The sequence below is a fragment of the Protopterus annectens genome, chromosome 1.part2 (assembly GCF_019279795.1).
Source record: "Protopterus annectens isolate FY-2018-M chromosome 1.part2, PAN1.0, whole genome shotgun sequence".
Lineage (NCBI taxonomy): Eukaryota > Metazoa > Chordata > Ceratodontiformes > Protopteridae > Protopterus > Protopterus annectens.
In genome coordinates, this window is record NC_056727.1 from 1,043,070,481 (window position 1) to 1,043,214,659 (window position 144,179).

Below are 144,179 nucleotides of genomic sequence, written 5' to 3' on the forward strand. Positions count from 1 at the left end.
TGTCACCCATGCCATCAATATTGTCAAACAGCTATGTGTGTACTGTGTGCATCACCAGAACAGGTACCACACATGCATCTGGTGTAACAACTTGATGGGGTTGTGCACCATCAGACAGTAATGTTTATGCAAAAAAAATGTTAGCGGGACTGAGCGGAATGCCACAGTGATTACCAGGGCTTAACATATAGTGCATATGGTCCAGATACAGTACAGGAAAGTGTATGCAGTGAAGACTATTGTATAATTCCATTCTAGGCATTCTGTACCGAAGTTGTGTAAATGATCTGTAAGGGCGCATGGACTCCCATGTAAAAATAAACATTCATTGGAAGTGCGTGTACTGAATAGAGACACGCAGATGAATTGTATAAATGAACACAGAGAAAAGGGCAGATGAGACAACCTAGTATACAGCAGATGATGGCATATCAATGGAAGACAGTTTTAGCAGCAACACCAATCACATATCATTATGATAAGGTAGGGACTGCACAATGAAAATGTGTATTATGTGACTATCACACAAGGCGACATAAAAATGGGGAAGATGTCTGTGTAAGATAAGCATCCTTACATGAACAATACAGATGACATCTATTAAGCATGTTATATACAGTTGGGGTAGGGTGCATATTATGAAGTTGTGCAAACTGATTTGCCTGAATATGAGTGTAATCTCAGCAGAGGTTTCCAGCAAGTGGGACACAGGTAAAGGCTCATGAACAACAGTAAAAGAAGCACAGACAATCATGGACAATATCAGTATAAGACCAACAGTAATCCCATGTCAATATGTATATATGATTTAAAGTGATCAGAGACGGTTCTGCACAAACACACTTGCACAACTATTATGACAAATCTGCACTCTATGAGGGTAATCACGCACACTGTCCTGACACAGTAACATTTGCTATGGGTGTTAGGAGGGACACTGCTGTACCTGTATGTGCCATTATGATCAATACAGGCAGGTTAACTGGTGTACATGACATATATATATATATAGATATATTTATATATATATATATATATATATATATATATATATATATATATATATATATATATATGTATATATATACGCACACACACACACACACACACACACACACACACACACACACACACACACACACACACACACACACACACACACATTACACACACATATATATATATATATATAGTTCTACTTCATAACATTGATAACGCATAGCATCTAATTTCAAAACAGCGAGACCATAACATCAAAAATTCAAAACATCTAAAATCCATAACATCAAAATCTCAAAACATTGAAATTTTGCATCACAACATCGAAAACTACAAAGCAGATATAACTAACATCCCCTCCACCTATAACAACACCAAATGAACAAATACACTTTTTACTATGCTTCTGCAGGGGACAAGCCCCTCTGTATCCCTCCATGTGGAGGGTTCTGCCCCCCACCCCCCATAAATTAAATATACCAACTCTGAGATCTACATTACAGTAGGAAAAAGTTAATTTCCTATCCCCACTGTATCGCAATCACCATAAAGAATGTACACATAATGTCTAAATCACTTACCTGTATGGCCTAAAACCACTTACAGAGTGGCAAAATAAACACTATATAAATACTACAAATTCCTACACTATTTAAATAATAACTATATAAATAAAAACTACAACATCTTATAATGATACCACAAAGTTAACAGAATAAACTATAACATTTACATGTTTGATAATACACTACTCAATGTTGTACATTTTCGATGTTATGAGTTTTAGATGTTTTGGGTTTTCGATGTTCTGGTCTCACTTTTTTTGAAATTATATGTTATGAGTTTTCAATGTTATGAAGTCTAACTATATATATATATATATATATTTTTTTTTATAGCACAATCCACACTGGTTTGAATGTCACCCATGCCATCAATGTTGTCAAACAGTGATGTGTGTACTGTGTGCATCACCGGAAAGGGTATCACACATGCATCTGGTGTAACAACATGATGGGGTTCTGCACCATCAGACAGTAATGTTTATGCAAAAAAAAAAAATCACAGCCAATATGATGTGTGACAGGTCACTGTGGCAAAGGTGGTACACTTTAATTACACATCAATGGAAAATATGTAGGGAGATACATGAAGAAGAGTGCATTGTAGTCAGTTATTGGTGTGATGAAGACTGTGAACTATGGAGGTATTATGGCCTGTGATGTGAATGTCCTTCACATACTCAGTAGCTGTGTTACACAAACTGAGTAGTCAGCACTATGGCCATATGCTGGTGAATGTGCCACATACCATCTACCCCAGGACACAGGTCACATGCCTATTGGTCTGATTATAGAGTGTCATGTCTACATTATCCTTGGGTTGTGTGTTTGATTTCCTGATGTAACAAATCCCCATATGTTTTTATTTCATTGTAAGTGTTGTCATGGCTGTGGTTGCAGTCTTTGGTGTGTATTGATACTGTCTGTATTATACTAATATCACAGTTGGAGTCAATGATTGCTCATAATCTGTTGTCCTCCAGACAGCTGTTTGGACACAGGATGTGTATGTCATTCGTGACATCTATGAATTAACTAATGGACAGGAAAGGGAGTAGCAGACAACCCTGATGTACAGACATGATCATTGGACCTGAGATATAGGTCACTTCACACATTTCAACATATTTAGATGCCACATGTGTGATACAGTGGTCTCCCAACATGGTGAGACAGGTGTTTATGGCCAAATTTTACAGTGTTGAGTGAGTACCTCAGAATGGATTTGTTTCAAATGCCTTGGGCTTTTCAAGTTGAAAATGATGATAGTGTTGTCATCGTGCATGCCCTCGATGACCTCTTTGAGGACATCTAACAGATGTAACAAACATAACAACTCACACTGTTCTGTTGTACATAGCCAGGATATCACTAGTATCCATTTAGACAAGTTCCATGATGACATGTTGGGCTACCTCACAGTTGAGGAGAGTCAGAATGTGTCTATACATGCATGCACCAAGTGCTGCCCCCCCCCAACTGAGATGGATGCATGTTGATGTACACCCTTCTACAGGAACATAGTCTGTGTGGAGGGTGTGTTGAAGTATGTATTCAACAGTGTCAGGATAGCATATGTGCTGAGTCATGCTATAGGCAGTCTGTGATGTTGTCACTGTCCATTGATTCTGTGTGATAGGCCTGGATGAAGGTACAACAGTGCATACTGCCTATCCTGATCTAGCTTAGGGTTTGGACACAACCCCCCATGCAGGTGTCATTGAGAAACTCTCACAGCTGGGGATAAACCCTTATGTCACTAGATGGGTTACCAACTGTCTCACCAACAGAACACATAATGGACTGTGAAAGTTGGTGAATCAGACTGTACCAGTAGAACTGTCACCACTGACTTACCCCAGGGAATTGTGTTTGGCCCTGTACTGTTTGGAATCTATTTCTTGACAGTTCAGGCTAAAGTATATGGACTTTGGCTTACTGTGATTGCTGATTCTTGCATATTTGGTGCAATCATTGAATCCATCAATGATGATAACATATTACAGGAGGAGCTAACACAAATGATTGGTAACAAAGCCAAATGGTCTACAAATAAATGCAAAAATGTGTCTTTAATTTGGCCTTCTGCAAAGTGGAACTCCCAGCTAATTACAGCATTGACAACAGTCCCACTATTCTGAAATCCAGTGATGAAAGACATGGGAAACACATGTAGATAGCAATCTGAACATCTGAACTTTGACCACCAAGTGTCAACACTGGTATTGAAAGCCTTTGTTGTGTACATCATAAGTCATGCCATCATATTCAGATCTCAGGATTATATTACAACACTGTACTTGAACCTCATAAGAACACTAATCAAGTATAATGCTCTCTTTTACATGTACCTCACCAGACACATGCAGCAGCTAGAAAGAATACAAGGGATTCTCACAAAAAAAAACACAGGGCCTACAAACCATGCCATGATGTGTCTGGATAGAGTGAAAGCCATGTCACTGTAATCTGTATCATATAGGATGATGTGGCTTCTGTCTAGCCTCCAGGCCAGTCTCTAACCCTGCCCTGGTGGGAATAGTGCACATCCACAAATCAGATATATCCAATGACATCAGCAATGTCTGGTGAGCAGAATATGGTAATAACAGTGTCCTACATGCTGGTGTAAAGGGGTCTCTGTAATGTCAAGCAAGTGCACACACACACACACACACACACACACACACACACACACACACACACACACACACACACACACACACACACACACACACACACACATGCACACACCAGTTGACTGCAGTGAGAACAGAACCCCTACTTATCTACGTATACAGATGACAGAGCTCAGTACTTTACACAAGCATCATGGCACAAGTCTGACTTTTACAAAGTTGCAGGACAACTTATAGTAGATGACATCAGTACTGGATGTACGGTAGGAGAGATGATGGGAGACCTGCATTAAATGGATGTGTAGGCATGTGTAAGTGTCAGAAATGCTGTCAATCCATAGGATTGGAGTGATAACTGCAGGAGGCACACTTATGTTCTTCTGGCTAGACACACACTTGACTGTAGTGAGAACAGAATAACCTACCTACCTAAATAAACAGACTACAGAGTTTTGTACTTTACACAAGCACCACAGAACAAGTCTGACATTTAGAAGTCTGCAGTACAGCTTATAGTGTATGAAATAAGGACTGGATATATGAGAGAAGATGTTGGCAGGCCTGCATAGGTTCATATGAGGTTACTAGGCTAATGGCCATAGGGCCTGTAGAAGCCTAACCATGGAAAATAAAACAGAGTATCCTTATTGACCATAGTTAGAAGGTCATTGTTAGCAGAGCAACTTTATTATCAGCACCTACTGCCCCTATCCATGAGGGATATATGTGCCATCCTTGGGGTGAATGTATGGTCACCCATCCAGGTGTCAATGTTGCACTTGAATAGGGTTAGTTAGGAGCTCTGTTTCACATGCAGTGGAAGTCTACTCCAGCAGAGAGGCAATTGCTGGGAGATATATCTGTCTCTCCAGCATGTTCAGTTTATGTCACAGGCTAAGTTGAGATCCCTGGAGTAAGTAATTTTGTCCAATTTGATTTGTGGATGTCCAGCATTTTTATTAGGGCAGAGCCCAAGACTGCTTTGTAGGCTTGGCACAGGTCACCTCTCAGCAACCTGTATGATAATGAATACTGTGACAGGGCTTTCAGTTTTTCCATGTATGTTATGTTTTGGAAGAAGACATGTCCAATATGGAGAACTATGTATGGGGCAATATTTTTTGTGGGACAGATGCTCAAGTTTTTTTTTTTAATTCAGTAATAGAGGAATGCTGATTAAGAGACATAGGTATTTCTGTGTCGGGTAAGTTGGGCAGAAGAGGAAGCAAATGCAAACAAATACAAATAAGACAAGAGACAAAGATGGTGAGAGAAACAACAGGCTTGGGGACACCATGATTGGAGTGAGAGATGGGCAACACAGGCTCACACCCATCAAACATGGACAAAGTGAGAATCTAGCCATCACCCACTGGACTATCATCATTGTCCCCTTACTCTGCTGATGGCTGGAGTGCTTGACATTTTCTCCTCCTATATACCATGAGGGAGAGCAGCCTTTCTATTTGGTGTACATGTACACCAATGGTGCAGTGCACAACCCTATGCATCAGCCCTGGATCTTCTGGTGGGTGATAAAATCCCCACCTCCATCACTTTTCCCAGAGGGTACAACAGCACCAGCTGCAGGGGCAGTACTACTTGAGGGTGTAGGTAGTGCAGAGGTAGCAGAGGTAGTGATGCCAGGTTGGCTCCCAGATGTGCTGGGCATCAGTGCTGGAGCAAGGGCAGGCTGATCCCCTGGGGATGGTCTACCTCTCTGTGCTGTGAAACATTTAGTAAACTGGTACTGATGAATGACATGGAAACATTCTGGTGACATATGCTAGAAAAAAAGAGATAAGGGTTGGGGGTGACAGAAAAAAAAAGAGATAAAATTAGTACCATCATATGTGACATACAATGCATTAACACAATTATTCAATTATCTTATCTGAAGTATTACATTTAAGTATATATCCTAACAGCTACACACTATACTACAGATTGCTGAATGTAAATCCTTGAAATGTGCATATATTACACATATGTTTGGTCCAGTTATACAGATTACAGTTAACAGCAGGGCATTTATGCCAATTGTATAGAGTTTAATTTAATGTAATATCATCAAGGAAATGCCACATTGTATAGTTGTTACTCATGGTATTTGAGCCCAAAACTTGACTCCTAAAGTTGGTTTGTGCTACAGACATATGCATGCATACTTGCTTTTGCACTTAGGATGTGCACGCTCAATCTCCTACAACTGTATAAAAACACAAAATCTATCTTTAACTTTAAAGTTACAATAATACTTCTCTTTTGCTGCATACATACCACTTGCTTCCCTCATTCTCTCCATTCAATCAGCATAAGCCCATCTATTGAACTCTATTTCCCCATTAGCTGTGGAAAGAACAGAAAAAACAGATGAGCATTATGCATACCAGTCTTGCCTATATTTAGCTTTCTATGCATTACAAATATTCTCGATTATCATACTTACACAAATGTGGGATGTCAGCAATTTGAAATTCATTTAACCACTGATTGACTGTATCCCTTGTGCACCTCTGTAGGTCAATAAAATTATGCCTACACTGTTCTCAAGTGCATTTGATGCCAGTAGCACTGGACGCAGCCTGAGCCAAACTACTCCAAGGCTCAGACTCTTACTGGGAGCCAGAATAGTCCCAGTGCAAACACCTTTTGCTGTGATGCTTTACCAGGAGTCCTGTAATTATCCTGGACTCTTGAACACTCCACCTCTATGCCCTGAACTGGGCAGCCTCCCCTCTAACTCCAGACATGTCTAACACCTGAACAACAGCAATGGCAATTAATGCTTTCCCACCAATTCCTGTTATCATGTGTACTGAAAGTATACACACACAAGCAATGATACCAACCATGTCTGTGCAATGTTAAGTGAAGATCAGCAGTGCATAGCAGGGAGGAAAGCAATATTTTAAACTGGAAGGTTAATCTGACTCTTGACCTTAGCTTGATAGGTGTTTGCTGTTGTAGCTTGGAAATATATATTGAAAAATGCAATTTTAGTTTATTAAAATTTGTAGACATGCACTGGTGCATAAATGTCATGATCTGACACATTTGTTTTTGGCTTTATACACTGGTAAAATTGATTTTTAAAGTGTGGGATTCAAACCCTGGCACAAGGGACAAACATGTTCTTCCACAGTGGTGATTTTCCATCTTTGCCACAGAAAAAGTGCTGCTCACACATAGTTATTAATTATTCAATAGTACAGGTGACAGCTTCAGGTATTATACATGTATGTGTGTGACCTGACACTGTTTTTGTATATAGATGCAGTTGTGCATGTGTCTTATTTAATTGTGATGGCCATCCAAGTCCAGATAGCAGAATCATACTTACAGAAATATAGTAGGCAGAATGTCATCAGTCACACATCTGAAAACACAATAAGGATATCTTATCCCCCATATGTATAATTCATATCAGCTCCACTATCTAAAGTGTTATAAGTGAAAGTGAATATAATCAGAATTGGAACAAAAGTAAACATGTTTGGAATATCCTCTATTTTGAAACCAGGACCATGTGATTGCAGCCCTACACTTAACACCTCTAGACACAAAAATGTTGAAATGACACTTGTATATTTTCAGTTCATTGCTATAAACTGCACTGTCACCACAGTAAAAATATGTTGCACACCCTGTACTAGAATCCAGGGCCATCTGTATTCCAGCTGTACACTTTCAACTGCTGCCACAGGACTAGTTATATGCCATTTCCATAATTTCCTACTCATTCTTAAGTTCTCTGTGTTAACTGTGGCACAATGCCACTTCTCATGTTTGCACGGTGCACAACATAATTAATTGTTTGTATCCGTTTTCAGTTATTGACTGTCTGTGTCCTGGCTGCAGGTATTGGGGAACCCTGCTAACTGCAGCACAATGATGGAAAGCAAAATTGCAACAATGTATCCTTTCTGACCTTTACACTTTTACATATGCTGTGTCTGCAGGTGTTCTGTCTGCTTTTTGTATGGTTGACTAGTCCAGATTTATGCACAGCTAAGCATTGCACAAATGAGATGAGCACAGCCAAACCTGACATTCATTTTCTCCATTTCCCTTGTTTGTGGTAAGCCACTCACAGCTCAAACACTGGCAAAAAAATTATAAAGGAAAAGTATTTGAAATGAAAAAATTCAGTCTATGAAATAAACAGTACAAAATGTGTGTTAGTACACATGAAATAGGTCTGGATTTGAACTCTCACTCCAATGAACCTTCAGAACACAATAAGGGTACCGTATCCCTCTTTGCCACACAAATAGTTTTGCAGCAGGGAATTGAAATCATTCTGCATACAACCAACGGCATCATCATCCACAGTACTAAGAAACCACATAACAGTTATTTGTACATGTATTAATTTTGGATGTAGTGCACTGACCTGACCATTTGTGACTATTGCTTGCAAAAAATGTAGCTCTGCCTAACCTCTCTGTGTTTGTTTTCCATTCTTGTCTTATCTGACCAGTAGTCCAAGACATGCAGTCTGTAAGGCATTCTATATCCTTGTGCTTAAAATGTGTGAGGATATTAAATGGCAATAATCTACAGTTGTCAACAAATGAAGGGGAGGTTGGATGTTAATGAACAGAACCTGTGAATTGTGTACTGCTCACTTACATTTCCAACCTTGATAAAATTACATCTACACTTTGTAAGTCTAACCTGACAAATGTTCTTGAGGTAGGGCAGTCTACATTGCTGTTGTGTTTTCCTTCTCCCTACCAGTATTCGTTCACAGTTGCAATCCAATTAGCAGCAAACACTAAGGGTGTGCATGCACTATGTTTACATGAGATACACCGAGCCAAGTATTTGGGATTTAGCAATTCTAAGGAGTTCACACCACATTTGTATCTTCAGCATGCTCTCAGCCCTGAATCTATACCATAAAAGGCAACCATGTAGATAGGGAACCTGAAAGTAAGGATACTTGTTTATGTGGAGTACACAGAAGAAGCTATTACCTTGGGATATATCTGCACAGAGGACTACTGGACTTGAGAAGGTGTGCTTGTATTTTTCAGCTATATACTGCATATGCTGAAATATCATTAAGAAAATATTGTTTAATATTATATATAAATAGATAGATATTTTAATTAGCAAATGCTACTTTTATCTGTATGCATTACATAGAAGTGTATTGATAGAATGGGCATATTTGTCAGGGCATTTCAACTCAGCTCAACATTCAATTTCTTATACATTTATATACTAAGCTACAAGGATTTATGGTTGTTTAACCTTGTTACATTTTGATTCAATTGGTTCCTAGTCATCATGTGGTATTACCTCCCTCTTTTTTTAAGAAAAGAGTCTGTCTGACTTGTGTTTTATTCTGAAAAAGTTCTTGGTTTGGATAAGAAAAGAATGAAAGTGCTCAAAAATACATTCCAGGCTCCTGTGCACATTACATGTTTTAATCTCCTATGTGCTAGCTGTTTACTAGTTTCTGATCAGTTCATTAGTCTGGATTTTATAGCATTCTACTCCATGTTTCTGGTAGGTGGTTTTTAACATTTTAATAAATCATATTTATTAAATAAATGTTATAATTGTGATAATCCCGACTTTGTTTATATTGCTAATTGCTTGGGGGCTGAATAATTTCTCATTGGTAAAACTATTAGAAGATTTAAAAAAACATAAGAGAACATTAATGGCATCCGAAATAAAGATGCAAGCAGTGCTGTATATATAAACACATCACCAATTGCGCAAATTTCCAGAATGTTTTAGTCTCTGCATTAGGCAGTGTTGATTTTAATGTTAGGTATGGCGATACAATACATTTTTAGAATATAAGAGACTAAGTCAGCAAATGTTTTTAAACACTTGTTTTCTGTGTTTTAATAAAGATGGTAATATTGAATGCACAATGAAATTAAGTCCTTTAAAAAGACTTTGCATTGGATGATTGGATGATGATGGTTTTATGATACTTAAACTCTAGATTTTAAATAATTCATCTTCTGAAGCAGTATTATATGTTACTGAGATGAAAGGATAAAACCTGCCAAAAGTTAATTTATGGTGCTTTGATGTTTTGTTATTTTTATTTTATTTCTAGCAACACTGGCACCCAAATTGGATATTTAGCATAGCTGAAATGTTATTTTATACAGTGAAAATCTTATGGTGGCAAAGGCTCTCCTTTGTTTAAGCATTTTGGGAACAAAGTCATGCAACAAATTGACCTGGTTACTGCCATACTGTTCAACCTCTTAAAGCAAGAAATACGGACAAAGCCATAAATAATGGGGGTACAATAGGCCCCAAAACAGGGACAAGTTTTAAATATTGCTCCTACAAACCTAGAAATTTGATAGAACAACACATTTTGAATTAGCGTTAAATTTCTGAAGGGTATGAAGTCTGTAACTCAAATGTCTGTCCTTATTTTCTGACTTCAGTCTAATGAATTTGTAATGATTTACCAGAAAACCACATATTTATAAAATACGGACAAAACATCTGAGGAAAAAATCTGGACAGTCAAGAGGTATGGCTACTGCAGAATAGGAGTGGTTTCTCCTCAGTGGCCAAAATTAGGAGTCATGCTTCTTACAGCTCATTCAGCAGTTGGAAAATTATTTGCATCAATAAAGCTGTACCATCACTGTGGTTTAGTGTGTATGTGTGTGTGTGTGTGTGTGTGTGTGTGTGTGTGTGTGTGTGTGTGTGTGTGTGTGTGTGTGTGTGTGTGTGTGTGTGTGTGTGTGCGTGTGTGCATGTGTGTGTGTGTGTGTGGGGGGGGGCTTTCCCTATAAGGTGGGCTGGTAGGTACTGGTGATAACAGGCGTTATTAAATTATCTTTTAATGACTTACAGTGATAGCTCCATAAATTGTTCTCCTTTAGCTTACCAAGTGCAAGTTACTCCAACAAAATCCATCCTCTTATGCCACTAAACTCATGACCCACACTCTAATTTCTTCTTTCTCATCTGTTGCAGCTGCCAAGAACTCCAGGATATGGGTTGCTTTAACAATGACTGCTGTTTCCAAAAATGTATTTTTCAATGTGCAAGTCTCCAGGGCCTGTTTAAGGTTTGAATCCTCTCACTTAATAGTTGTGGTATTCTCCATGATTTAGGTTCATAGGTGTGTAATAGGCTAATGACCCCAAGGCCCTTTTTAAGCCTAGCCAAGCATCCTAAACCTCTGACAAGTTCTGGTGCCACTGATACGTGTAAGCAGGAGCTTGGGAGATGAAACACAGACAAGGGCCTGTGAGATGAACCATTTACAGGCTGCTCGTGTACATTACAAACATAAGCACCAAACCAGGGATGAATTTGCTGTTCCCCATCCAATTGTCCAAGTTACATTTGAATTTGGTTAGGAAGGAACTCTGTTTCACATGGATGGTAGCCTGTGCCTGAGAAGGGGAAGTCTCTGGGATACATACCTGTCTCTCCAGCAGGTCCTATTTATATGATAGGCAAGTCTTTAGAATGGATGATTCTCATGCAGTTTGTTTTAGGGATATGCTGGATATTCATCATCCATCAGAGTGGGATCTGACAATGCCTTGTTTGGCAGGCATATATCTACCCTCAACAGTCTGTAGGAGACAAAATCCAAGGTAGGGCATTGAGGCAGTCTGCATAGGACATGTTACTTACACCCTGTACTTTTTCAGTCAGGAACCTCTGTGGACATTCCAGTTGTTGGATATGCCTGGTTAGTTACATACCAAATGGGGCATTGTATCAATAATAGGCCTGCTGAATGCTGAATAAGGTGTAACAACTTATTTGGACCTAAATGCCATTCCTTTGTTTATAAGTTGCAAAACATAGAATGATTTACTCACTACTGTAGACATATGATGGTAAAAGGCTAAATTACTGTCTGTGTGTGTCCACCAAGTCCCTACCTATTGGGTCAGATCTTAGGGGTGTGCTGTCAACATGATAGTTTCCAGGGGTCCATGACTTCCCAAAGGATGCTATTATGCATTTCTTGACATTTAGTTTTAGTCCATGTCTCTGTCATCAGTCGTTTGTCTGTGACAGCCCTTCCTGGAGAAAGTTTGTGTAAGTGGGTGATTTAATGACAGCTCCTAATTTGCAATCATTTGCAAATTTACTCAGCCAGAGGCCATTGGTGCTGGCCTTGACCTAATCTCTTAAGTTTGTCAACAATGCCCAAGTGGGGGATTGTGTCAAATACCTTGGCCTGGTCAAGGTAGGCAGTGTGAATAATTTTGCCCTCATCCATTGTTTTGGTGACTTTCTCAAAGAAGTCCACCAGGTTAAGAAGGCATAACCTACCCTTGATGAAGCCAAATTGGATTGGGTCCTATGTCTGGAGGATCTCTATGTCATTATTAATCATTTCCATGATAATTTATTCCATGGTTTTGCATATGAGACTAGTGTGACTTATGAGTCTGTAGTTTTCAGGGTCTGGAGATGGCCTACCTTTGTGCAGAGGGATGACAGTTGCAGTTCTCTATTCATAAGGCAGTAAGCCCGTTTGAAGGCTACAGTGAAATATCAATTCCAGAGGGCCTGACAGATCATGTTTCATGTTATTTAGAAGGCATCCTGGGATATTGTCTGAAGCCATTGATGCAGTGTCATTGGCCTTAGAGAAAGCATTAAGGAACTGTTCCCTACTGATAGCAGGTGGGGTTATATTTAATGGTATTTCTTGGGGGAAGGTTTATGGGAACAGAGGAGTAAAGTTGGAACTGAATTTGTTGGCAAGTAGGTTTGATGTATCTTCTGGCTCAGTATTACAATTGTGTATTGACTTTGAGGTTCTGGACATAGCTAAATAATGAACTGAGGTTGTCCTTGTTTTGGGAGGCCAAATTTACCTCAGATTTGGCTTTGGTAGACTTTATTTGTGCTCTCTGAGTTGATTGTTTAGTTGGGAGAGAGTGCTTTCATCCTCCTGGGTGCTGCACCTCCTAGGTTTTGCATTGATGATCTTCCTTCTGCCATACAGCCTATTGATGTTGTGATTCCACTAGGGTGGCTTGCTTTTTATGTTATTTCTGTACTTCCTACTGGTGGGTACAGCTGCCTCTATGCAGCTATTAACATGCTTGCATAGTATTTCTGTGAAGAGTTCTGCATAGGCAGCAGTATTGTAAGATTTATGGGGGCTTGACATTTTGCCAGGTTATCACTTAATAATAGGAAGTTAGCCTTAGAGTAGTTCCTGAATATTCATGGGTTAGCTATGGTTATAGGTTTTATTTTTACATCAAAGGTGACCATTTTGTCTTCTGAGATTACTAGAGAAGACATTACATGAAGAAGTGTGCAGCACTCACCAATATTAGTGAGGACCAGATCCAATATGGTTGCACCCCTTGTTGGTGTATTTACCTTCTGGTCCAGGAAGCCTGTGTTTACAAAATCCAGGAATCTCTTTGCCTGTACATTTGGTGTCATATATGATTCCCAGTTAATAGTGGGGTAATTTAAGTGGCCCATAAATATGGATGTTGAGTTTTTCAAGTATGTTTGAATACATGGCATGGGGATCCTTATTCATAGAGGGGGGACCTATAGGTGGCAAGGAAATGGTATTGGATTTTGCCTATGGTGATTTGAATGTGGAGAAGCTCAAGTGCATTGTCCTGTTGGACCAGCCTTGAGTTATGTTTATTTTTTATGTAAATAGAGACACCTCCACCTTTAATCCCTGTCTGTGCAGTAATTGGTCTAAATGTGTGGAAGGCATTATAACCTTGCACTGTTGGTGTGCTCTCCATGGCTTTAAACCATGTCTCAGTGACCACACAGACGTCAACATTCTCTAGGTGAAGTGAGCTTCTAGGAAGTGGAGTTTTTTGTTTAGACTCCTAGCAGTGAGTAATAACACCTTTAGATTTTCTTGGTTTTGATTTGCTATGTCAGAAGTGCTTTCAGTTTCGCATTGCCTAAAAGAGGCAGTATGGGAGAGGAGAATGCTTTAGCTAATATTTGAAAGCCTAGAGGGGAGAGGTGCAGACCATCCCTGGAAAAGCAGCATGGTTTGTTGACCATCTCCTTCCATGCTGACAGATATTGCACCCCCTTAGAATGACACTAGAAATTAAGCCAATTATTAAAGTCAATCATCTTTTGTTTGTATTGTGGCATCATCCTTGGAGATGGTAAAATGCTGCTCAATGCTAGACTCAGACCACCTGGGACACATATTCCTATAGCTCCATGATGTCAATCTTCATATCAGCTAGGGAAGTGTGTCTCAGGTCATTTACACTCACATGGACTATGACTGTGTTATACTGGTACTTGAGGTCCAATGATGTGAGTGCATGCATAATGTGATGGATCATGGCCCCTGATAAGCAATTGACCATGACTTTCTCCTTACTCCGGCTGGTGAGAGGGAAATCAGCATGTCTCACAATGGAGTCTCCAGTGACTATAATGTTGGATTCTGTGGTGGCTTGCCTTATGGGCTTAGTAGCAGTAGCGGCTCCATTATATATGTGCTGATGCAGGTTTTGTTTTGAAAGAGTATATTTGGAACTGCTGAGGACATTTGATATATGTACTTCGTCTAGGAGGTCATTGGGGTTTAGGAAGGATATATTTAAGTGCCTCAGCATATGTGGGTCTATGTGTCGGCTTTGAATTTTGTGTGATTGGTGCAGCATATGTACTATTGACAACCTTATTGACATTAGGAGTGCTTTTATGTGAGAGCTCTACCTCCAGTGACATGGTGTAAATATATCTCTCACATAGCATATCAGTTTGTTTGAGAATTAACTGGTTGTCCGTAAACATCAGGCAATTCCTACATTGCCTCAGGATGCCCATATCTGCCAAGCTGCTAACCGAGATAGTGGTAAAGTTCATATCCATGGCAACAGACCCATTTTTATTGATCAGACAGTTGGAGTGATAATATAAAATAATGCCAGGAGTATACAGTTTGCAACTATGGCAGCAGTGCTTGTCATTGCAAGCCAGTTATTCTATCTGCAGCTAAGTATTGGTGAAATTCCAATGGTGCTTTTACAGGAAAAATGTCAGCTCAAGGGGTCTGTGGCTATACAGGGCACTGCCAAACACTTGAGGACAAACTGATAAGTAGAGCCTGATGATTTATGGACTAAGTATTTAGGCAGATATTCTGAAGTTAGAAGCAAATCAAGCAGTACTTACTGAAAAGAAAGAATAAGCTTAAAAAGAATGATGAAAGGAAGGGAGTCACCTGACTGGCTTTGCTTCTTCTCTCACCAGAATCAAAACAGTAGTGCCAATGCTAAGATGAGAAGCAGACCACAGCCTGTTTACTAATCCAAAGTCTTGTCCCAGATAACATAAGGGTCTGTAGGCTTGTTGCAGCCTTTTCCTGGTTGATGCCTTGAATAGCAACCTGACCATTTAGGAAGATCAAGCACAGACACTCACTTCCCAACAAGAAAGAGTCAATAATTTTATGCACTCTGCTCCTTCTCTCACCAGGAGCAAAATATAAGCACAAATTCCAAGCTGGTATTATGAAGCAGTTATTAGGCTTTCTGGTGATCATCAGTCCCCAGGAAATAATGTTCCTATGCTCCTTCCCTCACCAGTAGAAAAACAGAAGCACTAATTCCAAGATGATTACTGAAAGGCAGAATGTTGGCTCTCCAGTAATTGGCGGTCTTGGAGATGATGCTGCAGATTTTAAAGGTGAGATGGAAAAATTGGTTAATATCATAGCAGCTGCAGTGTGCACTAAGCGGTTAGATTTGAAAGACGGGTTAACTTAAGCTTTAGCTATCTAAGTGAATAGCCTCTAATTTGAAAAGAGCAAGATAGATTGAAAGGGGGTGGGGACTTTGTATTCTGGTTCTATGGAATACATTGGGATGGTCAATACATTTAAATATTTGAAGGGGAGTGATTTTACAAAATGATAATTTTTCTTTACTCACAACAGCCAATGAAAAGGGAGAGGGATGGTGATATGTGGTCAAATTAACATAAGGGGCAGGCAACTAGAAAAACAGTTGGGTTTAAAAACACAACAGCACCAGGGAGGGGGAAAAGTAATTTCTGTGTGACTCACCAGAGACACAGCTTTGGTTTCTTTCCTATTATAAGTATGCAATTAAAAGCAGAATACAAGTAAAACACAGTGCAAAGACAATGAGTCACAATATACAAAAGAGAAAAAGGCAGTAAAGCAAATCAAAATAAAAGCAAAAACAGACTGACCTTTCCCTCACAGCAATTTGTGGCAGAGTCTGGGTAAGCTTTTCTAGTGACTAAAGAAATTAGTTCATCCAGTTTGAACTTCATCTTCTGACCTAAGGGTCCAACCACCATCCCATCCAAGTTACATGTCTTCTCCACTGCTACTGATTTAGCTCACTTAACGAGATAGGCAAAAACAGAAGACAGTTTAACCAGAATACATTTAGTTATTGAATAAGGATCACTTGGAGACACCAGTAATAATTTAATTCAAGTCAGGACTGATTAGATCTGATCGTTTGGGGGGTGCACAATAGGAATCCTATTCACAACACAATGACCAATTCCATCACTGAGCTGCATACCACTAGATGTTTATACATGAAAAAGTCACATATAAATTACCAATTATGTTTTAGTCAATGACAATATATTGCATATTGAAAACATTAATTTGAGTATAGATCTGCACTACAGTTCTTGTCACACAGAGGCCTGCAAATTAACACATTGTATATATTTGTTTATATTTGTCAAATTTTATTTTCTGAATGATGTTAGTTAATATCAACAGAGTTCCAAGGATAAGGAGTCCAAAGGAGAGATGATAAATTAGCAAGCAAAGGAGAGTAGTATTGCTGGAATTGAATTCATACTCAGGTCTTGGTGTGTACCTTTGTGAGGTAGACCCTGTTATTCACAAAATCTCTCCAAGATGACACTGATATATAGACTGCATTTTATACAGCATATATCATAGACAGAAGTAGATTAAAAAATAAAAAAGTTAGATGGGTGCACAGAACCCAGGATAAAAAAAGTGCCCAATCCTGGTAGGCACACTGATGCCAGGACTGGAAAAATGACAGTATAGAATCCACAAGACACAGAAACATTCCTACAATGGGAAAATAAAATAAAAATAGATGTGAGAAAACCAGCTACAGTATCCATGAAAAGAAGGCAAACCTAGTGTTGATCATTGAAATTGTTACACCCAGTGACTACAGTGTCTTATGTACAGAGATACACAAAGTCATAAAATACCAGGATTTGCAGGCAGAAACAAGAGCAATGTGGAAGAAGTATACCTAGACAGCTCCAATAATAGTCAGAGCAATAAGGTCATATAAAAAAGAATTTACAATCGTACTTAGATATGTCACCGATACATGTAACTCCAGAGTCATTACTGGGCACATTGCAAGTGCTGCAAAGAGTACTTCTGGCTAACATCAAAGATTGAAACAATAGTAATTTCATGAACTTGAATCATACTTTGACTTAGGGATGGGGTCCATTCCCGTCATGGTATTAGAAACCCAAAAGACTTGAAAAAATTAGAAAGACAAAAGCTCTACAAGACACACTTACAAACAATATTAGTAATATCAGGATAAAATAAATTGAAGTACTATTGTAATGGAGAAGTTAATTACAATAAATTTTAGCAACACACTTATGACAAGTGCTAAGTGAAGTTTATTATACAGCTGAGACTTTATGTTATTGTATAGCAGCAGTGAGTTAAGGACATCTTAAAATTCATTTTGGCAAGGATGCCTTAAACATATGAATATGAGGTAATGCAAAGAAAGAAACAAGAACAACACATGTGCCTAATTAAGATAATGCCAGAACATTGTAGCTAGATACATAATTATAAATAGGGGGAGGGGTGAGGAGCACCTTTCAGAAAGGAAACGTACAGGGAATGTGATGCAGAATATAGAGAATGTTATTCCAAAGTTTAAGGAATACTTTAAAAGAACAACGGGTTACTAAAATGGGTCTGAGTTTGATGTCATTTTGCAAGGGATGATGCGTCAGATAAAAGCTGAGTGAAAGAATCATAAATCTATCAAATGACTTGAATGTACAACATTTATTTTAATGGCATAAAATAGGAGGAACCATTTTTAATCACTGTGTTTATGCAGTGAGATCATTCAAGACAGTAAGAGAAATTTGGGACAAGAGAAAATATGTAATGAGTCTTAGATGACTGGGTAATAACAAACATGAAATTATAGTAAGGAGTGGATAAATCAAAAGAAAAAAAAAGATGAGTAAAGGAAGCTATAAGGGGTGTCTGTATACATCTGTCATGATATTCCATTGAACATAACCTTAGATGGACAATGAGGAGCTAGGTCTGACTGGGAGATGCTCCATGGCTTCACCTTATGCTATGTAGCGCAAATGAAGGCTGTTGAGAACAATTAGGAAATTGTGAGATAAGCCACATAGTTATTGTTAATGTGTGGACAAATGGTCTGATGTTTGATACACATGAAAAGGCAAAGATGGAAAAAAGGAGCTTTGTACAGATTTAAACAGTTGCTGCCCATCTCTGCAATGTTTCAGGTAATATATATGTAGAGTGCAGTAAAGGAGAACTAAGCTTAATAGATGGCTGAAGGATTACCGCTATTAGACGGGTAAGAATAAGTGACTGTGGCACCAGATGGGAGGCTGGAGAATGCGTACCATGGAGCATTTGGCATCCATGCCCCAACGCACAAAATATACTTGGAGCTGGGGTAGAGAAAGACACTAAACTACAGTCCACTATAAAATACTTGACAAGATAAATGTACTACTGGGAGAGAAGGGGGAATACATGAAGAAGGAAATAATAATGTGAGAAGAGAGGTATTGCAAAGACCAAAGGTAAACGTACTGATGTGAGAGTGATGTACTGCAGTACTAGAAGTCTACGTGCATCAGTGCAGGAGGAAATGAACATAAGACATAAGAGAAATATGTAATGCCAGGTAAAAGATGGGGTATGGTAATGCTTGCATTGACTGCATGCTCTTGGTACAGAACAAGCAAGGAAACAATGGCTGGCAATATACAACTTGAATAGGATAAAGTAATAAGAAGACATGTGAGGTAAGAAAAAACAATGAATTTTGATGGGATGTTGAAAGTGCAGCTGGGAAGGGAAATGGCAGATCTCTAACTTAAAGCTAAAGTTCAATCTAAAGACAATGGAAGACTGAAGCATGGTAATCATTGTAATGGGTCTCCAGAGAGCACTGAATGGACAAAGGTGGGAAGAACCATAGACATGGGATAATTTATTCATTATTTGTTAAATGCTGTGGTCCTTGTATCTTATATAACAACAACAAGGGAACCACTAAAAGTCTTATAAAGTATAACAGTGACCATTGATTACCTCATCTGGTAAGTGAAACATACTTTTTAACAGAGGACTACATGGCTACGAAGCATGAAAACTTGTCTATAATGCATTTTTGAATAATTTCCCTCTCCGTTGGTTCTTTGAATTGGAACTGTACTTATTTGGTGTGCTGAATTGTTTCCTGTCTTGTGCTTGCCTGATTAGAGCCACATATTTTGTCAAACAGAGCATGTTTGGCTTACTCTAAACCACTGCAGGGGACTAACATCTGTTTTTGTGGATGAGTCATTGTTCAACAGTAATCATACAGTCATGTGACTGCCAGTCCTAAAAGGAGGACAGTTACCAATATTTTGGGAAGTATGACAGTAAATAATATGGAAATAAGAAAGGAAAGGAGAGGAGTAGAAACATTTTTTTTTACGGTTGCATTAAACAAGATGTCTGAAGAAGTCTTGAGGGCAACACAGAGTTAGTACATCTAACATACATTTTGCAAAAGAACAATGAAATGAGGAGGACCCATTGGCATGATGCAGTAAAGACATGAAGAGAAAAAAATGAAACCTATGTGATTACAAAAAATGTGGAATTGAAGTCAGAATGCAGGCCCAAGTTTACTTAGATAAGGAGCTTGTTGGGGAAGGAAGGCTAAGGCAAGAGGAAGCAAACTGTTCAAGGTCTGCCCACAACAAAAAAAAAAAAACAAAACAAAAAAAAAAACATGTTTTTTCCTTTTAGGAGACCAGACCTCCCTATGCAATTTGTTCCCCCACATCATGTACTTAAATAAACTAAGGTGTAGATTCAATAAAGCCTACATGGTCTGCTAAAACCGTGTGTGCGTCACAATAGCACACCATTTGGTATACAGTAAGTGGCTCTACACACCATGTAGAGCTATGCAAACATGGTAAACATCATGGCATGCTAATTACAGCATAAGCAGCTGAACTGTATGATACTCAACAATCCAAGATAGAGGAGCTATTCAACAAGCTATAAAACAATTGTTTAGATTCAGTGCTGGTTTTCCCTGTGACTTCTAAAACCTATTGGAATACAGCCACAGAAACTAGTCTACACAGAAACAATGTTAGGGGCCACTATAACTCTTATTTCAAGTCTGTGCTGCTTCTGCTGCTGCTAATAGGCCTCAGCCAAGAAGGAGAAGGGTGTTTAGACCCCATTCAACTTTACATGGTTTGCATGAGGTGGAAATTGTAGAAAACTACAAGGTGGACAGAGGCACACTACAGGAACTCTGCAACCTCCGTCATCCTCAACTGAGAGCAAGGGCAAACCAAGGGGAACCAATACCGGTGGAGACAAAGGTCTGTGTATCACTTAGAATTTTAACTACAGGAACCTTAATGAGATATGCTGGGGGCATCACAGGCATCAGCATCCAGGATCCTACTTCAATTCCTGAATGCTATGCTACAATATTCCAGTGACTGCATATATCTCCCATACACCTGAGGACAGATCTACGACTATGCAGGAGTTCTACCCTGTACCACACTACCCTGAAGTCCTGGATGCCATAGACTGTGCACATGCAGAAATCAAAGAACCACCTGAGGAACAGGGCATGGTGAACATAAACAGAAAGGGTTTTCACACCATTAACTTCTAGGTCATGTGCAGTGCTAAGGGAATCATCCTGAATGTGTGTGCTGGCAGCCCAGGCAGTTACCACAAATCACATATCAAGCACAGCTCTCAACTGTATCAGATGTTTTTGAGGGTGGATATTCCACAGGGTCATTTACTGAGGGATGCAGGTTATGCACTGGAACTGTGGTTGATGATGCCCATCAGAAATGCACACAGACCAACTGAAGAACACTATAGTGAGGCACATGCTCAAGCAAGAAATATTATAGAGCATGTGTTTGGGCTGATGAAGTCATGATCTGGTGGGCCCTGTAGTACAGTCCCAGTACATGTTTTGAAATTTTCACCATCTGGGCCATGCTTCACAATATTATACTGAGAAAACAGTTTCAGCAGGAACAGCAAGGGGAGTGTTCACACATTGCCCACCACTGGCAAGGTCACCACAGCCACATGTAGGTCAGCCTTCACAGAGGGAAACACTTGTGGGTGTAAGCAGACATAGGTATACACTGGCCAAGAGGCAATGGATAGCACACACTCTCACCAGCTAAGGGGCTAAAACTTTCATCCTATCCACATACATACAGTAACATTGATGCCAGGCAAGGCTCACAATCTTTATTTCCCATGTAATGGCGGTGTAGTGTTAGCATCAATCAGTCCCAAATTAAAACTTTTGTAACTGCCAGATTTCCAAGGCAAGTGTTGAACCTGGAACAGAAAAATAAATGTCTAAAAATATAAATGAATAGCATATCCTTGCATACTGTTACTTGCTAATGTAAGTAAGTATAATGTGGCAGCAGTCAATACGTCTCCTCTAGTAACTAATAGGCCTCATACATCAAAGACCCACACATTTATACCTCTCAAATGTACACATTTTCACAAAATGCCCACAGTTTTGCCTCATACTTTTGTCCTGGCAAAATCATTAAAGATTGAAGTTAGAAAATAATAACATACATTTCAGTTTCAGACTTCATATCCCTCATAAAAATCATATAGTAATGCAAAACTCGTTATTCTATCAACTAAATTTATAAGACCAAAATATTTAAAATAATCTCCCTATTTTTGGGTCTGTGTCTCACTTTTCTTTATGGCTTGCTTCACCTCTGTTAGTCTAAGAGGTTGGGAGGGATATGCACATTCCAAAAACCTGTAAGAAGGCAGTACAATTTGCAAAACAGCATCACAAACACAGATATACTAAACACTAAGTCAGCTATGCATCTTGAGCATCAGACAAAAGATGTATGTATTCCCTGAATTCAAAAGATAGAAAACAAGGATACGGTGCAGTTATCATCATTTGCACAGGGTGTTGTGTGTGTGTGTGTGTGGGGGGGGTGCTAAGAGGCCGAGACTGACATAAAAGGTAAAGCGTGCATGTGAGAAAGAAAGACAAACAGGCAGATATTTGGATAAAGTATCAAATGGCCACTGAGACAGAATGAGCTGTAAGCCTCATGACTGAACCATGTAACTGTTATGTGTGTGTTTTTGTATGGGCACTGAAGGTGAAATTGGTGTGTGAGTGCCTTCAAAACACAGTCAAGCTCTGTGCTAGCTCTACATACTGTTACTTTAGACAGGTGTCAGCCATGCATGGTAGAGATAACAGTTCATCACCGTCATCCCCAAGTGCAGGAAATGGCTCTGCCAGGAGTTACACTGGCACATCCTTCTCCACCGTCAAATGCACTACCACTACCTGAACATCACTGATGTCTGCTGTATGAGCTTTCCTCACTAGTACATCCAGGACCATGACCACATGGATTACCATGTCTGGGTGTGGCCACCTCAATCACTAATGGAGTTTTAGAAGTAGTGGCACTATAGCAGTATGATCGGGCATGGCCACATCGGCTAACATCAGATGATGTGGCTGACCTATGTCCACATGGATGTTGTCCCCCTCCAGCAAATGTTTCATCATAGACACCTCCCATTCCAATGTGCCATTCATCCAATCCATTGAAATGCAACATGGCAGAGGCAGTCATGCATGTCATCCTGTGCCACATCTACAACCCTAAGTATTTCCTCAGAGGCTCTATTGGAATGTGACTGTGCCTCTATGATGGCCACAAGCATACATTGAGTGGCACAGAAAGACACACTAGTATCAGGTGAAGAGTGGAGAGCAGGCCACCTCTGAGCACCCTTAACAACCGGGTTCTTTTACCTGATTGAACGTATACCTAAATGTCAATCTGGTAATAGCAAAAGCAAAAAAACGCAAACGGACGATTTAATGCAGGGGAAAGAATTCCCATGGCCGTTATGTGGATTTTGCCCCCTCCCCTACTGTAGAGCAATCTCAGAATTGGTATATTTAGTTAGGGAGGGTTGGGGGACTGTTGGGGATGTGGAGAACAAAGCCCCCCCACTTCATTTTGGTTAAATTTTTTTTTTTTTTTTTTTGCGGCTGTGGGAATTTATTCCCTACGTTAAATCAGCCATTCATTATTTTAATTTTTTGATATTACCAGATCGATGTTTAGGTATTCGTTAACCTAAACATTTGATCAGGTAATATAGATGTTAACAACCCTCAAATGTGCCACCTTACCTATGCTTTGACTATAGCTGGAGTCAACAGGTGCCAAAGCCACAGTAACCACACTAATCTGATCAAGTGTCTCACCCTCTACCTGTCCGATATCTGAGGGATCATGGGAATAGGTTTGTATAGGCCTACTGGCTGTGCTTGATGGAAATACAGTGAATGGCTGAATGGCAACCTCAGTATCAGATTCAACCTCTGCACTCCCCAAACTATTCCTCTGTTTGGCCACCATCATAATCAGAGTCGGCTGATACTCTGACATCATGTGGTAGGAGTCTTACACTTGATAATAAGCAACAAACACAGGAAAGAAATTAAAACCTATACTACTACAATTTAATATATGCTAATAAACTAACACTGGTGCCACTATCTCAGTACAACAATACACACAAACAGTCCTAACACCCACCGAACACATATGGATAAATTATATTTCTGTCAAATGCCCATCAGTAAGGAAATAAAAATGGTTGGCTTATCATGTGCACATGACTTCCCACTTCCTAGGGAGTATGGTCCTGTAAGAAGTTAAGCAAAAGGTAAGGACACCATCATCACAATAACAGTAACATGGGGTGGGGGGTGAATTTATTGCCTTTTTATGACCATTCACAATACTTTTAACTGAAACATGGCTGACACAACCACCCCAAGCCCATGGGTCAAGGGCCATGTTTGTGCTAAGGTTTTACATTGTAGCAGCAATTTCAACCCCCCTCTTTCATTACCTTTACTTGTTTTTGAAAAATTATGTGAGAATGATTTTAGGTATGTATGTCAATGTCGGGTTCACAATCACAGCCCACACAATTTGACTCAAGCAGAGTATACATTATTGACAAGTTTGGTTTATAATAAAGACATGAGAGTGATGAAATCATGTAAGAGGATGGGGTTGTTATCATGAGTAAGAATGACTACCTCAAACGAATGAATGAATATGTCTGGCAGAGTGGCTTTTACAATGAGGTCTCTTTAAATATGATTCCTATGGCATACAAGAAAATTGATTACTACTTGAAAGACTTGATAGTTCAAGGGCAGATTACACCTGAATTGTTTCATTTTCTTAAGATGAAATTTCTAGTGGTGCCTTCTCTACTTTGCATCTCAAAGATACATAAAAGCACCACTGATCCATGAACGAGACCTATAGTCAGTGAAAGATGTTTGAAATTAATCCTTTGGCTAAATACATTGAATTTAAGTTAAAAATGATTGGAACATTTTTCTCATTTGTGTTGGGATTCCTGTGATTTGTTGCTCAAGATGAAACAATTGGGTTACTCTTGATAGTTATGTCTTTCTTACTGTGGACCTAGTTGAGCTTTACAATGTTATACCTCATTCCATAGGCTTGGAATGGTTCCAGGATTTTTTACTAGAATCAACTACCTTGGACAATAACAAAGTTAGTATTTTGGTTTTGTTCATGGAACTGGTGTTTAAGAACAATTTGAGTACCTGTATGGCCAATATTTTTAGCAAACTAAAGGCATTGCTATGGGGGCATACAGTGCCCCCATTTTTGATAACATTGTGCTTATTCAATGGGAAAAGGCTTTTGCTGAATAGGTTTGTTCTCAATTCCATCAAGTTGTATGTGCGTTACTTGGGTGACATTTTTATTGTGCTGGACAAACTCAGTGAAGATATTCAGCCTTTTATTGATTATTTGAATTCCACTACTATGTTTTTGAAGTTCACTTTTGTTTACAATAGGTTGACTATTAATTATTTAGACATGTACATTTTCAAAGATGTTAGCAGACAGTATATTGTGAGTACTGTATTCAGAAAACCCACCTATTCCTACACTTTGTTGCACTATTCTAGCAATCATCTGGAGCATCAAAAAAGAGACACTATTAAAGGGCAATTTATTAGACTGGTTAGAATGGTGTTGGAGCATAGTTTGTTTGAAGATGAGTGTCTATAACTAGTGGGCATGTTCGTGGCAAGTGGATATACTTCAGTTTTAGTTAACAGTGTCAGTCATAGTGTTGCACCTCAAAGAAATCAAGCAGAGATTTTGCCCTTGTTAAAATCCTCATATAGTAGTGTGCATGTGTTGTTTGCTGGTAGCCCACCCAATGGAAAAAACACACTTTATCCTTTATTACCACATTTACTCTTAAGTCCAGTTACATCAGGGAGGTGTTGTACAAAAACTAGTATATATTTTCTTTTTTTAATGGAGTGGTTGACAAAGTGGGGCAAAACCCTTAGCGTTGTACCAGAAGGGCATATTTTTAAGAATATGTTGGAAATGGAGAGTCACATTAGTGGACTTGTCAGCAACAGAAAACATGGTACAGTTAAATGTGGGTTCTGCCCCCAGTGTAAGTTTATTTTGGTGGCTGACCTTGTAAAAATTAAATATTTTGTCATTAAACTGGGATTTTATTGTAATTGTAACACCAAAGCATAGTCTACCTGGCTAAATGTAAAAAATGTGATGGGTTTTATGTGGAGAAAACCCAAAGGAAGTTAAAAGAACATATTTATTAGTACCTTTTGGAAATCATGAAATAGAATGCCAAAAATGTTTTGTTCAAACACATTACAAAGCATCCTTAGCACCATTTGTTATTTTTTGGTTGGAATAAGTTGTGAGGAATCCTAAGGGTGGACCGTGAAAAGATTTTTTTAAAAAAATGAGAATTACACTAGCTGCTTAATTTAAATGCCACTATTTTACCTGGATTGAATGATCACTTATTTATTGGGAGTGTTTTGAGACTTATGTCCTACTGTGTTTAACACTTATTTTAACTTCATTTTTGTTTTGTACTTTTTAATCGCATTTCCGTTTCTTAATTGCAGCTTTTATTTGACTTTAGATTTAATTGGAGGGGAATGCTCATGTGATTTTGAGGGTGGGGGATTTAGAAAGTTTTTGTAGATGTAATATTGATTCTGAAGAAGTCTGTGTGTGTTGTAAGATGAAAGCCCTTAATCCTACTTCTTGTTTTTATGATTTATTAAACCTATTTTCCTGCACACCTGAGGCTACCTTCCCTTCATTGAACATAATGTATAATATAAGCACACCATTAAAAAACATTTACTCCAAAGTCACAACTGAGAAGAATCAAAATTGCAGCGATGCCTCTAGAATATATTCACCAAAAATGATAAATTATACAAAATAAAGTGAGAAAAATTAAAATAGATGAACAAATAAAAAAATCCATTCATGTTGGGCTTATACTGGAATATCTCAGGAAAACACCAGGGTTTAAATGATGAGCTATAGTAAATATATGTACTCTGATATTTAAGCAACTCATCACACAAAAATCTCACCAACCTCATAGTACAAGACATTTCATGTATCACACATCTTAAGAGTCATGCCTATATTCCACTTTCCTGTTTTGTCTAAGGGTTTATATATATGTATATTATTTGCATTACATAGGGTTTATATATATATTATTTCCATTACATACAATACCATTTTCATTGAAAAAACATCAAATCCTTTTTTTCTTTTAATATTATCTGTTGTTATGCAATAATAATATACACAGAAATATACTTTAGATAACTTTTTGAACACATACTGCAGTCTTTACAGTTTAACACCATAGTATTAATTTATATTTTTATTTTACCCTGACCCCCACCCTCCTTTGGCAAACTTCCACACCCTTTTAACTATAACTCTTGACAGTGCATATACACTAAGGTAACATGGAATATAAATTGTGATACCCATACAGCCCTCTAGAAATTGGCATAATACACTTATAGATGTTATATATATTATCATCTAATATACTTGTCTGGTATTTTATCTCATTTTATTATGCACCATTTCGCTACATTTCTTATCCCCCTGGACTGCTGTATATGCCTATATGTTCTCAAATTATTGACCTTCAGTGTCTCTTCTCCACAACTTATTTAGACCTTCCAGCCTTTAGCTGTAATACTTCTTACACATTTTCCAAGCTATAATATGTGTACTTTGTCCTGCCCTCTCCACCTACCCTACAGTCCACTTAACACTTAAGTATGATCTTTCAACATTTTGGGACTCACTTCTTGCACACTCTTTCTCACTTCAGTGTATAACTATTCCATAAATGTATCACTGTATGGCACTGCCATAACATATGCAAATTGCCTACCTCTGCCTCCTCTCCACATCCCCAACTCTTCCTTATCCCACCTTCAAACATCTTTGCAACTAATAGGAAAACAGCAGCGAATTAAGAATATCTTTGGCCCTCTTTGGTTTTCAAACCATGGGCCCCATTGCACAACTTTATTTTTTTATCAGGTATAACTGAATATGTTCTTTTGTCTATATTTTCTAGGTTGTTTTAAGTGTGTACTTAAATCCCCAGCAGTTTCAATTATATTTATTGTTTAATAAGATAATTCGCTTATGTTCATTTTGAATATGAGTAATGCTGAACATTTATCCAGCAAGAGCTGGAGCAACATTTATTAATAACCCATTTCAGAACATTTCAACCTCAAAAAACCACTTCATCTACTACCATTATAATTCACAAATGCCTGCACCCATAAATTGCAACCACTTGACTATGTATACCTCATGCCTGATTATAATACAAAAATGCCCATAACAAAGGATACTAGCTTGCATTGCACAAATGCATACTAATCTTTCAAAGTCAGACTAACAACCTTTAAATCTGATCATGACAGCAGGGTCAGTCATTTTCATAGGCAGCTTCCTGCCCCCAGAAATTCTAGCCCTATAGTTTACTGTGTAGACCTCAGATGTGTGACTCTGTAAATATAAATAACAATAAAAAGTTGAGGAGCCCACATGGAGCCCAGAGCACTATTACTCTATACACTTGACAGTGTTCTACTCCCTTCCAAAGAGGGATGAGTAACCATTCACTTCTTTGTCCTTCACTGAAGAACTCTTTTGACCACTCAACACCCCTGGTCTCATTCATTATTACTCACATGTGCTCCTTTCATAGACCACACAGGATAAGCATTCTTGTTATGATAAATCACTACAATTATGTAACTATCATGCCTAAGTAGACTGGTCCAAAGACCTATTTCAACCACAACTAGGGAGAAAAATGAAACAAGCATGGAACAACATACAGAAATACAATAACTTGAGCTTGTAAAACAAATAGAAATATAGACAAAAAGTGTATTGCAGCAGAAATATAAACCTACAACTATAGATAATGCATGCTACTAAAGTAGAAATATATGCAAAGTACACATGAATAACAATTGCTTTCATCTGACATGTACATATTTCGACTCTCAACTGCCACGCTTTTCTTAAGTGTCCTGGATGTGGAAAATTCTACCTCAAAATCTATAATCTATCCTAAGATTTGATCTGTTTTATTGCTAAGATAGGGCTAACAGAAAAAATAATATGAACAATCTGTATTTTTATCCTATAATCATGCAAGTGAAGTAGCCTCAAATAGGGAGTGGGGGTTAGAAGTAGCCCTGTGAACAGTGGGTGGTTATGTATAGAAATAATCCAAATAGCATCAATGCATTTATCCTGAAATTATAAGCAGAGTAGGGTGAAACATGTTGTTTTACTATTGTACTCGTGTGACTGCAAAACTGACAATGTAATGAAATAACAGTTTTACTATCATTCAAACTGTGTAATCGCAATCGCACAACTGAAGCAGCACACAGCAAGAAGTGGCTTAACATTTATAAACTATCCACTTCATTGTTTAATATTCCCCTGCTTTTTGCTCTTTGCCAGCCCTATGAATCATGTGAAAGTAAAGAACAGAAACAGGATTGCCTCAGTCTATGTATTTATTTATTTATTTATTAAACAAATGTTTTGTCACTTACAAATGAAGAAATAAATAAATAGAGTAACTTTAGCATGTGATGTCCATGCTGAAATGGTAGGCACCATGAGTACAAAACAGTAAATAGTTTGGGTGTCTTAGTGATTTATTTTTAGTATTAATAAACAAAAATATTTTGTTTGCAGTTTTTATGTTCCGCATACAAGGTAACTAAAATGATTTAGGAATGCAGTGCTGTGCATAGCATTATTTTTAAATAAAAGTATTTTATTGCAGATAGTAAGTAGATGGCTATGAGGGCTTAAATTTGTGGATGCCTGGCAGGATCGCAAATCACAGCTATTATAATCTGACTCTGTTGAAGGGGAGTTTTGAGTCACCAGTGTAACCATCTTATATACTGATCCCATTGGATCATCATTAGATGTCCACTGGATCAATGATTGGGGGTAGCGTAATGGTTAAAGTGTTTACCTCATAGATAAGAAGTACACAACTTGATTCTCACTAAGGGAAACTGGCTAAGATAAAACTGGTCCACATGGGCAGTTAGTCTGGCTCTCACCTGTGATTCTATTTATCACCTTCTCAACACCTCACCCCTTCTTCTTTGGATATAATTATATAATCCACTGTTCCTCACCTACTTCTTAATTTCTCCATCTTCTTCCCATATTTACTATTTACCAACCTTGCATATTTCTTTTCACATCTGCATTCTGGATACAAATCCCTTCCTTGTTGAGTACTGATACCTATCATTTCCTCTTTTACAGATAAGGATGCACTAGTCCTGTCTGTCGAAGCCTTAGTAGCTAATTTCAGCTACATTTCCTTGCATTCAAGATGAATCTTTCCATCTGCTACTTTCACCTGATAAATCTCCATCTGTACCATATTCTGTATACAAAATCATCTGCCTTATTCAACTCCCTTTTCTATTAGGGTTTTAGGTAATGTTTTCTCCTTCATTTCAAGTGACGGCATTATGCTGGCAAATGAATAGTGATTTCAACAATTCTCATTGGATTTTATGAATGAATGCTGACAAAACTGTGGGTGAGTTTTATCTTGGTAGAAAAACAAGATGCATATGATATAAGAGGGGGAATTTTTATGTGTATTATGTTTCTTAAAAAAAATTATTAACCCTAATCTAGGTTTCATCATTTTGGACTTGTGGTTACAGAATGCTCTGGGACAATATTAAATGACAGAATGTCAGTTTTGAGGACTCTGGGTGATAAAAGCTGTGGTAGGGCATTACGAATGCTTTACTACCCTCCAGCATGATAGAAAACTGTCTCCCAGATTAAAAAGAATACTTAATAGTCTTATAAACTGCTTCTACTACAACATACAGTCTATATGTCATGTAAAATGTGGTTCAGGGATATGTTTAAGTGTAATGAACAAGACATCATCATCATCAACCCCCTTTTCCCATTTTCTACTTAGGGTCAGGGGGGAATTATATTAACTGTCACCATTTCTCTAGATTCAATACCACGCTTCTATCTTATTCGACACTCATGCCTGACTGTCGCAAATCTTTTCTTACATAAGCCATTCACCTCTTTGCTGGAAGCCATCATTTCTTCTTGCCATCTTCCTGTCTGTCCCAAATCTTCCTCAGCAGACTATCTTCTGCATTTCTGTAGATGTGCTAAAACCAATGTAATCCACTCTCTTTCATCCTTTCTGCAATTGGAGCTATTTTGGTTTCTGCTGTTGTGTCCTCGTTTGTTTGTCGGTCCCACAGTGTGCATCCTACCACCTTTCTCAGACACTTAATGTTCATCCCCTCTAACTTTCTCATCTTCTCTGGTTTACTGCCCAGATTTCTGTACCATATACCTTATTTTTCAGCTTATTGGGCATTCTTCTGTCATACAATCCACCTGGCACTCTATGCCAATTGGCTGCAGCCCCTCTGAGTCTAACTTTAACCTTTGCATTCAGATTTCCCTTTTTCTCAACCACCCTTCCCAGATACTTTTACACTATCTTCCCTTCTATCTCAGTTCTCAGCTGTTTCTCATTTCCCCAATTTGCTGCCATTACCAGCCTTTTCTGCACTTAGTTTCATACCATGTACCTTCAGTTTTGCATACTATTTCCTTATCCTTTGCTGATGTTCTTTCCCAGAGTCTGCCTGTAATGCTACATCATCTGCATACATCAGCTTTGTTGATCTATCCCATCTGACCTGTTTGTTAATGTAGTCCATCACCAGTATGAATAGCAGTAGGCTCAGAGCTGATCCCTGGTGCACAGCCACACCAACTGGAAACCTCTCTGTGAGTCTGAACTCTGTTTGCAATTGAGTCATTGTGTCCTTGTACATAGTCTGTACTAATTCTACCAAAGTTTCAAGGACTTCAAACCACTGCAGTACTGCCCAAATCAGCTTTCTTGGGACCTTGTCATATGCTTTCTCCAAGTCTAGAAATGCCCAGTTGGACTCTTTCCTCATCTCTAGCTTCTTCTTGACTATCTGCTTCACCGCAAACATCAGGTCAGTTATTCTGCATCTTGATTTGAATCCAACCTGCTAAGTTCCTATCTTATTTTCTACTACTCTGCATATACATTTAGCAATCACCCTCTCCAGAACTATCACGACAGGAGTTTGATACCTCTGTACTGCCCACAATTGTGGGTTTCCCTTTGTTCTTGTACACTGAGATGAGTATGCTTATTCTCCAATCATTTTGGGATGTCTTTCTCTCCAAACTGCTATGAGTACCCTCAGGAGCCATTTCTCCCCTATCTCACCCAGCATCTTTATCATATCTGCTGTGACCTCATCTGAGCCTGCTGCTTTCCCTGACTTTATTTTCCTTAGTGCTATCCTTACTTCTTCTAGGGCGAGCTCCTCTTTTTCTCTCATCATAGGCTTTGTCTGGGGCAGCACAGCATCTGTGGGGTTTTCATCATTCAAAAGCTGCTGGAAATATGCCTTCAGTCTGCCTTTGATGTCCTGCGAACATAGGTAGGTACTAGGCAATCTGCCCAAAGGCATTTATAAGCCTAGCCAGAATATGGTGGCTTTTGCTGCCCCCTTAGATTACTTCCCTGTGCCTCTGTCCAGCAGAGCCACTGAAGTGATTCCCAGGGTAAACTTTCTGTTTCCCATCCACTCGTCAAGGTTTCTTTTGAAGAGTGTTAGCAAGGAGCTCTGCCTAATGTAGACTGGAATTTTGTTCGAAAAACATGGGAAGTCTCTGGGACAGGAATCTATCCCTCCAGCACATCCTATTTATTGTTGTGGTGAGGGTTAGATCCCTAGAGCGTGTGGCTCGAGGAGATAAGGTTTTCTTTAGGTGGAGCTTGTCCATCAATTCTGGGTTGGACATGCCTTGTATGTCAGGCAGAGATCACCTCTAAGGAGGCGGTATGCAACCGAGTACAACTGGAGTTTCTTCAGTCGAGCTGCATAGGGCATCTGTTTGAGGCCAGTGATCCACTTGGTGTTGTACTTCTGTGGTCTTTCCAGCTGTTTCAGCTGTCTTGTAAGGTACATCCCAAATGGGGTGTTGTACTCTATGATGGGTCTGATGGGTCTGATGAGTGATGAGTAGAGGGGCACAATGACCTCTTTTGATCTGGAAGTCTTTTGTGATTAGGTGGGACACATAGAAGGATTTCCTAACCACTTTGGCAATGTGATTATCAAAGGTGAGATTACTATCTACTTGGATCCCCAGATCCCTTATTACGTCTTTCGTATTTAGGGGACTACCACCTATGTGGTAGTTTGTGGGTACTTTTTTTTTTTTCCAAAGGGGATGCACTTTTTAGCATTTAGCTTGAGGTCATGATTTTGACACCAGGAATCTGTCTCAGTGAGACCCTTTTGGAGGATATCTGTGTCAGCCAGAGAGTCAATTATAGCCCCTAATTTGCAGTTGTCTGCGAACTTGGTTAGCCATAGTCCTACTGTGCTTGCCTGTACCTCTGAGAAGTATATGCCGAACAGGAGGGGTAGTAGGACTGAGCCCTGGGGAACACCACTTGTAACCGGTTTAGAGTCGGACCTAGCTCCCATAACTCTCACCATGTGGGTTCTGTCTGTGAGCCAGTTGGCAACACATCTTGTGATGTAGGGGTTTATGTTCAGACTGGTGAGCTTGTCTATAATACCTGAATGGGGAATGGTGTTGAAGGCCTTAGTGAGGTCTAGATAGGCTGTGTGTACCACCTTATCCTCATCTATAGCCTTGGTAACTGTCTCAAAGAAGTCCACCAGGTTTAGGAGGCATGTTCTGCCCTTAACAAAGTCATACTGGGTAGGGTCCAGTGATTGGAGGCTCCCAATGTCTCTGTTAATGAGTTCCATGATGATCCACTCCATAGCTTTGCAGACAAAGCTAGTCAGGCTTATAGGGTGATAGTTCCTGGCATCTGTTGTGACTCCACCTTTTTGGAGTGGAATAACCACTGCTGTGTGCCACTCTATGGGTACATAGCCTGTAGAGAGACTGAGTTTGAACAGTGTGTTTAGGTGAGGGGTTAGTTCGTCTTTGAGCTCGTGTAGGACACAGCCTGGGATACCGTCCGGTCCCATTGATGCTGTGTTTGTGGCTTTAGAGAGGGCTGTTTTAACCTGTGTGTCTGTGATTTCAGGGACTCTACATTCTTCTGGTATGGTTATAGGACATTTTTGGGGATGAGAGGGTGGTAAAGTTTGCGCTGAACCTGTCTGCCAGGATGTTGGTGATATTGGTCATTTCAGTGTATTTTGTGTCATTCTGCACTAACTCTGAGCATATCTGAGCATTGCCACTTAGATTCTTGATATAGCTAAAGAATGCCTTGTGGTTATCTTTGGAGTCCTTGGCAATTTTTCTCTCAAAGCTCGCCTTGGATGATTTTATGAGGGATCGTAATTTCTTGCTGATACTGATCAGGGATGTCTTCCCTTCTTAGGATTTTACTCTTTTCTGTACTAGTTTCCTCTTTCTATTTTATTGCTTGTTTATGGCAGGAGTCCACTAGACTGGATTCTTTTTCTTGGAGGAGTGAGCCTTTGTTTTGCTTGGGATGACATGATCCATGCATTCTTGTAGGTGCCCGTAGAATGCATTAGTAAAGGATTTTGCAGCTTGGACAGTGTTATCCTTCAGCATGGGGGCTTTGAAACTTTCCACCTCGGTCTTATGTAACGTGAAGTTTGCTTTTGAAAAGTTTTTCACAGTGGTTTCCTTGTCCGGGGGTGGGGGCGGAATGTGGATATCCAAAATGTTTTGTTTAAGGTCAGATCTAACCAGCAAGGGGTTGACCTGCAGTGTAGACTAGTCGCTCATGTTGGTGATGACCAGGTCCAATATGTTGCTACCTCTGGTGGGAGTGTTGACCAGTTGAACCAGGGCATTTGAGTTTATAAATTCTAGGAAATGTTGGGCAAGGGAGTTAGTACTTGAGTAGTTCTCCCAGTTAATGTTTGGATAATTGAAATCCCCCATATCAGGGTGTTTGGTAGGACCTTTATGTTTCCCAGTGTTTCCAGAAATGCAGAATGGGGGTACTGGGACATGGTGGGTAATCTGTAGCAAGCTACAATTTTAATTGCAGTTTTGCCCATTGTTAGTTGCACATGGATGATTTCTCAAGCATCATGCTGTGCCACTAACCTGGAGGTGTGAGAATCCTTGATGAATATGAATACATCCCCGCCTTTTGTATTTCGGTCCGGGATTTGTGGCTGAAATGTATGGTATGAGTTGTAGCCTGGTAGTGCTGGGGTGCTCCCTGTAGCCTTAAACCAGGTTTTTGTTACTGCACATATATCGATTGTATCCATACTGAGGAGTGCCTCGAGTGCATACATTTTGAGGTTTAGACTTCTGGCATTGAGTAGCATTACCCTCAGTTTTTTGTTACTTGTGCTATTTACAGTGGTGGGTTTGTCTTTTGAGCCTTGCCTAAAAAAGCACTATGGGGGTGGCAAGAGCCTTGTCCAGTATTCGAAAGCTTAAGGGTGACAGGTGCAAGCTGTCTCTAGTGAAGCAGCATGGCTTGTCGAGCATGTCATCCCAGGTGGACGGACACTGGATCCCTTTTGAGTGACACCAGAAACGTAGCCAATTGTTGAAATCGAGAATTTTTTTCTTTATACCATGATATCATTCTTGGTGAGGGCAGGATGCTACTTTAGGTCAGGGTCATACTGGCCTGGGCTACGTGATCAGAGAGTTCTTCCATGTCTCTTTTCATGTATTTCAGGGAGGTATGGCTCAGGTCATTCACACCAACATGGACAATGACAAAGTCATATTTGTACTTGTTCTGGAGTGACCTAAGTGCTTGTGTTATGTGGCGGATCCTGGCACCTAACAGGCAGCTAACATTAACCTTCTCCTTATTCAGCCTCGTGAGTGGGACATCAGTGTGCTTGACTATAGAGTCACCTATTACTAGTATGTTGGGTATGTTATTTTGCCTTAAGGGCTGCGATTGCATGGCACACTGGTTTTGTGAAGTATGTGTTTCATGGTTTGTGTTGGGGGGTGGAGATTGCTTGGTTGTTTGCTTTGAAGGTCTGTGTTGGTTTTGCAGATTTTTATTTAGAGCCTCCGAGTATGTTTTCATGTATTTATGTGTATTTTTTGCCTGTGCTGGTTTAATGGATCTATGTGAGACTGGTGGTGTGATGCAAGTATTTCCCTTCTCCTCCTGACTGTCTGATCCAGTCTTGGGTTGAGAGAGCTTAGCTTCCAGATTGGCTGTATAATAGCATCTCTTGCATGTATTAGTGTTTGGTGGTAGGAGGAGAGGGTTGTCTGTGTACATGATGCAGTTGTAACCTTGCCTCAAAATGCCCAGATTCACCAGTTGGACTGGAGAGTACACCAGAAACTGCCATTTGGGCATGCCTGGATATGTGCAGTGAACTGTTTAACTGGATGGCTGGTAAGGTTGAATAGAGAGCCTTGTCCTTCTGTACAGTACAGGAGGGTCTAGTGCTAGGGTTTATAAGTGCTTGCTATACGTTTTGAGCAAGTGTCGGGCTGAGAAATGAATGGCTTGAGTACTTAAGTTGAAAGTTTGTCTAGTTCCAAGGGAAAAATTGAAGAGGAGACTTTGTGGAGCCAGGAATAGTTTTACCCTAGCTAACCTGTGCTGTCCGGTGCGCAAAACCGAGCAAATATTGTATTTATTGCAGGGAAAGGAAAGAGATAGAAATTAGCCCAAAATGGCCAATAAACTACTAATTTCTTGGCTGAAACCACTCCTCCAGGGACAGATAGGCTGCTCAAAGCTCTCCTCTCTCACAGGTGAACAGAGAAACTTCCTTCTATCCAAGTAAGGTATGGGCAAACAGAGATTTGTAACACAGCCCTGAATTCAGTACTAACCTGATAACTGGACTATACTAGCTTTGAAAGGTGGGAAACAAGTCTATATATATATATTTTTTTTTCTTCCAGAAAATAAAGCAGATACAGTCAAAAAACACTTTAAATGCACAGAAAAGGATACCTGTTGTTATATATCGCAGATCAGAGTTGTAGTCAATTCCCCTAGTAATGAAGTAGAAAGAAACACCAATACAGTAAAAGCAGATGAATAAAGTGCAATATATGTATGTGTGTATATATATATATATATATATATATATATATATATATATATATATATATATATATATATATATGTATGTATATATATATATATATATATATAAACAATAGAAAACAAACTGATTTAAACAAGTTACTCAATTTACCATAAAAAAAGCTCAAAACTGAGCTCTGTTCCAGCAGTCTTCAATCAGACAAGTTCTAACTGCACACTCCTGCTACTAGGGTGCAAGGAAGCCTTCTCCAAAAAGATGGCCTGGATCAGTGCTCAAGTTATACAAACAAAGCTAGATTCAGCAGGTCTGAATCTGGTCTACGCTACAGCAACAAGGCACACCAATTTCAGAAAGAAACAGTTCAAATAAGCAGGCACAATAAGCCTGTGACCAGAAATTCCCAGCTCAGAAGGGCAGAATCCAGCCTCTCCTCCCACAAGAGTTCAGACCACAACCCTTTTAATGTAGAATAACTGACCTGATGCCAAATTGCTTAAGCCAGAACTAATACACTTTTAGAATAGCAGACACTGGGCCTTCAATCAGCAATTCCCACCTTATAAGGATGTAGGCTACCTGTCCTGCCACAACAGTGCAAATCACAAACCTTCTTAATGTAAAACAACTGGTATGAAGCCCAAGTGTTTAAACCAAAAGACTTAGAATAACAGTTACAATTTAATCAGGCTACTACCAAGCAGTAATAAATGCAGCAGAATAAATAAAATTGAGTACTTTAAAGAAAAGCAACATAAGGTAGGAGGAAACACAAATACAGTAAAAGCAGATGAATAAAGTGCAATTTTTTAAGTGCAAGGAGAGAGGAAAGAAGTACCTAAGTGGGTTGGCCTTCTCAAATCTTCTCTCTGTATTAATTCGAGTGAACACTAGACTCAGAATATGATCTTACTGTACTCGATTAAGTGAGCAAATGAGAAGGACCCAGGAGGAGTGTTCTAATACAGACTTACAGAAAGGGAGGGCAATTCCAGAGCCACCAACACTAATACCAACACAGTAACAGGGAGGGGAACTAACTGCAGAGAGAAAGACACAGCACACTGTTCAATGAAACACACAATTAGTTAACAGAAAAAATTAAAATACAGTACTTTTAAAACTGCAAGTTTGTACTTAACAGAAGACTAAAATAGACTACTGCAAGTTTTACTTAACTTCAGCTTCTAATGCAAATGTTTGTAGCCAAGCAAGTCTCTCAGAAATTGAGCATAAAATGATTTCTCAAACTTTTTGGCTAGCACTTAAAGTACAGAGGAATCCCTCTAGGCTATTAAATATCAGATAACAAAGAAGTGATAACACCACCCCCTCTTATAGCAGACATGCACACAGCACACTGTTCAATGAAACACTGTTCAATGAAACACACAATTAGGAAACAGAAAAAAATGAAAACACAGTACTTTTAAAACTGATGTTTGTACTTAACAGAAGACTAAAATACACTACTGCAAATTTTACTTCTTCTTTATCTTTCTGCCTTTGTCTTACAATCTGATATGGTTTCCTTATGCCACCTACTGAGTCACTTTTCAAAAGTTGATAGTATGCTTTTAATGTCTTGTTCTTTGCTATTGCAGCTCCTTTCTTAGCTTCTTTGCTAGCCAACCAGTATTCCTTCCTAGCCTTGTCCATCTTTTCTATCTCCCACTTTTTCCTGCATTTCTGAGCTATGTGTTGGCTATCAAGACATTTGACAGACGGAAGTCTAGAATTACATCTCCTTTGTTTATTCCTGTTGCCTGAGTCATGTGGACCAAGGTAGTTCTCATATTTTACTCTCTCTATCCTGATATGTACATTCTAGTCACCCATTATCAACACCAATTCATGTTGTACTCTTTTAACTGCTGTGTGAATGTACACTTTCCTTCACTGTCACAACCCTGCTGTGGGGCATAGGCTGAGATTATGAATACTGCTCTGTCATTAGGTTGGAGTCTGTTTGCCATGAGTCTATTACTAAATTCTGATGATCTCCCTTGCTGTCTTCTGAAGCATCTCTCTGACCACAATTCCCACAACTTTTCTAGCCTTCTTCCTGAGTAGCAGACTCAGGATCCCAACAGAAGTGGGATGTCCAGCTCCTCCGTACCATCATGTCATCTACTCCCAGGCTGTGCCCTGTCAGTGAACCTACATTTAGTGTAGTGTTTGGCAGGTTGATTGGTTTTACGTCCAGGTTTCACTCAACAAAGCTATCACTATCCCAGCTAACCCAGGTTGTGCAACTGGACACCAGATGGCTAGTAGCTTATTTGCCCAGGGCTGCTTTATGGTGGGCATACACTGCCCGATATACCCCTCCCACTGTTAGCATGGGCCCTGGCATAAGTCAGATTAGTCAACATGACCAAATCACCTAGAGTCAAATTTTTACACCATCAGATGGCTAGCCCTGCCATAGTGCACAGTCCATCATCCATTTTTTTCCCATATTGAGGGTACTGTGCATCACAGTAGAAGCCCAAAGTGGTTGGTCTATATAACTCTTCCAGCACAATCTAAAGTCTGTACTGCTGCCCCCAGATCCATTCATTGCTGAATTTGAGACAGAAGCACTCAGCATGTTTTTCAGAGATGAGAAGAACACAACAGAGACACAGGAAAAACATGCAAACTACAAACAGGCATTGGCCAGAGGTGAAGATCAAACCTTGTACCTTGTGCATGGGAGGCAATGACCTTAACCATTATATCAACTGGTCTTACTACTATCGTTATTGGGTAACTTGCATGCCTTTGACTTGATTATAATACCATCAGTGCTAAACAGAACCTTCCAGTGGTTATTATCGTTGCTTGTACAAGTATCATGCTAGCACGTCACTCACCAATACACATACAGACATTCACACACAAACATACACACATACACACAGACATTCAGTCATCATGACACACCCACATGCACTTAAATGGGCACACTCACTTACTCCAATGCCCACACCCACACGAACGCAACCACTCACACACACACACACACACACACACACACACACACACACACACACACACACACACACACACACACACACACACACATATCTGCACTATCAGTCTGCTACCTAACCCCTTACTGCAACCAGCCAGGCAGATGCAAATATAGACACACATGCACACACATGCAGGCATGCACCAGTAGCATAGCTAGGTGCGGTGAGGGGGGCAAATACCATGGGTACAAAGTATTAGGGGTGCAATCAGGGATCCAATCCACATCCAAATTCCTAATTACTCCTTATTGTAATACTGCCTATAGTGGTCTGCATGTGGTCTAAACTATAGCTCCTCCTGGCTACATTGTAGCAAGCAGTTTGCCACAATTTAAAAAAAAAAAATATATATATATATATATATATATATATATATATATATATATATATATATATATATATATATATTTGTAGCAGCAGTCTACAGTTTAAAAGAAAGAAAAGGTTTCTTTCTCTTTTGTAACTAAATCCTGAGCACTATAGTACTCTTTGCAAGGCAGAAACTTTACCAGCTGCTTGCTACCTTTGTAGAAAGCAGTTTGCTACACTTTAAAATTAAAAAAAAAAAAAGTATTTTCTTGATTTCTAAAAATGAGAAGGAAGGTTGGGGGCAGGGTACTAACATGGAACTGATTGGCTGGGGCAGGTGGGAAGGGAGACATGCCATGTATCTGTCCCCTGCTTGGCTTGCTAGTAGAAGAAAAATACATTTTTTGCTCTTCACTTGAAGAACTGAGTGTGTGAGGTGCTAGGTTGTGGTACTGGCTGTGGGCAATGGATAAGCCACATACTCTTTATATACAGGCACACGTGTGCATGCATGCATACACATGCACAAACACACACACACACACACACACACACACACACACACACACACACACACACACACACACACACACAAACATAACTCATATTATCCACTAATCTTCCCTAACTTTGCCTGCAATGTGGTCTGTCCCATTGAATATAGTTTGGGAATGCAGCATTTTGGCCATGTTAATTAACATTGCCAGCAATGCTAATTTATATAGCCAAGCAATTCTCCAAATCACTCAAATGTGTAAATCCTTTCCCATGGACCTTTCCAGGGAAAAGCACATGACTAATTAGCATTAGTCATTACTCAAGAATCCTCACTAGCATTCTACATAATTGTGGAGATAGCTCACTACAGTGAGTTTACTAATTGCATAAAATTACTGTGTTTATCCTGTCTCTGAATCAGAAAGACATCTGCCAGTGGATGACCTTTTGTGTTTGGGCTTACCAAATGTGGTAGACCTTGTTGAATCCCACAGTATGTTTTGGTGATTGTAGTCAACCTGGATAATAAGAGCAGACTTCCTGTTAAATTTTAAAATAGCACTGTTAAAATTATTTTATCAGCAATCAAGGCAGAAAAATTTTTAAGAATGGCCATGTTGGTCCCCTGAAAGAAAACATAAATATACCAGAGCATAGATGTGATGTAACTGGAGGAATTAAATTAAGCCTACACAGTTTTTCTTCTGTGTAGGCATCACACCACACTGCTAACATGGCTGCAAAAATTTTTAGATTCAGTAAGCACTGTTGAGCACCGCCGCACACGAGCGCCCCAACACAGAAACTTCCGTGGCATGCAAATCACCTCATAAGCAGATGAATCTCATGCAAATGAGGCAGGTAGAGTGACCCAGCAAGCAGATATGTAGCCCTGCAGATCATGTGTCAGTGTCCATAGTGTACATGGAAAAATTCCACATATAGGAGTGTAGACTGAAAAAAGTGGCTAGAAAAATGTAGGTAGATAGATAGAAATGGCACGGCATGCACATACGTGAGCAGAACTATCCTCTGTGTGTTCCAAAGTTACAGTAAATATGTTAAAATATATATATTTTTTAATAATCTTGGCATGTTTGCACATCACGTCACAGTGTGCAAACATGCCTTATAAAAAAATGTGGAAAAATCAAATATTAATCTCATGAAACATAAATCCTGTGTGCAGCATCTACAATGGTGCATTGGTGCTGTTGCTAATGTGGAAGGGCTTGAAAGCATGTAGTATCCAGGTTGTGAGCATGAATCCCTATGCAAATGAGGTAGAGTTACTGAATAGCATAATGGGGTAATTGTGTCTGCAAATCCCCTCTGTGTAAGCACAAAACCATGTTGGTGTCCACAGAGGAGGTAGCTGAAATCAGGATAGGGTGTGTCTATTAACTGTTGAGCTGATTGGAGCATAGCTGCTCCTGTGTGAGTGGTGCGCTGCTATGCTGAGCATGCAAGTCTGAGGTGGGGTGTGCACTGACTGCTCAGCATTGTTTACCTATGAGGTGCGCTTTTCATAGGTTCATAGGTTCATAGGTAGGCACTAGGCTATTGGCCCTAGGGCCTATATAAGCCTAGCCAAAGGTACCCTGGCTTTCGCCACCCAAGAAAATTATTTTCCTGTGGCACTGTCAAGCAGAGCCACAGAAGTGATCCCCAGGGTGAATTTCCTATCTCCCATCCAATCATCAAGATTTTTCTTGAACAGTGCTAATGAGGAGCTTTGTTTGATATTGATAGGTAGTTTATTCCAGTGTATGGGAAGTCTCTGGGACAGGAATATATCCCTCCAGCATGTTCTTTTTATTGTGGTGATGAGGTTTAGGTCCCTAGAGTGTGAAGCTTGTAGGGAATGGGATTTCTTTAAGTGGAGCATGTCTAAAAGCTCTGGGTTTGACATAGCTTTGTGTGTTAGGCAGAGATCGCCTCTGAGTAGGTGATATGCAACGGAGTAAAGCTGCAGTTTTTTGAGACGGTCTGCATAGGGCATCTCTTTGAGGCCAGTAATCCTCTTTGTGAGGTATTTCTGTGGCCTTTCCAGTTGTTGTAGATGTCTTGTGAGGTACATACCAAAAGGGGCATTGTACTCTATAATGGGTCTAATGAGTGATGAGTAGAGTGGAACAATAACCTCTTTTTTCCTGGATGAGAAACCTGTTGTGATGAGGTGTGCCACATAGAAGGATTTCCTGACTACTGTGGCGATGTGATTATCAAAGGAGAGACTACTGTCCACCTGTGTCCCAAGGTCTCTTATCACACTTTCGTTGTTGATAGACTACCACCTATGTGGTAGTTCATGGGTACTGAGTTTTTACCAAAAGGAAAGACAATGCACTTTTTGGCATTGAGCTTGAGGCCATGGCTTTGACACCAGGCATCTGTCTCAGCAAGGCCCTTTTGTAGGATGTCCACATCTTTTGGAGTTTTGATTATGGCTCCTAGTTTGCAGTCATCTGCGAACTTCATTAGCCAAAGACCTTCTGTGTTGGCCTGTACTTCAGAGAAGTAGATATCAAACAGGAGAGGACCCAGGACTGAACCCTGTGGTACTCCACTTGTCACTGGTCTGAAGCTGGATTTGGAGTCTGCTACTTTCACAGTGTGGGTTCTGTCAGTGAGCCAGTTGGCAACCCATCTTGTGACATAGGGATTTATACCTAGTTTAGTGAGTTTATCTATAATTCCAGAGTGGAGGATGGTGTCAAAAGCCTTGACGAGATCTAGATAGGCTGTGTGAACCACCTTACCCTCATCTACGGCTTTGGTGACTGCTTCAAAGAAGTCTATCAGGTTTAGGAGACATGATCTGCCTTTTACAAACCCAAACTGGGTGGGGTCCTGAGTTTGGTGATTACCAATGTCATTGTTTATAAGTTCCATAATGATACGCTCCATAGCCTTGCAGACCAGGCTCGTTAGGCTAATGGGGCCATAGTTTCTAGGGTCTGTGGTGGCTCCCGCTTTGTGGAGTGGGATAACTGTCACTGTGCACAATTCAGTGGGCACATAGCCTGAGGTGAGGCTATGATTGAACATGGTACTTAGGTCGGGTGCCACTTCGTTCTGTAGCTCATGTACAACACAGCCTGGAATGTCGTCAGGTCCCATGGATGCTGTGTTCTTGGCTTTGGATAGTGTGTTTTTTACCTGTGCAGCCATGATTACAGGAACTTTGCATTCTTCTGGTATAGAGATGGGCCCTTTAGGGGATGACAGAGGGGTAAAGTTAGCACTGAACCTATCTGCCAGGATGTTGGCAATATCCATTGGTTTTGTATATTTATTGCCATTGTGCTGTAACTCAGAGCAGATCTGAGTGTTGCCATTGAGATTCTTGACATAGCTATAGAATGCTTTGTGGTTGTCTTTAGAGTCAGTGGCGATTTTGTTTTCATAACTAGCTTTGGAGGATTTTATGAGGGATCTCAGCTTCTTACTGAAGCTGACCAGGGAGTTTCTCCAATCATGGGATTTTACTCTTTTTTGCAACAGTTTCTTTCTTCTGTTGTAGAGTTTGTTTATGGCAGGGGACCACCAAATTGGCTTCCTTTTTTTGGAGGATAGCATCTTGGTTCTGTTAGGGATTGCACTTTCCATGCACTCATGTAAGTGCTTATAAAGTGCATCTGTGTAGGATTCAGCAGTCATACCTCTATTGTGCGTCAGCATGGGTGTCATGAAGTTTGCCACTTGTGTCTTAAGAAGCGTGAAGTTGGCTTTGGAGAAATTTTTTACTGTGGTTTCCCTAATGGGGGGTGGGGGAGGGATGTGGACATTTAGGGTGATTAGCTTATGGTCGGATCTGACCAACAAGGAATTGACCTCTGGTGTGGAGCACCGGTTGCCCATGTTGGTAATAACCAGATCTAGGATATTGCTGCCCCTGGTGGGGGTGTTGATAAGTTGATCCATGGCATTGGAATTTATGAATTCCAGAAAACATTGAGCACAAGAGTTGGTAAATGAGTAGTTTTCCCAGTTAATGGTAGGGTAGTTGAAATCACCCATTATTAGGGTGTTAGGTTGTACCCTAATATTTTCCAGTGTATTAAGAAATGAGGAGTGGGAATCCTGGGGCATGGTGGGGGATCTGTAGCAAGCTACAATTTGGATTGCGGTCTTGCCCAGAGTTAGTTGCACTTGGATAATTTCGGATGCATTACGCTGAGCAACTAGCCTGGAGGTGTGGATATCCTTAATGAATATGGACACGCCTCCACCTTTAGGTTTTTGGTCCAGGTTAGGTGGCCGAAAGGTGTGGTATGAATTATAGCCTGGTAATGTAGCGGTACTATTTGGAGCCTTGAACCAGGTCTCTGTCACTGCACAAATGTTGATGTTCTCCATTTTAAGGAGTGCCTCGAGAGAGTGCATTTTGAGATTTAGACTTCTAGCATTGAGTATCAATACCCTCAGATTCTTCTTGCCTGTACCTGTTAGGGTGGTGAATTTGTCATGTGAACCTTGCCTAAAAATGGCACTATATGGGTGGCAAGAGCCTTAGCCAGTATCCGGAATCCCAGGGGCGACAGTTGCAGGCCATCTCTGGCAAAGCATCATGGCTTGTCGATCATGTCATCCCAGGCAGACAGATACTGGATCCCCATAGAATGACACCAGAAGCTTAGCCAATTGTTGAAGTCAATCATTTTGTCCTTGTACTGTGGTATCATTCTGGGTGATGGCAGGATGCTACTCAGGGCTAGGGTCATACCTGCCTGGGCTACAAGATCAAACAGCTCCTCCATGTCCCTTTTCATGTAGTCCAAGGAGGTATGTCTCAGGTCATTCACACCAACATGGACAATGACAGAGTCATATTTGTACTTGTTGTGGAGTGACCTGAGTGCATGCATTATGTGGCGGATCCTGGCACCCGACAGGCAGCTGACAGTAACTTTTTCCTTGCTTAGCCTGGTGAGTGGAACATCAGTGTGCCTGAATATAGAGTCACCTATGACTAGAGTGTTGGGTAAGTTGTTATGCCTTATGAGCTGTGGTTGAGTGGCCCACTGAGTTTGTAGGCTATGTGTCATTTGGGTTGTGTTGGGGGGTGGTGGAGGTTGCTTGTGTTTCTGCTTTGGAGGTCCTGTTGCTTGGGCAGGTTTTTACTTAGAGCCTCCGTGAATGTAGGTGTGTGTTTTGTGTTTCTATGTGTGTGTTTTGGTGGTGTAGGTTTTGAGGGACTATGTGCTGAGTGTGGTGTGGTGCAAGTGTTTACCTTCTCCTCTTGACTGTCTAGTCCAATATTGGGTGAAGAGAGCTTTGCTTCCAGTTTGGCTATATAAGTGCATCTCTCACAGGTTGTAGTGTTGGGTGGTAGGAGGAGAGGGTTGTCTGTGTACATGAGGCAATTACTGCATTGCCCTAAGATGCCCAGATTCATCAGGTAGACAGGAGAAAACATTGGGGGCTGACCCTTAGACATGCCTGGATAGGTGCTTATTTGTTAAGTACTAGAAACTGTTTTCCTCTAGACAGTGAGGAAAGTTGAGTGCTGTAGTAATTTGTAGCTTATTTAGTGCTTAGAATAAGTTCTGAACAAGTGCTGAAACAAAAAATTGGCTAGTTCTAAAAAACAAAATTAAGCTAGAAGGCTTCCCTCCAACACAGAAAGGCTTGGGTCCTAGAAGCCTACAAGTAGTCCTGGACACAGCAAATCTATATCCAGTCTAGACTACAGGCAGGAAACAAGCTTAGAAAACATTTTTTTTTTTTTTTTTTTTTTTTTTTTTTTTTTAGTGGAAAGAGAGAAAGTGCTCAGTGTATCTAAAAGGCCAATGATGTATTAATTAGTGTGAGTCCTTGCTTAACTTAAACTAGGACCATTAAATGATATCAGTGATATATTAGGTAGATGCACTGCATCACAGGTAGCCAATCATGCAGGCAGAACCTACAATAGAGCACTATAATGTATGCATATACCCTACAATCTGATCCCCCCCCCCCGTACTCTGGACCACTGGAGTACAGACTTGGGAATTTTAGCTGAGATAATGCTAGGGACTGCTGCAGGTCTGTTACATCTGTATGTGCTAGATGCTGAAGTCAGTGCTGCTGCTGCTGACAATAGGTCTAGGCAGAGAAGGATAAGAATGTTCAGGCCTAGGGTAACCTTCCAGGAGCTACATGAACTGGAGATTGTAGAGTGCTACAGAGTGGACAGGGACATACTACAAGAACTCACTGAGCTCTGCACCACTTTCAACTCAGACGCAAAGCCAACAGAGGGGAACCCTTTCCTGTAGAAACAAAGGTATGTGTAGCCCTTAGGATAATAGCCACAGGTACCTTCCAAAGACCAACTGGGGACATGATGGGGGCCTCACAGGCATCAGTATCCACCATACTTCACCAGTTTCTGGATGCCATGCTACCACATGTCAGTGAGCACATATATTTTCCCCTCACCCCTGAGGTGAAGGTCAGTAATATGTAACACTTCTACCATGTAGCACACTAGCTGAAGTTCTGGGTGCCATAGATTGCACTCATGTACACATCAAGGTGCTACCCAGTGAGGTGGGTAGAAACTATGTCAACTGCAAGGGGTACCACTCCATCAACTGCCAAGTTGTGTGCAACACTCAGGGCAAAATTGTGAATGTTTGTGCTGGCAGTTATCATGACTCCCATATCTGGCAGGCATCACAGTTGTACCAGATGTTTTCTAGGTGTTTATCTCACATGGCTATTTAGTCAGGGATGCTGGCTGTGTACTGAACCATGGATGATGACATCCATCAGAAATGTACACACACCCATGGAAGAATGCCATAATGAGGCACACACACAAAGTAGAAACATCATACAGCATGTGTTTGGGTTGCTGAAGTCACTGTTCCAGTGCCTCCATATATCTGATGGAGGCTTGCAGTACCCTCCATCCACATGTGCACATATGTTCACAGTTTGTGCCATGCTACAAAATATGATCCTGCAAAAGCAGTTGCAGCAGGATCAGTATCGGGAAGAGATAGACAGCCCCCCCCACCAGTTCCTAGGTCCCCACAGCCACTTTTACAGGAGGACTCAGAGGAGAAGCCCCCTGATGATGTCCCTGTAGGCAGACATAGGCATGCCTAGTATGCCCTGGCATTGGCTAAGAGACAAAACATAGCACATTCAGTGACAACCTAGGGCCCCAGGGACTGACATCTTACTCCTACTCATATACATATATTAAAATATCTGATGCCAGGCAACCCACAAAACCTGAACCTATACATGTATTGACAGTGTACCACTTGCATCACACAAAGTCAGCTCTGAACTACAGTTCTCTTAACTGCTGCATTCTCAAGGTAAGTCACTAACTTACACACTAATTTTAAGGAGTACTATAATAAGGTATTGTATGTATGGATCTGCTGCTGTTATGCAAAGAAATATAGTGGACTATTTGGTCAGAATTAACATCCACATGGGGTAACTGCTACCCAGTTCAATAGTATGTGCTCCTTAATTTTCACTAGGCCTCATGATTGGAATATTCATGACATCAGGCAAGGGAGATGTTACAGTGGGCACACATGATATTTGGACTGCTGTCTACCCAAGCTGATCATGGGCTGTTGTTCCCACACCCCAACACAGTGGTGTTCCCCTATAACCACTTTAACAGAAAATCTGCTATGGTAGAGCAATGGAGCAGACAATCTCAGGGTTGTTACATAGATAGTGTTCTCACATTTTATGTCTCTTTTCATGCAGGATAACAATGTACATACATATGCTGTTGTTTGTGTGATGGATGACCCCTCTCTGACTAGCAACCTGTGTGGCTCAGTGGAGTAGGGAAGCTAGCATGGGGGATGGTATTGATGGTTCTAATCTGGAGTTACTCACATCTTTTGCATGCGAGGTAGTAATATGCTGGTGTTTTCACAGAATGTCATACCTCCCAAACTCTTAATGCAAGAAATCTGGACAAAGCCAAAATGATTGGGGAGACAAAGGCCCAAGCACTGTGACAAAGTTTAAATATCGGTCACATAAACCTTGCTGGAATTAAAGGTGTTTTAGTAGCACATATTTTCTGATGGATATAAAGTCTGACACAATTGTTTGTCTGTAGTTAGTATAATGTATTGATGTCAACATTCAATAAAGCACCAGAAGACAACAAATGCGTGAGGAACATATCAAATAGATGAGGCAAAACTCTGGACATTCTGTGAAAATATGGACAGCTGAGAGGTATTCAGACTGTCAGTCTGTTGGTGGTGTAAGATTACCAACTTCAGTCTCATATTAAGTACAGCACACAGCTGGGGAATGCTTTGGACATTTTGAGTGAAGTGCAGTACTGCAGAAACAGGGGCAGGTATTAATGTCTGTAATATACAAAATCCCAGATTGGAATACAGATAGGTGTGGCCTGGAGTCACATTATAAGTACTGATGGTCCCATTGGGCATGCTCATTCACTTAATAAAGGTGAGCGCAGTTCTGCTGGCCTTTCATTGAAATGACCTGTTATGTATAAATTTCTATACATACAGACATATATGTATACATATCCATCTGTCAGTATCTCTCTCTCTCTCACATGCATAGTATATCTATCATTATGTAGTGTCAGATCGATATATACTGATATATATTACTATATATATATTAAAATAATACCTAGACTCCCCCATGTATCTACAGAACACATATACATATCACACACACACACAGCTACATTTATATATACAGAAATATGTGTGTGGATGTCTTCATTGTCTGACATACCCTAATAATGGTGAGTAAACTGCACTATCAGATAGCCATAATGTTGCTCAAAGGATCCAAACTAAGGGCACAACAGTAGATATTCCAGTTACCTACATACCCCTATGTCTTTTGGATGTCACCATGTAGACAGACACAGGTGACCAGGTGGTGTAATGTACAATGGTGCCAATGCATGTATGTACAGGGCACATTTTCCAATGCCCACAATGTCACCTATCTAACTGGAAACACATATGGACATACTGGTAACTGTACACACATAGCTAGGATAACTTCAGTTATCTCACTGCTAGGATACTAGATGCAGATAACAGCACAAAACAATATCACTCTGCAGGCCACAGATGCTGTTCAACACAAGCCTAATTTGTGTAATGCACAAAAACTGTGCCTGCAATCACATACACAACTGACAACCTGTAGTGCATGCAATAAGTACAATAACTTATATTGTGTAACCCTAGATAGGTAGGGGTTCTAACCTCACTTCAGCCAACTTGGTGTGTGTGTGTGTGTGTGTGTGTGTGTGTGTGTGTGTGTGTGTGTGTGTGTGTGTGTGTATGTACCTTTGCAAAACAACAGACATGCCATCATCAGCTATTCAGCAGCAAAGGTTATACAATTTTTGGGCTCATAACTTGCTTCTGTCTTCCAAACTGCCCTCTTCTATAAGGCCTGATGATGTCAGCCACCTTAACACTACCAGCTGACAGGGTAATAGCAAAACATAAGCCATGGTGCATAGGATAAATACTATGATCAATAGTGTGTAATACTAGATAGGTAGGGGTTCTAGTCTTGCTCCAGGCTACTTGGTCTGCAAGTGCGTCTGCGTGTATACCCCTGCAAAACAACTGTCATGGCCTTATGGGGCTATCTGCCTGAAATGGGTATGCACCTTTTGGTCCTGTATCTTGCTGCTGGATTTCACACTGCCCTATTCTACATTGCATGATGATGTCAGCCTCCTTAGGACTACCAGCTGACAGTGTAAAATCAGACATAAGCCATGGTCCATGCAGTAAGTACTGTGATTTATAGTAGATAAGCCTAGATAGGTAGGGGTTCTAATCTCACTCTCCCCAACATGGTGCGTGTGTATAGCCATGTGGTATATGTATGATAACCTTTGAAAAGTAGACATAGTTAGGGCTTTGCATCATATTATTTGTAATGGGTGATGTGGCCCCACAAATGACTGACCACAACAAGGCTTGCTGATATTAACAAGCATTATATGTTCTAAACTGATAGTACTAGCAGACATGAGTTATGTTGGATGCATCAGGTACTGTGATCCTAGTGTGTACCAGTACATAGGTAAGTGTTCTCATCTACATACAGCCAACTTGCAATATGTGTGTGCTTGGCATGTCCTGTACGCAGTGAGTGGAAGTGGTGTTATCCTGAATGTGGCCATGGGTATGTGTGAGGCTGTCACATCATTTTATGGAGCCATAGGACATGTGGACTTAACTAACATAATGGCCATACAGCCATCACAATCAGAGACATCTTTATACCCCAGCACATATTGCCCCAGTCCAAGAGGTACTCAGGCAGATGCCATGTGTTGATATGATGGCTGCCCAGCCAGTCAAACAAATAGCACATGCTGAGATACACTGAGGTGCTCTGTGTACCATTAGACAGGGTCTGTTTGAAGGGTATGTTTATGTCTGCAAGACAAATGTCTTCCACAAGAATTTAGTACTAATGTCACATAGTAGGTTAATGTCCTTATAGTGAGTCATCCATCTACTATGCTTCCTATGGATAGCAAGCATATGCACTACTGCAAGGTCACACCTTGCCCTGTAGCAGACCTTATCACAACTTATGAATGCGTGAGTACGCTGACCATCGCCATTGCCCTTGTTAGACTGTCACACAGATGTGAACCTATGGAACCATGCACGTCTACTGCTGTAGCTTGCAGAAGTCATATTTCTGCTGTGCTGCCATGCCATGCCATTTCACTGCCTCTGTGTGTCCATAGGTTATCCCCCAGACTCCTGGGACAGAACCATACACAGGTCCATAACATACCTGTCATTATATAACAATACCACCAGTAGGACATCATACAACATAAGGTCCACAAAAGTATTCTGTATACTCATGACACATGCCAGCATACAGTGTATGTTGGTGACCACTACAGGTGGCATGGCAAAACAATACTGCATTACACAAGTACATGACAAGTCACCCTGTGCATCAGACACATAGATTCATTACCCTGCATTGATGGGAAGCATGACAGGGATGCTGCACAGTTATTATCACTTGCACAGGGTTATGTGTGGTGGTGCTGGAGGCATGGGCTGGCCCAAACAGTTGACAGCATGTGTGCGAGTCAGGAAGGGGAGTGATATAGATGGACCATGGAGATGTGCCGTGTATGTCTGTAGGTAACCAGCCTGTGACAGTGGTGTGTGAGTGTGTGTGTACACAGTCAAGCTCAGTGCTAGCCCTACACATGTGTATGGTTGGACAGCTTTGAATCATACATGGTAGAGTTGCCAATTCACTGTCTTCGGCCCTGAACAAGGAAATTGACTCTGCCAGGAGTTGCACTGGCACCATCATGACCAAGGTCAGACGTGGTGCTAGGACCTGATGGTGACTGCTCTCTGCTGGGACCATGTCCCCCACGGGACCCCCCAGGACCACATGCCCATGGCCTGCCACATCATGGTGTGGACAGTTCACTCCCCTCTGTAGCACTGGATGTACTGCCACTATGGGAGTGTAACTGTTCATGGCCGAGTGGAGTCTCAGCAGATCGTGCTGCTGACCTATGTCCATGGGTCCAACACCCAGCTCCAACATCACATTCCAGCACAGACAATGTGCAGTCCAAGACAGACATTGTCTCAAACCATCATCTGTTCACTGCATCAGTGAACAACTCCTGGGTGTCCTCAATGCAGTGGAGGCAGTCACAGATATCAGACTATGCTGCATCCATAACCCTAAGCATATATCTGGTGTTCCATTCAGAACATGTTTGTGCCCCCACGATGGCCCAAAACATATGCCGAGTGACCAGTGATATGACACCTGCAACAAGTCGTGCATGGACAACAGTCCTCCTATGAGCACCCCTGTCAATCTGCCTGTGTCGGACCTCGCCAGCTTTCTGGCTATGGCCACTGTCTACATTCACTGAAGCCACAGTTGCCACACTGGCCTGTTCAATGCCTCCACCCTCTGACTGTCCAATATTTGAGGCGTGTGGGGACTGGGTATGTATGGGCATAAAGACTGTGCATTAACAATGGGGGCAAAAGTGGGATGTCAACCTCTGGGACTGATTTAGCCCCTGACAGCCCCACCTGTGTATCACTATGGCCACCATCATAATCACAGTCCAAAGAGACACTGACATCAGGTTGTGTGGTGGAGAGACCCCAACCCCAGGTCACCTGTGGAAACCAAGAACAAAGCAGTACACTACTACCTGCACTATCATGTATGGAAAATCCACAAAGAGTCATAATAATGAGGATCCACAACTGCATTGCCAGTCTCACATCCTCTCATCTCCGCTTTGATGCACAACAGACATCCTCACAACAAAATACACATTTGACTCAAGCACTTTATAACAAGCATGTCAGCTACATCACATGACACTTGACCAGTACAATGTACCTTTTAAGTATGCCAAATGATGATACACCTGAAAAAACAACACATAAAACCCAGTACAACTATATTAACAAATATATACAAAAACAAGTTTCAATGCTTAAGGTATTTACCATTGACCTTTTGGTCTGTGGCCTAGGCTGGAACATACAACCATTCTACTCTGGTTACACACAATTGGGCATAGGGAATTATCCTGGCCCTTAACCCTAACAGTATATATATATATATATATATATATATATATATATATATATATATATATATATATCTGTACACACATATATGTTCCATAACAAAACAGTATCAAGCTTACCAGGGGCAGGAACACAGCCTTGGACAATTCTGATTGATCTGTAAAAAGGTAAGGGTGAGGTAATTTTAGTAACACCGCATGTTACAGCACACGGTAATACCTGCATATATCTCACATGTACAGTAGTTACTGTGTTACCTGATATATTGTTGACATTCTGAGAATGAGTGTACAACTGAGCTTAACCCCCCACCTCACAGCACATAGAACTGACACTCATGTACAGCCTGACAAAATGACTGCTACAGATTTACAATGGTGATCACAGTAAGCTTACCTGCATGCTCCTCTGCTGTGGACACTGTGGCACCCACATCCATGATGTATGTTGTGATGGATGCCTGGGAGCTGTTGTGTGTCTCTAGCTTCATCAGGAATTCCCCAGTAGCTCTGAGTGGTTGTTCCTTTGCAGGCCCTCCACTGGTGATGGCATGATCCCTGGCTACATCAGTTGCCCTTTGTTGTGTATCTGTAGTGTGATGCTGTATCTGCTTATGTGTCCTGTCCTGCTGGCCAGTCTCATTCATATCCCGGACAAGGTCTGCCCACAATGAAGCCAGCTGTTCCCTGTTATGCCTCCCCCTGGATAGTAGGATGTGAAGTAGTAGTTCATTCTCTGAATCTGAGAAGGGGGGAATGCCATCTATAATGCGTTAGTCCTGAAACACACCAAAAGGGAAACACATTACAGGATCAAATACATGGATGTTCACTATGTACAGATACAGCAAGAACAAAATGGCTGGCACTATCGACTGCTTGCTCACATATGTCATACCCCACAGTGTGACAACATACTACACGTGTGGATACAACAGAAATAGCATCATTACTGAGGTAGTTCCTTTTTTTATTTCTCCAAATCTTTTGGGTTTTTAATACTATGATGGGAATGAACCCCATTCTTAAGTCAAAGTGCAATTAAAGTTCATGAAATTAGTATTGTTTCAGTCTTTGATGTCAGCCAGAAGTGCTTTTCACAGCACTTTCAGTGTACCCAGTAATGACTCCTTCTACAACTTGTACAGGGTTACATGGATTGGTAACATCAAAATACAATTGTAGAATATTTTTTTATAAGACCCATTGCTCCTACTTCTATTGGAACTATCTGGGTATCTTTCTGCCACATTGCTCTCATTTCTGCCTGCAGATCCTGATATTTTATGACTTTGTGTCTCTCTGTATGCAAAACACTGTAGTCACTGCATGTAGTGATTTCAGTGATCAATGGCACTTTTGTCTTCTTTTCTTGGACCACTATACCCGATTTTCTAGCTTCTATCTTTTGAACTGTTGATAATGGGTGATCCCATGTGACATAAACTTCAACATTTTCTATGATTCTTTATGGCTCATGTTTCCAGTGTTTTTCAGCACAATTCCAAGTGCAACAGTCTAGCCACATTATTATGCCTTTCAGTATACAGTCCTTTTGCCATTAGTATGTCACAACCAGCAACAAGGTGGGCAACTGTTTACAATTTGGTTTTACAGAACCTGCATTTGTCTGTTTCTCCCACATGTTCAATAGACTTTGTAAACCAGCATGTACATAGCCCACTATATTGGGCTGACAATATTAACCTTTCTTCTCTTGGTTTAAATTCACCTCTCCTTAACCATTCCCGTGTTTGTTCCTGATCAACATGAGGTTCTTCCAGAAATGTTCTATATTTGCAACTATATTTATGCTTTTTCTACATTTCCTGCCTTCTCATCTGGTCCTTCACCTTATATTCTTTCTTTTGTTTTTTGGCACATTCAGTTGCTGCCTGATTTTTTATCTACTGGCTTGATTTCCATTCCTACTTGACGCTGATATGCTTCTGTTAAATTAAGCAGAGAAGTCATCTTAGATTTATTCTCCTCATGTTTCAAAACATTCACTACATTTGGGTCTTGTGAAATCAGCAAATATGTGTGGAGTCCCACAATTGCAGATCTATACATGTAATCAATTTTAATGATGCCCATCCCTCCTTCAGAACGAGGAATATATAAACTTGGAATACACTGATTTTTATAAATCATTTGGTGAGCGTGAAGCATCCTTCTTTCTTTCCTATCTAATCTATCCAACACATTTTATGGCCAGTCAATCACTCCAAAACTGTAAGTTAGGACAGGAAGAGCAAATTTGTTCCTAGATGTGGTCGTTTCCTGTGTGCCATGAAAGATTCTGTTGTAAGATCATACTCCCAATGCTCCAGTCCACTTTGGTATGTCCCCTAAGGCCAGCCACCCAATAATATGACAAAATACCAGTGCCAGATAAATAACAGTGTGCTATTACCACCACTAAATAGGGAAAGTCCAACAACACCAGTGTGTCACAATGACAAAAGACAATGCGACTCTGATATATTGTACATCCCCTGAATGTGTAGGACAGCAGGGAATCAATGACATGTCATTACCGCAGGTCTAAGACAGGATTACTGCTGTAATCCCTATTCCACATACCTCTATCCTTCCATCTGCATCCTGCTATACACAAAAACAGTTATAAACCTGATAAGAGTGCAGTACTTCTCTGTTGAAATGTGCTACTAGTAATGTTTCTCAAATGTGTGCTCTGTGTGAGGGAAGTCTCATACATAATGTTTGCCCCTAGCTAGCTGTTTGCATTTTAATATGTATCTCATTAGCAGGTAATTGCCTCTAAACCAATCCGTGACTCTGATATGCTATTTGCAGCCAAAACAGCTGAGTTGCACTATCATTAGCCAATGGCATGCAACCACTTTGCAATATATAAGGCCTTCGTGTAGAACAGGGCCCCTTTATTAGCTGTTGAAATGGTCATTACTGGGGTGAGGAGACTACATTGTCACAGAGCGTGGGTCTGTAGCAGAAACCTTTACATAGAGCTGTGTGTACCACAGGCTGCAGCTGCTGTTTCAGGTAATAGACATAGGCAGAGAGTGTGGATACTTTGTTGGACAACAAGCTGTAGGTGTAATCTGTGTCAGCCTTGTTGTAGAGACAGAGCGAGGGTGAGGGTACCCTTTACACTACAATTAAAGCATGTATTCGAGGTACCTATTTTAGGTAACTGTGTCAATAGCAGAGTACTAGACAACATATAGTAATGCTATACAGATATGTGAAGTGTGTCCCTGCCTGCAGGCCTGTGACTTCCAGCACTGAAAAGCAGTTATTTAATTTGCAATGCTTTGTGTGGATAATGAGTGCCTGAGTCATTCATTAATTGCTGTCTTCCCAATAATGTAATTGAAATGCAACACAACACTGGATTTGAACCCAGGACTGTGTGTGGCAAAATGTAATCCATGCAAGACATTAACAGACTGAGCTCCTGAGTCACTGCTACAACAGGTGTATTTGCAAGATATATGTGCACACATACAGGATGTGACAAACACATTATGCATCCATCAGTAAGTACATGACTTTATATGGATGTATTTCTCCACCACAGTCCCAGGTGAATATATATTTTGCCATGAATGCCTTAGCAGGTGACTTTCTACATGTTGATGATACAAGGGCACATTTACCTGCTATCACAGGCCTCAGTTACAGCCATTGCCATGTCTTTGACTGTATAGTGGTGTACTATTGCACTAGAGTCCAAGCTGCACTCCCATTTTTTTCATTCCTTTTTAATTCTAGTTTGCACGGTGTGGCATGGTGCACAGCTCCACTGAAACACACCTAATGACTGTAAGTGGCAATTACTATGTTTTGTTTAAACCACCTGTTTTAAGTAAGAGTTGCGTGGAGTGGTGGGTTAATGTAGTGTGCAGCAAGTGTGATGAAATTTGGTTTGAAACATGGCAAAGGAGTTTATTTTGTACATTTGTCTTACAATGTTAGAAATAGATACAGTCATTATAGCTTTATTTAGCTGCACTGAGCAAAGCGTCACACAGCACCATGCTAAACAAATCTAAAGAAAAGAAAAAAGAGGGGAGAATGGAAAATGGTGAAATGGGGGCAATCAGAGTTAAAAACATAATGAAAGGCAGGGAGGGATGTGCAGGAAGGGTGTAGGACAGAACCATAGTTATCCACTTCTTGTACAGGAAAAACTGTGCACTTTGACAGCATTTTTAGATGAATTTGGATTCTCAAACCCCAGCGAGAGGGATGAGGAGAACATAACTGCATTGTCAAGCCAAATGTACCAAATTATGTGTCCAGTAGCATGTGTGTAAAATCGAGAGCTATGTAAGGGACGCAATTTATTTTTGGGACAGGTGACCATTTTTTTTTATGTGAGATTGGAATGTTGGGGAAGGGACATAGTTATATGTGGGGGAGGTAAGTTGGGTAGGTGAGGATGCATTTACAAACAGACAAGACAGACAAGACAGCATGAGGGGGTAGAGACTGACATGATGGAGGGTAAACACCTTGGATAGGGAGGGCGTTTTGGAGTCTGAGTGGCATGTGCCTCCAGACTGTAGCAACGTGTCTCACGTTCCTACCCATGGGACTGTCAGCACTAATCCACCACTGCCCTTGAGGATGGCTGTGCTATAAGTTTGGCACCAGGGCAAGGCTGCCCCACCAGGTTGGCCAACATGCCCTCAGTCTGGCACAGGCAGTGATCATAGACATGGTGGACTATCCTGCTCACCAAGACAGGCAGCTCCACCTGGGCTACAACTCCCTCTCCACCACTGCTCCCAGAGGAGGGCCTGACCCCATCCTGTGGACCGGTACTACCCGATGCCACAGGTAGTACAGCAGCAGCAGAGGGTCACCACCAGTCTAAGTCCCAGACATCTTGGGACCTGGCACCTTGGCTAGCTGAGGCAAGGTTGGAAATTAGCCGGAATTGGCCTACCTTGATGTGCTTCAGTAAATTAGGTATTATAATAAATTATGGTAAGTAATAATGAAACCATTGTTAGTATTAACAGAATCAAACATCATATTTATTTATCCAAATACAAATTAATGTATGTTATGTGCAACATAACATTAAGTAACATAACCATCAGTAAGGTACCAGCATTCCAGTACGAAGTAAACCATAGGGCCAACAATATGTTAATATTGCATCATAATAAAAAATAACAATAAGCAACCACATTTTCCAAAATATAGTTAAACAAAATATGTTAATATTAAATCATAATAATAAGTAAAAGTAATAAATAAATGAAGATAAGGGGTGGGGAGAGAAAGAGAAAAACATTCCATTTCTGACATTGCAGATTATATTGCTAAAATCACTGATAAGAAATACTGTACAGGTGTGTAGTGTCAGGTTTGAGTACAGTGACTACAATTCTCCAGTAACCAATGTAGCATGTACATACCTCTCAGGCTGTTAGCATGGGTCAGTATGAGCCAAGTAATAACAAATGCAGGTACACCACTATACAGAATAGTTTTACATAATGTGGACTTATATAACTACCCAGGTGTTCTGTAAATGGATTTGGTAATATATTGCATTCCATGTAATAATTTATCTGCTAATCATGACAGACGGATTAGGCAATTTTAATTACATTATGAGAAACTGTGACACTGGAGAGCCATGTTTGTGCATAGTAAGTAATCTAAACGGCCATCATGCCTTAGTTGCCAGGCATGGGAGTAGACCCCAATAGCTATGACTGCAGGATACATCTGCAAATAATGTAATAACTGACTGCAGCAACTTAGTACAGACATGCAAGAAATATAGCCATACTGGGATTACACAGCTTTATTTATGAATTAGCAATGCTGATGAACACATTATTGGTACTGATGTTAACATTCTGTGAAATCTAAACACAGCACATAATATGGGCTATCTCACCCATATATTTGTTGTGTTCCTGGTGAGAGAGAAAATGTGAGCATTATGTGACTGATACTGAAATTTTAGTGCTACATATCACTGGATTCAAACCAAGGACTGTGTGTGGCAAAATGTACTATATACAAAGTATTTAACAGACTGAGCTACTGAGTCACTGCTGACTACTGAGTGACTGATACTTGCCTGGAGATCACTTTAAACTATAGTACGAACTAAGCAATACAAGTTACAGAATATCCCTCTGGCATTCTAGTACTATTACAGTGTTATACTAGACTGCAGTGACAGTAGAACACACATGCATGGAATACAAGCATACTGCATATATTAAAAAAAAATGTATTTTAGAATAAACAAAGCTAGTGAACACATTTTATTGTTATTGGTTTGAAATATCTGTGAAGTCCACACACAATATCTGCACATGGACTGGGCTACCTCACCCATATACCTTTATTACCTTATGTCTGAGAAGAGAGAGCATTATGTGATTGATACTGGCCTTGAGACAGCCTTGAACAATACTATGAGTTAAACAATATAGTTTGCAGTCCATTAGATTTGCTGGCTACAGCTATTACAGTGTTACACTTGACTGCAGCAATCTTAGCACAGACAATCAATGCATACAGCTCAGCTGCAATGGTTTTAACAACACAATCCTGCTGAACAGCATTTTTCTTACTGTTATTGGTATTATTATTGTTTTATTGAAATACATTTCTTACTCTTCATTTATTGTACTACAGTTCTACTTGCCCATTTATTGCACTACACATTTTCTTGTGTATACTTTATTGCAGTAATGCTTTATTCTTTCTTCTTCATTGCACTACAGTTGTCATATTAAATCTGTACTTACCATGATCATAGTGCAACCTGGCCATGTGCCTGGCATGGGACTTCACATTGCGAGCCCTCTCTGCTGCAGCTGTTGGGAGGAAAGTACACCATTATGCATACCAGTTTTTCAGACATTCAGCTTGTATTTTGATTAGACAGAGGAAAACATACTTACATACTTGCAGGCCATTCCCATCACAAGCTTCCTGGACCCTTTTCAGGTCATCATAATGGTGATGACACTGCTCACCTGTGTGGGGGATACCAGTTACACTGGTGAGTTCCCTGGCCAAATGGTCCCAGTCCTCCAGCTTACACTCTGAGCACAGGAATCCACAGTGCATCAGCCATGGTTCAAGGTTTTTAACAAGGACCCCAACCATGACCCTGGGCTTCTGAATGCCCCACCTCTGCACCTGAAAGCGCACACCTTCACCAACACTGCCATCCATACCAACAGTTGATTGAACTCCAGTGACTGTTGCAGAATTCCCAACTATTGGGCTTAATATAGGTTGTATCCCTGCCCTTACACATCATTGAGCAACATTCAAAAAAGTGCCGTATCACTTAGCAGCATGCAAACCAGCTAAGGGAAGCTAAACAGCATAAAAACTCATAGAACCATGGTTTTAGCAAGACTTAGCACTGTTCAAACATTGGTAGACATTAACATGTTTATGCACTGCTTAGCATGAATGAGCAATGCTTAGCAGAGGTAAGCAGTGCCAAAATTCACAATAGTTTTGTAAAATTAAAAAACATATTGCATTCATTTACAGTCATATTCTGCCTGTTATGGTCTCAAACCCAGGACCTACTGCATATCAGACCATAAATCTACCCATATAGCTGGTTGCATGTTATAAAAACTAGCATACCTTCACATATACTACTACACTAAATGTTAATGTTGCTAAGCACTGTGCCATGCCTCGCAAACATGCTTAAACAAACCTATAAATAAATAATTAATTACATCCAGTTTCTACTTTTTAGATGTCTAGCAAGTGTCGGCCATGTATGTATGAGCTCCACTCGCTTTGCTGCTTTCCGTCACGCTCAAATGTAAACTTAACATAAAAATAAATAAAAAATTAATCATGACAATTAATTACACCCGGTTTCTATTTTTTTATGTCTGCCAGGTGTCAGTTGTCTATATGTGAGCACAGCTTGGCATTGCTGTATTTTGTGCCATGTCTCGCAAACAGGTAGTAAAAAAAAAATTAAACTAATTACAAAAAACATAACATAAAATGACATATTATACAATCAACACACTTCACAACATTACAACAGTGGCTGGGAGAATTACAGGGAGCCTCACACTCAACTGCAACCACAGGTAGTCGCTATACCTCCACATACACTGATTCAATATCCATGTTCCTTGGCTCTCCCTCAGCAGCGCACCATCATTAATATGCATGACATGCTGCCAAGGGGGAACTGTGGCCATGTACATGGATATATTCCATGTAGGCTCTACACTATGCCTATATGGATTTTATTAAATCCTGTGGAATATCTTTTATTGCACTAACATAGGTTTTGCAATTACGTGAGGTTTAGGTCTTGCAGGTGCCTTTCATCAAAAGTTATTAAGTACATTTATTGGCTAAAAAGTAATACTAGAAAAATGCCATTGTTGAAAAAAAGTGCTGTTCTGCAGTGTGTGTGTGTGTGTGTGTGTGTGTGTGTGTGTGTGTGTGTGTGTGTGTGTGTGTGTGTGTGTGTGTGTGTGTGTGTAACAAGGACTGGATGTGAGTTTGTGAGTCAGAAACTTTAAAAGATGAGGTTCATGGTCTGCCATAAAAATCCGATTTATGCATGTTACATTAAATTCAGTATTAATTTACTAGAGAAGATAACAGCTCATTTGGCAAGACACAGCTCTGACACTTAATGAAAACATAAACGACAATACAAGAGGTGTGTAGGTAGATTAATTAAATCCCTAGAAAGAAACAAGAAGTTACAATTTGCATTTTGTTAGTCTGTCTAAATAAGCAACCTTAATGAGGTAGATGTTTTATTTAACTGAAAATGTGAAATTGAAATAATGTCCAGTTCACAATGAAGTAATACGTTAAGAAGACAGTGGAAGAGAATAGGGTATTAGGTTAGACTGCATGCATGTGGTACTCAAAACACTATTCAGGCTGTGGTTTAGCTAACTAAAGGAGAAATAGAAAAAAAAAGAAAAAAAAGCATATGCTACCTTGTTTGAATGATATTTTGAATGATATCTCTGAAGAGCAGTTGTAAAAGGACAAAATTTTATTATACTGTTAAAAATTGTCTGAATAGTAATTCCTTGCCAGATGTTAAGCTAACAGTTAGTAATGTATTAACTTACATGAAAAATAACTGTTTGTTTCTTTTGGCTTTTCCCGGTTAGGGGTCGTCACAGTGGAACTCCAGTCTGCTAATGATTGGCAGTAGATTTTGATGTGCTGGCTTGCCGGGCCTAACGCACAACCTTTAATGAAGGAATGCCCATTCACGAATGTCGCCACACAGAAGACGCTCTAACTGAGAATCGAACGGGCAATGTCTAACTGTGAGGCGACAACGCTACCGCAGCACCACCACTGCTTGGTTTACATGAAAACTACTTTCTGAAAATACAGGAGTGGCAGGAAATTCTGGTGGAGGGTTTTAAGAGGGCATTTTCTTTGCATCCAGATCCAACAACTTCATAGATTCATAGAAGCACTGAGGCAGTGAATCCTATAACCATTCATGCCTTACCAGTATCCTCCCTCAGGTCAGCCTTCTTTCTCCTGGTGGCCACACCACTCATTTCCAAAGACAACTTGTGCATACCCATCAAGTCATCTAGTTTATATTAAAGACAGATAGTGAATGCCACTGATTAACATGGAGGGGAAGTTTATTCCAGAGGTTTGAGAGGCACTTTGTTATACCTTGTTATTCCTTCCTTAGTGGTTTATTTATCTGTTGGTGAAGATTTGTGCCCCTGGTTCTAGTATCATTGGAGCGGTTTGGCTAGTGGGGAAGCAGGGATCCAAGAAAATCAGATCTGTATTGGTGCAATAAAGATGACAGAGATCACCTCTCAAAAGTATAGATGACACTGAATAAAGAAACAGAGCTTCCAACTTCACTTGATAGTTCAGAAACATTAGGTCTGTGATATTTTTGTTAGGAAATGTTGGGATCTTTCTAATTGTTTGTTATATTTAGTGAAATCCATCTCAGAAGTGGCATTGTACTCAATATTTTGGGCCGGATTCACAAAACCTCTGTGTAAGACTTAATATGTCTTACTCGGAGGCTGCAGTTGAATGGTATGACATCAGCATGCCATGAATATTCATGAGGGCACACTGACTCATCCGTAACTCTTACACGGACTGAGTAGGCAAGCAGGGGACGTGTCCGACTGCCGAGCAGTCTAAAAGTCCATGCCCCTGCAAGGTTTTAAAAAGCATAATGTCAACAGACAAGAGCGAGTCCGCTCAAATGTACATGCACCCAACACCACACTCCCTGATACTGTAAACCCCCATCAGAGTTATAAAACGGAAAAAATTATTATTTTTTTAAATCCACGATATAGCTGCCCGTATTTGCGCTTGTTTGCGCGGGTGTGCCCATTGCTTAACCACAGTTAGCAATTGTGACATTGAAGAACATATAAGAACTACTTATGCAAATTAATCCAAATAGCAATAGCATAATGGTAGAGCGTATGCACAAAGAGAAGGCATTCACAGTTCGAGTCCCACCACTCCCCTTCTTATTTATGTTTTAAATCAGTATTTGAAATAATACCAGACACATATGATTAAAATGTTATTAAAAGCAGTGACATGGCCAATGTATCAGCGAACAAAATATATATTTTTCAAAGACCCAGATATATAATAGCCTGCCATTAAGCAACGTTTTACACAGCTAAACAGTGGTGCCCATAGTTTAATAGTGCTATACCCATCTAAACAGAGGTGCCCATAGTTTAATAGCACTTTATCCAGTTAAACAGAGTTTCCCATAGTTTAACAGCACTTCAACCAGCTAAACAGAGTTGCCCATAGTGTAATAGCACTTTACCCAGCTAAACAGAGTTGCCGATAGTGTAATAGCACTTTACCCAGTGCAATACAGTTGCCCAACATTTAAAAATGCTTTACCCAGTGCAACGTGTTTGCGTGTACGTGCGCGCCGTGCCAACCAGGGCACCATAGGGCACAGGGGAGCAACATAGAGCTAAGTTGCTTAAACGCAGCCACACCCCCTAGCCTGTCTAGACAGTATTAAAATAAAAGAATGACAAGGTTTGAATCCAGGACCCTTTGCATCATAATCAAAGTACAGAACCACTAAGTCATGACAACATAGGGGAAACAGCCACTATTAACATACATAAACTTAGGAATGGTAGTTTAACCATTACTAAGCAGGTCTGCAGTCAGCCAATAATTTTACAAAACGGCCAATCACAAAAAAGTGCAGGAAATGCGGCATGTTTAAGCCCCACAGGTGGGAATACACACCATAACTGATTGTAGCTCACATCTGCAGTCCAAATGTCTGGTGTTGGAGAGGGAGTGTGCTTCCGAGCGCAGAGGTGGGGCACCGAGGAGTCCAAATATATGGTTTGGCTCCTAGTCCACCGTCATGAGGCAAGACTCCTGCAGGGCCAGTTCCAAGGGACGGAGTACAAGGCAGAGGCTTGGAACCGGTAAGCTTGTGACCTCACCAGTGCCATAGGCGTTCCCCGGACTGGTGAGTAGGTCCATCACCACCATGCGGTCCTGAAGAGATGAAAGAAGGACTGCCTGAACCAGTGGATATAGGAGGCCCGTGGGATGTGGGATGCCCCACAACTGAGTATGTAGCCATGGAATGCAGTATGTAAGGATTTAAAATGGAGTATGTATAATGGATAGGAATGTCTCAATATCCCTTCATTTACTTTACAGCTGCCGGTGACCGTGTTACAAATCAGCAAGCCTATGATGATAGGCTGCTAAGGCTGCGCCACCAGGAAGGTTAGTGATTATTCTGCATGTATTGTTATATAAAATATGGGATAGAGCATGAAAGAAAATGTTGTAGTCCAATAATACAACCATAAAATGGACTGAATACATCCTCTGCATGTACTGTCAGATAAAAATGTTAGAGAGGCAGAAAAAGAGTGTAGTAACCCATTAAGAAAGGTAACAAATGTCTGGAGTAATATCTCTGCAGGCACTGTCATATAAAATAATATGTGAGTGAGCCTGAAAATAAGAGTGTGCTAACCTATTAATAAAGGTATAATATGTCGTGAACATGTCTGCCATATATACCATTAAAACAAATAAAGTAGTGAGCCTGTGGAAAAGTGTGTAATGTCATTAATAAAGGTCTAAAACCCAGTGTGTCTGTTTCATTTAGTATGAAATGTTGTTGTACCCTTGCATTATACAAATATTAATGTGTTAGAAAGTGCTGGCAACCCAGAGTTCTGCAGTCCCATCTAAAGTGGATGATGGAAGTGCTAGTAGCTGTGAAGTAAATATACAGTCTACAGTCCTCAACAGTCAGTTACTGGCTGGCATGCCTAAGTAAATCTGGCACATGAGTAGCATGCTAATATGTTCTCCAGAAATGTAAGTGTGCTTCAATAAATGCAGCGTTCTGTACAATTTGAAGTGAAAATGTCATGTAAAAACATCCAGATATGTAGATAAAGAAATATAAATGCAACCATGAAATATGTAGCAGTAACATCTGCATCCTGGACAGTTAGTATGTGAGATATAGGTCAAGTATAGATTGAATTATCCAAAAGCACTACACAACCTAATGCATGGTGGCAAGTGTAATAATACATTTAGGGAATATACACCTGCAGTCCCTAGGAATGTAGTGTAGAGTAAAAGTGTTTATAAGATGTTAACGGAGGTTTTTTCTACACCCTACTGTTTGTGCATAAACCATGCAATTCCACACCTCAATGGGTATGTGTAATCTTAAATATTTGTTGGGATATATGTCAGATTGTTCTATAAATATTTGCACTCATGTTGATGCATGTGCCCTGTTCAAACACCATGTTCATGGTGGCCTGTTGCTATCAATCACCCCTGCAGGCAGTTGGAATAACCACTGTTGTTAAATATATGCATGTGTTATGTTTGCTGTTCAACTGTTGGAACTGTGGTGTGTTGGGTTAATGGGAATATTACTGCATGCTGTTACAACTAATCTGGAATGCTGTTGTTTATGTTGTAAGGAAACACACATAATCACAGAATGTATGGGAAGGCCAGTCCCAGCGGACCCACCTGTCCCTCCTCAGTTGGCGAGTGCACTTGGCACCAGTGGCTCTGGTGCCCATGGTGGACTCCCCTCCTCCATTTGTCCCATGCCACCTTTGGGTGGAAGCGCTGCAGGGGATGGGGCTCATCCCCCCCGTGGAAGCGTGGGCGGAGAAGGGTCACCCGTCACCCTTGCTAGGGTCCGGGCTGTGGTGCGTAGGGAGATCCATTCAGTTCAGTTGCTGATCCCCTATGCCAGCTTGAGGTGAGCGTGACGTGTCTCTCAGGTGAGCCTGCCCATCCTACTCAGCTCCCAGCACAGCCACCCTCGGGGCTGTGAAGGTGCAGTGGTGACTGCCCATGGGTGGGGATCTCAGTTCCACTGTTACCATCTGTGGGCTCATGGGCTTGCGATTTCCAAACATCCTTCCCCATCAATTGTGTTCACTCACCCCATGTGTTAAACTCTGCACCAGTATGCGTTTTGTTTGCCTTGTCTGTTTACCTCCCCAACCTACCTCCCCAAATATACCTACTTCCTCTACCTCACATTCCACTCTCACCTGAAAAAAAAAAATTAAAAAAAGGGCAATCTGTTCCCACAAAAAAATTACGCCCCATACATAGCTGCCCAATTCACACACATGTCAACTTGACATGTAAACTGATAATTCTAACTGGCAGTACAACATATTTTGTTGTCCTCACCCCTCTGTCAGGGTTGGAAGGTTTCAAATTTCACACCAAATTTCATACATATGCACAGCTGTTGCTGGTGAAGAAATGGGCACCTATGGACCTTCCCTACACCCATCCAGCACATCCCAAGCTGGTTTCCCTACTGTCTTTCCCTCTTTGTGCCCCCTTTTTCACCACTTTCCTATCTCCCCATTTTCTTTTCTTTAAAAGAAATTAGCACGAGGGTTAGCGGGAGTAAGCACTTTTAAGCAGTAGTTAGTGGGGGTGCGCGAGTGTGAGCTTGTGTGTGCTTAGCTAAGCATCGCTAAGCATCACGCAAACCTGTGCAAACCCGCTTACAACTGCTTAAAAGTGCCTTAGTCACTCTGTATGACAAGGCCCTTGTACTTCTCAGCAGCAAAATAAAAAACCTTGTCAGTCTCACTCCCGGGACCTTGGACTCAGCAGCCTGCATGAAATACCACTACACCACAGCAGATATACAATAACTTAGTGCTGAAAGTAATTTATCATGCATTACCATGAGTGAATGTAAAGGGAAAATAGAAATGGTATAACACAAATCTTGTTCTGTGGGCCTTAAACAGCAGGTGTTGTTGAATTGCATGACATGACTGTGAAAAGAGAATCAGCCATGCTAGTAGGGAATAAGGTTACAGTAGCAGCTTACAAACCCACACAGTATCAGGGCAGGATAAACACTGGCATAATTGCATAGGTCACAGGCCAGACCGCCCAACAGTGACTGCTCTACAGTGATGACCTTCATTTGTAAACAAATGTTAGCTGTGCCCCTCTGACTCCCTGTGAAATGTACTAACAGTAGGCAGAAAGGTGTTGAATCTCACTTAATAACAAATATCAATAAGTGAGAGTAGACACCGCTTGCACATCAGAAAAGGTGTAGTAATAGAAATGCTCTGAATCATCCAAAGTCTGAACTGCAAAATGTCTGAACTATATGACAGGCGTATCCCAGTTATATCTACCTTTCCCTGAGGCTGTTCAAATATATACGTGATAGTATCTGAGGCCTGGAAGAGTCAGAAACACACAGACATATCAGCTTGTCTGCTGTTACACACTCTGCAAATAGCTGTAGAATGAATCCCACAAGCATGCCCTTATGTAGAAGTACAACACAGAAATAGCAAAGGATGTAGCCATGTACTGCTAGCAACCACCTGTGACAATGCCATTGTTCAGGTGCTGAAAAGACTGCTGTGGTGCACAGTAAAAGAATACTAGGCTGACCTCTATCTACCATCTGGATATGTCCACAGGTGGGAGCTACTCAGACAGACTACAAGCCTTCATAGACTTACAGGTACACAGCAACTCTGCATGATCAGTAAGATAAACATCACACAATAATAAATAATGCACACTGCAGTTCTGCACCCCTGCCCAAAGGTAATATATACCCATGTAGTCAGGCACAACCAAGGGTGTAGGTAGGCATACACAGTACAGAAATATGTCCAGTCATCCAGAGCAGACTGTGCTAATGCCAACACAAACCACAAACTGTTCAGATGTGAGTAACGTACTAATGACACTATAGCAGTTCACAAACAGTGCATGTGCCTGATATTCATGATTGGTAGTACAACATACTTAGATGTCCTCACCACTCTCTCAGGGGTGGAAGGTTTAAAATATCCCACCTAATGTATTGCATATGCACAGCTGTTGCTGGTAAAGAAATGGGCAGCTATGGACCTTCTCCACACCCATCGTGTACATCCCAAGCTAGTTTCCCTACTGTCTTCCCCTCTTTGAGCACCCTTTATCACCACATTCCTATCTCCCCATTTACTTTACTGTCAAAGACATGAGCGCCGGGGTTAGCGAGAGTGAGCACTTGTAAACAGCAGTAAGCGGGTTTGCACCAGTGTGCACATGTGTGTGCCAAGCTTAGCATTGCTAAGATATGATAAGCTACGCCAAGCTTGGCTTACTATTGCTAACATAAAATAAGCTAAGCTAAGCTTAGCTTAGTATTGTTAAAATACAATAAGCTAAGCTAAGCGGTGCTTAGCATCTCTAAGGGTCGCGCAAACCTGCGCCAACTCACTTACAACTGCTTAAAAGTGCCTTTGTCACTCTGTATGACAAGGCCCTTGTATTGCTCAGCAGCAAAATAAAATACCCTTGTCAGTCTCAAACCCCACACCTTGGACTCACCAGTCTGCATGATGTACCACTAAGCCACAGCAGATGTACAATAACTTGGTGCTGAAAGAAATATAACATGCATTACAAGGAGTGAAAGTAAAGGGAAAATAGGAAAGCCAGAGGAATACATTGCAACAAAGAAATATGACATGCATTACAAAGAGTGAATGTAAAGGGAAAATAGGAAAGCCATAGGAATACATTGAAATAAAGAAATATGACATGCATTACAAGGAGTGAATGTAAAGGGAAAATAGGACGCCATAGGAATACATTGCAATAACTACTGTTGTATGCCAGTTAATTCCCTAATTCCAAAAGAAAGTACATACTCCCATGTATCCAGTGTTAGCATTTGGAGGTGTGAGTAAACTTACACACTGAGAAGAGTGTACTGGAAGAAGCAACAGTCAGGTTCCAGTACAACATGTATTTCAATGGCTACAACACAGCTTCAGATATGAGACATATACCAACCTTCTGACTGCCACAACAGTGTCCACAGCAAACAAGCAAGGTCCCCACCTTGCAAAACTGAAAGGCCTATGCCTACCTAACCTATCATTTTATAGCAGTGTCCTGAAATCACAGTGAGAACTGCAAATACCACACAGCAGGCTGCACGCAGTTACTAAATGGTGGGCACCAATTGGTGCAGAGGCCATCACATGCACATGTGCAGATACCTACAAAAGCAGCCTGTACTTGCTGTCCACACATGCAATAATATCATTGCAGCAACTGGAGAGGAGAGAGTGAGCAAGAGAGACATACATACAGACAGACAAACAAACAAATAAACAGAGGCAGTTGGAGAACAACCCAATAAATAACAACAGACAGAGGCAGTTGGAGACACCAACCCAAAATAAAAAAAAAAACAGAGATGTTTGGAGACACCAACCAAAACAAAAGAAAAACAACAAACAGAGGCAGTTGGAGACACCAACCAACCAAAATAAAAAAAGAAAAAACAAACACAGGCAGTGGAAGACACCAACCTAAACAAATAAAAAAAAAAACATCAACAGGTACAACAGACTGAGGTGAGAAATACAAAGGTAAGGTATGTAACACAGATGTATTTGTTGGCATCCAAATGATGTGTCTGAAGGGTACACTACATTCTGTGAACACTCCTTATGTGGTAGCAGTCCGTATCTATATGTATAAGCAGATGTGCATAGGGAAAGGGACATACTGCAACTGTTAGTTAAGGCTGGACATATATATGTATTTGAAGGTTGCTATGTGCACATATCTATGTAGGTTGTAGTGTGTGTCATTAAAAACAGCAAGCAGTGCAGGTGTATGTCATGTGGTAGTTAAATGCTGTGGGACTGAGTTACAGCCAGTGAGGTCTGCTACGGCTATACGGCCTGAGGACAGCGAAATGCATTCTGCACAACACTGTGCAATATTATTACATAATTGTATGTCTCACAACTGTTCCATAATTGATATTCCCACCACGAAAGGTGGGCAGTATATGTGTATATATATATATGTGCATGTATATGTACAGCAGTGGCTGTTTACAAGTATGTGCATATATCTATATATGTATATATATATATATATATATATATATATATATATATATATATATATATATATGTGTGTGTGTGTATATACATATATATATATATATATATATATATATATGTGTGTATATACATAAATATATATATATATATATATATATATATATATATATATATATATATATATTATAGTTATACATATATAAGAAACTAAGAAAAAATATCCAAACCAATAAACACAATGAATCCAAAGACTGGGAAAAAAGCGAACCAGTCCAGAAATAGCTCACCCACAACTTTATTCAAAATAAAAAAGAGAGAAAATATCATCAAGCGCTTTCGCCTGGAAGAATACCAGGCTTTTTCAAGATAACTTGTTCTCAAAGAGTCACAGGTTTATATACTCTACATAATAAAATCACATGACCAATACCTTAATGAATTGATTGATTAAATAAATAATCAAAATGAATTGTAAAACCACTAACAACAAGCTAAATAAAACTAGTTCATGAATAAATTGTGAATGAAATCACAATAGAAATGCTTATTAAACCTATTTTAAAACAAATAAGTGCTAAAAATATCATTAGCAAGCTGTAAGAATTTCTTGCAAGAATGAGTAAATAAACCCTATAAAACCCCAAAATGTACATTCAATGCATGCTGTGTAAAAATGCCAACAAAAAAATAAAAATATTAAAATTCATGAATAAAACTGCCTTTGTGTAGTACAAATTCAAAAATGAAATCATAACTTAGCCCTTTTTAATTTCAAAACACTCGAAATACTAACACTATCATTCAGACCAGGTGGCTTAGTGGCGTTCAATTTAAGCTGCCACAACAGTTCTTTGTACTCAAGCCGGACCTCCCAGTCACCCCCTCTACTATCCTGCAGAACTTGCTCTAGAACCATGAATTTCAGCTGCATGTTGGGGCAAATACCAAGATGTTTATAGAAGGCATTGGTATCTTTCTTTTTAGAAATTTCATAAGCTAATACATGCAGAAATATGTCAGTAGCTTGTATTGGATCCCAAACAGTGAGCTGAGTACTGGTGTATACTGGTGTGTCATCTGGAGTGTGGCAGGCACTGTCAGCCAGTTGTGGGCTGACCACTGATATGTGGTATTGAATGTGTGTATCCTCAGACAGATGAACAGATGCTATATATGGCAGTTAACTGATATCTGTACTGTATAATGTTAAGTGTGCCACATGACTTGCTCACACATATTGTTTTCTTGTCTTCCAGGCTTATGGCTCATCACAGGAACCCCTGCTACACAGCTGCAGAGGAACAGGAAATCCACCACAGCCTGGTTCAGTACTATACCCTGCTGTTTTCAAGGGCCAGCCAGCACCAGCAGGAGTGTACTGCACTGTGGCAAGAACTTGTTTGTTGGGTAAATGACATAGGCATGCATAACCGGACATATGAGCAGGTACACCATCACTGCAGTGATTTTATTAGACATGTCTGGTGGTGTGCGTCTGATATCCACAGACAACAGCTTGCCACAGGTGGTGGGGTGGACATACATCCCCCCCTCACCAGAGTGGAGGAACTGTTGCTAAGTGTGGTGGCTCCTGGCCTACAGCAACAACAACATCACACATGTGTTGTCATGGAGGCCGGAACCACCCAGCATGGTGACATGAAGCGTGCAGGTAACATGCCCTAGCTGTAGACTACTGTTACCTGTATTGTTAGATTATGCATGTGTGAGATGTGTACTGTGTTTAGCAGTTGTGCTGCCTATTGTGTGCAATACTGATAATTTGAATAGTATCTGTACACCTATGCCTGTTGTTCTACTGTAGTTTAGCACACTCACAGTAGCAATGCTACAGTTGTGGCCACTGACAAATTGTGTCATATTCTTGCAGGTCCCTCTGGTGTGACCGCAGGGCAGATGTTACATGCTGGTGATTGTGTTAACACTTTAAACTTGGTATTGAACTGTGCATGTCATAGGTGAGGTGTAGGCCATGTACACATAACACACCTACCCATAATGCATGCTGTGCATGTTTGCTGTGAGACGTGAAACATCTCAGTAATGTCAGTAGCTGCGTCAATCACATGCAATGCACAGAGCATCAGACACAAATGTGGCAACACTGTACTGCACATTGGATAGGCATAGTTGACACACATGTACACAACATAACACATTTGTCATACGCAGTACACCTCAACATGCTACACATAGTGTAACCGGACACCCGCTGCCAGGTCACACTTCAATATCCCACATGTCATCCACACATCACACATACTATACCTGAGGGGTAGGGGCCTAGCATGGGGCTGTGCATCACTCCTCAGCGCATAACACAGTCATGTTAGGCAATGCTCCCTATTGGACACCTCACACACCCTTGTGCAATGTGGCTGTGTAATTGTGAACTTAGCCACGGCACTGCGGTTCAGGTACAGCATGTTAGGCAGTGGTCTAGGACACTTTAGTGGCCTTCAGTGACCACAGGATGCATGATCATGATGCCTAATGGTACTACACCCCATACTGTTACAATGGCCATGTCCAGGATTGGTATCCCATCATGTATACATGCACCACTCATCCCGCGTGTGTACATAGCATGCATGTGCTACACCTGTGTCCACAATTATCTGCTACAGACACAGACACTGCAATCAGACATGGAAATCCATGTGCCACACAGATAACACATGCAGTCATGGTATGTATACCTGTGTGTGATGGTGCACAGGACATTGCAGAGCTTATAATACTTGCACAGAAATGTAGTGTCCTTGTACACATTGTATTCCAGGGTGTAGGCAATCACTGAACATGTACACACATGCACCACAGCCATGTACAATGTCATTAACTATGGCTGTCTACACTCACACTGCATGGACTTGATCAACACTTATTCTGCATGCTAACACTTGTGTGTGACTGTTTGCCTTGTGATACTGTCACCCACCTTCAACCAGTATTGAGTATGATTTGGATTTCTGTCTTGTGTGTGTATCTGCTGTAGTGAGGAGTGTGCATGTGTTCCTGTGTTCCTGTATGCATGTGTTCATGTGTGCATGTGTGCATGTGTTTGTGTGTGCATGTGTGCATGTGTGCATGCGTTCATGTGCAGATCATAACGTGTGTTTCCTGTCTTCCTCTCACAGGTGCTGAGGTAGGGCTTGGCGAAAGCAGCAGGTGACCTGAAGCCACTGCCACGGATAGTGGTGATGATGACACATGGATTTTGGCACAGGGAGATTTGACAGGGTCTGTTGTTGGTCCACCAATTGACAGTACATAGCATTCAACCCTATCTATGTGCACACTCATACTGCCATTACATCCCTCACCACCAATGGCCATAGGCGAGGGAAAGCATACAGTTGGCATTGACCAGGAGACTGTGGTACCCATGGCAAGTGCATCCACTCACAGCAGCCATAGCCATAGACCCGGAATGGTACCACATAGGCAGAGGTCCAGGGGTTCTCGGGGGAGCACCACTGGACGTATTGCCACTGGCAGGCATGCCATCACAGGTCTTATGACGACCACTATGTTCCGGGCTGTAATGCAGGCTTAGGCATGTGTGGAATGATACACCAGGCAGGGACTTAGGGCGCAGAGGGCACATAACACTGCTATCAATGACAGCATCCTTGACCTTGCTGGTGCCATCCGGACATACATCGAGGTCATTGATAGATGTTGGGGGAAGACAATAGATGCCCTCCACAGCATGTCTTCCTCAAGCCAGGACTGTGCGGGACAGTTGCGACATCGACGCGGACACATGCCAGCAACAGCAACAGCTGGCAGTGGACGCGGATGGTCCACAGATTACAGCAGCTCCCATAGTGGCAGTACCAGCCCCAGTAATGCTGGGGCTGGCTTGTCCATTGTCTGTCCCAGTAGACCACGTGCACATGGCTCTGGCCAGTCCCAGCAGGGACATGGGTCAAGTCGTCATACCTCTGCCTCTGATGACAATACCCAGTCAGGGTTTGTACCCGATACCGTCCGTAGCACCCCTGCCAGGCACATGTACTGTGTCCGTGGCCGGAGACAGTGATCTGTACAGCCAAGCAGGTACAGTCTGTGGCTGTCCCACAAACCACCATATATGGCAGCCACATGGTGGAGCTGTATGCATGCAGTCACACACACATTAAGCAAACAACTAGGGCTCACACATACACACACACATTACAGCAACATTGGCCCATGCTCCACTGTTGTCCCACACACACACACACACACACACACACACACACACACACACACACACACACACACACACACACACATACACACACACACACACAGACATGTCGATTGGATGGGTCAATGTCAGACTCTGGCAAACAACAAAATGCCCTATGAATATGATGATACATGTGCCGCCTCCTGTCATCTGCATTATCAATGGAGGGACAGGCTAACATGGTGCTGAGGCACAGGGTGCCACTATAGCAGTGTAGCAATAATAGCGAGTTGTCAATAAGGAAGTCTAACTACATCCTTGTAGGTATATCTGAGCAGACATTATGCATCAAAGCTCTGATTGTCAATGTAGCATTGTTTACACCACTGTTAAGTCTGAGTATGTATTATCCACCCATGTGTCACTTGGCTGATGTGTGATGTGTTGCCAGCATGTGTTAGTGAGTGGACAGTACGTGTGTGATGTGTGCAGTACAGATTAGCAAGTGTACATCTGTGAACATGGTGGGTGTGCACTGTCTGGATGTACGTGCATAGTGGACACATGGGACGTGTGGCATACCCTACTGTACACATTATTAACATCCCATTGCATCTTTCAATGGCCAGTATGCATTCTACTACAGTTATGTACTAACATGGGTAGACGTGTGTATGACATGGTTTGACACTATGCTGCGGGTGATACCGTTAATATCAGTCAATGATTTGCAGTCTGGTAGTATACACAACCTCAACAGCATGACTATAAGCAATCATTGGATGATGTCCTGACAAATGGCACACAGTAGTAGGGAACCCAGTATCAATTGGATCCTTCTGGTGCTACACTATAACACTAACCAGTGGTGATGACCGCCACCCATTACTGTGACCACACCTGTGTGTCATATAGCCTTCTTAGGTACATGCAGACACACTGGTGATGTGTCCATCCAAATCTGGGAATGCATGGAATGGCCTACAATGCATTACCTGGATGGGACGCATATCCTACACAAGGGTATCATACAGACATATACCTGTTGTGTGATACATGCTGTATAGCATTAAGCTGACTATGGCATAGTAATCCTCATGTACTATACATACTATCCCGTCAGTACCACACCGGTGGCAGCCCTCAACAAGTATGTCAGGTACCATTGTGTACATACAGACCCATGTTATGTCATGTGTCCCTTGGTATCCACATATCCATAGGTATTGTGGAGTCCGAAGGTGTATCACAGACATTAGAAGCCTGAATGCACATCCACAAGGCAGTCGTACACCTATAAAGACTGTCCATTCTTGGCAGACTTTGTTGTATATGACCATGTCTGACATATACGCCAGGCATATACCCTCACTCGCACTACTCTTAAGTAACTGTCATGGGTGTGTGTGCCACAGATGACCTTGGCCACAGAACACGACAGTGGACGGCCATGTCACATACATACATATGTGACCTACGATCTGAGTAGCAGAGGCACAACCTGTCAATGGAAACAAATATATTCATGTAGTATGCAGGCTTCACACCTATGTAGTGATTGAGGGTGCATGTACACATATATATTTGCCACACAGATACCTGATGTCTGCAATGCACTTACTGTTGTCATCATACTATGTCATACCATAGTAAAAGCAAAACCCACACCGTGTTGACCAACAGTGACACACACACAATGAGTATTTGCAGGATTCAAATCCCTACCTAACTATGTTATGATAGTTGAGACAGACGCACTAACATGGCAGGCTATTTGCTTTACTGGCTGGTTTTCCTTCTCCTGCTGTATTTGTAGGATGGTGACATCATCAGACTTTCCAAAGAGGAATGCACCTCTTTTGGTGTGTTTTCACAGTCTCCAAAAAGGGCACTCCTTTCAAAGACAATTACACACATTCAGTCACACTCACTGTTTGCAGGATTCAAACCCCTATCTAACTACGTTACGATACTAGAAATAGATGCACTAACATGGCGCGCTATTTGCGTTATTGGCTGTTTTCTTTTCTCCTGCTGTATTTGTAGGATGGTGACATCATCAGACTTTCCAAAGAGGAATGTACCTCTTTTAGTGTGTTTTCACAGTCTCCAAAAAGGGCACTCCTTTCAAAGACAATTGCACACATACACTCACTGTTGGCAAGATTCTAACCCCTACTTAACTTTGTTATGATACTAGAGAGAGACGCAGTAACACAGCATGCTAATTACTTTATTGGCTGGTTTTCCTTCTCCTGCTGTATTTGTAGGATGGTGACATCATCAGACTTTCCAAAGAGGAATGTACCTCTTTTAGGTGTGTTTTCACAGTCTCCAAAAAGGGCACTCTTTTCAAAGGCAATTGCACACATACACACTCACTGTTTGCAGGATTCAAACCCCTATCTAAATATGTTATGATACGAGAGAGAGCCGCACTAACACGGTGTGCTATTTCCTTTACTGGTTGGTTTTGCTTCTCCTGTTGTATTTGTAGGATGGTGACATCATCAGACTTTCCAAAGAGGAATGTACCTCTTTTAGTGTGTTTTCACAGTCTCCAAAAAGAGCACTCCTTTTGACGACAATTGCACACATACACATTTACTGTTTTCAGGATTCAAACCCCTACCTAATTATGTTATGATACTAGAAAGAGACACGCTAACACGGCACGCTATTTGCGTTACTGGTTGGCTTCTTTTCTCCTGCTGTATTTGTAGGATGGTGACATCATCAGACTTTCCAAAGAGGAATGTACCTCTTTTAGTGTGTTTTCACAGTCTCCAAAAAGGGCACTCCTTTCAAAGACAATTGCACACATACACACACTCAGTTTGCAGGATTCAAACCCCTACCTAATTATGTTATGATACTAGAAAGAGACACACTAACACGGCACGCTATTTGCGTTACTGGTTGGTTTCTTTTCTCCTGCTGTATTTGTAGGATGGTGACATCATCAGACTTTCCAAAGAGGAATGTACCTCTTTTAGTGTGTTTTCACAGTCTCCAAAAAGGGCACTCCTTTCAAAGACAATTGCACACACACACACATACACACTTTGCAGGATTTAAACCCCTACCTAACTATGTTATGATACTGGAAAGAGACATATTAACACAGCACACTATTTGCTTTACTGGCTGGTTTCCCTTCTCCTGCAGTATTTGTAGGATGGTGACATCATCAGACTTTCCAAAGAGGAATGTACCTCCTTTACTGAGTTTTCCCAGTCTCCAAGAAGGGAACACCTCTCAAAGGAAACTACACACATACACACATCCCCGCCTCCCGCACACACATACTTTGCAGGATTCAAACCCCAACTTAACTACGTTATGACACTAGGAAGAGACGCATTAACACAGCACGCTATTTGCTTTAGTGGGTGGCTTCTTTTCTCCTGCTGTATTTATAGGATGGTGACATCATCAGACTGGACATGGTGATGTGTGTGCACTTTGTTTTATGCCATTCCAGGAATGGTCCATGTGGGTCAGCAGGTGTCAACAGCTTGAACATGACCTCAGTATCCTTACCTTGTGTGATCTATCTGTGGACACATTGACATTCCGTCATATGTCAACACATATTTATGCACAGCTTCTTGGTTTTGTGGATACTACATGTATCTGGGATGTTGATAAAGGGCTATTCAAAGTCTATGTGACACATGTGTAGATGTGTTCATTGATGTATGTCCTGGGTGGCTGCCTTGCAAACAGTCTAGCATGTTTGGGAACCATGATACGCACATGAACATACCACAGTTGGTAGGGTTGTGTGTGTGTCAGCTTCCAATAGCTCTGTTTATGACTGCAACCATGATGGACTCCATGACCTTGCAGATCAGACCTCATAGGCATACTGGACTTGACTTTCTGACTTTCCATTGTGTGTTGTGCACCAACACTTGTGGGGAGTGCCATATGTAGCTGTGACACATTCAACAGTTCCACATCCTGTGTAGGGGGTGCGGCTCCGCTGACTGTTCAGGTGCATGATCTGTTTGTTCTGTAGTTTGTGCATGACACATATTGGGAATCAATGTATTCCATCTGCTGCCATGCTTTTGGCAGTGGGGGTAGCTGCTCATCCATTCTACATGTGATATCTCCTGGTATGATGATGTGGACTATTGTCAGTGGGGGATGGGTATGTACATATGGGTCTGTCTGTCATGATGTCGGCATTGACACTCATATACAGTTGGCCTTGACTCAGGACATATATGTGTGTACATTGATATTTATGACATAACTGAAGGAGGTGTCATGATTGAGTCTGGACTCCTTCTCAGCTCCTCTTTACAAAACGCTAACAAACATGAGCACTAATACCTGTTATACCCTTTTACACACTTAACACCCTACTGATCCTTTGTGATCAGGCTACAGAGTATGTCATGATAATAGCCTGGCATGTCCAGGGGTCGGTTTTGTTGTGTACTCTTCAGTCCAGCTGGTGGATATTGTGATATTGACACAATGTCACATCTGCCTCATGTACACAGACAACCCTCTCCTCCTCCCGACAAACTCAGATATATGTGTGAGATGCACCTATATAGACATACAGGGAGCTGAACTCTCTCAACCCATGACTAGCACAGTCTATCAGATGGTGAAGGTAACCACACACACCACATATCAGTCTCACATATCCTCTAGCAACAGCACTCAAACCACATTAGCACACATTGACATACTCGGATGCTATAAATGTACTCTACCTAAGCAGCAGAGACCTCCAAAGCAGACACACGCACACCTGCTACCCCACTACAATACCCACAAATTGCTAAGTTCACAGTGTCAGTGTGCCACACAGTCACTGCCCTTTGGGCTAAACAACACACCTAATATACTTGTAATAGGCGACACTTATGTTCAGACACACTGATGTACCACTCACCAGCCCTGACAAGGGAATAGTCACTTTGGGCTGTCTGTTGGGTGCCAGGATCTGCAATATAACACAGGTGGTCAGGTCACTCCAAAGCAAGTACAAGACTGGCACCATCATTGTCCATGCTAGTGTGTGTAACCTCAGACGTTACTCCCTGGACCACATGACATGATACATGGAGGTACACTCTGATCATGTAGCCCAGGCCAGTATGACCCTGACCTTGTCCAGCATCTTACACCCACCAATTATGATGTCACAGTATATGGACACACATATCACATTTAACAGTTGGCTAACAGATTTGTTTCATTCATAGGGGATACAGTATCTGTCAGCGTATGGTGACATGCTCAACATGCCACGTAGCTTCACTATGGACAGCTTGCACCTGTCACCCTTGGACTTTGGTATGCTGGCTAAGGCTCTTGCTACCACCAGAGTGCCTTTTTTAAGCAGAGCTCAGAAGACAAACCCACCTCCATAGACATTACAGGTTAAATGAAACTAATGGTAATGCTGCTCAACAACAGTTGTGTTAACCTCATATTGTGGCCACTCAGGACTCTCCTCAGTATGGAGGAGAGCAATATCTGTGCACTGACAGACACCTAGTTTAGGCTCACTTATGCAGACCAGCACTACCAGGTTATGTTTCATACCATGCTGTCTAACAACAAGACTTGGAACAGACAACACAACTAGGGGGAGTATCCATATACATCACAGATACACACACCTCCAGGTTAGTAGCACTGCACAAAGCATCACAGACCATACATATACAACTACCATTGTGCAATACTGCCTTTCAGTTTGTTGCCTGCTACTGAACACACTCCCAAACTCAGGAAACAAACTCAGCTTTTATGTGAACTATGGAGAATATGAAGGTCTCCACAGACACCATTATATTGTGTGACTTGATATACACACATATTGACTGGGGATACTACTCAAGGCCCGACAACCTCACCCAACAGCACTACAATTTGTGGACTCATATGCTTTGGCACAACCAGTCAACACAGCCACAAGGGGGAATACATATTGGACCTGCTCATCACCAACATGGGGACTCTATGTTCCACACAAACAATATACCCCTCATTGGTAAAGTCAGAACATACATGTATCTCACAGGACATACATATACCCTCCACACACCCATCCTGGGTAATCTTGGTGAACTTCTCATGAGCCAACATCTCACTTCACCGAAACATGGTGGTATCCTTCAGAGATCCTGAGACAGTGGCATATACAGCTCACACTGCTGCATCCTTTACATACACATTCTATGGACACCTAGTGGACTGCATGGAATTTGCTATCCCAAATAACAACAAGACCCACTACTACAATGGCAGGGGACCTGTCTGGTAGACCCCAGCCATTAATAAGATGTACAACATCAGGAGGAAGCTACTACATGATAGAGCACAATCCCAGACTGGGAAGGCATCTGTGATCTGTACTAGCAGACAGCTACAATCACTCATGGACTTTTCTAAGGGCCGCTTCTACAAGACAATTGCACCTGACTCGTAGGACTATCACACAGCCTTTTTCAGTTATGTCAGGAACCTGGGTGGACACTCACTGATATGCTGTGAGTTACTGCATACCGACTAAACCTACCCTGAACCCACTGGCATTGCCTGCATCCTGGCAAACAGGTTCAGTGCAGATGTCTCCCACCCATACCCCCTAAGGAGCAACTATCCATCCCAACAGAGTATAACCTCCCTGACATCAGACAGTAACAGGTGAGTGCTGCCCTCCCAACAGCGTACATCACAGTATCAATGTGACCAGATGGTGTCCCAGCCTGCATCATACAAGAGCATCATGACAAACGCAACCCTCACATTACATCACTGTTCAATATCGGAGTTACCACAGGATATGTACCCAAGGAATGGCGTACTGGGACAGTGGTCCCGCTCCACAGAGTTGGTGCCACAACAGACCACAGACAATATTGCCCTATAAGCCTATGTAGCCTGTTCTGCAAAGCTATGAAGCATATTGTCATAAGACTCCTACACATAGACATTGGGAACCTGCAGACACTGTGTCCTACTCATTTCAGCATTGTTGTGGGCAGATCTTGCCTCTTGAACCTGTAGGTATTCTTTAAATGGCTAACAGGTCCATCGACATAGGGACGGCTATCCACACAGCCTACCTGAACCTTGCAAAACCATTCAACACAATAACCCACTTGGCCATTATGCATAGGCTCACCAGCGTCAATTTGGACACATATCTCACACAATGGATTGATACCTAGATCAGGGATAGCACCCACATGGTCAGGATTGCAGGTGCCATGTCTGACTATACACCAGTTACACATGGCATTCCACACAGCTTGGTCCTGGGATCTCTCTTGTTCAGTATATATTTGTCTTACGTACAGGCTATCACAGGGGAGATATGGCTGAACATGTTTGCACTTGACTGCAAACTGGGTGCCATGATCAACTCTCCAGCTGCCACATGCATACTCAGTCAGGGTCTCACAGAGATGGATGACTGGTGCCTGAGCCATGGCCTACAGCTAAATGCCATTAGTTGCATAGTCATCCCCTTTGGGAGTAACAACATGCCCACACATTACCACATAGGTAGTACTCCATTCCATATGGTAAGAGTTGTTAGGGGTTTGGGGACATCACTTGTTCGTACTGTCACCTTTAACATTCACGTTGCCAAGGTGGTTGGACACACCTTCTATGTGTGCCATCTTATCCCATATGGTTTCACATCTAGATCGAGTGAGGTCATTGTGCCCCTATACTCATCACATCCATGCTTGGTTACAATGCCACATTTGGGGTGTACCTTACCTGACACATGCAGCAACTCTACTGGCCACGGACGGTCCTCACCAAGCAGATCTAGGGACTCACACAGATGCCCTGCATAGTTCAGATGCAGTAACTCCAGCTCTGCTCAATCGCTTACCACCTATTCAGATATGATGTGTGCCTGTTGTTTACAGCTATACCCAAACCAGAATTACTGGACATGCTCCACCTCAGGATATCCAACTCCCTTGGAGCTACACACTGCAGGGACATATAACTCAGCACAGATGTTAATAGGACATTGTGGAGGGACAGATTCTTATTCCAGAGGCTCCACTCACTACAGAATGTAATCCCAGTTTCACATAGGCAGAGCCACCCACTGACCACCTACTGGAGAGATCTTGATGACTGTTTGGGTGATTGTATATTTACCCCTGGGATATATTCTGTGTCCCTGCTAGACAGAGGCACACTAGCATAAACGTACATGGGCTATCTTGTGTGACCTACTATTCACACACACAGTGTACTAATCTGACAGGGTTGTGAATGCCAAACACACTCTGGCTGGGCTTGTACAAGCCCTAGGGCAGATAGCCTAGTAGCAACCTCTGAACCTATGCTAATATTCAAGATGCACAATGTTTATTGCTGATTCTGTTTGCAGGTCTTTATCATCTTTGCTTTACCAGTTTCCATGAAGAACTTCAGTATCTGAAGAACATATTTGATTATGACAGGGTTCCACTATATTATAGAAGTGTCTGTTGTCATATAACTGTGTGCACAGGGCGGATTGCTGTATAGTGACAGGTTCCTGGGTTAACACATGCAACTGCCAGATATGCGTGGCCCACTGCTGTACTCAGACATGGCCTAAGTGTGTGAGCATGCCCAGTTCTGACATTACATGTTTTGTTGCCTGACATTTGTCTCATTTATTCAAGTGTGTGAGCATGCCCAGTGTGGCCTTTCAGTATGTTGCTATCTGAGGTCCACTACATTTGCTGATGTGTGCGAACATGACCAATATTAACATTTATACTGTGTGTTGGAAGTCAGGTTCTGTTCTCACTGCAGGACTCACCTTTGTGTCATAACTCAACAAGGATTATGCTGTGCCTGCAGGGATTCCATGGAAAACTTTGCACAGACTTATCAACATTCCATCATACAGGTGGACCACTGCAGTACTGTCATGGTTTAGTGGTTCAGTACTTTGGCTGTAATGTACAGAATCCTGGGTTCGAGGCCTATCACTGCTTTAAATTTTCATACTGAGCAGACCACATTGTTTAAAGGCCTGTTAAGCAAATATGAGCATGTTGGCTTTTGTTCAGCTATGCCCTACTTAGACCAGGCTTGTCCGACATTGCTCAATATTCACCAACATTGTTGGACGTTGCCCAATATTACTGAACATTGACCACAGTTGTGCTAGTTGGTGTGTGCGATTTTGTTTGCATATACTACATGGTAGTAATTGCTGTTTAGCACTGCTTTATATTGCTTAACACATGGCATTCATGCCTTAGGTGGTGCTGCAGGGCTGCCTATGTCGGATGCACATACTACACACCCTGCACATGTTTAGAAGCAGGTAGTGTCAACTTAGGCATCCGTTTTACTTTATGTGAGAGTCGGAGAGGGGTATCATTTCCAGAGTTCCTACTGAGCCAGTGTATGTGCTATGCATTGCCTCTTTGCCAAGTCCAAAGCATACTGGGCATGCCTCCTTCTGCCTACTGGGGTAGGCTCAGGTTGTTCCTCCTCCGAGTCACGCTCTGCCTGTGATGGCCTTGGCAATGGTGGGGGGCTGTTTGGCCTAGGCCTATGCTGGTCCTGCTGCAGCTGTTTTTGCAGGATCATATTATGTAGCATAGTACATACCATGACAATTTGGGTACATGTAGTTGGTGAGTACTGCAAGGCTCCACCAGATGTGTCCAGGCACCGAAACCGTGACTTGAGCAGCCCAAACACACACTCTATTACATTACGTGTTTGTGCGTGTGCCTCATTATGGGGTTCCTGTTCAGGTGTGTGTGCATTTCTGATGGGTGCCATCAGCCACGGCTCCAGTGCATAGCCAGCATCCCCCACTAGGTGACCATGTGGGATGTCCCCATTGGCAAATGTCTGGTACAGCTGTGTCAGATGCCAGATATGGGAATCATGGTAGCTTCCAAGGCAGCCTGCACACACATTCATTATTATGCCCTGGGCATCACACATGACCTGGCAGTTGATGGAGGGGAAACCCTTGTGGTTGAAGTAGACCCTACCCCGCTCACCGGCTGGTGCTTTGATGTATATGTGCATGCAGTCTATTGCACCCACTACCTCAGGGTATTCTGCTATTTGCTGGAGGAGACACATATTGCTGTCCAGTACCTCATGGGAATTGGGGAAATATACATGATCACTGACATGTGCTTACATGGCATCCAGGAACTGGTGTAGTACCCTGGATGTCGATGCCTGTGATATCCCCATCATATCACCAGTTGGTCTCTGGAAGGTACCTGTTGCTAATATTCTTAGGCCAACACATACCTTGGTTTCCACTGGGATGGGTTCCCCTCTGTTGGTTCTGTGTGTGAGGCGTGGCCTGCACAGCTCAATAATTTGCTGCAAGAGGTCTCTGTCCACTCTATAGCGCTCCACTATCTCCAGCTCATGTAGCCCCTGGTAGGTTACCCTAGGCCTGTACACTCTTCTCCGTCTCCTCACTTCGGGTTGTCCAGCAGCATTTCCATTGTCGCCACCCTCAGCATGTTGCATATGTCGCCTTAGCAATGGCAGCCCCTAACATTTCTTTCTCTCAGTAAAGCTTTTTCAGTTTTCACTTCTATTAGCTTACTGCTGTGTCTGTTGTGAGAAACATACTGGACTGTTGTTTGCAGAGTTTTAAGTGCTAGGCTGGGCTGGGCTAGTGTACTGCCTGTGTAATTGCCTGATTCTGATTGTTTTCACCTGATAGCTCTGCTAGCTTCCTACTATTTGTTGTGCTTCCTTTTTCGTTTCTGTTTCCTCAGGGGGGAGCACCGCGCACACAAATGCAAACACGTGCACAGCAGCTAACACGCACACACACATGCTTACATGGACTAAAACTTGCTTATTCGGGTTAAAACATGCTTACAACTCTTTAAACAGCCTTATACATGCTTACTCCGGCTTAAACACATGCAATCACACTTACACGTGCGCACTCTGTCTTACTTGGGGTTACAGGTGCACACACACACGCATGCATGCTCAGCAAGAAACTTTGGTGTTATCCATGGTATACACCTTCCATTTCTTGGCTTTCCCTAGCCTACCTGTTGGCATACCTCTTTCCATGATGTCTAAATGACAGCGGACACATGCCACTCTGCTCCAATGCGTTTCACTTCTTTCATACATACCCCCCTCGTGATGTCACCTATCTTCTACTCTGTTACTCCCCATATCCTACTCCTACACTCCACTGACTGTGCTCATTTGCTATGTAAACTAGCGATTCACTATCCTAACACTCATTTACATAGGATTGCCTACTAATGCTTGGTTACATGTCTTAGACTGAGCTTCCCCCCTTAGCAACCTCTACTCAGTAGCCATCTTGTCTTCAGCCTGCCATTCCCTTGCATTGTATATTATCACTTTCAATAAAATCCACATTTGTGGGTTTTAATTTGTAGTATTCTGTTTTTTAGAGTGTAGCCCGTTTGCACGGCGCTGCACTATGCTTAAACATCGGAAATCGGCGAAAAAAAAAATAATTTTAATTTTGCATTTGGGAACATTTCCAATGGCTGTATATTTGGCCATTGCCATGCTTCCTGCACTGGATGCAACCTTTATTTGGAGCTGTCACAGCTCCATTTTGCTATTTGCAGAATGGTACTCAGTTGTCAACATAGTACATTTCTACAAATAACACTGCTCTTACTCGGACAGGTTTGGGTTTCTTGAATCACAAATCGACCTCATTTGCATGCCTTTCGCCTGCAGTTGAGGTGATTTGCATGTCCCAGCCCTGTCCATGTAAGAGCCGTTTTAGGAGCTCTCTTACACACCCCTACAGGCTGTTCCTGGATCGCTCGTCAGACATGATGGCTGCATGGAGTCTTACTCTACTCTTAGACTCCATGCAAGCCATCGTGAATCCGGCCCTTGGTCTGATCAATGCAGTATATAAGGAAGTGTTTACCCTTTTAGACCCTGATGATATTCCTTTGGTAATTAGTTAGGTTAAATAAAAGGATTTCCTGACAACTATTGTCACATAATGGTAAAAAAGGAACAGTTAACCTGCATATCTCGATCCCTGACTACATCTTCATTTTGTATTACCTGTATAGTATAATAAGGAAAGAAGTCATCTACCAAAATTGATGATATTAAAATTTTTGCATTTAGTCTAAGCCCATTTTTATCACATCAAAACTTTAAGAGGTAGAGTTCTTTCTGGAGGGCTTGGATGTCTTAGTTTGACTTAATAATGCCCCCTCCCAGTTTACAGTCATCACCAAACTTTATTACTCAGAGGTCTCAGCTCTCTGCTTTGAGATGTGAGAAGTAAAGACCAAAAACTAGACGTCCCAGTATGGAGCCCTGAGGGGCACCTCTGTTGACTTTCTTGTTTTCTGGTGAGGCACCAGCAAAGTCTCACTGTATGCATTGTCTTTCAACCAGCTTGCTATCTACCTAACTACATATGGATCAATTTTTGAAGAATTTAGCGTTTGCATTATGCTAGCTTGGGAAATGGTGCTGAGACCCTTGACCAGCTCTAGATGTGCCAAGTGGACTGCATGGCCACAATCTACAGCTTCCATAACCGTTTTGAAGAAGTTTAACAGATTAATGAGACAGTATCTACCCTTCACAAACCCAGACTGTTTGAGGTCATGTCTAATAGGACTCATGATATCACAAATTATGGGGTCAGTTTTAACATGTTCCATGAATCTGCAGATGAGACATGTAAGTCTAATAAGTCTCCAGTTGTCTAGGGAGGTTTTAAGATCATCCTTATGAAGGGACATATCAAGCCATGGTGGTGCAGTGGTAGCGTTGTCACCTCACAGCAAGAGGTTCTCCCGTTCAATTCTCGGCTGGAGTGCCTTCTGTGTGGAGTCTGCATGTCCTCCCAGTGGTCGAGTGGCATTCGAAAGACATGCGTGAATGGGTGTGCCTTCTTTGTGAAGGTTGAGCATTGGGCTGGCACCTTGGCACCGTAAAAATCAACTGCCAATCATTAGCAAACTGGAATTCAGTGGTGACCCCTAGCTGGGAAAAGCCGAAAAAAAAACAACTTCTGAAGGGACATGAACACTACAGAGCACCACTCATTAGGGACGAAACCAAATAGTTGAAGGAGCAAACATTCATTGATTTCAGGGGTTTGAATATAATCTCAGGAGAGAAGTTAATAATAAATGTGCTTGCAAAGATATAGTTTTTCGTTTTTATTTTAGTTTACTAATTTATAGTTATTTTTGCATTCATAGGTTCATAGGTTCATAGGTTTATACTAGGCTATCTGCCCTAAGGCATTTATAAGCCTAGCCCAAATTATTGTGGCTTACGCCACCCCTTATATGAAAAAATACTGTGCCCATTAGTTTGTTGTGCCTCTGTCCAGCAGTGACCCAGAGATGATTCCCGGGGTAAACCTACGATCTCCCATCCACAGGTCTAGATTTCTCTTGAACAGAGTCAGCGAGGTGCTCTGCCTCACATGGACCGGGATTTTATTCCACAGCATAGGGAGTCTCTGAGTGATAAATCTATCCCTCCAGCACGTCCTATTTATATCCGTGCTAAGGTTTAAGTCGCTTGCTCTAGTGGTTTTGGTGGATTTGGATTTTTGAGGTGGAGCATGTCCATTAATTCGGGTTGGACATGGCCTTGTATGTCAGGCACATGTCACCTCTGAGCAGACGGTATGACTGAATAGAGCTGGAGTTTCTTCAATCTGGCAGCATATGACAGATTTTGGAGTCCCTTTATCCTTTTGGTGAGGAACTTTTGGGGTCTCTCCAATTGCTGCAGATGTCGGGTGAGATACATCCCGAATGGGGCATTGTACTCGATCATTGGTCTGATAAGTGAAGAGTACAGGGAACAATGACCTCACTAGATCTGGAAGAGAATCCCTTCATGATCAGGTGGGCAATGTAGAAGGTCTTTCTAACCACTTTAGCAATGTGAGTGTCAAAAGAAAGGCCACTGTCAACCTGGGTCCCCAGGTCCCTGATAACCTCTTCTGTGCTTAGTGGATTGCCACCTATATGGTAGCTTGGGGTTACCTTGTTTTTCCCGAAGGGTATGACTATACATTTTTGGCGTTTAACTTCAGGCCATGGCTCTGGCACCAGCTATCTGTTTCCGTGAGTCCCTTCTGAAGGATATCAGTGTCCGATGCACTTTCCACTATGGCCCAGTTTGCAGTCATCTGCAAACTTTGTCAGCCAAAGTCCTCCCATGTTGGCCTGTACTTCTGAGAAGTAGATGCCAAACAATAGGGGCCAAGGACCGAGCCCTGTGGGACACCACTTGTGACCGCTTGGAGTCTGACACAGCGCCAGCAACTCTAACCCTGTGGGTTCTGTCCTTAAGCCAGTTTGCAACCCATCTTGTGACATATGGGTTTACATTTAAGCTGGTAGTTTTTCTACAATACCCGAGTGGGGTATTGTGTCAAAGCCTTTGCAAGGTCAAGGTAGGCTGTATGGACTGCCTTTCCTCATCAATGGCCTTGGTGACTATTTCAAGAAGTTGACCAAGTTCAAAAGGCATGATCTTCCCTTGACAAAGCCAAACTGGGTCGGGTCCAATGTCTGCAAGTCCCTATATCTTTGTTTATGAGCTCCATTATGATCCTCTCCATAGCTTTGCAGACTAGACTTGTTAAGCTTATGGGGCGGTAATTACCAGGGTCCGTGAGGCCACCTTTGTGGAGTGGGACCACAGTTGCCATACGCCACTCCTTGGGCACGTATCCTGTGGTAAGGCTGAGATTAAACAGCTGCCTTATGTGCGGGTTTAATTCCTCATTTAGCTCGTGTAGCACACAGCCGGGGACACCATCCGGTCCCATTGATGCTGTGTTTTTAGCTTTAGAGAGAGCAGCTTTCACCTGCGCATTTGAGATGTCCGGGAGGCTACACTCGGCTGGGATAGTTATCTCTCCTTTAGGGGAGAGGGTGAAGTTTGCACTGAACCTGTCTGCCAGTATGTTGGCAATGTCTGTGGGTTCAGTGATTTTTGTATCATTTTGGACTAATTCTGAGCATATCTGTGAGTTTCCACCCAGGTTCCTAACATAGCTGAAAAAGGCCTTATGATTGTCCTTTGAATCCATGGCAATTTTTCTCTCAAAATTGGCCTTAGTTGATTTTATGAGTGCTCGTAATTTTTACTAATAATGATCAGGGTGACTTCCTTTTATGGATTTTGTTCTATCATGTAATAGCTTTCTCCTCTTATTGTAAAGTTTGTTAATGGCTGGGGTCCACCAGACTGGACGTTTGCCCTTTGTGGAAAGAGTCTTGGTTTTATTTGGGATTGCCTGATCCATGCAGTCCTGGAGGTGTTCATAGAAGGCATTTGTAAGGGCTTCCGGAGCTTGGGTTGTGGTTTCCTCTGACTCAGGGGCCTTGAAGGATACCACACCAGTCTTGAGTAGTGTGAAGTTTGCTTTAGAGAAGTTCTTCACTATGGTCTTTTTGTTTGGGGTGGGGCGGGATGTGGATTTCCAGTGAGATTAGTTTATGATCAGATCTCACCAATGAGGGATATACTTCGTGTGGAGCATTTTGTCCCCATGTTTGTGACAATGAGATCTAGTATATTTTCTCCTCTCGTGGGAACAGTGACTAGCTGTTCCATGGCATTTGAATTTATGAACTCCAGGAACCGTTGGGCTAGAAAGTTAGGGCTTGAGTAATGTTCCCAGTCTATATTCGGTAGTTGAAGTCACCCAATATGATGGTGTTTGGAGATACATTTATACCCTCCAGTGTCTTCAGGAAGGCTGTGTGGGGTTCCTGAGTTTGAGAGGGTGGCCTGTAGCATGCTACAATTTGTAGAGCAGTTTTGCCTATTGTTAGTTGCACCTGGATGGTTTCGAAGCTTCATGCGTTGCCACCAATCTGGAGGTGTGAGTATCCTTTATGAATATGGATACACCCTCCTTTTGTGGAGTGGTCCAGGTTTTGGGGCCGAACGCATGATATGAGGTAAAACCTAATAGTGCCGGGTGCTCTCAGGAGCCTTGAACCAGGTTTCAGTTACAGCACAGACATCGATGTTCTCCATACTGAGAAGGGCCTCGAGTGTGCATTTTGAGATTTAGACTTCTGGCATTGAGCAGCATTACCCTCAATTTCTTCCCATTTTTGTTTTCTAGGGTGGTAGGTTTAGAATTTGAGCCTTGCCTAAAAAGGCACTATGGGGTGGCAAGAGCCTTAGCCAATATCCGAATCCCAGGGTGACAGGTGCAAGCCGTCCCTTGCGAAGCAGCGTGGCTTGTCAAGCATGTCATCCCAGGCAGACAGACACTGGATCCCCTTTGAATGACACCAGACATTAAGCCAATTGTTAAAGCTGATCATCTTGTCTCTATATTGTGGCATCATTCTTGGTGAAGGAAGGATACTGCTCAGGGTTAGGGTCATACCTGCCTGGGCTACATAATCAGAGAGCTCCTCTATGTCTCTTTTCATGCAGTCCAGGGAGGTACGTCTCAGGTCGTTCACACCAGCATGGACAATGACTGTGTCATATTTGTACTTGCTGTGGAGTGACCCGAGTGCTTGTGTTATGTGGCGGATTCTAGCGCCCGATAGGCAGCTTACTGTGACCCTCTCCTTGTTCAGCCTGGTGAGTGGGACGTCAGTGTGTCTGACTATGGAGTCACCTATGACAAGTATGTTCAGTGGACAACTTAAGCTCTTAGGCTCATTTACTGGACCTAATCATGTTCTTCAGTTTTTTTTTTAATTTTGTAAAGTGTTTGACATTATCATTGAGAAGAGGAGTTTTTGGATCTACAAATAATTTATGGAACTTCTTTATTTTGTTGTATAGTTTATGTATTTGTTGGGCCACCATTATGGTTTGCTTCTGAACTGCTATCTCTATGCATTTTTTCTAAATGTATGTAGAATGTTGTTAAATATAGATAGAAAGAAGAGAGAGAGAGAGAGCAAGATGCAGAGGGACAGAGATAAAATATTAATATGTTTCTTGAAAGTAGAAGCATTCCTTCTTTGAATTAAATTGTACTTTTTATTTCTTACATCCTTCCCATCGGATATTCTTTATGCTGAATAATCTATATAATATACAACACATTTTTATATTTTTTTTGCATGTGCATGCGTTTCTTTAAACTGTCAGCAAATCATTTTGTTGCTGCTAGTCATAAATTGGCAATAGTATTTAAAAAGGTGCCATTATGCCCATTTCTATTACCACAAAAACAGCATTCAGCACCTACAGGTTAACAATCTGTTTTTTTTTTTTTTTTTTTTTTTTTGTTCTTGCATAAAATATGATTTTTTTTCATTCACTGTCAATACTGTTTAAGTGTACTGAGTTACATTTATAATCACCAACTTGCCCTCTACCAGATCTGTTTTATCATATTAAAGGCTAGAGCCATTAAGACTTAACTATATTATGATTTTCAAATGATATACTCACTCATGAACATCAGATTGACCTTAGATGTTAAAAATAGCAAATACCTAAGTGTAAAACATCAGCTAGCTTTTCATTTTTCCCAGTTTGGTATGAATGCCATTGATAATTGCACTTAAATGAGTCATCTTTAAAAGTTAGATTACATGTTTCTAATACCATGTTTATAAAGGCATCATAATGTACATGTAAATTTAAGGTGATGCTTTGTGGCTTATCTTTGTGTGTTATAGTTTATATTTTTAATGGATTGCATGATATAATAAGAATATATTATTTTTTTCAGAGCTATAACAGATATAACAAGAAGTATATCTGTGTTTGTAGACTGCGCATTTGAATTTATTAGTTTCACTTTACATATGTAATGTCATACAAACTTCCACAATTTTTTATGCAGTACTCTTGTGATATGCAATATATAGAAGTTAAAAAGCAATGACTTTTCTTAGTAAAGAAGTAATGCCTGTTGTTCTATTTTAATAGCAGTCAATCAAACCTCTTTCAATAAATCCATAGCAGCTATCTTCCCACATTTCAATTATTAAAGCATCCCTTTGTAACAATAGTGTTTTAATATCTCAAGAATAAAATGACATTGACAAGTTGCATTTTTGTTCATGTTAAGCATTAATACATTTCTGTAATTGCCAGTTCAGTGACATATATGCACTGCTCTACTATTTCAATAAAAGGTTCCTGGATTTCAACCACTGTTCAAGTAGTCAGTTAATCAGATTCACAAGTACTCCAAAAGTAGTATTGTAATATGGCAGTCATATGTGTCTATGTGTGTGTGTGTGTGTTTTCTTGCTAGTACTGCAAGTAAGAGGTATTACATTCTTTATTATTTGCCCCTGCAGCACAATTCTTAAAATAAAATGCTTACATCTCTGTATTCTTGGACAATGTTCATATTTAACTCTGGTCTGAAAAGGACAGCAGTTCAATGCATTCTTTAGCAGTGATTTTTTTGTTAACAAGACCTATGTCTACAGTTACAAAATTGGTTCATAAAACTACTTTAGTAAATGAGCTGACTTGTACTAAAGAGCACCCCTGAATAGTCTGTTTACTTTTAATCCAACTGACACAACTATGCCATGCTGTACTCTAGATACATGCAAGCCAATTACTAGTAGCATGGAACATGACAGGAAAAGAAATTCAAACATCACTTGAAGCATTTTCCATAGAAGTAAGCAGTGATCTACAGATTATAACTTTCTTTTTCAAAACAGGTTTATTGTTTTAACATACAAGAGAAATATCATAACAATTTTATACAAGTAATTAAAAATAGATATGATTATAACATTCAACAAAACAACTAAAGTATTTACAAAGACATCCACTACAATCAGATCAATTAATTAAACTAAAATACCATGCTATTGAAATTAGGATTTTTTTAACAAATTTTGTAAATTATCCCATACAATATAATAAGATGTTTTCCTAGTTGTTCTTGACCTAATTGTGTTTATTTCCATATGGCACACTATATTCATAACATTTTTAAATTCATTGAATGAAGGAGGTGTATCTGAAATCCAATTTCTGGTTATTATTTTCCTAGCCACTGCTAGAATAGACCATAACAAGGGAAGCTTAACCTTTTTAACACTTTGAGGTACAGGTGTGTTGAATAATATAAGAGATTTAGAAATAATGAAATTATCTGTAAAAAAGCCTGCAAAAATTCATTAACTGACTTCCAGTATTCTTTCAATTTTATACAGTCATAAAACATATGAGCCCAGTCAGCATTAATTTCTACATTACATCTCTTACATAGATTATCTTTATTATTTATTTTATTCATCATCAAAGGTGTATAAAAAGATCTATGTAAAATTTCCATGTATAAAGTCTCCAGACAACGGAAGACGTAGTTCTATAGGCAGATTCAATATATATTGTTTATCTTGTTGATTTGGTGGGTCCCCATTAATAGAAGTGAAATAATTCCAGTATGTATCTACACTGTAAAAAGTTTCTTGTCTGATAATTTTATGTATGTATGAAACTTTACCTTTATCAGAAACTTTATGTTGTAAATTTAATATCAAGTAATCAATCAGTGTTGGAATAGATTCTTTAACTGTTATAGACATTAGATCTATTCTATCAATGAGATGTTGTCTAAAGGTCTGAACCTCTAACCAGCAAGTTTCTCTTAGATCAAATTCTTGTTTTAAGAAATCTAGATTTTTAACTTTATTATCAGATATCAACTGATACCAGTACTTTAGATCATTATCTATATCTAAATGAGTTCCTTCAGAAGTAGATGACAAAAGCATACCCTGAGTATACATTATAGGGAATATAATAAAATTCCATTCCCTATACTTAGGGTGCATGAATATAAAGTTACGATAGCTAATAATAATATTTAATGGGTAACAAACCATATGTTTAGGTGTAATAGGTGAAGTACAAAATTCCTTTAGTAACCATAACATGGAGTTATTTACAATCATATTTTTATGTGTTAAGGAGATTTTCATGAAGTGCATACTAATTAGCTCCCAATAATCTTTCCATTTTGCGACATATGACTGATCTATTAATAAAGTAATAACTTTTACAATAGAAGAGATAGTATATAAATTAAAGTCTGGAAAAGAAATACCCCCTTGTGACCAGCTATTAGTATGTTTCTTTAATGCAATCCTAGGTCTATTAGGTGCCCATAGGAAATTTAACATTAGTGTATTCAGTTTCTTGATAATTATTTTATTAGGTGGAAGTATTATTGATTGTATTAAGTATAAAATCTTGGGGAATATTATCATTTTAATAATTGTAAGTCTCTCCTCCATAGTAAAAACATATTATTCCAGGTATTAAAAAGATTTTGTATATTAAGAAAACAGGTATTATAATTATTATATATAATAGATTTAATATCTTTAGATAGTATTATACCTAAATAAGTTATCTGACCTGAATTGGGTACATATTTAGTAAAATCACTAATGAGAATATTTTTCGTGTATATATAGGTAGTATTTTAGTTTTTCTTCATTGAATATTAAACCAGAAATACTTTTAAAATTCATCATTTTATCAAATAGAGACTGCATAGAAGAATTAGATCCTGCTGATGTAATTAGAACATCATCTGCAAAAGTTGAATTTTGGATGTTGTATTTTCATCTATTTCAAAACCCTCTATGTCAGTACTGTTTCTGATCAAATTAGCCCAAGGCTCCATTACTAAAGTGAATAATAGTGGAGAAAGTGGACATCCTTGTTTTGTACCTTTAAGAATGGGTATTTTTTGTGAAACATATGTTCCTACCTTAATATAAGCCAACGTTCCTTTGTATAAATGTTCAATTAGATTTACAAATGCATCCGAGAAGTTTGTGCACTTCATTAAGGTAAACAGATAGTCCCAACTTACTGAATCAAATGCTGAACTTATATCAAGACTAATAAGTGTCAAATCTTTCTTTTTCCTATTTGCAAAATCAATTAATGTTAAAGTTCTTCTTATATTATCAAAAGTATTTCTATTTACAATGAAGCCTGTCTGATCTATATCTATAATGCCGGGAATGATTGTCTTCAATCTATCAGCAAAAATACTCATAAACATTTTATAATCAACATTAAGTAATGAGATGGGCCAATATGAAGTACATCTAGTTGGATCTTTATTAGGTTTTAAAATTGGCGAAATAAATGTATATTGCCAAGATGGGGGGGTTATTAACTCAGTTTGGGCCAAAATAAAAACCTTATGTATTAATGAATATGTACTTTTGAAAAGGATTTTATATATCTCTGGTATAATACCATCATTACCCGGTGCTTTGTTTGATTTAAGCTTATTTATTTGTGTAATAACCTCTGTATATGAAATACTTTTGTCCAATAGTTTAATCTGTTGTTTATTAAGCTTTTTATTCATGTTTGTGGTTATAAACTCCTTTATTTTATCTTTAGGTTCCATGTTAATGTTATTATTGTTAATATTGTGAAAGTGATTTCTAAATTCATCTAGTATTTCTGGTAGACTAGAAACATTCTTCTTTTTCCTTAGAGAAAAGATTTCTTTGATATGGTTTTGTTTATTCAACCTTTTCGTTTTATTTTTAAGTCTATGTAAGTATTTGGGGCTTATTGAGTAAGACAAAAACTTGTATTTTTCTAGAGTTATTTTAAATTTAGGAGTTAAAATTTCTTTGTATTTCTCATTTAGTTTGTTTATTTCTTCAATGACTTTCTTATCCATAATATTTTCTTTATTATTATGTTTATAAGAGTCTAATTTACTTTGAATATCTAACAATTCCTTATCCCAAGATTTCCTTTTATTATTATACCATCTTATACTTTGTCCATATAGATATGATTTTAAGACATCCCAAACATAGACAATGGAGACTTCAGAAGTATTATTTATGTCTAGAAAATGTTGTACTTCTGAAAGTATATATTCTTTATAGTCTTTTAGTTGAGTTAAGTATGCTGGTATCCTTTTGATCTGAACATTATGAGTATTTTTTATCATGAATTCAAAAACAATTGAATTATGATCAGATATAGGACATGAAATGATTTTGGAATTAATTAAATATGTTACCATCTGGTTAGAAATAAAGACCCTATCTATTTTTGAATAAGCTTTGTATCTGTTAGAAAAAAAGGTGTATGGTAATGATTTTGAATCTATCTGATTATTAACATCATTCAAATGATAAGAATTAGCAAAATCATTTAAATGTTTTGCATTAGATGTAATTCTTCTTTTTCCTATAGTGGTAGTATCACTTTCATGTAGTATACAATTAAAGTCACCAGCTAAAATAATATCTCCTATAGAGAATGATATGATCTTATCAAGATGATGTTTCACTGTATTAATACCAATTCCAGGTATCCAATATACATTAATTAAAGTGTAAGTCTTCCCATTAATTTGTATTGTAACCATACAAAACATTCCTTTGTCATCCTGATAAGACTTAATGGTTTTAGGAATGGGCATACTTTTATTCCATAAAATAGCCACTCCTCTTTTTTCTGAGTGTGCTCTGAACTAACCAATACTGTATATTTGTTTGTGGCTAGTTTATCAATATCTTTTTTCAAGAGATGGGTTTCTTGCAGGAAGACTAAGTTGGCCTTATGTAAATTAATGTATCTTATTAGGCTTGCCCTTTTACACGGATTATTCAATCCATTAATGTTTAAAGAAATTCCTTTTAAAGATGTCATTTGGCATTTTTAAAACTTAAGAATCTTATGATCAAAATAACAAATAACAACATAAGTAATGTTACATCTCCTCCTTTAGGTGTACCTTTAAATATAGCTGTATTTATTGAATCTCTTATGGGATTTTGTATAGGATTCAATTTTGTTTGTAGTGACAATGAGTGTACAAAATATATTGTGGATGTCACAACTATATACATATAACAATGAACAAGTGAAAATAATGTAAGGATTAAACCTTGCATCCAGCCTGTAGTTAAAAACTCCAACTTAGAGTAGTATTTACCACTCAAGTTAACCCCCTACCCTAAGCAGCAGTACCTCAGCTACCACCTTATCAATTTAATACTGGTTATATTTAACTTAAATTAACAGATTTCAATTCAATTATCTAGCAAGACAAGACTACACATTTGATAAAACAGCATCATATAAACTAAAATAAACTTTTTTTTTAAAAAAACTATTCATACTACTATATACATCTATGTAATATAATACACTTGTATTCAAATAGCATTCAAATAAACTTGATATTAGGAACCAAGAGGGAAAGAGAGAAATAAAAGACTTGAAAGAGGGAGAGAGAGTGAAAGAAAGAGAGAAAAAAAAAAAGGAAGGCATATTTACATATTAATTTATTCAAAGTATGTAAAAATAAGTTCTAACATTCATTTAAATGAAAAACTTTGGCTAATATGGTTCAGACATTACATATATTAAGATGCATCTATTTTCTGTCATGTAAATGCAGTCAACAGCTTCCAAAAAAAACCTTGAATTGCTTGTATTTGAGCATTTTACTCATACTCATTATTGTCAATAGAATAAATATTATATTTATAGAAATTGTTATAAATCATACTGCATAGTTATGCAAATTCTCAGAAACACTTGCATTATTGTAAAAAAAATTCTGTATTTTGTATGTCTATACTACTGCTTTAAAATATATCACATGACAATTTCTTCCAGAATAGAGTTATAAAGTTATTTATGCTTGTCAATCAGATGAATTAAATGAGTTATAGTAATGTATATGTTTGGAACATAAGTTTTTAACACAGATTAGTATGCTACTGTCAAGTAGATTTTCAAAAACACTTAAATGTTTCATTTTCTATGCCTTCTAAAATAAGACACTTACTTACTACAAGAAACTGCATCATTTAAAATCATTATAACTGACATATTTTATGAATTATAACATAGATATTTAAGTAATTATATAAAATAACTCACATTTAAATGTCAAAGAGTTCATTTTCCTTCACATAGTCGCATTTGCATCAGTTCTACATCCTGGTATAGTGTTCTTCCTGAATCTGTGATGTGTCAGTGTGATATCTGGGTCAAACGTCAGATTGACTGCTTTCAGCTTCTCTGTGAGAATTCTGAGAGTTGAAGCTTTTGAAACAACTCGAGGACACTGTTCATGAGGTAGCCCACATCCCAGATTGTCTCCCTTAACATTTTGGCGGGAAACTTGTTAAAAACTAGTGACAAACATTCATTTAGCAGTGTAAATGCATCTAAACATAACAAAACCTTTGCGATGTATTTTACAGGTTATTACAGCCTCTATGTAAGTGAAATTAAGCCCAAAGTTATTAATAAGTAATAAAACTCAATATTTTTGTCCCAACTCAATTTTTATGCAAATCTTATTATTTACTGTGTCTATATGATCAAAAGCATTTCTATATATTAATATGAGAAAAAATAAAGAGAAAGAATAAAGAAAAGAAAAAGAGAGTAGAAAATAAAAGAGTGTAAAGCAGAAATAAAAAAATGTAAGAGAAAGCTATAAGAAGTATATACAATGGAATATTACTTACTGTTTATATTAATAGAGTTAAAAATAAAACATATTATTTACTATTATTTAGTTCTAATTATTATTAGTTAAAGCATGACAGATTATTTACAAACAAGCATAAGCAGTATAATCAAGAAAGTATAATTAGGAATAGCATTTGAAGAACATATAAACTTTTTACAAGGAATAAATATGTTATTATTCCATTTATCATATTTTCATTACTCTTCTCTCCCTGCCCTCCCCACCCTTTACCCACTACATAATCTAAATAGAATGTCATTGTTTAAACAAAGAAAAGAAGAAAAGGAGAAAAAAAGAAAAAAAATGTATCAAATTACTGACCTTACTTCTCTTTTTCAGAAAGAGAAACAAATTGAATAATAGCTTGTTATTAGTTCCTCAGATATTTTGACTGGTTATGAAACAAAACATTTCTTTGCACACAGAGAATAACTTTGATTAAATCTTTTCAGAACATTTGTGGCTTTCTGGAAATGCAGGAACTATATTTAAAAGATTAATAATGAAGTAAAATGATGAGAAAAAAAAAGAAAAAACATAGAACAAATCATTTGTTCTTTAGTCTCTTCTTCTTCTCTGAAGTCTTCCACGAAGTTTCAGTTGCCAGTCTCTTTAATGAAGGACTAGCCCATTCCATTTCCTCTATTTTATCCAAAATCTTATTTTTTTTGATAAACAGTAAAGCAGAGTCTAAGTCATCAAATATTTTAGGACCATCAGGAAGGAAGACTTTTAGCTTGGCAGGAAACAGAAGGTATGTTTTAAACTGTGCTTTTAAGCTCCCTTATTAGTGGCAGAAAAACTTTTCTTTTAGCTATTACCAAGGAAGAATAGTCATTGTCAAAACGCACAGTTGTCTCATTAATCTTAACAGGAGCTTTAGCCCAAGCAGATTTAAGAACCATCTCTTTATCAAAAGATGATATAAATCTAACTATAACTGATCTAGGATAGTTTTTGTTAGAGTTAGTATTAGCTATAGATCTATGTGCTCTTTCGATACCAAAAGAGAATGCTTCTGGTAAGTCTAAAGTTTTAGGGAGCCATGTTGTTAAAAAAGAAGTAATATTGTTACCTTCAATATTTTCTGGCAGTCCAAAAAGCCTAATGTTATTGCGCCTAGATCTATTTTCCAAGTCATCCAGCTTTGTTTGTAAATGTGTATTTTGTTTCAGCAGAAACTCAATGTTGATCTCCTCTTCTTGGATTCTATTTTCCATGTCATTCACAGCTTCTTCTATGCCTGTCATCTGGATCTTCTATTGTTGCAGGTCTATATGTAACAAGTCTATTTGTTTTGTAGTTTTTTTCTATGAAGGTATCAATTTTAGTATCCATTTTATCCATCTTAGCAGTAAGTTGCTGGATTATAGTTATCAGAGACTGAAGTTATTTCTTGATGCTGGAGTCTTGAGAATTTGTCTTACTGGAACTCATTTCAGACTGATAAACTGACAGGAAAATTTCCAATGTGATTTCTGGCAGGAATATTGTTAAAATTTCCTTTCCTTTTTAGATATAGTTCAAGAACTATATAAAACAAAGATATTTAGAAAGAAAATTACTTCAAAAATTAATTTTTTAAGTAATTAATTCCTGTCAGTGTAATGAAATTGGTGGAGCTGAAGAAATCTGCTGCTATCCTGTGTTCATCCTTGGCCACGCCTACAGATTATAACTTGACTGCATCCTGTATATTGTAGTAGTGGCAACATTGTAATAGACAAAAATAATGGAAAAATTTGATTAAGAAATACACTATAAAGACGCATCTATTTAATTAGTTAGTTTCTTATTTAGTTAATAACAGTCAGTAATTATTATTTAACAGATAGGTGGATTGGGTTAACTGTACCCTGTTTCAACAAAGACCTTTTTTAGAAATTAGACGCTTCGGTTTTCCATCATTTTTGGCAAAAACACTAAGCAGCTGAATGAGGAAGATATATGGCAAAGAGATTTTGTTTTGAAGTTATGTAATGCCATTAGCAAACCAGCAATGATCCACAGCAGTTATGTTCTGGTTTAGTATGCATACCAACTAATAATAGGTGGGTAACTTCCAGATATTAGTTCACAGGTATATACTAGGTTATGCAACATCAGGACCAATGATACACAGCAGTTAAGTTCTGGTTTATTATGTATACTGACTAGCAATTGGCGGGCAACTTCCAGATACTGGTTCATAGGTATCTACTAGGCTAAGGAACATCAGGGTTAATGATGCACAGTAGTTAAGTTTTGGTTTAGTATGCATACCAACTAGTAATAGGTGGGCAACTTCCAAATATTGAGTCATAGGTATATACTAGGTTAAGAAAAATCAGGGTCTTTATAAGCCTAGCTGTGCAATCCAAAACCAGTTGTGTCCCCATGTAACATGGGCATATCTGTTTGGAGGGGTGTGTTAGTAAGGCGGCTGCTAAAGGTTTAATAGGGGGGTATGTTAATTAGTGAATATTTCCTTTCAGCCTGTCTGTCAGAGACATGGAGCCAGACTGAAGTGAATTTTAATTTCCCATCCAATGTTCAAGGTTATGTTTGAATACGGCCGGGGTGAATTCTGCTTCACATTGATAAAGAGCCTATTCCAGAGTGTGGCAATCCTTTGAGACACATATCTGTCTTGCCAGCATGTTCTGTTTATATCACAACCAGAATTTAAATCCTTGGCTCTACTGTTTCTGATGTTCTGATGTTACTTGCTTTGCAGATGTGCAAAAGGTCCATCAGGGCTGGATCTGATGATGCCTTATATGCAAGGCATAAATTGCCTCTTAATAACCTGTAGACACTGGGTATAGGGATAAGACTTTAAAGTGAACTGCATAAGACAATGTGTTAATACCCTAAATTCTCTTGGTGAGGAACCTCTGTGGGCAGTCCAGCTTTTGCATATGCCTGGCCAGATAGATGCCAAATAGGGCATTGTACTCAATGATGGGTCTGATAAGGGCTGATTAAAGAGGTACTATAACTTCCTTATACCTGGATGCTATACCATTACTTATATGTTGGGCAACATAGAATGATTTACTTACTACCTTGAGTATGTGATGGTTAAAGACCAGATTACTGTCTACATATGTTCCCAGATCAGTGACTACTGGGTCAACTCTTAAGGCTGTCTTATTGATGGAGTGATTAACCTGGGTGGACTTTTCCACAAAAGGAACTATTATGTCCTTGTTGGAATTGAGTTTAATCTGTGGTTTTGGCACCAGTCATTTGTGTAATAGCTTCCAATTTGTAGTCATCTGTAAATCTGGTGAGCCAGAGGCCCTTGACATTAGCATTGACTTCAAAGAAGTAGATGCCAAAAAAAGAGAGGTTTCAGCACTAAGTCCTGAGATACTTCATTAGTGACCTGTCTCTTAATGGAGGTGGTCTCACCAATCCTGACTTCTTGGACCCTATCTATGAGACAAGTAGGCAATCCAGTGAGTTATGTAGTGATTTATGCCTAGAACAGTGAGTTTCTCAACAATACTGTGGAGTATTGCATTAAATGCCTTAGCCAGGTCTAGGATGCAAGTATGCACTATTTTCCCCTCATCCATTGCCTCGGTAACCTTCTCAAAGAAGTCTACCAAATTAAGTATGCACAGTCTTCCTTTGACAAAAACAAACTGTGATAGGTCCAGTGTTTGTAGGCTTCCAATGTCTTTATTGACCATTTCCATGATAAGTCATTCCATGGCTTTGCATATAAGATTAGTCAGACTAATGGGTCTGTAGTTTCTGGGGTCAGCTGATGATACACCCTTGTGGAGAGAGATAACTGTTGCAGTTCGCCATTTACTTGGTATGTAGCCTGTTTTGAGGCTGCAGTTGAAACGTGACTCAAGTGGTCCTGACAGGTCATGTTTCAGTCAGCCCATGTTATTGTCTGAGCCCATTTAAACTGTGTTTTTGGCATTAGCAAAGCACACCATGACCTGCTCAGTGGTAATTATTGGGGGGGGGGGTTGTGCTAGTAGGGATTTCATGGCAGCAGGTGGGAGAGAGTGGGTGATGTATTTAGTGCTCAATTTGTCAGCCTACAGATTTACTATGCCAATATGCTCATTGAAGGTGATACCATTTACCACCAGTGCAGCACACTGCTTTGTGTTATCGTTAAGATTTCTGGCATAGCTGTTGAAGGCCTTGAGGTTCTCTATAATCTGAGAAGCTATCTTGACCTCATCATTGGTCTTGCTACATTTAATTAGTCCTCTTAGTTTCATAGGTTCATAGATTCAAAGGTTGGTACTAGGCTATCAGCTCTAAGGCCTATGCAAGCCTAGCCATAACAATTCCCTGCAAATTTTTTCCCACAATATTTACTTCTCTGGGCCCCTGTCTAGCAGGGCGACTGACATGATCCCCGGGGTGAATTTCCTATCTCCCATCCAATCATCAAGTTTCCTTTTGAAGAGGGCCAATGAGCTGCTCTGCTTGACATGTATGGGCAGTCTATTCCAGAGTATGGGGAGTCTCTGGGTCAGGAACCAATCCCTCCAGCATGTTTTGTTCATTGTGATGATAAGGTTTAGATCCCTGGAGCATGTGGCTCTGAGGGATTGGGATTTCTTTAAGTGGAGCATGTCCAACAGCTCAGGGTTTGACATGGCCTTGTATGTTAAGCAAAGATCACCTCTGAGTAGACGCTATGCCAGAGAGTACAGCTGGAGTTTTTTTAGACGGTCAGTTTCCTGTTTAGTTTAATTAGTGAGCTCTTGCCATTATTAGAGTTGCTGTTTCTGATTTTGACCATGATTGTTTTCCTTTTGTTATATACCCTGTTAAAGATGGGATTTCAGCAGTGTGTTTTTTTTTGGGGGGGGGTGTTAGGGTTGCTTTAGGCTTACTTTTGGTAGGTACAGCAGCCTCTATGCAGCCATTTACATGACATGTACAGGGTTTCAGTGAAAAATTCCACATAGGTTACTGTGAACTCAGTGTTTCGAGAGTCAATGAATTTTGACAAGCTGTCACTTAATAGGATTTGGCTTGCATTAGAATAGTTCTTAACTGTTACAGGTGTTGATGGGTGTCCTGTGTTGATTTTTATTTAGATGGAAACAGCTTCATGATCTGACTTCACTAGTAAGGTTGTAACTCGGGTGGGGGGGTGCAGTTCTCTCCCATACTGATGAGCATATCTCTCAACTGTATGGATTTTCACAGAATGTCGAGATTTTTGCCTCATATTTGTGGTCTATTTTTCATAAAATTATGGTTTTCTGGAAAATTAGTGGCAAATCATTAAAGATTGAAGCTAAAAAAATAATGACAGACATTTGAGTTTCAGACTTCATAAGTTCATAGGTGTATACTAGGTTAATGGCCCTGGGGCCTATACAAGCCTAGCCCATAGGATTACCCTGGCATCGTGCCACCCGATCTTAGTACCCAGTGCCTCTGTCGAGTAAAGCCACCGGAGTGATCCCTGGGGTGAATTTTCTGTTTCCCATCCACTCATCAAGATTTCTCTTGAAGAGGGCCAGTGAGGTGGTCTGCTTGACATGTATGTCTATTCCATAGGATGGGCAGTCTCGGGGTTATGAACTTGTTCCTCCAGCATGTTCTCATGACTGTGGTAATGAGGTTGAGGTCTCTGGAGCATGTGGTATGGAAGGAATGGGATTTCTTTAGATGTAGCATTTCTAACAGAGTTGGGACAGACATAGCTTTGTAAATCAAGCAGAGATCGCCTCTAAGTAGGTGGTTTGAGACAGAGAATAGTTGGAGTTTTTTTAGTCTGTCCATATAGGGCAAATGTTTAAGGCCTAGGATCCTCTTTGTGAGGTACTTTTGTGGCCTCTCCAGTTGTTGCAGGTGTTTAGTGAGGTACATGCCAAATGGGGCATTGTACTCAATGACTGGTCTAATGAGGGAATAGTAGAGGGAGACAATGACCTCTTTCTTCCAGGATGCAAAACCCTTAGAAATGAGATGTGCCACTTAGAAGGACTTTCTAACCACAGTGGAAATGTGGTGGTCAAAAGAGAGGTCGCTGTCAACCTGTGTTCTCAGATCTCTTATAACACCTTCTGTGTTCAGTGGACTACCATCGATGTGGTAATTCATGGGAACCAGTTTTTTTCCCAAAGGGCATTGAGCTTAAGGCTATGTTTCTGACACCAGTCGTTGGTCTCCATTGGTCTCAGTGAGGCCTTTCTGTAGGATGTCAACATCACTTGGGGAGTTAATAATAGCTCCCAACTTGCAAATGTCTTTAAACTTTGTCAGCCAGAGTCACTTTGTGGTGGCCTGGACTTCAGAGAAGTAGATAGCAAACAGGAGAGGACCCAGGACCGAACCCTGTGGGACTCTACTCATGACTGGTTGGCAGTCTGACTTGGAGTCAGCAACTTTCACACTGTGGGTTCTATCTGTGAGCCAGTTTGCAACCCACCTAGTGATATAGGGGTTGATGCCTGTCTTAATTAGTTTTTATATGATTCCTGAGTGGGGAATTGTATCAAAGGCCTTGCCCAGATCAAGGTAGGAAGTATGAACCACCTTGACTTTATCCACAACCCTGGTGACTGACTAAAAGAATTTGACAAAAGTTGAGCAGGCATAATCTACCCTTCACAAAACCAAACTGTGTGGGATCCAGAGTGTGGAGATTTCCTGTATCCTTGTTTATTAGGTTCATGATGATGCATTCCATAGCTTTGCATATCAGACTTGTCAGGCTAATGGGGTGATAGTTCCCAGAGTCTGTAGCCACTCCTCCTTTGTGGAGAGAGGTGACTGTAGCAAAGCACCATTTGGTATGGACAAAGCCTGAGGTGAGTCTGTGATTGAACAGGGCACATAGGTGAGGTGCCAGTTCACTTTGTAGTTCATGTAGAACTCAGCCAGGGATGTTGTCAGGTCCCATAGAAACTGTATTCTTGGCCTTGAACAGTGCTATTTTAACCTGTTCAGCAGTAATACTGGTCCCTGGGGGGGAGGGGTAAAGTTGGCATTGAATCTGTCGGCCAGTATATTGACAATATCTGTTGGCTCTGTATAGGAGCAAATCTGGGTATTGCCATGAAGATTCTTTACATAACTATAGAAGGCCTTGTTATTTTCTTTACTATCTGCTGCTATTTTGTTTTCCAAAGCTAGCTTTAGAGGACTTGATGAGGGATGTCAACTTTTTGTTGAGGCTGATAAGGGAGTTTTTCCAGTCTTGGGACTTCACCTTATTCCGCATCATTTCCTCCTTCTGTTGTTGAGTTTGTTTATGGCAGGGGACCACCAGACTGGCTTCCTTTTTTTGGAGGAGAGCGTTTTGGTTCTGTTGGGTATGGCTAGATCCATGCATTTTTGTACATGTTCATACAGTGCATTGGTGTATGATTCGGTGGTCATGCAACTGATCTCCATTTGCATGAGTGCGGTGAAGTTAGCCACCTCTGTTTTTAGGAGCCCAAAGTTAGCTTTGGAGAAGTTTTTCATGGTGGTTACCTTTGTGGGGGGGGGGGGTAGGAGGGATGTGGATTTCCAAGGTGATTAGTCTGTGGTCAGATCTAACCAGGGAGGTGTTGACTATTGTTGTAGAGCAATGGTCACCCATGTTAGTAATGACCAGGTCAAGGATGTTGCTACCTCTAGTGGGGATAAGAACGAGCAGGTCCAGGGCATTCGAATTAATGAATTCCAGGAAATGTTGGGTACATGTATTGGTACATGAGTAGTTTTCCCACTTAATTGAGAGGTAGTTGAAGTCGCCCAGTATGAGAGTATTAGGTTCAACCTTAATATTCTCAAGGGTGCTTAGGAGGTAGAGTGTGAGTCTTGGGACATGGCTGAGGACCTATAGCAGGACACGACCTGAACCACTGTCTTACCCAATGTTGCGTGCACCTGAAGTATCTCAGATGCGTTATGTTGGGTTACTAGTCCAGAGGTGTGTGCATCCTTTATGAATATGGAAACACCACCACCTTTGGAGCTTCGGTCCAAGTTCTGGGGCCGAAAGGTGTGGAATGAGTTATAGCCTGGTAGTGCAGGGGTGCTTCCTGCTGCCTTGAACCAGGTATCTGTAACAGCACAAATGTCAATGTTCTCCATTTTAAGGATTGCTTTGAGCAAGTGCATTTTGAGATTTAGACTTCTACCCTTCAGAAAATTCATGCTAATGCAAAATCTGTCATTTTATCAACTTTCTAAGTTTGTCAGAGCAATATTTAAATTGTCCCTACTTTGGGGCCTTTGTCCCACTTTTAATAATGGCTTTGTCCTGATTGCTTGTTCTAAGAGGTTCAAAGGTATGTTGATGCACGTTAGATCCAGTATGTTTGAACTTTTGGTTGGAGTGTGCACTATGTGGTGAAAGGTATTTGTGTTAATAAAGTCTAGGAAACATAGCGTCTGCAAGTTGCAGGCAATGTATGTTTCCCAGTCTACAGAAGGGTGGTTGAAGCCTCCCATGAATAGGGTATGTGTCTGTATGGTGAGTGCCTCCAGCAGGTGTAGATACAAGTTATAGGATTCTTGGGGCATAGATGGTGATCTACAGCTTGCTAGTATATAGTAAGGGACTTTATCGATGTTGAGTTGCACTTGGATGACATTCAGGTTATCATTAGGTTTAACCAACTTAGAGGTATGCTTATTGTTAATGTAGCTCAAAACACCTCCACCTTTAGTCCCTGTCAGTGCAGCTGATGTTATAAATGTGTGGAAGGCACTGAAAACGTGCACCACCAGTGTACTTTCTGTGACTTTAAACCATACCTCTGTAATAGCACCAAGGCACCAATATCTATATTATTCAGAATGAGGAGAGCTTGTAGGGTATGAAGTTTCTTGTTAAGGCTTGTAGCACTAAGCAGTAACATTTCTGTGTTTTATTTGTTAAGTTAGTAGTGTTGTCAATTTGGCATTTCCTAAAAAAGGCTTTAAGAGGGGCAGATAAAGTTTTTTAGTCAATATTCGGAAGCTCAGTGGGAACAGGTGCAGACTATCTTTGGCAAAGCAATGTGGTCTATTAACCACATCCTCCCATACTGATAAATATTGACTCCACCTTAAATGACATCAGAAACTAAGCCAATTGTTAAAGTCAATCATTTTTTGTTCATACTGTAGCATCATCCTTGGGAAATATAGACTGCTGCTCAATGCAAGGCACATACCTGTCTGAGACAAATATTAAGAGAGATCCATAATGTCTATCTTCATATAGTCCAGTGAGGTAAGCCTCAGGTCATTTACACCCACATGGACTAGGACAGGATCATGCTGGTACCTGTGGTGCATTAATTTGAGCATGTGCATAACATGGTGGATTCTGGCTCTAGATAAGCAGCTAACCATTATCTTCTCTTGTCCTGTCTGCTGAGTGGGGCATATGTGTGTCTTACAATGCAGTTCACTGTGACAAGAGTCCCAGGTAAAGTTTTTGCTTATCTTTGGGGTTTCGTTCTTGGGGTCTGTTGGGTACAGACATGTTTTTGGTGTTTGGTGTTGCTTTTGATGTGTGTTTTAGAGATTGCTGAGGATAGGTGTTGTCATTTGTAGGGTTAGGATGTCTTTCAGATTTGGGAAAATTGTATTTAGTGCCTTAGTATAAGATAGTCTATGTGTGTGTGTTGGACACTATATGTGATGGCTGTAGTTTGCGTGTTATTGATAGTCTTGTTTATAAGCAAGCTTTTTGCCACAAAGGAAATTGTGTATGTACATTTCTTGCATACTGAGTTACTTTCTTTAAGGATTAAAAGGATTGTTTATGAGCATGAGACAATTGCTACATTGTCAGGATGCCCATATCTACCAAGCTGGATACAGAGGCATTTGGAAATTGCATAACCATGTTGTCTTGACCTGTATTAGGCTAGGCTGTTATGGTGTGAGGACTGGGTTATACAGATGTCTCCTAGGGTGATCTCTAGGGTTAGGGACTAGAATTTGATAGTGCTAGGATATGATAATAGTGCTGCTAGTCATGCAAGTTAGCTGCTCTAAGCTTAACTCCTTGCAAGGCCTCATTGAGTTATGGTAAACCTGACTGTCCAATCATTGACGTCTCTGCAGGGCACTGCTTCCTGCTGCTGTGCAGTGAACATCTCAATGCAAAAAGAAAATGAAAATGAACAACTGAGCAGAACTACACTATGAGCTTTTCTGGGGTGCTTCTCAACTCAGCAAGACCAGATAAACAACAACTGCCACACAACCTATAATCTATCCCTTTTAATGTAAAAGCACAGCAAAAAGGACCCCTCAAGTGCAATGCTACAGCAAAACAATTTATTCCCTGGCTAGATCCTCCTTCAGGAAGGCAACTTGAATCCAAACAGTCTAAAAAGAAGATGGGATAGTTACACCAAAAGTACTTTAAATGCTCTTTAAATGTATTTAAACACTTCAGATTCTGGGTTCAGATATGTATATAAGGTTTTGTTGTAATAGCTCCCTTGTTCATGTATACTACTAGAGTGTAGAGAGGGTGTGCACCACTGAAGTGACCTGGAGTATGTACAATGTTCTAAGTGTCAAGTTATAGAGAGGTAATGATCAAGGTTCACCAACTTTTAGTATAAAATATGTGTGAACATAGCACATCTTTGGGTTATAGGATGATAATTTACACTGGTAATTTCCCCAGAGGAATGAAGTATTAATCTGCCAGTTGGGTATTAACATAATTTCATTTTTCCTTGATTTGTTTTTTGGAGGAGTTCAGTTTTTTTTGTGTGTGTGTGTGTGTGTGTGTGTGTGTGTGTGTGTGTGTGTGTGTGTATATGTGTGTGTATTTGTGTGTACGCCTGTGGGTCTGCTAATTTGAAATTTACCAGTAGTAAACAGTACAAATGCCAGTTTGCAGAAATCTACTCTTGTCAAACTTCAGTCTTGTTTATTCTGCAAGTTATTCATTTTATAGCAAGCAGGCACAGCAATGAAAGTCTGGTGTATTCTTTTCCAGCACACATGAAAATTCTAATCACATTTCTAGAGATTTAAATAATTCCATTCCTGCCAACAGATCAAACACTGATATTGAGAAAGCAGTAGAAGACTGGTCTCTTCTTCCCTTGTGAGGACTTCTTATTGGCAAAGGTGTTTTCAACCCACAAATTGTTCATAATGTAAAGTCAGTTCCTTATACCTACTGACAAAGTAATAACTTAATGACCAAATACAAATGAAATAGAAGTTCTATAAAGCAGTAACAACTCAGAAAAATCAATTATAACGTATCTGACTCGAGCACTTAACATAACATTGGCAAGTCAAACAAAAAAAAAAGGTTCCTGCAGACTGTACTTGTTTAAAAGGCATTATTTCTTGATGAACACTGTGAAAGACCCCTGCATTATATATCCACTCTTTGTGAAACCTAGAAAATAGATGTTAATTCCTTGCACATCAAATCTGCTCTTCTCAATAAAAAAAAATAATTGGATTGCAGGTGAATGTGGTTGATTGCTTTTTAGGGAAACAATAGAAGTATTTAATATCTTATTGCAACTTAATCTGAAATGTTTTTCTGTTCATTGGTTGCATTGTTAGATAGCAGCTGAGTGAGACATGACTTTAATTTCTCCAAGTGTTTTGGGTTTCTAATACCATGAAGGGAATAAACCCCATTCCCTAATTCAAAGTATGCTTAAAGTTCATGAAATTAGTATTATTTCAACCTTTGATATAAGCCAGAGGTGCTCTTCACACCACCCACAGTGTGCCCAGTAATGACTCCTTCTGCAATTCATACAGAGATTGTAAATGCCTTTTTTATAAGAGCCGTTGCTCCTACTACTGTTGGAACTGCCTGGGTATCCTTTTTCCACATTGCCCTTGTTTCTGCCTACAGATCCTGGTATTTTACAACTTTGTGTCTCTTTGTACATAACCAATTCCAACAACAAAGACCAAAAACCAAAAAATAAGAAAGTTCCGTACTGCACAGACCAAAATACCTTTAATACAAAATTCCAATATCGAAATGAGCGCTTTCGTCTGCCCACAGCAGACTTCTTCAGATACATAAAACTCTGGTGCCTTGGTTATTTATACAGCTTTTTTCGTAATAAATCAATAATTAAATCAATTAAGCATGCATTATCATTTAAAGGTATACAGGGACTACGGTGTGGATTTAACCTTTCTGCAAGTCCCTTTGATGTATTGAACGTTTTTTTCTATATACATTGTTACTACTGCTGTATATCCTAAATTGTTGTAAATACATCCAACAAGTTAAAAATTAATAATACCAGATATCTGATCAGGAACAATATTAAAATTTTTTTAAAAAATGTAGCTGTTTAAAAATGTACACATTATTATGCAATGTTTTACATTAAATAATCATACTTTTTTCATTCAGCTGCCTACTTTATATGAAACCAAATAGGTTGAAAAACCAATTAGATATACAAAAGGATGATGACGGTATTACATTTCAATACAAAGGTTTTAAAATACACAATTATACAGAATTAAAACTTGAAGAGCTTCATTTTGAATTATTTTCTAGGGGCTTCAAGTTTGTTAAAACTACATGTGGGGACTTAGCTAGTATACTATTAGAATTAAAATTATATCTTAGAAAATTGAACTTGAAAGTTCTCAATCAACACAGGGATGCATCTAATGAAAACACACCACATATCAACATAGAAAGGAACACAACTGAAACCCCCACAATACTTTGTAGAAAAAGTACCTACAATCCGCCTTTGCACCCGGTTATTCATACCTTTGAAACAGTAGTGACTAATGACATATATGAAGCATACAAACGTACAAAGGGAAGTACCATTGAAAGGAATTTAAGAAAAGATGAAGAAACACTACTTACACTACGTAGTCCCTGTATACCTTTAAATGATAATGCATGCTTAATTGATTTAATTATTGATTTATTAAAAAAAAACTGTATAAATAACCAAGGCACCAGAGTTTTATGTATCTGAAGAAGTCTGCTGTGGGCAGACGAAAGCGCTCATTTCGATATTGGAATTTTGTATTAAAGGTATTTTGGTCTGTGCAGTACGGAACTTTCTTATCTCTCTGTACATAAGACACTGTAGTCACTGGGTGTAGGAATTTTAATGATCAATGCTACTTTTGCCTTCTTTTCATCAGCTACTATATCTGGTTTTCTTGCATCTATTTTTTAAACTCTTAGTAATGGGTGATCCCATGTGATTTAAACTTCATCATTTTCTATAATGCTTTGAGGCTGATGTTTCCAGTGTTTTTCAGCTGCTTCAAACTTATGTTTGCACAATTCCCAATGCAACAGTCTTGCCACATTATTATGCTTTTCAGTATCCCGTCCTTGTTCCATTAGTATATCACAACCCACAACAAGATCTGTGACTGATTCCAATCATGTTTTACAAAACCTACATTTGTCTGTTTCTCCCACATGTTCAATGGACTTTGTAAACCAAAGGTTACGTAGTCCGCTATCTTGGGCTGCTAATACTAACCTTTCATCTTTTGGTTTGAATTTGCCTCTCCTTAATCATTCCTGTGTTCAGTCCTGGTCATCATGAGTTTTTTCCAAGAGTTTTCTATACTTGTAACTGTATTTATGCACTGTTCACATTTCTTGCCTTCTCATCTCATCCTTCACTTTATATTGCTACCTGATTTTATTCTACTTGTGGTTTGATTTCCATACCAGCTTGACACTGATATGCTTCTGCTAAATTAAACAGGGACATCATCCTAGACTTATACTCCTCATGTTTTAAAACTTTCACCACATTTGGGTCTTGTGTGGTCAGCAGATATATATGCAGTCCCATGATTGCAGATCTAAACATGCAATCAATTTCAAGGAGGCCCATACCTACTTCAGAATGGGGGATATATAGTTTTGGTATACAACGATTTTTATAAATCATTTGATGAGCATGAAACATCCTTCTTATTTGCTTGACAAACTAATCCAACACATTTTGGGGCCAGTCAATCACTCCAGACTGTAAGTTAGGAAAGGAAGAGCAAATTGGTTTATAGTTTGATCTTTGTTCCTCGATGTTAGCACTGTTTTCATTATTAATTTTAGTCTTTAAAACATTCCTTACTAAGTTTTATTTACATTTGTTTGCCTTTTTTTGTTGATCCTTCACCAATCCCCAGATATTTTTACACTGCCTCTTGCTCAAGTTCTTTTATATCACATTCCTGTCCCAAACTGATATTTCCTTGGTGCTGCAGCTTTCCCACTTTAAATGTTGCTTTTGTGCATTTAACAAGACCAAATGACATTCTTATATCATCTGAAAAAGTTTCAACAACTTGCAGTTGTGCTTTTGGTCCCCCATCTGATGAACTGTGCAATTTTAAATCATCTACAAAAAGAAGATGAGAAGTCTTTAAACTTTACTGCTTTCTGGGAGCTGAATTGCAGCCATGATGACCTAATCTGTTAAGTAGACAGCTAATGGGTTAAGGGCAAGACAAAAGTGCAGCTGTGACAGTCACCCTGGAATATCTCCTTCTGAATTTTTATCCCTGGGTAACAATTTGTCCTTTATCATGGCTTACCTGCAAAGTGGTTTGCTACTGTTTCATTGTCACTGTAATGTAACTGATTAATGTAGGGTGTATCTTATACATCTGTAAGCACTCCTTTATCTATGAATGTGGGATGCTGTCAAATGCTTTTTTTGTAATCTATCCATGCCATACTTAGATCCTCCATCTTTTACCAGTTCTCTATTATGACTTTATTTAATAACAAATTATCTTTTTTTCCATACGACTTTTCTTATTTTTCCATTGCATTGACATGACTGACTTTTCTTCTAAATGACTATAAACTCTGTCAGCATTAGTTATGGTATATAGTTTATAAATCACTGAAAGGTAAATTATTGGACTATAGTTTTTAGGATAGCTTGCAGTTTCACTCTTAAGGTGGAATATCATTTTCCCTGTTGCTAACCAAGTTGGTGTCTGTTTAGGATGCACATACACATAGTTTTTATGCAGGGCTAAATCTTTGTGTAACAATGTTAATACTTTTAACCAGAAGTTAGGTGCTGCTTCTGAGCCTGTGCTTTTCCAAATAGGAGTTTTTCTTAATTCTATTTAAATTTCTAACCATTACTTCATCCCATTTTATATCCTATACATTTTATTGTTTCTTTTACTTCTTCTGTCCATTCAGCATCTCTGTTCTATCCCAAAGTGTCTTCATAGATATTTCTCCACAATTTCTCCAAAATATGTCTATTTCTTCTTTTTTGGTGGTGTTTCTATTCCTTTTGCTTTGTTTTCCAATTCTCTATAAAGCATTTTCAGGTCATCAGTGAACTGCTTATTTTGTACCTTTCCTTTATCTTTATTTCATATATTCTACATTTTTTCTGCCTGTGCTATCTTTAATTTATTATTTGCAATAGTGTATAATAGATCCTGGTCTGTTTTGATACTGCTTACTTTTATCACATTGATCTTTCTAAGTATCTTGTGTTTGTCTGTTCACTCTTCTATTGTCTTCTAAGAGTGACACTTCTTGTCTTAACTGATTTATAGTTTTCTCTGTTTGATACTTCCATGATAACATTTGATTTCTTCCCTTCTTTCCCTCGTTTCCCTATATTTTTGGTAAGATTTTATCTGTTATTAATACAGCTGCTTAGTAATATATAATTTTTACTTCTGATATATCACATGTATTTCTGCTAATAGTCCTGATTTCTGTGTTCATTTGTATCATCAAACTTCTATTATACCATGACCCCCTATTAATATTCCAAAACGTGCACGCTGATTGGCCAGCGTGCATGTTATAAATCGACTTATACTAATGGAAAAAGGTCCGGTCGCCCGGACTTTTTCCATTAGTATAAGTCTTTTTTTAAAACACTGTCTCGCTATGTTAAAAGAGTTTAACATAGCGACACTGGTTTAAAAAAAGCAACGGAGATCTCCATTGCTTTTTTTAAAGCTGTCTCGCTATGTTAAACTCCTTTAACATAGTGACACAGTGTGTAAAAAGCAATGGAGATCTTTCTTTCTCCGTTGCTTTTTTTTTAAACCTGTCTCGCTATGTTAAATGGGTTTAACATAGTGAGACAGCTTTAAAATAAGCAACGGATCCGTTGCTTATTTTAAAGCTGTCTCTCTATGTTAAACCCATTTAACATAGCGAGACAGGTTTAAAAAAAAAGCAATGGAGAAAGCAAGATCTCCATTGCTTTTTACTGTTTTGCTGTGTTAAATGGGTTTAACATAGCGAGACAGCTTTAAAATAAGCAACGGACATCTCTGTTGCTTATTTTAAAGCTGTCTCGCTATGTTAAACCCATTTAACATAGTGAAACAGTAAAAAGCAACGGAGATCTTGCTTTCACCGTTGCTTTTGGCCACAGCTCTGATGTAGTGTGTAGGCATGCGCAGTACATCAGAACTGCCGCGAATGCCAGACAGCTGCTGAAGGGCAGCAAAGAGGCATTATACAATGCCATTATTTAAGAAAAGTAATTGTTTCTTTTCTTAAATAATGTCATAGTATAATAGCAATAACCCACTTCTGGGTGTGGGTAATGCGGGATTTAACCACGGTTGTCTTTAGCCCTCGGGACAAAACCACGCCAACCGTGGTTAAATCCCGCATTACCCACACCCAGGTGTGGGTTATTGCTATAACAGTTTGGGTCTTATTTACTTTCTGTAAATTCTTTCCTTCATGAATCTTACTATGTCTGTCCATCTTATAGGTTCATAGGTTGGTACTAGGCTATTAGCCCTAGGACCTATACCAGCCTAGTCATAACAATTCCCTGGATATTTCTTCCCAGAAGATTTGCTTCCCTGGACCACTGTCTAGCAGGGTGACTGACATGATCCCTGGGGTGAACTTCCTATCTCCCATCCAATCGTCAAGGTTCCTTTTGAAGAGGGCCAAGGAGGCATCCTGCTTGACATGTATGGGCAGTCTATTCTAGAGTATGAGGAGTCTCTATTAAAAAAAGCTACTCTTTCCTTAGATAATTTTCTGCTAAACTGAAGGCACATTCTTTGTTCTCTGTTATCTGCAGGTATTCTACAGAAAGTTCCAGAACATCTTCCTGTGACATATTCTCTTCATCTGCATGCTGCATCATCTGTCGCTCTTTCATATGGGAACTCAGTCGTCTGTCATTCCTCAACATTGACTGCATCAGAGTTGCCAGTGTTTCCTGTTCATTTCCTTGCTGTGCAACTCCAGCTTAACTTTTGTACTGGTTTCCTGCTGCAAGCTCCAGAGTACCTTAATGTGGGAAGTGATCTGACTCTTCCTGTTCCACCTGGTCACCTGAATTTGGGGACTCATTGTTCCATCATGCTGTGATGTTACCGGAGATGGATTTTCCACACTAAATCCTTCACTTTGCAGGTAATCCATGACTTCAGTCTTAACTTCTGCATAACTAATTCTCTTATCTACTCCCCTCTTTGTTTTATTTTATTTTTTTTGTATTGTGTAATTTCCCATATCTGGATGCCTTTGCCTGTATTTCTCTTCAAATATCTTTGGTGCTGCTTTTTTTACATTGATTTGTTTCAATTTCTCCTTTGCATAAATATTGAACTCTGTTAAATCTGTTTTTCTTTTCCCATGTCCATATTTCTTCTTCTTCAGATGTCTTTCATTCCACCTGTTTCTTTTTACTCTGAGGACTCATTATTCCATCATGCTGTGACATAACCTGTGTTAGACTTTCAATGCTAAATCCTTCAATTCACAAGTATTCCATAACTTAAGCTATTTGTTTAACTTCTACTTTACTAATCTTCTGTTCTGTGTTCCCCCTGTGTGATCTTATTTTTTGTATTGTGAAATGTAACATATTTGGGTGCCTTTGCCTTTATTTTATTTCAAATATCTTTGGAGATGCATTTTTCATATTGATTAGTTTGGCTTTCTCCCTTGCATACATATTGCACCATATCACATCTCTCATTCTTTTCCATGTCTTTGTTTCTTTTTAATACCTTCCAAAAATATCTAGGCTTTGTTCTTTATATTTTTGCACTTCCATAATCACTTCTTTTTCCAAATGACCCAAAGTTTCTTGGTCTATATAATGTTTTTCATGGATTTATTGTATTAGTACACATTTGCATTTGAAGCTTTTGACAGTCTGTGCAAGTATTTTTCTTTCATATGATTTCGCTCTTAATCTTTTTGGAGTATCTTCTATCTGGAAATGATGTACTTCTTGCATAATAGTAACAATACATAGTTTCCTTCTTATCCTCAGTAATCTAGTCTATCATCTTTATGGCTCTTTTTTGCCTGTCAGTTTTTGTGATTTTTGTGGACTACTACTTCCTTCTACAACGGGGGGCCATCCTCCCCTGAGCCTGGACTGGTCTCATTCTAAGAATGTTTCCATGTCTCAAGGATTCTACACTGTCATTTTTTGTCTAGTCCTGATACCAGTGTGCATACCAGGATTAGGTACTTTTTTATCCTGGGACTCATGCACCTAACTGTCTTTTTTTATTTTTTAACCTGCTTCTATACATAATATATGCTGTATAAAATATGATGTATGTATCAGTGTCATCTTAGTAAGATTTTGTAAAAACAGGGTCCCCTCTGTGAAGGCAGTCAACAAAACCTGAGGAAGAATTAAATTCCAGCAATACTACTCTCCTTTGCTTACTGATTTTTATCATCTCTCCTTTAGGACCCCAGTTCACGTTAATATAAATGGATGAAGATAGATGTCCCCCAGTTTATCTTAAATGTGTCCCACTAAAAGAAACACAATCACCACTTCAGACAATATTGAAGAGTCAGAAAAAATGTGGCAAGTGCCTTATGTATGCATATCATCATATGGAGCATGTAGGAATGACTGAGTGATTGATTAGAACAGGTTAATTTTACTTGCATGTTCTAGGCAAGGGACCATGTAATAGAAGAACACGAAAAGATGACAGTTTTAATGAGCTATTGCAATAGGCTTATCTAGCCATGTGTATCATATGATTAGTGTACCTGAACTGTCATTTTATAATGCGCACTGTCTGCACAGGATAGGTTATCGGTGAGCTGTGAAAATGCGTATGCAATGCACACTGTACATATTATACCACTCCTAAAACATAGGATAGCATGACAATATGAGTTAGTGCTAACGATTCTCTAAAGTTTTTATCAAGTTCAAGTTCATTTATGTGATTTTATCCAAAACATCATAGCAAAATATGAAAAAGGAAAAAACAAACAAAAAAAGAATACCAAAAATACTGTAAAAACAGTGGGCAAAGTACCACCATCCCACACTATCAAAGGCCATTTCAAATAAGTGTGTTTTAATGCCTGTCTGAAACCATCAAAAGAAGAATATTCTCCAAGCCACTCAGGTATTGAGTTCCACAGGTAAGGAGCTTGACATTACATAGCATGAAAACGTGTATTCTCATGGATCTGCCAGCAGCCCTTTACAAGCTGACTGCAGCACTCATACTGGATAGAAGGGCAGAAATAATTCCTTTTGGTAGAAAGGACTCAGGTCATGAATGGACAAAAAAACTAACAGTAATCATAACTCATGCTAGACTATGGTGGGGGTGTGTTTTATATATCTTGTCATCTGGACAGTATCCTGTTATACTATTAATGTAATAAAACCAAATGTACATGCAACTGAATGCAAGACATCAGTGATGATACACATTTGGCATTCATGTCAAAAGGCAATAAGTCTGCATATGTCCTCCTCAGCATCACTTGTCAAACACTTACTATTATAATTATAGATGTAGTCCTGTTTCAGAAATGGATGTAGGACAGCATGGGTGCATTACCAAAAATTAACAAAGCAATGTGTGATTGCCAGAACACCTTTGTTTGACATTGTTAGCTGAATGGGGCACAATGGTTTCTACATGACCTATATTACAGCACTGAACATGTAGCAATACATGGCCTTAAACACATATGTTTATGTTGACCTGGTTATTTGATATGCTGAGGCAATGTCATAGTTGTTGATTTTGGACAGTTACACTGGGATTAGGTGTCTGAGGTCTCCAGTGGAGATGATAAGCCAGTGAGCCTGATGTTCTGTAGCCACTGTGGTGAACTCCCCAGCTGTTGTGTTGTGATAGTGAATACACTGAAGGCACTTGGGGGCCAGGCTTGCAGTGGAGTGTATGAGCTGATGATAGCTGTACATGTGTTGGTGCAATCCAATGAACATCAGATAGTTAGTGTCTTCCTATGTGAAACAGATTGGAGTCTTATGTTTTATACCTCAAAGGATTATCAGATTTAATGATGGAGCCTAGAGGCATTGTCTTGAGATGTTGAAATAAATCCATAATATGTTACAGTAGATCAGTCCATTGATATAGATTCATAGGTACATAGGTTACTGGGTGTGTGATGATAGGAGGTACTGCCAGCACAGCTATCTGGAATTTTGTAAATAATTATATGTCATATGTCTATATCAAATGATTTATACAAGATACTTTTGTTACAAATGTATTAGAACTCTATGTCATGTAGATCAAACTGATTTGTAAAGATATTTGTGTTGAAAAGGTATTTGTAAAGAGCTTGCATTTGAAATGCATCCACAGTGTGCCCTACTGGAGAGAACAGAAATGACATGCACTATTGCAACTGTTTAAATGTATATGTTTTAAAAGAGGAAACTGGAAGTTTAACCTCAGTCCAGCAAACTTTAAAATATATCTGAAATTAAATCATTTTAGGGGCTAGGCCATAAAGATGCTATTTCACAGGTTTCAATGCAGCCAGAGAAACAAAGTCTGCACCAGGAAGCTTTCTGTATTGTCTTTGGGGTGAACTAAGTATTACTCTGGAAGCATGGAGGCATGCAAATTTTTTATGACTTCCAGCACCTGCCACAGATCTGAGCAATAACTCTTGTCTGTGTATTTTTACAGGTAGGTGCTAAATCCTGCCAGTTTCCAGCAATGGGGGATTGCATGGGAACTAAAAGTCAGATGCCAAGAAATGATGTCATTCTGCAAGCTATCCCAGAAGTAATATTTTATATATTATTTTGAGAAGTCTCTTAGTGAGACTGAACATTCTGTATTCTGTCCTGTGCCTGACAACAAGAAGGACCATTTGCCATATCATCTGCCTTACTCTATTAAGTAAGTAGGGAATAGTAATTATCTTAGATTAAACCAGGAATATAGTAAAGCTTAGTTTAGATATCGTTATTATTTATTTGTCTGAGTCTGTCCTTCAATATTATTTTAAATATTTCCTATGATTTTGAACTTTGATATAACTTTGAATATATATTTAGTATTGTCTTGCTCTTTTATAATTTATAATTAAATATATTTAAATCTATCATTTTGACTAATATTTGTAGAGATATTTAAGTTTTGAGAGTATTTGCATATTTATTTGATGACACTGTGTGGGCCACTCCTAATAGCCTTGCTCTTCATCAGACTACCATTTGTATTAATAGTAATTTCACTCAGAATATTACGTACCCTTAGAAGATCCTTAAGGTAGCTGGCAGGAGTGTCTGGTGGCAGTTATAACTACCTTATAGTCTGGGCAGAAGGGGGCATAGCTATTAAACCTGTACCAGCCTTTTCTATGTGTGTGTGTGCGCGGTGTGTGTGTGTGTGTGTGTGTGTGTGTGTGTGTGTGTGTGTGTGTGTGTGTGTGTATGTGTGTGTGAATAAATCAAATCTCCAAGAGTGTGTGTGTCAGCTCCTTTTGTAGGAACATGAACCCTTGATTGGACTGACATGGTGCTGAAGGTTTTTGCTTGGATACTCAGCTGAGATCTCACCTCTATAGCTGTGCCAGTGGTGAGTCATATTGGGATCTGGAGAAAGAGGGAGAAACTATCCCTAGACTGACTGTGTTTCCCATGTGTTCTTCAGGGAAATTGTGATTGATTGTGCTTGATGCAGAGAGCTGCATCTAGAGACACTGTTTGTGTATTGGTTAAACTCCCACTGAATGTCCCCCAGTGGTGTCAGTGGTGAGGATTGAGGCTCCCTGATTACTGAACCAGAGGTGGACATCACAAGGTTACTGACCACTAGGATCCTTAGAAGACTAACCACGCACCCTAAACCATTTTGGTCCTAAGTATTACGGGGGGAGAGTTCATGTGACTAGGGAGGTAACTAAGGATTTGTAAGGTGGGTGTAAGGTGTTAGGATAATATCCTTCTTATTGATGGCATTTATCCTTAAAGGAAATAGGGCCAGATTGGGGATACATTTAATATTTCCCAGCCAATTGTCAAGGTTTTGTTTGAATAGGGTCAGGGATGAACTCTTTTTTTACATGGATGGGGAGCTTATTCCATATTGTGGAGATGCTTTGAGACTCATATCTGTCTCTCTATTGCATTCTGTTTATATCTCAAGTAAAATTCAGATCTCTACAGCTACCATTTCTGGTACTGTTTGTTTTCTGCATGTGCAACAGAGGTATCAGGGCTGGGTCTGAGGAAGCCATGTAAGCCAGGCAGAGATCCTATCTCAGCAGCCTGTTAAAGACTGAAGAAGACTGAATACATAGACCAAGTCTTTAGCTGATTGGTGTAGTACAAGGTATTTATGCCCTGAATTCTGCTAGTGAGAAACATTTGAGGGTGTTCCAGCTGTTGCAAGTGTCTGGTTAGATATGTGCAAAAGGGTGCATAGTATTCAGTGACAGATCTGCTAAGGGCTGAGTAGAGTGATACTATAACTTCCTTGGACCTGGATGTCATGCACTTACCTACAAGTTGGGTGACATAGAATTATTTTCTTATTATCTTTGTTACATGTTTGTCAAAGGCCAGATTATCTTTGTTACATGTTTGTCAAAGGCCAGATTGCTGTCTATATATGTTACTAGATGCCTTACTACTGGGTCAACTCTTAAGAGCATTTTATCGATGGTGTAATTAACTTGGACTGACAGTTTCCCAAAGGGCATTATAATGCATTTTTTGGCATTGAGTTTTAGGCCATGGCTTTGGCACCAGTCATTCATCTGTGTTAAACACACTTGAAAGATGTTGGTGTCTGGAGGGGATTCTATAATAGTTCCTAATTTACAGGCTCTTTTAAGTCTAGCCATGCATCCCAAATCTCTGAGAAGTTCTTGTGCCCTTGATAAGTTTATGCAGAGACTTGGGAGATAAAACATTTACAAGCAAGGGGTTGGGAGAAGAACTAGTTTCAGACTGCCTGTGTCATTAGAGACATAGGGCCAAACCAGTGATTAAATTTCTGTTCACCATCCAATTGTCCAAGTTAAGCTCAAATTGGGTTAAGGACAAACTTTGCTTCACATGGATGTGAAGCCTGTTCCAGAGAAGGGATAGTCTCTGAGATACATGCCTGTCTCTCCCGCAGGTCATATTTATATAACAAGCAATGTTTAAGTCCTTAAAACTGGTAATTCTGGTGCTGTTTGTTTTATGGATATGCAGGAGGTCCATCAGGGTGGATTCTGACAAAATATTGCATGCCAGACATAGATTTGCTTTCAACAGCTTGTAGGAAACAGAATACTGAGATAGGAATTTCTGGTGGTCTGCAGAAGACATGTTACTTAGGCCATGTATTCTTTTAGTTATGAACTTCTGTGGACATTCCAATTGTTGGATGTGCCTGTTAGGTACATACCAAAGGGAGTATTGTACTCAGTGATAGGTCTGATGAATGCTGAATACAGTGGAACAATGACTTCCATACCTAGATGCTATACCTTTGTTTTTAAGTTGTGCAGCATAGAATGATTTTCTCACTACTGTAAACACATGATGGTCAAATGCTGGATAACATCTTAGATTACTGACTATGTCTGTCACCAAGCCCCTGACTACTGGGTCAGCTCTAAGGGGTGTGTTGTCAATATGATAGTCACCAAGGATGATTGACTTCCCAAAGGATGCTGTTATGCATTTCTTGGAATTTAGTTTTAGTTCATGGCTCCTACCCAAGTTATTTGTCTGTGTCAGGCCTTTGTGGAGAACATTGTGTCAGTGGGGGATTGTATAACTGCTCTTAATTTGTAATCATCTGCAAATGTAGTCAGCTAGAGGCCATTGACATTGGTCTTGATTTCAGAGAAGTAAATGCAAAAACAAACAGTCGCAGGACCAATCCCTGAGAGACATCTCTTGTGATTGGCCTGTTCGTAGAAGTGGACTCTGTAATTCTAACCTCCTGTGTCCTATCTGTGAGCCAGATGGCTATCCACCGGGTAACATAATGATTTGTACTTAACCTCCTGAGTTTGTCAAACAATGCCTGAGTGGGGTACTGTGTTAAATGCCTTGGCCAGATCAAGCTAGGTAGCATGAACCATTTTGCTCTCTTCCATTGCTTTGGTGACCTTCTCAAAGAAGTCCACCAGAATGAGTAAGAATAAACTGCCCTTTATGAAACCAAATTAGGTTGGGTCCAGTTTCTGGAGGTTTCCTATGGTATTATTAATTATTTTCATGATAATTCTTTCCATGGCTTTGCATATGAGACTAGTGAGACTTATGGGTCTGTAGCTTCCAGGGTCTGTAGATGACCCACCTTTGTGCAGAGGGATGACTGTTGCTGTTTTGCATTAGTGAGGCACAAAGCCTGTTTGGTGACTACAGTTAAATAGCAATTCCAGAGGACCTGATAGGTCACGTTTCCTACTATATAAAAGGCAACCTGGGCTATTGTCTGAGACAATGATGCAGTGTTCCTGGCCTTAAGAGAGAGCATTAAGAACCTGTTGACTAGTGATAGTAAGGAGAGTTATATTTAATGGCATTTCCTTAGGAAAGGTTGTGGAGGAGACAGGGGTAAAGTTGGAGCTGAATTTGTCAGTCAGTAGGTTTGCTATATCTTCTGGTTCAATGTAGGTGGGTCCATTAACAAAAAGCTGTGCACACAACTGTGTATTGCCTTTCAGGATGCAGACATAGCTAAGGAACGCCTTGTGGTTATCCTTGGCCTGGTAGTCCAAATTTACCTCAGATTTGTTTTTTTAGACCTTATTTGTCCTCTTAGTTGTTTGTTTAGTTTGATGAAATTGCTTTTATCCCCCTTAGGTGCTACACCTCCTAATTTTTTGCCTTGATTTTTTTTCTTTTTGTTATATAACCTATTGATGTTGTGATCCCACCGGGGTGGCTTGTTTTATGAGATAGCTCTTTACTTTTTTCTGGTGGGTGCAGCTGCCTCTTTGCAGGTATTAGCATGTTTGTATAGGGATTCTGTTAACAGTTCTGTGTAGGCAGCAGTATTTTCAGGGTTAATGAGGGCTTGAAACTTGCCAGGTTATCATTTAATAGTAGGAAGTTAGCCTTAAAGTAGTTCCTGAATAATCCAGGGTTAGCTGGGGTTCCAGGTTTTACTTTTACTTCAAAGGATATGATTTTGTGGTCTGACCTTACCAGAGAAGATATTACACCAGGTGGTATGCAGCAGTCTTCCATGCTAGTGAGGACCAGATCCAGTATGTTTGAACTTCTAGATGGTGTACTGACAACCAGGTCCAGGGAGTTTGTGTTTACAAAATCCAGGAATCTCTGTACCCGTATGTTTGGTGTCATATATTATTCCCGTTAATAGAGTGGTAATTAAATTTATCCATGAATATGGTATTAGGTTGCAAGATGAATGTTTCCAATAAGTTGAAATATGCATTGTGGGTTTCCTGGGACATAGATGGGGACCTGTAGTTTGCAAGGAAGTATTAGTGGATTTTGCTTATGGTGATTTGAACATGGAGAAGCTCAAGTGCATCATCCTGTCTGATGAGCCTTGAGGTACATTTATTTTTGATGTAAATCGAGACCACTCCACCTTTAGTCCCTGTCTGTGTAGTAATTGGTCTAAATGAGTGGAAGGCATTATAACCTTGCACTGTCAGTGCACTCTCCATGTCTTTAAACCATGTTTCAGTGACTGCACAAATTCTCTAGAGTGAAGAAAATTTGTAGGGAGTGGAGATTTTTTTTCAGTTGCCTAGCATCGAGCAGTAATGCTGTTAGATTTTCTTAGTTTTGATTTGCTATGCCAGAAGTGCTTTCAGTTTGGCATTCCCTAAAAAAAGCACTATGAGGGAGGACAATGTTTTAGCTACTATTTGAAAGTCTAGATGGGAGAGGTGCAGACCATCCCTGGCAAAGCAGTGTGTCTAGTGACCATCTTTTTCCATGCTGATAAATATTGCAATCCCTTAGAATGACATCAGAAACTAAGCCAATTATTAAAGTTAATTATCTTCTGTTTCTATTACTGCATCATCAAAATGCATCAGAATGCTGCTCAAGGTTAGGTTCATTCCTGCCTGGGACAATTATTCCAATAATTTATGATTTCTGTCTTCATACAGTTTAGGCAGGTATGTCAGGTCATTTACACATACATGGACTATGACTGAATTATCCGGTACTTGTGGTCCAGTGACCTGAGTGTGTGCATAATGTGGTGGATCTTAGTCCCTAATAAGCAACTGACCATGATTTTCTCCTTACTCAGTCTGAGTGTTACATCAGTGAATTTCACAATGGAGTCTCCAATGACCAGAATGTTGGATTGTCTGGTAGCTTGCCTTATGGGCTTAGAAGTAGAGGCTGCATGAGATGTGGCTGTATGTGTTAATATAAGTGTTGTTTTGAAACAGCTCATTCAGGGCTGTTGAGGGTATTTTTATGTTTACTTTGTCCAGGAGGACTTTGGCATTTAAGAAGACTACATTTAAGTGCCTCAGCATGTGTGGTTCTATGTGTCTGCTTTGAACTGTGTGTGATAGATGCAGCATGTGTGCTACTGACAACCTGATTGGCATTATGGGCGTGTTATGTAAGAGCTTTGCCTCCAGTGACATTGTATAAATACATCTCTTGCATACCATAACAGTTTGTTTCAGAATTGACTTATTGTTAGTAAACATGAGGCAATTTCTACATTGCCTCAGGATACCCATATCCACCAAGATGGTAACAGAAATATTGACAAAGTTCATATCTGTGGCAAAATACACTTTTTTATTGATTAGATGGTTGGAGTGAGAATATAAAGTAATGTCAGGAGTATCTGCTTTACAACTCTGGGGGGCAGTGCTTATCACCCCAAATTAAGTTTCCCTGTGTGCAACTAGGTATTGCTGAAATTTCAAGGGGGCCTTTACAGGAAAAGTATTTAGGCAGATATTCTGAAGTTAGTTTAGACAGTAGCAAATCAAGCAGTACTTATTGAAAATAAGGAATTAGCTTTGTCAAGGATGATGAAAAGAGGGGAGTCACATGAATGGCTATTACCTGGCTACTACTAGTGCTAGTCTTAATACAGCTTCATGTTACTGGTTTACAATGTTCCTTTGCTTCTTTTCTCAAAAGAAGCAAAACAGTATCACCAATCCCAACATAAGAAATAGACCACAGCCTTTTTGGTGATCCACAGTCTTGTCCCAGATGATGCAAGGTCTCATAGGCTTGTTGCAGGGTTTTCATGGTTGATGCCTTGAATAGCCACCAGACCAATCAGGAAGGTACAACACAGACACTCACTGCCCAATCAGAAGCAGTCAGGAATCAATGTGCTCTGCTCCTTCTCTCACCATTAGCAAAATATGATCCCAAATTCCAAGCTAGTACCTATGAAGCAGTTAACAGGCTTTTGAGTGATCAGCAGTCTCCAGGAAATAATGTCCATATAATTTTTTTTTCCAAAATATTTCTTACTGTTGTTGCACTTCAGAATAAGAAATTGCCTGAAAACAATGTCTGTTTCTTACAATATCTTATGCATATACAGGTTTAAATATATCTACATTAGTGTGCTATATCAAGCTATGATGGATTTTCATGTCTAATGTAGGCAATGCAGCTGTACTTTCACTGTTAAATAAATATTGTGATTCACTGCACCAGTCATTTGGAATAGTAACAGTGTTTTCATAGGTTCATAGGTGTGTACTAGGCTAATGACAACTAGGTTCATTATACGCCTAGCCGTGCAACACAAATCGAACGTGACCCACAAATATGATTCATATAAATGGTGATTTACAGACTACATCTGTCCATCAGAGACATAGGAGCCAGACCAGGGACTTTTTTCCAGTTACCCATCCATTAGTCCAAGTTGCACTTAAATAGTGATAGGGAGAAACTCTGATTCACGTGCATGGGGAGCCTGTTCGAGAGAATGGGAATTTTCTTTAAAACATATCTGTCTCTCCAACATGTCCTATTTATGTCTCAAGCAAAATGTAGGTCTTTTAATCCAGCAGTTCTGATACAGTTTGTTTTGTGGATGTGCAATGGCTTCATCAAAACAGGGTCCAGAGATGCCTTGGCCAAGTAAAGATCACTGCTCAGAAGTCTGTATAATGCTCAGTAAAGAGACAGGGCTTTGAGGCAATCAGTGTAGGACATTGTGTTTACTCCCTTTATTCTGTTTATTAGGAACCTTTATGGATGTTCCAGTTGCTGCATATTTTGGGTTAGGTATATACCGAAGAAGGCATTATATTCTATGATGAGTCTGATGATGGCTGACTACAGTGGTATGATAACCTCACTGGACCTAGATTCCATGTCCTTGCTTATAAGCTGAGCAGCATAGAAGGATTTTTTTTACTACCTTGAACACATGTTGGTCAAAGATTAGGTTACTAACTACACAGGTTCCCATTCCCCTGACTAGTGAATCAACTTTTAAGGGTGTTTTATTTTTTATATAGTTACCCGGGGTAGCAGACTTCCCAAGTATTGATATAATGCATTTCTTGGTACTGAGTTTTAAGCCATGGATTTGGCATGAAGTGTTTGTCTGTATTAGTCCTTTCTGAAAGGTGTCCTCATTTTGGGGGAGGGGGGATTCAATGACTGCTCCCAGATTGCAATCATCTGCAAACTCGGTTACCTTGAGGCATTTAACACTAGCTTTGACATCCAAGAAGTAAATGCCAAAGAAGAGTGAGCCTAGCACAGATCCCTGAGGGGGCTCCACTGTTGTCCAGCCTCTTTGTGGAAGTGACCTCACCAACACTAACCTCCTGGGTCCTATCAGTGAGCCAGCTAGCTATGCAATATGATATAAAATGGTTTATACCTAGTCAGTGAGACAGTTGGCAATGCCCGACTGGAGCATTGTATCAAATGCTTTAGCTAGAACAATATGCACTATTTTCCCTTCATCCATTGCCTTAGTAACCTTTTCAATCAAGTCCACCAGATTGAGCAAGCATGACCCTCCTTTGGCAAAGCCAAACTGGGAAGGATGCAGTGTCTGAACATCTTCTATGTGCCTGTTGATAATTTCCAAGATATTCCTTCCATGACTTTGCAAATATTACTAGTCAGACTAATGGGACTGTAGTTTCCAGGAACTGTTGAAGGTCCTCCCTTATAAAGGGGGATGACTCTCACAGCCCTCCATTCACATGGCACAAAGTCTATTTTAAGACAACAGTTAAATAAGGACTTCGCAGTCCTGATAAGTCAGGCATGCTGGGATGTTACCGGGCGCATTGAGGTTGTTTTCTTTGCTATAGTTAGTGCAGCCAGTACATGCTCCTTCATTATAGTTGGAGGGTTAATGTTTGAGGGTGTTTTGGGAGGATGGTTGAGATGTTGAGATGTGGGGGAGGTATAGTTGGACCTGAATCTGTCCACTAACAGGTTCACTATATTGCCAGGCTTGATGAATGTGGCAGCATTAAAGACAACTTTAGCACATTGCTGTGTGCTGCCCTTGAGGTTTATGACATAGCTGTAATAGGCAAGCCTATTAAATTAGCTTGTCATTCTAAAATACACTTTTACGTCCCTGTTTATACTGTTTTCCTTGAATAGGCGATTTTAAAATTAAGTAATACATACATTTGCCACACCTTTTTTTAAGTATATAAAAGCTGATATGTTTAACATTGTTAAATTATTTCAGATTTTTTTCTGACTGAAGATCGCTTGCCTGCGATGAATAAAGGCTTGCTGTTTCCTAACACTACCTGGATTTCATATTTTTTGGAAATTATCTTGACTGAGCTCATCAATGAAGTTTTAAGACCACTAATTTCTTTGTTTTTTTTATTTTTTCCTCAACACTCATGGTGGTGAGGTTAGAACTAGACAGATTCCTGTGCTTGTTCATTTTTTATGTTTGAGATCCTTTAAATACTCACTGACTTGTTTTTTCTTTTCCTGAGAACGCATGCTGGTTTTATTGTTTTTATCAATCTATTGTATGACATATATTGTTATCTTCATTTATTAGCAGAACTTTTGCATTTTAGTAAATTGATGACTATATCATGCCAACTACATGGAGCCACTTGAGAAAAGTCGAGTGTGATACGCACACACGCGCACACACACACACACACACACACACACACACACACACACACACACACACACACACACACACACACATATCTATATAGATATAGATATACAGATATATAGCTATATAGTTTTTTTTTAAGCAGAAGTGTAGCTGGCTCAGCCTATGCCATGTGCCAATACCACAATCCAACTCCCCAGGTAGCTCCTTAACTGAAGAGGAAAAAAAAAAAAACAGGATGATGGATGACCAATCATGTCATCCTAACACTTTGCACCCAGTATATATATATATATATATATATATACACATATATATATATATATATATATATACACATATAAGATAGATGTGTGTGTTTGTGTGTATGCGTCAAAAACTGTGGTCTTCTGAATGTCAGTCATAAAAAGTCCAAGCAGACAAGCTATATTTAATTATTGTCAGGGTTTTTTTGATAGCTTAAAGTCTATTTAATGTATATTTGCACAACACCTCTAACATAAACAGATTAAAGGAAAATTAATTAAAGCAAAATTGCAACATTTACAGACCCACTGACATAAATGTTTTTTTTTCTAAATACTATGATCTTCTTCATTGAATGAAGGCTTGTTCCTCTAGTGATTGATGTATGAACATAACAGCTACTGTTTCTTCCCATGACTCATGAGTTCAGCTCAGTGCAAACTGTGTGTATTAGGTCTTGTTGCTTTCTCTCCTGTTATTTATTGCTGAAGGGATTTGTACAGGTGCCTTGACATTTATGTACAGGAGTTCATCTGCTGGTTCAGCAAAAACCTACTTGAAAGCAATCATCTGTTGTCAACTCATTTGTTGTTGCCATGGAGGCAAGTATGACACTCCAGGCAGAAGCATCCTCATACTCGGAGTGGAAGCATTTATCTTTTAGAATAAAATAAAAAATCAGATTATTCAGCAGCAACATGCCATAGACACCAAAGTACAACAAAGTCAAATATGCACGGAAAACTCTGAAGAAGTAATCTGTTGATTAACAGTAATGATCTAGGAAGATATGTTTGCTTAATTTACTTATTACACACTGTAGTTCTAATGGATAGTTTCATATCTAAGCTCAGTTATGGACTAACTTGTGGGCACAAACACTGCTGTCCTGATTTGAATAAGTCTGATTCAAATTTGATTCAAATCAGATATACCAATAGTTGGAAGAAATCCTGGCCACTAACACAGTAAACAAAATTATTACAGTTTAGTGTTCATTATACTTTCTTACATTTTATTTTTTTGTTTGTTTTATGCCTTCCATATTAATACTATTATCCATGATAGTTTTGTTTTTTTTTGTGGATGTTTATGCGTATGCAGATGTGTGTGTATTCTTATATTGGTGTTTTAATGATTGCAAAATTAGACTATTTGTCTTTGTCTGCAAGCAATTGTCTGCGGAAATTTGTGGGTTATGTTATTTTTTTGGTTAGGTGGGATTTTGGAAGTATGATTATTTAGATTTGGGTAAGCGTATGTTGATGTTTTGATTTTGGTTTGCTGCCATCCAGGATTTTGTGCATTGGAAATGTTGACTACATTTATTATACAGGGTTGGCGTTTATTTGTTTGAATGCAATTTTCCTTAAAAGAAAAGCTGTCTTGTATTATCAAAAATGAGCTGCTTGCACAAGTCAGCTTTTTGTATGTGTGAGATTGCACTACAGCGGGGATTAGGTTATTTGCCCTTCCCCCACTGTACTGTGATCTTGGAGTTGTTATATATATTAAGCAGGGTATGGGAGCACAGCATTCCACATGGGCGGGGTGGGGGGGGGGGCATTCAGGGAGGTTTACTCACCCTACAAAAATGTTTAATTTACTTTTGCTTAATTTTTGAAAGGATGGTCACTTCAGGTTCAATATTTTCTATTTATAATGAAGAAGCACACGCGTGCACCCGCGTGCACACAAACACACACAAATATGTTTATGGCTACCATTCATAACAAAGAATGGTCAGAAGAGTAAAAGTTTTTGTGCCTACTAATCATAACAATGAATGATCAGAAGAATGAATGATTTTTTTGTGGTTTGTAATAAGAGTAGAAGCTCAGAAAAGCAAACATCCCATTCCCATATGTTTCAGCCTGCCATCTGGTTTCTGTGCAAGATCACTTTGCAGTGGGGAAGAACATTTGCCCATACCCCACTGGTGTGATATTAGAGCTGGCATATATAATTAGCAAGGCTGTGATGGATGCTAGGGGACTTGCCCCCCTGCAAAAAAGTTAGTTTTTTTTCTAGGTGGTGATTATTTCAATTTCAAAATTTCATGATAACATTTTATATACACACACACACATATATATATATATATATATATATATATATATATATATATATATATATATATATATATGAGTCTACTTCTAAATTTCAAAGTTTCAAAACTTCAAATTTCTTATGGTTGACACCACAAGACTGAAGTTTTGAATCTTCGAAATGTGAATAAAAAAATAAAAACAAAACAAAAAAATCTTTTTTTTAAGTCTACATTCCACACATCCCCTGCTAATGAAATATACCAATTCCAAGAACATACTATAGTGAGGACAACAGTAAATGCACCATTCTGTATTGTACAGTAATCTCCATTTAAACAGTTTAAAGTTTCAAAATTTCGATCTTATGGTCTTGACCATAAGAAATTCAAAGTTTTGAAACTTCATAATTTAGAAGTAGACCTACATATATATATATATATATATATATATATATATATATATATATATATGTATCTATATATATATATATATATATATATATATATATATATATCTATGGGTCTACTTGAGTTGGACGAAAGACCAGAAGATCAAAATCCGGATGGCCAAGATGAAAACAACTAAACCGCAGAACACCAAAAAGCATGAAATTCAAAATCCCGATGTTAGGGGAGACTGAATTAGTGCTTTTCGTGTTCTGCTGTAGGTAAGTGCATGTGAGTGTATTTATGATGGGAAATGCTGTGTGTAAGTGTGTGTTGTGACTGTTTGTGAGGGACTGTACTGTGTAGGTGTGTGTTTGCCTTGTGTGTCTGTTTGTGTGATCTCGGAGTTAGAATATTAAAGTAGGGGAGGTGTGGGGGGTGCAGGGGGGCTTGCCCCCTGCCTCTCATTAGTGTGTAGGGTGTTTTGTGTTTTGTTTAGTAGTGTGGGGCCGTTGTGTGTGTTTTCGTGTCTTATGTGTGTTTTGTAAACTTAGGTGTTTTTCGGTGTTCTGGGGTTTCGTTGTTTTCATCTCGGTATTCTACGTTTCGTTCTAATGGTCTTTCTTTGTTACGAAGTAGACCCATATATATATATATATATATATATATATATATATATATATATATAGATATATATAGCTAGATATATATATATATGTTCACTATGAAATTTTAAAATCCCAAAATCTCAAATTTCAGAATATCGAGTTCAGAATCTCGGGATCTTAGAATCTTAAAATTATGAACCCCCCCAAAACACTAAAACATGTGTATGCAGGGGGACAAGCCCAACTGTACCTCCCATCTGGGGGGCTGTGCCCCTCACACCCCCTACAACTTAAATATATCAACTCGGAAATCACACTACAGCAAGGAAAAGGGAAATCTCTGAGTCCACTCTGTTAGCCAATCTCTGTTCAGGGTTTTGAAATTTTGAAACTTCAAAAATACGATCTTTGATCATATGAAATTCAAGGTTTTGAGCTTTGAAATTCTGAACGGAACCCATATATATATATATATATATATATATATATATATATATATATATATATCTATATATTTTTTTTTTATATATATATATATATATATATATATATATATATATATATATAGGGAAAGTATTTTTTGCCAGTTAATTTCTTGGTTAAGATGAGGGTGAGAGTCAGGAGTATGGGTAGAGCTGACATGCATGATTAAAATGGTCAAAAGATTTTCATCTCCTGCCTCACATTACATGCTAACCCTAACCCTGTTCTGCCATTTACCATAACCCAACACATTAAATAATGTAAATTTTGTTCCCTAATCATACCACTGCACAAGACATAAGTGCTTGTTGTGTAATGCTTGATTGACTTGCTTTTCATGGGATTGAAGTTAATCATTTAAGTCTGGCTAGTTCTATTTTTATATTTTTTTCTTATATGGCATTTTGTTTTGTTTTAAGTCTTTTGTTAGCTAAGCTTAGAAAATAATTATTTTGCAGGTAGTGAATTAGTGGGAGGAGTAGAGAAATAGCTTTCTTTGTTTAACTACAAATATTTAGTGGCATCTTTATTTTGCTGTTGTGCTTCTTGACTTGCTGTTCTCTGCCTGACTGTTACTGATCTCTGTGTGGATTTGATTTTTCCCAACCACCTATCCTTTTGCTGTTGTACTTTTAAACTTAGTGGCTCTTGAGTTGCCTGTCCCTACTATAAATATGATTTTGTAAAGTCCTCCTATCCCATCTCATCAGATCATTCTACTGAGTGCCGAGAGATCAGCTGAGAAGGCTCTCCACTTAATCTCCTAAACTTGAATTATCTTTTGTTTCCTCCCTTCACACGTAGTAGAACAAAACAAAAAAATCACTTTATTCAGCTGGTTTTACTGATTTTTGTGTTTCTTCCTACTTTATTTAGGTTTTTGCTGCTGCACATTCTTAAAGTGTTCAGTTTCATTTAATTTGCTGCATTTATTACTGCTTGTTAGTATCCTGGTTACATTGCAATTGTTATTCTAAGCCTACTAATTTTGATTTCAGCACCTGGGCTTCAAACTAGTTATCTTACATATGGAAATTGTGTGGCTTACACTCTTGTAGCATGAGAAGCTGTGTATACCCTACTGAGTTGGTAATTGCTGGTTGAAGCCTGATTATTATTCTAAACATGTTTTAGTTATGGTTTAAGAGCTTGGGCTCCAGGCCAGTTAATTTATATTAAGAAGGTTTGTGGGCTACACTCATGTGGGAGGAGAGAGTAGCCTCCACTAGTTTGCTGGGAATTGCTGGTGAACGTTTCCTGTGCCTGTTATTCTAAGTGTTTTTGTTCTGATTTAAGCACTTGGGTTCCAAACTGATTATCTTAGATAGAAAGGTTTGTGGTCTACACTTTTGTGGCAGGAGAGGATAGCCTACACCCTTCTGAGCTGGGAATTGCTGGTTGAGGGTTTATTGTGTCTGTTTTTCTAAAAGTGTATTGGTTCTGGTTTAAGCACTTGGACTCCAAACCACTTATTTTTCATTAAGAAGATTTATGGTCTATATTCTTGTGCTGTGGCATTACTCTCTAGACATATTTTTATTATAACTACTAGAGCACATAGGTTACACAGAGCTGAGCATTGCTCACCAAGTTCCATGTCTTATTGACTTATTCAATAGTTACATTTCTCTCTCTCCACCCTAGTAGATCAGTAGCCATGGATATGCACTTCTTGACTTTCTCTGTGGTCATTCTGGTTGGGATTAGTATTCAGTTGCATTGTAGCAATTGCCTCATGTACACTGACAACCCACTTATTCTTAATAAAACAGATAATAAAGTATGCGAGAGGTGTAAATACACTTTAACACTGGATGAAAAACTCTCTCATACAACCAAAACTAATCATATAGAGGTTGTCAGTGACACTTGCATCATACTTACTACACAGAGTAAAGACCCTACACATACAACTACTTACGGTGAGGCACTTACAGGTAACCTTCCTAAAACACTAAGACCTCCTGCATAGTACAATCAAAGAAAGGGTTCCAAGCTATTCTGTAAACACTTATTTAAAACACCATTCACACATATTAACACTGTCCAGTGCCGCCACTGCTAAACCTTTAAAGGGAACTACTGCACAGCCAAATGTCCTGGTCATTGGTGATTCTGTAGTGAGGGCACACCAATGTCCACTTCAACAGAGTAAGAAGACAGCCACTGTTAACTACCTTTCCAGGGCTAGGATCCATCAAGTCACACAGACACTCAGGTCATTGAACCACAGGTATCAGTATGACTCTGTCATAGTCCATGTAGTTGTTAATGACCTGAGATGTACCTCACTAGATGATATGAAGTGAGACATGATTAAGCTCACTGATTATGTGTCTCGGGCATGTATGAGGCTAGCACTGAGCAGCATGCTACCTTCTACAAGAATGATGCAATGCTACCAACAGAAAATGATTGATTTTAACAATTGACTCCGCCCCTGGTGTCAGTCAAAGGGGGTACAATATTTGACAGCCTGGAAGGACTAAACTGCTTTATGAAGGATGGTCTGCTCTTATCCTGTCAAGGCTTTTGGATATTGGCAAAGAGATTTTCCACCCCTATAGTGCCTTTTTTAGGCAATGCCAAACTGATAAACCTACCAACTTAACTGAACCTATGAAGGAATATTTGAAGGTGGTACTGCTCAATGCTAGAAGTCTTAACAAGAACCTTCTCTCCCTGCAAGTCTTCCTCACCCCGGGGAGTGTGGACATCTGGGTGAAACATTGTTTAAAGTCATGGATAGTACCCTAGCAATGTAAGGTTATAATTCCTTCCACACTTCTAGACCTGCTACTGCACAGGACAGAACTAAAGCTGGAGGAGTCTCAATCTGTATTAAAAACAACCTCACATCCATATTAGTTAAAGTGTGTGACCCAATGAAACTCATACATTTGCAACTCACTATAAAATGGTTGTTGTACCATATCCTTGCAGCATATAGGTCCCCCTCCATGTCCCAGGAAACCCATACTACCTATCTCAATGTACTAGAGTCCCTCACAATTCAACCCAATATGATATTCATGGGGGATCTCAACTACACCTCTAAAGATTGGGAATCCTGCATCACTTCTAATGCACAAGCCCAGCAATTCATAAACTTTGTTAATATCAGCATTCTGGAACACTTGGTCCATTCTCCTACCAGGGGTACAAACATCTTTTACCTTGTACTAATGGACATGAGGGGTAAGTGTCCCTCATCCAATGTAAGCTCATAAGTAGGTACTAGGCTATTGGCCCTAGGGCCTATATAAGCAGAGCCAAAAATGTACCCTGGCCAAGAAAATTATTTTCCTGTGCCCCTGTCGAGCAGAGCCACAGAGGTGATCCCTGGGGTGAATTTCCTATTTCCCATCCAATCATCAAGAATTTTCTTGAATAGTGCTAATAAGGAGCTCTGTTTGACATAGATAGGTAGTCTGTTCCAGAGTATGAGAAGTCTCTGGGACAGGAATCTATCCCTCCAGCATGTTCTGTTTATTGTGGTGACAAGATTTAGGTCCCTAGAGCATGTAGCTCAGAGGGATTGTGATTTCATTAAGTGGACCATGTCCAACAGCTCTGGGTTTGACATAGCTTTGTATGTTAGGCAGAGATCGCCTCTGAGTGGGTGATATGCGACGGAGTAAAGCTGGAGTGTTTTGAGACAGTCTGCGTAGGGCATCTGTTTGAGGCCAGTAAACCTCTTTGTGAGGTATTTCTGTGGCCTTTCCAGTTGTTGTAGATGTCTTGTGAGGTACATACCAAAAGGGGCGTTGTACTCTATAATGGATCTAATGAGTGATGAGTAGAGGGGAGCAATGACCTCTTTTTTTCTGGATGAGAAACCTTTTGTGATGAGGTGAGCCATGTAGAAGGATTTCCTGACCACTGTGGTGATGTGATTATCAAAGAAGAGACTACTGTCCACCTGTGGCCCAAGGTCTATTATCACATTTTCAGCATTAAGTAGACTACCAGCTATGTGGTAGTTCATGAGTACAGAGGTTTTACCAAAGGGGATGACAATACACGTTTTGTCATTGAGCTTCAGGCCATGGCTTGACACCAGGCATCTGTCTCAGTGTGGCCCCTTTGTAGTATGTCCACATCATTAGGAGTTTCGATTATGGCTCCTAGTTTGCAGTCATCTGCAAACCTTGTTAGCCAAAGACCTTCTGTGTTAGCCTGTACTTCAGAGAAGTAGATACCAAACAGGAGAGGACCCAGGACTGAACCCTGTGGTACTCCACTTGTCACTGGTCTGAAGTCAGATTTGGAGTCTGTTACTTTCACAGTGTGGGTTCTGTCCATGAGCCAGTTGGCAACCCATCTAGTGACATAGGGATTTATACCTAGTTTAGTGAGCTTATCTATAATTCCAGAGTGGGGGATGGTGTTGAAAGCCTTGGCGAGATCTAGATAAGCTGTGTGAACCACCTTACCATCATCTATGGCTTTGGTGACTGCTTCAAAGAAGTCATTCATGTTTAGGAGACATGATCTGCCTTTTACAAACCCGAACTGGGTAGGGTCCAGAGTTTGGAGATTACCAATGTCTTTGTTTATGTGTTCCATGATGATATGTTCCATGGCCTTGCAGACCAGGCTCGTCAGGCTAATGGGGCTGTAGTTCCCGGGGTCCATCATGGCTCCCCCTTTGTGGAGTGGGATAACCATCACGGTCCACCATTCAGTGGGCACAAAGCCTGAGCTGAGGCTATGACTGAACATGGTACTTAGGTAGGGTACCAGGTCATTCTGTAGTTCATGTAGAACGCAGCCTGGGATATTGTCAGGTCCCATGGATGCTGTGTTCTTGTCTTTGGAGAGTGTGTTTTTTACCTGTGCAGCCATGATTACAGGAACTTTGCATTCTTCTGGTATAGAGATGGGCCCTCAAGGGGGTGAGAGGGGGGTAAAGTTAGCACTGAACCTATCTGCCAGGATATTGGCAATATTAGTTGGTACTATATATTTAATGCCAATGTACTGTAACTCAGAGCAGATCTGAGTGTTGCCATTGGGATGCTTGACATAGCTATAGAATGCTTTGTTGTTGTCTTTAGAGTCAGTAGCAATTTTGTTTTCGTAACTAGCTTTGGAGTATTTTATGAGGGATCTCAGCTTTTACTGAGGTTGACCAGGGAGTTCCTCCAGTCATGGGATTTTTCTCTTTTTTGCAACAGTTTCTTTCTTCTGCTGTAGAGTTTGTTTATGGCAGAGGACCACCAGATTGGCTTCTTTTTTTGGAGGATAGCATCTTGGTTCTAGTAGGGATAGCATGATCCATGCATTCATGTAAGTGCTTATAAAGTGCATTTGTGTAGGATTCAGCAGTTGTACCTCTATTGACATCTGTATGGGTGTCATGAAGTTTTCCACTTCTGTCTTAAGAAGTGTGAAGTTGGCTTTGGGGAAGTTTTTTGTGGTGGTTTCCCTAATTGGGGGTGGGGGTGAGATGTGAATGTCTAGGGTGATTAGCTTATGGTCGGATCTGACCAATGAGGAATCGACCTCTATTGTGGAACACCGGTTGTCCATGTTGGTAATGACCAGGTCTGGGGTATTGCTGCTCCTGGTGGGGGTGTGAATAAGTTGATCCAAGGCGTTGGAATTTATGAATTCCAGAAAACTTTGAGCAAAAGATTTGGTACGTGTGTAGTTTTCCCAGTTAATGGTGGGGTAGTTGAAATTGCCCATTATTAGGGCATTGAGTTGTACCCTAATACTTTCCAGTGGATCAAGAAATGAGGAATGGGAATTCTTGGGCATGTAGGGGGTCTGTAGCAAGCTACAATTTGGATTGCAGTCTTGCCCAGAGTTAGTTGCACTTGGATAAACTTGGATGCATTATGCTGTGCAACTAGCCTAGAGATGTGGATATCCTTAATGAATATGGACACGCCTCCATCTTTAGTGCTTCGTTCCAGTTTAGGTGGCCAAAAGATGTGGGAGAAATTATAGCCTGGTAATGCAGGGGTGCTCTCTGGAGTTTTGAACCATGTCTCTGTCACTGCACAGATGTCAATGTTCACCATTTTAAGGAGTGCCTCGAGTGAGTGCATTTTGAGGTTTAGACTTCTAGCATTGAGTAGTATTACCCTCAGATTTTGCTTGCTTGTACCTGTTATGGTGGGTGAATTTTTCAACTGAACCTTGCCTAAAAGAGGCACTATAGGGGTGGCAAGAGCCTTAGCCAGTATCCGGAATCTCAAGGGCAACAGGTGCAGGCCATCTCTGGCAAAGCATCATGGTCTGTCGATCATGTCATCCCAGGCAGACAAATACTGGATCCCCTTAGAATGACACCAGAAGCTTAGCCAATTGTTGAAGTCAATCATTTTGTCCTTGTACTATGGTATCATTCTGGGTGATGGCAAGATGCTACTCAGGGCTAGGGTTATACCTGCTTGGGCTACAAGATTGGAAAGCTCCTCCATGTCGCTTTTCATGTAGTCCAGGGAGGAACATCTCAAGTCATTCACACCAACATGGACAATGATAGTGTCATATCTGTACTTGTTGTGGAGTGACCTGAGTGCGTGCATTATGTGGCAGATCCTGGCACCTGACAAGCAGCTGACAGTAACTTTCTCCTTGTTTAGCCTGGTGAGTGGAACATCAGTGTGCCTGACTATAGAGTCACCTATGACTAGAGTGCTGGGTACATTGTTATGCCTTATGGGCTGTGGTTGAGTGGCACACTGTGTTTGTGGGCTATGTGTCATTTGGGTTGTGTTGGGGGGGTAGGGTTTGCTTGTGTTTCTGCTTTGGAGGTCCCTGATGCTTGGGCAGGTTTTTATGAGAGCCTCTGAGAATGTAGGTGTTTGTTTTGTGTTTCTATGTGTGTGTTTTGGTGGTTTAGGTTTTGAGGGACTATGTGATGAGTGTGCTTTTGTGCAAATGTTTACCTTCTCCTCTTGACTGTCTAGTCCAGTCTTAGGTGAAGAGAGCTTTGCTTCCAGTTTGGCTATATAAGTGCATCTCTCACAGGTTGTAGTGTTGGTTGGTAGGAGGAGAGAATTGTCTGTGTACATGAGGCCATTGCTGCATTGCCCCAAGATGCCCAGATTGATCAGGTAGACAGGAGAAATCACTGGGAGCTGACCCTTATACATGCCTGGATAGGTGCTTATTTATTAGTACTAAAAACTGCTTTCCTCCAGACAACTGAGGAAAGTTGAGTGCTGTAGTAATTTGCAGCTTATTTAGTGCTTACAACGAGTTCTGAAAAAGTGCTGAGTTCAACGAAACAGATTTGAGTGCTGAAACTAGAAAATTGGCTAGTTCTATAAAACAAAATTAAGCTAGAAGGTTTACCTCCAACACAAAAAGGCTTGGGGGCTCAGAAGCCTACAAACAGTCTAGACCATTTACAGGAAAGGCAGGAAACAAGCTTAAATTTGTGTTGTTCTTTCCCAGATGCTCTCTTTGTACACAGAAGGAGTGCCTGAAATCAGAATATGATCTCATTGCACTCAGTTGAGTGAGCAAATGAGATGGGCCCAGAAGGAGTATCCAAACACAAATTTACAAAAGGAGCGGGCAGTCTCAAAGCCACCAAGATTAACACCAAAACAAAAACAGGGAAGGTGGGTGGGGAACTAACTGAAAAAACAGAGTCAAAACTTCCAGTTCAGTTAATATTCAATGCAACACAAATAAATCAATTAAAATGATGTATTATTTGAAAAATGTGCAGATAAAGAGTACTTAAATTCGCTTATACATCCAGTTGAATAAAGCTAGATCTTAGCTGACCAAAAGAGTCAGTGGCAATTTTGTTTTCGTAACTAGCTTTGGAGTATTTTATGAGGGATCTCAGCTTTTACTGAGGTTGACCAGGGAGTTGGGAGGTCCCTGATGCTTGGGCAGGTTTTTATGAGAGCCTCTACGAATGTAGGTGTTTGTTTTGTGTTTCTATGTGTGTGTTTTGGTGCTGAGGTTTTAAGCAGAAAATATTCCAAAATGAACCACTTAAATAGGCAGTAACAGGATATCAATGAATGAGACTACCCGCGTCTGCAATTACTAACAGGCAATAAAAATCTAGCAAGCACTAACTGAAAAAACAGAGTCAAAATTTCCAGTTCAGTTAATATTCAGTGCAACACAAATAAATCAATTAAAATGCTGTATTATTTGAAAAAAGTGCAGATAAAAGGTACTTAAATTCTCTTATACATCCAGTTGAATACAACTAGATCGTAGCCGGCCAAAGTTGAGGTTTTAAGCAGAAAATATTCCAAAATGTACCACTTAAATAGGCAATAACAGGATATCAATGAATGAGACTATCCCCGCCTGAAATTACTAACAGGCAATAAAAATCTAGCAAGCACTAACTGAAAAAACAGAGTCAAAACTTCCAGTTCAGTTAATATTCAATGCAACACAAATAAATCAATTAAAATGCGAGTAATGTCGTTACACATGAGATATGACCATAAGGCAGTATTACTTGAAATAAAAATTAAATCCAGGTGTCCAGAGAAACCAAAAACATCACAAATTATTTAAAGGCTAATCTCTCTCTCTCTCTCTGTCTCTACTAACCAACACCTTGGCTGAATTCCAAGCACTCCCAAACCCAATAAACGCCATAGCATATGCTGACCTATTTACAAAATCTTTGTACAGCCATATTGATACCTGCATAGAATGAGCTGTGCTCATTCATGTTAAGAATAAGACAAACTCAAAAGGCAATCACAATATCAGTTAGTTATAAAACAAAAGAAAAATCTTGCCCAAGTGTAGGAGGAACAAAGCCATACATACTAAAAGTCCTGTGACCAATATAAACAGGCAGCTAAGAGAGCTAATTGATAATTCAGAGGCTAAAATTGAAGAAACACTAGATTTTCAGGCACAGAGCCACCACAAAGCTTTCTACAGCTCTGTCTGTAATCTCACAGAAAACAATCCCCCCAACAATTACAAGGAAACAGGTCATCAATGCACTTTCCAAGACCAAAAACCCTGCATTGCTGGCCCCCGATAATATTCCAGAATGTTTAATAAATAACAAGAAACATGACCTCTCTGGTCCACTTGAATCACTTTTAAAATGGAACCTTCAGTCGGGTTTTGTTCCCAAAGAATGGCAAAAGGCTACAGTCACTCCCCTTCCCAAAGGAGGTCCAACCACTAATCTGGGTAACTACATGCCCATAAGTCTTACCAGCCTCATATGTAAGGCTTTGGAAAGAATCATCAAGGGCATGATAAATAAGGACATAGATAAACTGAAAATGCTGGACCCTTTAAAGTTTGGCTTTCTTAAAGGAAGGTGATGCCTATTAAATCTGATGGACTTTTTTATAAGTTCATAGGTTCATAGGTGTTTACTAGGCTAACAACCACAAGGGCCTTTTTAAGCCTAGCCATGCATCCAAATTCTCTGACATACCCTTGATAAGTGTAAGCAGGGGTTTAAGAGATTAAACATTTAAAAGCAGGGAGAGGGAGATTAACCATTTACAGGTTGTCTGTATCCATTAGAAACATAAAGCCGAACCAGGGATGAATTTCCTGTTCCCCATCTAATTGTAGAAGTTGCAGTTGAATTTTGTTAAGGAGAACTCTGATTCACATGGATGGAGAGCCTGTTCCATAGAAAGGGTAGGCTCTGAGATACATATCTGTCTCTCCAGTAGGTCCTATTTATATCACAGGCAAGGTTTAAGTCTTTAGAGTGGGTAATTCTGGTGCTGTTTGTTTTGTGGATATGCAAGAGGTCTATTCAGAGTGAGGTCTGACAATGCCCTGTATGTCAGCACAGATCCCCCTGAAAAAGCCTGTAGTAGACAGAATACAGGGATAGGACCTTGAGGTATTCTGCACAGGACATTTTACTTACACACTGTATTTTTTTAGTGAGGAATCTCTGTGGACATTCCAATTGTTGAATATGCCTTACTAGGTACATACCAAAGGGGGCAGTGCACTCAATGATAGGTCTGATGAATGCCAAATAAAGTGGAACAATGGCTCCCTTGGACTCAGCTGCCATACCTTTGTTTATAAGTTGCACAACATGGAATGATTTCCTCACTACTGTAGAAACATGATGGTCAAAGGCTAGATTGCTATCTTTGTGTGTCCCTTAGTCCCTGACTACTGGGTCATCTCTAAGGGGTACATTGTCAATATGATAGTTACCCGGGGTTGATGACTTCCCAAAGGATACTATCATGCATTTCTTGGCATTTAGTTTTAGTCCATGGCTCTGGCACAAGTTGTTTGTCTGTGTCAGCCCTTTCTGGAGAACATTTTTATCAGTGTGGTATTTAATGACAGTTCCTACTTTGCAATCATCTGGAAATTTAGTCAGCCAGAGACCACAAGCATTGGTCTTGACTTCAGAGAAATAAATGCCAAAAAGGAGCAGTCCAAGGACTGATCCCTGAGGGACTCCACTTGT